This window comes from Doryrhamphus excisus, linkage group LG18 (assembly GCF_037039965.1).
Source record: "Doryrhamphus excisus strain RoL-2023G ecotype Guam linkage group LG18, RoL_Dexc_Guam_v1.1, whole genome shotgun sequence".
In the NCBI taxonomy this organism is placed as follows: domain Eukaryota; kingdom Metazoa; phylum Chordata; class Actinopteri; order Syngnathiformes; family Syngnathidae; genus Doryrhamphus; species Doryrhamphus excisus.
In genome coordinates this window covers 12,195,661-12,305,507 of record NC_136374.1, presented here as the reverse complement: position 1 = coordinate 12,305,507, position 109,847 = coordinate 12,195,661, and the positions used below count along the sequence as shown (strand labels likewise).

The window sequence follows — 109,847 nt, the reverse complement described above, 5'->3', positions numbered from 1 at the left end:
ATTGTCCATAGGTATGAATGTGAGTGTGAATGGTTGTTTGTCTATATGTGCCCTGTGATTGGCTGGCCACCAGTCCAGGGTGTACCCCGCCTCTCGCCTGAAGACAGCTGGGATAGGCTCTCCCCACTTGTGAGGATAAACGGTAGAAAATGAATGAATGAAATTAATATAAAAAATAATCTTTAATGTATCTCTGAATCGCACTCATAGACAACTGGTGGTTAAAATTTGGAACACTCCCCTACCACCCCCATCTTCCAGCTCACAGTCTTTTTTTTATTAATCCAGATACAGACTGTGCAGCCTTGGATATTTTCTTCTTCAAGCTTTTAAAAGCCACACAGCAATTTATTATTTTTACTGAAGAATCTTTATTATGTGCTGTTCTCTTTTTTATGAACCCCCCCCCCCCTTTACCTTGGTGTCACTTGAAAAGAAGAGCTGCTGGCTAACGTTCACTTTACCGCTCCAGCCTGTCTTTGAGGACGCATGAAGGGCGTAACATCAAAAGTTAACATCAAAAGATACTGAATCACCACATGACACAAAAGGGCAAAGTAGGAGGACATCCAGGTTACTGTGTAAGTGTTGACCCATCAAGTTCCGTCCTTGAAGAGACCAATATGTCCTGACATGCAGTCCACACCCGTAAATATTGAAGATGAAAACAAACCGAGTGAGTCGGAATCACCTAAAACAAATAATGGCTTCATGGTTGCAGTTTTTGTGTGAGCCAGGAGCGCCTTCAAAACCGACAAAATGTCACGTACATGAAGGCGACACATTATGACAGCATGCACGCAGTCAAGCGCCTTAACAGCTAGAGAGGCCGCATACAAGAGCATGTTTACATTATAGTGTGAGGACATGAAATGGCAATGGTAATGGTTTTATTTCATTTGAACAAGCATCAGATTACAATTGAATGCATCACATAATCAGTTCACAGTTCCACATGTCCGAAAGGAGTAGGAAGAAGCAAAGCTTATTAAATCCTACCCCCCCCCATCTGGTACTTTTACAATCAGTAACTGTTACATTTGTTCACTTCCTGCTTTCCTAATATGGTTTAATTTTTTTTGATTAATTTATTTTTTATCACGTATCGAAGTATGAGGTGATATGACCATACAATGGTATAGTGATATGTATAGCACATGTATAGCACATCATGACTGGTTCAAGACTCTTCATCCTTGTATTTAGCAAACATCAACTGCTTGTATTGTTTCTTGAATTGGCTCATCGTTGTGCATTGTTTGAGTTCCTTACTCAATCCATTCCATAGTTTGATTCCACATACTGAAATGCTATGGCTTTTTAACGTAGTCCTAGCATATAAGTGTTTCAAATGTAGTTCTTCCCTGAGATCATATTTCTCCTCTCTTGTAGAGAAGTATTGGATGACATTATTAGGTAATTGGTTATTTTTAGCTTTATGCATTATTTTAACTGTTTGAAGATTAACTATATCAGCAAGTTTAAGTATTTGTGATTTTAGAAATAAGGAGTTAGTATGTTCTCTGTAGGCGGCATTATGAATTATCCTTACTGACCTTTTTTGCAGTACATTTAGTGAGTGAAGATTGCTTTTATAGTTATTACCCCGTATTTCCACACAATAAGTAAGATATGGTAGAACCAGAGAGCTTTGTTCAATACTGAAATATTTCTGGCCACCTTATGTTGTATATTTGTAATATGAGATTTCCAGCTTATATTACTTTAGAACAGTATATACGTACTGCATAATCATATTGACACATATATAAGGATGTACATTGCTGTTTTGATATTGTCATTCATATTAGTTTTTAGTGAATTTGGACATTTGACCATGACAAAACTGGATGCATGCCGTAGTAATCAGTGGGCAAACTCAGGTAATAATACATAAATCTAGAACATTTATCAATCCCATAATTCACATGGCCTACTTTCCATGGCCGAACACATACAAACAACATGAGCGACATCAACAACCTGCAAAGAACGACTGCCAAGACAGAGAAAGAAATCGAAGGCATTGATCCATGCCCTGCTATCTCCTCCCTGTTTTTAGCCTCTGTCAAATAGATGCCGAGGGGTGATGGATTTGCTCTGCCGATGGAGTGGATTAATAGCGATGAAGGAGAGTCCAGCTGCAGCCGCAACCAGGACTGAGCTGAGTAGAGTCAAGTGATGCTCCGCTCAAGGGTGGGATGGAGGTGGTGTTGTTATTGACAAGGCTGCAGGGTAGAGGAGGAGGTACCATGCAGCACCTCAGGTGGAGAGAGGAGGAACTCACTTAAGGCACGCTATTTATACCATGCTGGACTTGGGGAGGTATCCCCTTTTCCTCTCCTGGCCCCCACCTCACGTGCTTGCGCTCAAGCGTTCATGATTTGGCTTGTTTGCCTGAACTATTACTTTTACACTTGGAGCAATCACATTTATTAAATGAAGTAAATGAAGTCCGATGTTCCCACTCTTTTTTTGTTGTTTTGTCTTATGTAAGATTATGTGATCATATGTGTGGAAAAATAAACAAGCTAGGTTAATTGGCGACTCCAAATAGTCCATAGAATGTGAGTGTGAATGGTTGTTTGTCTATATGTGCCCTGTGATTGGCTGGCCACCGGTCCAGGGTGTACCCTGCCTCGAAGACAGCTGGGATAGGCTCCAGCACCCCCCACGACCTTTATGAGGAAAAGCAGTAGATATTGAATGAATGAATGAATGAATTAGTAACTGCTCTGGCGTGGAGAAGGGGTAGGATTTAATAAGCTTTGCTTCTTCCTGCTCCTTTTCAGACATGTGTAATGAGGTGTTGTGTATGTATGTATGTGTGTATTATGCGTATATATATATATATATGTATATATATGTGTATGTATGTGTATGAATATGTGTATGTATGCTGCATGTATATATAGATATATATTTATGTGTGTGTGTATGTGTGTGTATATATATATGTAAGTATATAGATACATATTGTAAGTGTACTGTATTGTAAGTGTATATGACAGATACATTAATGTAAAAATATCAGCTATATCAGCAAGTTGAAGTATTTGTGATTTTAGAAATAAGGAGTTAGTATGTTCTCTGTAGGCAGCATTATGAATTATCCTTACTGACCTTTTTTGCAGTACATTTAGTGAGTGAAGATTGCTTTTATAGTTATTACCCCATATTTCCACACAATAAGTAAGATATGGTAGAACCAGAGAGCAATAAAGAGTGTGGAGTGACTTCTGATTGAGAACAAATTTTGCTTTGTTCAATATTGAAATATTTCTAGCCAACTTATGTTGTATATTTGTAGTATGAGATTTCCAGCTCATATTTTCATCTATTGTGATCCCCAGAAATTTATTTTCCTTCACCCTTTCAATTTCACCTTTTCTATTCATACGGTTACGTGTGGATGCATTTTTTTTTTTCAAAAACAAGGTTTTGTGGAAGCCATTTTGTTCATAAACGGAAAAGAGAACATATTCGGTTTTTAGTGACTTGCCTCTAAAAGTGTACCTGCTAACTGATAAGTGACACCATCCTCCCAGAGAATGTCTTGCAGGCACAATCATCGATGGTGTGAGGCCTGAGCCTTTGTTCACACTTCCTGTTCCGTGAATTGACATGGGTACTCATGAATATTCACATATGCACATGATGTTCGCGAGGCTAGACACTAAGCATATAAATTGCCAATTGCACCAAGTTAACGACACAAACATAACCCCTTCCTTCAATTCCCAGTGACTTGCTGGCCACAAATTAATCGCCTGTCATCCCATTAGCGCATGGAGATGTTTTGTGTAAATATGGATCGCATTACTCTAATTGAGCAACCAGACGAATATGTCCAAATGATTCCTGATGACACAATGCTTAAACAAATGCAGTGCGATTGCTCATCTTCTGTTTCCCCACAAAAGCACAATTAGCTGTAACACGCTACATTTACCATCTAAATGGTCGCATATGATTGGTATTCCTGGTAAAAACTTTGAAGGTCGCAGGTTCAGGCACAGCTTGTGTGCAAAAACTCTTCTAAATTCACTTGGCGGCGAGGAGGCCCGCAGGCTTGAGCGGAAGCTCAGTATGCTGCAGACGTCCATCTTTCCATCTTTGGCTTTGGGGCACTTTCGTCTTGTGAAACATCACTGATCATCTCTCGGTGTGGCACAAGTGCAGATGTTTATTATTATTTTTTATTGTTTTTTGCCGCTGAGGAAGACTGAACAGATTAATGAGCAGCCAAATGTAAGCAGGCAGCAATGGAATTAACAAAGTGTCTTTTTTGTTGTCGCAAGACTGACAAGTCGTTATTGAAAATAATGCTAAAATATGTGCTGCTGAAACAATAATGGAGTAACTGTTTTGATGCATTTCCTTATAATACATTGGTAATGCTGTTTACTATGTAAACTATAGTCTTTGTTGGGTTTATCTGAAGCATACAAATTGTATACACTGTCAGATATTACCTCAAACAGATATTTAAACCCAAATAGACCTTGGTTCCAATATGTACTGATAATCTAATTTTACAGTCTGTTGACAAATTGTATCAGAAGTGAGATGATTGACAGCGTGGCGACAATTGTAACATTGTGGTGTGGTCAATGTACACAATTTTTAACCCAATAACCTTGAAGGCTTTAATGCGAGATGTGTCACGCCCTGTGTGGGTTCCTAAGTGACAGTTTGGGTTTGAGTTACCTTCTTGGGCTTTGGTGTCCGTTTTGAACTCTTTTTGTATTGGACTTCCTCTTTTGCCCCGTCTGCCTTAGTTGCCATGGTCACCCACACCTGTCCCTAATTTGTCCTCGATTTAGTTCAGGTGTGCGCTTCTCCCTTTGTGGGATCATTGTTAGTTTGTCCTTCAGCTAGTTGAGTTGCGTTTCCTTTTGCTGCTATTATAGCTAAAATAAATATTATTTTACCTGCATTTGGTTCTGCTCTCTGCATCCTGGGGTCGCACCGCAACATTGACATGCCGTACCGTGACAAGATGGTTACTTTTCCTAGGTGACCCTTCTCAACCAATGGGATGGGGCGTCATTGCAGAGCCAAATAATAGTAGAACATAATGATATGCAATAGTGATGCAAATCTGTACATTCATGATTTTAGTTTATGTCTTTATGCTCCACTGTTAATGTTTTTTTTAAGTGTTGAGATTTTGCACTTGAACCCACCATAGGGCTGTGACTCGTTACATTCATTCATTCATTTTCTACCGCTTATCCTCATGAGGGTCACTGGGGTGCTGGAGCCTATCCCAGCTGTCTTCGGTCGAGAGGCGGGGTACACCCTGGACTGGTCGCCAGCCAATCACAGGGCACATATAGACAAACAACCATTCACACTCACATTCATACCTATGGACAATTTGGAGTCGCCAATTAACCTAGCATGTTTTTGGTATGTGGGAGGAAACCGGAGTACCCGAAAAAAAAACCCGAGGAGGACATGCAAACTCCACACAGAGATGCCCGAGGGTGGGATTGAACTCGGGTCTCCTAGCTGTGAGGTCTGCGCGCTAACCACTTGTCCGCCGTGCAGCCCTGTCTTGTAACAACGAACAACAAAACCTCCAACAAACTGTGAAAAATGGCGATCTACTATTGTTACAACCAATAAAATATGATAAAATAGATGAATTTAAATAAAATATATAATATACTACCCTTGCTCACAGCTAGTCTAGACACTATAACTAAACAATAGAAGCAAAAAGAAAAGCACTCGATCCTCTGTTGTTCTGGCCAATAAATAAATGATAAACAATCCCTTTTGGGGTTATTCTCAGGGCCGTTATTTATGGCACCAAAACAACGTAATATGTTGACTGAGGATGCAGACACAAAGACAGGCAAGTACACTTTAAGGTGTGTTTACTATGGTGGGCCTATTAAAAGTCTTTAAACGTAACATATGCTAGTTACACCTGTTCTTAGTCACAGCCAGATGGGATGCAAATGGAGTTATAAATATTGATCATTAGCGGGCAAAGTAATGTGGAAAATAAAGTCCTTTCACTGTATAATTCCTATTACTCTCTGAAAAAGCACTGGCTGCCTATGTCCTGTCAGGGATTCCCATGATGTGGCACTCTGTCCAAAGGAAGAAGCAGGAATGAAGTCAGGAATGAAGTGTTAGGTGATGGTGGTGGGGGGGGGCGGAACTGGGATTTAAGCACTCTGCAGACAGGGCAGAGGCGGATGGTGTTGACTGATCATGGCGCCTGATGGATCGCCTTGTCCGAGCCGGCGAGAGAACTTGGAGTACTTTTTCTACCATCCCAGATTGTCCCATTTGTCAGTGTCACGGCCAAATACAGATGTGTAAGTGTAAGACAGCAGTTCATTTTGAATGGAAGCTGCCGTCCCCGAGATGATCGCTTCTATCTGCTACTTAGTTTCGGGCCCCAAAAGTCCACAGGTGGAGAAAAGTTCTTGAACTTTGATTAGAAGGTGCGCCACAGAGTGTACACAATGTACACAAGAGTGTATATTTGTCAAAACATTAACCCTGACTGTGTTGACTGTGCTATTAGGTGATGTTTTTAACACCAAGTTTTGACCTTATAAGTTGGATTTAGTTGAAATTGCATTATAACACTGCATTATAACTTTAGCCTGTACAGATGCATCACCACAGAATTTGGCACACACCTTTAGGGCACCAACTTTAGGGCACATGGCCGCCATCCTTTGCAGGAGCACAGACAGAGCTTAGCAACTAATTGCTATCACTAATTGGCAAACTATCACCTTGTACTTCGGTACGAGGTGCATTATTTAAAAAAAATAAAAAAAACAAAAAAAACCCTAAACTGAATTATGGAAAACAGGAAGTGAACAAATGTAACAGTTACTGATTGTAAAAGTACCAGATGGAGGGGTAGGATTTAATAAGCTTTGCTTCTTCCTACTCCTTTCGGACATGTGGAACTGTGAACTGATTATGTGATGCATTCAATTGTAATCTGATGCATGTTGAAATGAAATAAAACCATTACCATTACCAATTTACCATAAGTATTTCACCATTTGTCTCATGATTATAAAACTTTAAGGATAACTGTGTGACATGTATGCTGACAAATATTGTTCACAAATTTGTCTAAATCTATGTTAGTGAGCATTCATCATAAATAATCCCGATTCTTTCAATTTCTTAGGTGTGATTTATGAAGATGCTGATGAGACAGCACATGTAATGGTAATGGTAATGGTTTTATGTCATTTGAACATGCATCAGATTACAATTAAATGCATCACATAATCAGTTCACAGTTCCACATGTCCAAAAGGAGTAGGAAGAAGCAAAGCTTATTAAATCCTACCCCTCCATCTGGTACTTTTACAATTAGTAACTGTTACATTTGTTCACTTCCTGCTTTCCTAACATAATTTTAAGTTTTATTTTTATTTGTATTTAAAAAAATAAAAATAAAAAAAATAAATTTTAAATATTTTTATGTATTTATTTTTTTTAATTTTAATTTATTTTTACACATGTGCCTTTGGTTAATAAGAATAAAAGGCCATTACAGAATGGCCAGTTTAACTACAATGAGGGTGGTCCAAAACCAGTCAGTATCTGCTGTGACTCACCACACTTTTAATTGCAACACTTAAGGCACTATGCGGAACACATGGCATTGCAAATAGAAAACTCACACAAAAGTCAAAATTATTTTTGTTTGAAGTTGATGATAATAAAGTTATTACTACAATGCATGCACACTATTCGTCTGTATCAGTGGTATAAAAGAAAGGACAAAGGTGACCAAATGCTGAAAGAGGTCAAAGTACACACACGACCTTCCTATGAGTCTCCTCTTCGACTATGAACTCATCTATCTGATCCCTGACACACATCATCAAGTGCAAGATGCCCTTGCAAGGCTGCTGTCACACAAAACAAATTACCGTTAGTGTCAATGGGTCAAAACAACAACAAAAAATGTATTTTCTTGTTCGCCCGGCGGTCGCTCACACCTTGAGTAATACGAGTCAAAAGTTGCTATAGCTGCATTGTTTACAAGCCCTCAGAGGAAGAGTGGACTTTTCATATTTTTGTTGATACTGTATACAATTCTATTTGTTATCAACAAAAGACAAAGATCAATATAGCAGATTCAGTAGATCTGTTCTAGCAAAATAAACATGACTAAGCTGCCAAACAGGACCAGTTCAAACAACAACAACAACAAAAGACATCCATCCATTTTCTTCCGCTTACCCGGAGTGTACAGTGACATTGACGTTTTATATGAGAGATCTAATCATTCATGTAATGCAGCACATTGTAGTGAAGTCTGGTTGCCGTGAATTATAGCCACCGTAGTCCGCCAATAATTCTTATAGTGTGATATGTTTAATGTATTCAGCATATGAAGGTCAGGAAGTGAACTAAATAAAGGATATATAGTAAACAACACGGTTATATGTGGACAGCACATCATATTGTAAAACTTTTGGAATCTAACGTTGTCACATTCATAGAGGGAATAAATAGGAAGCGGGTCATCAGGTGAAGAGGAACACCTGTGCGGAATCAGACAGGAGGCGGGAGCTCCAAGGTGAAGGAGTGCAGGAGGTAACTGGCAGATTTTTGTTTTCAGCACACTATTCCTATACTACTACTACTTTTAGTATTACTATTGTATTTACATTGAGTTAAAGTGGAACTTTTCCCACTTTTTTGACCTATAAATGTTATTAGAATGTTGTATTCTCGTGTTAAACGATGCCAAACTTTCAGAAAATGAGGTTTGCGCATTTGGAAGTGAGCCCTGAAAAAAGTTCGGGATGGCTCAAAATGCTTGGTTTCAGAGAGCATTGCAAAACTGTTCCTTTGTGATGTCACAGAGGGGTGTACTTCCTTATATGGGCATGTCTTTCCCAAGCCCTGCTCCTCTATTTACTTGCTATATCAACATTTCCTAACGACACCACCACCATCGAACAAGTGGTTGGAGTCCCTGATTCCCTAAAGTGAGGAAGGGGGTAAAATGGTTCTTTTGAGAGGGCAGATAGGTTGCGGACCCCTAGGCTTAGGGGTAGACTTGGCCTAAGTTTAAGTAACTATGGTAAGTCTAACCGAGGCAGCTGTTTAGACTTAACAGAACTTGCTTCGCAGTACATCCCCGACCACAAAAAACATACTCAGTCAAATACTGATGTCCCTCATTCAAATCAAAATTGTCTTATATATCAAATTTATTTAATGTAATTTTTTTGCAGGATTTTTCTTTACATTCTGTCTCCTATTATTAAAAAAAAGACCATAAAAATGTCTGTTCATATCTTTGAAACGAGGTAACTGGTAAATTAAATACTTCTATGATCGATACTATGATATGAATACTGATCAAATACTCATATTCTCCATTGTGCATTGTAAAAAAAATGAAATTAGTAAAAAAAAAATTATTTAAAAAATAGTAAAACAAAAACAGTTGCAATGTATTATTCAGTATTATATTTCACAATTGTCCAAATTGTCCATAGGTATAAATGTGAGTGTGAATGGTTGTTTGTCTATATGTGCCCTGTGATTGGCTGGCGACCAGTCCAGGGTGTACCCCGCCTCTAGCCCAACCACAGCTGGGATAGGCTCCAGCACCCCCGCGACCCTTGTGATTATAAGCGGTATAAAATGAATGAATGAATGAATATTTCACAGTTTAATTATTCATTCATTCATTTTCTATGACCGTTGTCCTCAAAAAGATGGTATGAGAGGTATGCTGGAGCCTATCCCAGCTGACTATCCCGCAAGAGGCGGGGCACACCCAACCTGCTGATGGATTGTCCCGTACCGGATGAGATATCGCAGTACTTTTCTCTTCCCTGTAGCTCATTTAAATGTTAAGTTTGCAGCAATAACGCAGCTATTCTATTTATTGCTCACTGCCCTGGAGTATTGGAGCCTTGGCCCTTGTGTGGACCAGGAAGGCCTCCACCGCACTCCCCATTAGTTTGGCTGAATCAGGATTGTTAGCAATTTTAATTTCCCATTAGGCCCACAAAAGCTGTCCACTCTCAGGTAACTCATTAATCTGCCCTGATGTACATAAGATGGCGACGTGAGGGCCGCTTGCCATGAGATGCTTAGCATTTAACGCATAAAAAAAAAACAACAAAGCGGAACAGATGGTTAATTAGGGAGTGATGATACTGACACATTGTGGTGCGTTAGCATGTGAATTCATCACATATGCTCCATATGTGTGTGAGTTTTTATTGCTATATTGAGATGTGATGAGATGTTTAAATCACATGCTGCTTGCACAAAGACAGCGTGTTTAATATAGAGGAGGAGAAAATGTGCACTGTGAGACTGAACAAATGAGAGCTAACAGAAGGCTCAGTTCAGACTAAACTGCAGGATGTCACTTTCATTACATTTTGCACAAGAATCACCTTGTGAAAATTGTCCAAAATTTTGCTTTGATATGGACGGCTTTATTTTGTTCTAAAACAAATGTTGTCAGCAATGAGATCAAATTAATTAAAATTCAAATTTGTCAAATAATAAAAAATCAAAAAAGCAAAATAAAAATTTAAAATAATGTAAAGGCATGGAAAAATTCTGAATTTTTTTTTTTCATTTAAATATCATCTCTGTGGAATTTGCATGTTCTCACATTCCAAACACATGGAGTGTGGAGCAGCCCACGCATTGGTAATTTGGTCCTGTATCACCAATATCTCCATATTGTGACACATAGCAAAAATATAGTGTTTTATTGTCAGGTTCAAACTCCTGTGACACTTGTAAAAACACTTAATTACAGAAGAGACAGACAACAAAATTCAATATTTCTCGCAGCGAGGAGAATGAAACAACATACCTAGTGACATGCCGCTCCATTCTGAATACGCCATTCATGCTCCTCTCTTTTTGTTTTCTATAGGAAGGAACTTATCTCGGCACATTTTGCATGATGAACAGGAACATCTTCAAGGTTGCTGCTGGCATTCCCAGGCACCTCCAAGATTAGTGGTGCTGGGCGTTGCTGGTCAGGGTCATGGAATGTTCCTGCCTTTAAAACACTCAAAACTATTGTCTATTGTCTAAGCAAACGGATATAAGGGTGATAACTGACACTATAATAATAACTTATATACCTAATTTGTATGTACTTTGTTTTGTTTTCTTCATGTATAAGTATCTTTATTCTATATTGTGTTAATATTCTTGGGTGTCTGGAACAGATTCATTGGATTTGTATGATTTTTTAAATGGGAAAAAATAATTTAGGGCTGCAAGTGGCTTAACATGTAGGCCATGCAGCGAGGACACCCAGGTTCAATTACCCTCTCGGGTATCTATGTGTGGAGTATGCATGTTCTCCCCGTATGTGCATGGGTTTCCTCCCGCATTCCAAAAACATGCTAGGTTAATTGGTGACTCCAAATTGTCCATAGGTATGAATGTGAGTGTGAATGGTTGTTTGTCTATATGTGCCCTGTACCCCGCTTCTTGTCTTGCGAGGATAAGCAGTAGAAAATGAAAGAATGAAGCCATGAGATTCGAACTTCGAAGTGCCGAGGGAAAACTATATTGTCGTATTTGTGCTTCAATTGCAGGACACGGACTTGAGCCATTGTCAAGGAGCCATTGTTGGTACAACGATGGCTCCTTTACTTATAGCCCTCAACAGACAAAACATTCCATTTGCTCTAGAAAGATATCCTGCATTGTAAACATAAAAGTCACCAACAAAACCTTTGTATCATGTCGTGAATGGCTGATATGAGATCGTTATCACAAGGACAAGTTGTCTCAATAGATTTATCCATCAGATTCTTCGGTGAGGGAGCTTGTCAGTAACATTCCATACATATAAAATACTGTGGCGGGGGTGTTTTCCTTTTCCAGTAGCCTTTTTACACCTCCTTTGACTCCAGCTCTTCTCTCAGCCAACATGTTTTAATCTAAAACACAGGCCTCGGGTCACAAAAGTCGCTGTGCATCACATCATGACAATATTTTCACTGCCTCCTCCAGCCAGCGGGGTTGACCTTCCCGCGTACCTCTGATCGGCTCGGGCCCTCATGGACAAGAGCAGGAATGGCAGCGGAGCGTGTCGTAATCCACTCTGGACGGACCTTGCTTCAGCCCGGGTTTGTCCGAGGTGCTTCTGATGGAGTGCATTAGTTCTACAGGGGATTGCAAGTGAAGCCTGAAGGGTTCTAGACAGTCTAGACAGAAGCGGGATTATCCTTTTATGCGGTACTGCTAAAAACAGCATGCCGTGGGTTCCACGTGTCATCTTGGGTAGGCTCCAGCCCTGGCCTGACCCTGAACAGGAGAAGCTATATAGAAAAAAGTGTGGACAGAGATAAAGCTAATAAGTCATCTCCAGAATGTGTGGACTTGACCACACATGTACAATGAAGGTCCCACCTGAAAGAGCCATACATCAATTGCTTACATTTGTCACAGTGCCACCTCATGGTGACAGGAAATAACAGACTGAGGTCATACATGATGAAGCACAACAGGGCAGGGCAGTTTCTACCCTTGTGGTGGCCCCAGGCAAGATGCTGTTTATCAGTCCCTTACTTAGCTGTTCCACCAAGATGCCACAATTTATTACACCTGATGAAGAAAACAGGATATGGTTCCACTGAAACATCTTAAAGGAAAACTGCACTTTTTTGTAGAATTTTGAACACGTGTTTTTTTTTTAATGTGCGTTTGAGGGTATAAAAACACATAAAAAGCGACATCCCAGTAGTGCACGGAATGGGATACACCTATGCTACAGCTACACGAAAAATAAACATAAACAGAAAAGGTGTGTTACACTCGCAAACGTAATAACTGAACAAAAACGTAATACAAATCTGCAGCTTTGAATGTAATAATCCCGCAAATGTAATAAATTTCCCACAAACCTAATAAAATTTGCCTACTGCAAACTTACTACTGAATTTCAGGAAATTCAAATGTAATTTCAATTGGATTTGGATTCAAAATTTTAATTTAAAATTTTTAATTTTGAAAGGCGATTTGCATTTACATTCCTGCAAATGCAATAACTATTACGTTTGTAATAACTATTACATTTGCATTTGCAGGGAATTCAGTATACTGAATACTACGTAATACTGAATTTCCTGCAAATGTAATAGTTATTACATTGTCATTGTAATAACTATTACATTTGCAGTGGGCACATTTTATGACTTTGTGGGAAATTTATTACATTTGCGGGATTATTACATTCAAAGCTGCAGATTTGTATTACGTTTGTGGGCAGTTATTACGTTTGCAGGTGTAACAGTAAGTAGTGTCCAGTGTTTATGTAAATAAACTGTTTTTTTTCATTTATAAGTCGCTCTGGAGTATAAGTCGCAGGAACAGCCAACCTATGAAAAAAAGTGCGACTTATGTATAGTCCGGAAAATACAGTAATTACGTCCCATTGTAATGGGACAAACAATACTCACAGAAAGGAGAATTACATGTGGCACAAAAGGATTGTGGATGAAAAAAAAGTGTGGTTTTCCTTTAAGTTGAACCCCTCAAGTTAAAGTGATAAACAATAATAATAATACAAGGTGTGTTTGTTTTTTTTTTCCTTCTTTTCATGACTTCCTGTTTAAACCTTTACAGTATTTTGTCATGCTCATTTCCTGTATTCATCAAATCTGGCATTTTTTTTTTTTTTTTTTACTTTTTGGAGGTCAAAATGTTTAAGTGATGGCTAAACACACAAGATAGCAAGACAGGACATTTTTATTCTCCTCAGATGAGGCTGAACATGCAGCTCTGTGGCCCCCTGTTGGCTTGCAGTCGACTGGATTGCCTACAGCAAGAAATGGCCCGAAGACAGGAGGATATATTACACAAACAGACCATGTTGCATTGCATTGCATATAATAACAGTAAAGATGTAATGGACTTTAATGAAACAAAGTCCCATTGGCTTTTTAGCTATATAGCATTGACAGAAAAAAGAATAAGGTTACAAGGTCAACAGAGACAGCCATGGAATCCCCTAACTAGCAACAAGATATGCAAATGTTTCTATAAATAACTACGTACACATATCTTGGCTGTTGTCTCCACTTCACTTCCACAGATGGCGAGGTACGTCCCAAGTACTTCTTTTTAAAAAACGACTGACCACCATCTCACCAGAAGAAGTGCAAGAAGAACCGAAGGGATTGTGGGATGTGTGCACTACAATGGATAATTAGTAAGGAACATCTGCTGCATTAGGAGGTTTCCTTGTACCTGGTGGGCCGCCTCACATCTTTAATCACTTTTTGGCTCACACAATGGAGAGTGAGTGGCTGACTTTGATATGTCATTAGTATTAATCGCTCAGGTCCACTTGGAGGCATCAGTATGGCTCTGATGGTGCATCAGCTGAACTTCAATGGCTCCCAGTCAGTAAGAGTCGATGGTGCTTTATGAGCATTTTATGCAAACTGTAAAGTTTTATATTTTTAGTATAGTTAGATTGCAATTATTGATGTATCAGAGCCATAACAGAAGCTTGGGGGGGGACATATATACAGTACCGCTCAAAAGTTTGGGATCACTTGGACATTTTTTTGGCCAGTCTGAGTTATGACTTTTTTTTTTGGCAATCCTGCCTGGAAGTCCAGCACCCTGAAGTCGCCGCTTCACTGTTGATACTGACACTGGTGTTTAACGGGTACTTTTTAGTACAACCTGTGAAGCATTTTGTCTCAGATATTTGTCTTCTTGCATATTTGTGCATCGTTTTTATGTCCTTGTTAGACCCAGTTTGTGCTGCTCTCTGAAGGGAGTAGTTAACAGCATGGTAAGATATTTTAGTTTTAGTTTAGATTTTTAGATGGGATTCCTAATAATCTATTAGCCTTATAAAATGATGAACTTGGATTAGCAGCCATACCAGGAGATTGATGCAGAGGACTGACAGTTGTTGATAGTAGGCCTCTATGCAAAAATGTAGATCCTTCTTTGAAAATTATCTGATTCATTTTAACTGTTTGTGAAATGGATAAAAATGTTTGTGAAATGCATGAAAATGTGTTTTTCTTTGGAAAACAAAGACATTTGCAAGTGATCCCAAACTTTTGAGCGGTAGTGTATAATATTTCACAATGCATTGTCCAGTCTTCACTCGAACAAAAGTTCCTCCTGCACTAAAAGTGCTACACAGAGACAGGCCAGTTACTGGTAGTTGATGTTTTGACTTCATGGTATCCCTACAAACATTGTCTCAAACAGAGCTAACTAGTTTACGTCTGTTTTCTGGAAGAACCACTCCTGGTTTTTGGGGCCATCGTCAAGCTTATTTTCTGGATACCACCCCCAGACCAAAGTTCCATTGAAGACCTTGAGGCTACTATTCACTGTGTCTGTCATCAACTGTCTACCTTATTGTCCTTTCATGTACCCTGGATTGAATATGCCCATAACTCACTCATCAGCACCATTATGTTCCGCTTGTGGTTTTCAGCCACCCATGTTTCAATCCCAGTAAGCCAAGGTTTCTGCCCACTTCCGACATGCCTGCCATGCTTGGCTCAACACCCATTCTGCTCTGTCACGCATGTCAGAAGGTAACAAGAGATTGGCTGACCATCATTGCCACTTGCAACAAAGGGTTTGGCTTTCTTCCTGTGGTCTACCATTGGCAAGAGAATCCAGGCAACTCACACCCAAATTTGTTGGTCCTTTTCTCATTGATTGTGTACTTAATCCCTGGTCTATCAGGTTTATCCTTCTGGCTGTCTTGAATGTGTACCCTGTATTCCACGCTCCGCTCCTGAAGCCAGTGAAGACCAGTGTCCTGAGCCCTCCAGCAGTGTCTCCTCCTCCTCCTCCAAGGTTAGTCGACGGTCACCCTGCATATGCTGTCAAGACGTTATTCGATGTCAGGAGGAAGGCAGTGGTTTTCAGGATTTGATCGACCGGGAGGAGTACGCTCCAAAGGAACACTCTCGGCTATTCCTTCACTCATCCGTGTTATGTTTAGTTTTTTTTTTTGAGGCAAGAGACTTGAGTCGCCAAGTGTCAACCGCTGAGGAGGTTATAGATGGGACCATGGAGCTGACTCACGGTTCTGGTTTCCATGTAATAGTAAGCTGCTAACAAGAATGTTTTGTGCCAAAAATACAGTAAGAGCTCAGTTTGGCTCATGTAATATATTAGTAACATGTCAAGACTGCACAAAATACGGTATGTTAACCGGAAAATGTACACACAACGAAGCAAAACGTTTGCGCAAATGTTTAACCAAAAAACATAGTAACTGAGGTGCCTCAGTAATACCTTCTTATAGTAGCTGTCAATAGCTCTGAAAAAGCAGTTTTCAAAGTATGAGGCAAGCCTTGGAGGCACCAGAAATGTTTGGGGGAGGTCTCGCAGCCTGAGAAAATTAAAGAGAAAAAGTGATTTGAAGGCAATCAAATTTTGTTCCTATTGTGAGCAGAAATAAAGATAGATTAAAGTTTTTAGGGAAGTAGTAAGACTCAAGTGTGATTTTGTAATTTGAGGTATTTTAAAGAATATTTTTCTTTTTTCCTCTCACATACTTTTATTTTTTAATCTCACTGAAACAATACCATAATATTGATTTTGATTTTTGATTGACTTTTGTACTGGACGATGTACGATAGGATGACTAATAATGAACTGGTTGCTCTTGGCACGTGGTTGGGTGCCTCAAGCTGGGTGAGGGTGGTTGGATGTGGGGTTTTTTATTCTGTGTAGACAAGGAATAATATATGTTTTGTTGGGATGAGGTTGGAATTTTGGTGTTTAGGGGGGTGGGACTAGATAAGTCTTGACTTCTTCCCTCGCCCTTTCAAACATGTGTTTGTTTAAAATATATATAGGTATTTTTATTTCTATTGATTTTGGTTGGTTTGTTGTGCTTTGGATGTTTTTCATGTATGAAATAAAGAAAAAAACATTTTTTTACTTCAAATTCTACAACTTTTATTTTGAAGACTCCACTTATTGAGAGGTTTCCAGTGTCGACTGAACTATTTTCACCTGAACCTCTTCACTTTGACTTTGGACTACTGATCATTTAGCACCTTTTCCTCCCTTGAGAAGAATGGATCACTGCCCCGAGGGCATGGCGGATAATTTAGTAATTAAGGCCGAGAGCCGGTGTTTTCTACCCCTTTTAGTATGATCACCAACCACCCACTTTGCACAAATGTTGCAAAGTACAGTCTGAGCTGTTAAATAGAATAAATGTGGCAGTGGAAGCCTCAACAGGATGCGTGAGTGACTTGGCCGAGGCAGCTGGCGTCCCGGCGTCATCATTCACAGGCGAAATCGCCTCTCGAGTTGGCCGAGCGTGAAAAAAACAGCGATGAGGAGAAGGTACACCAGGAATACTTTTGATATGAGAAATTCCAAGCATCTACGCTTTGTGCTTAGAGCGGGATAATCCCATTATGCCTCAGGTTACAGAGCTCACTTGAAAATAAACTGCTTATGTTTGCCGAGGAGTAACACTCCAAGGTGTGAGAAATAACATCCCAACTTTGACCCAAAATGAATTAGAATATCCAATTTTTGGGGCAAATAACCCAGATATAAAAAAAAGAGAGCTTGTATCACAAGTATAACGGTTTTCTTGCCAGCTCATCTTGGTTGTTTTGGAGATGAAGCGCTTTTTCATTAGTCTGTCAGCTTTCATTATGACACCGGCAAATCGAATTAGTTTGCTGTATCTGACAGTTTTTCAAACTAATTCATCCTGTCAAGATAAAGCCCCAGCAAATGCAGCAGATGGTGTTTGTGTAACTGAGAGCTTCATCTTTCATTGCAGCACTTTGTAAAGTGAGAGAATCTCAGTGTTTCATATTTAAATGCTTATTGCGTTGTTGTTGTTTTGGTTTTTTCAAAGAGCAATATTTATCCCTGAGCACGTTCATGTCTGTAAACTTACTCGATGCAATGTTGAACAAACTTACCTTATTTCTTTTTTTTGGTGGAAGCTTAATTCTTCAACAACTAATACAACAAGAAAAAGAGGTTAACAAAAGTTTAAAAATATACACTACCGCTCAAAAGTTTGAGATCATTTGCAAATGCATTTGTTTAAAAAAAAAATACACATTTTCATGCATTTCACAAACATTTTTATCCATTTCACAATTAAAATGAATCAGATGATTTTCAAAGAATGATCTACATTTTTGCATAGAGGCCTACTATCAACAACTGTCAGTCCTCTGCATCAATCTCCTGGTATGGCTGCTAATCCAAATTCATCATTTTATAATGCAAATAGATTATTAGAAAACCCATCTAAAAAATCTAAACAAAAACTAAAATGTCTTACCATGCTGTTAACTACTCCCTTCAGAGAGCAGCACAAACTGGGTCTAACAAGGACATAAAAACGATGCATAACTGTGCAAGAAGACAAATATCTGAGAGTGTGTAGCTTAAGACAAAGACTCCTCACAGGTCGTCACCTGGCAGCTGTACTAAATAGTAGCCGTCAAACACCAGTGTCAGTCAATCAACAGTGAAGCGACGACTTCAGGATGCTGGACTTCATGACAGGATTGCCAAGAAAAAGCCATATCTCAGACTGACCCAAAAAAATTTCCAAGTGATCCCAAACTTTTGAGCGGTAATGTATATTTTGTAAAAGGTATGACTGCTAAATGCTGCATCTCTAAAATGAAGATAAAGACAGTCCTTTCAATACAATTAAAATGAGAGAAAAAAAACATGTGCTTTGAGATGGTACCTTGTGGAACTCCCTGCAAATGAAATCAGAATCAAAGATGTTAAAATGTGTTAGGATAGTCATGGAATTCAAAATTGAGAGAAAAAATTAAAATCTATTTGCACCGAGATGATCAGTATGACAGAAAAATAACACATATCTTACAAATTAATTATAATATTATTTTAAAAATGAACATAATATATATAATTTAATTAGAACTAAAACTTACACCACATTTTTACCTCTTTATAAAAAAACAGTTTGAATCTTAATCATTAGCCACAACCAGACCTGCAGAAAGACAACCCAACCAACCAACTTTATTCCAATGAAATAATAAATGCAATACAAAGTCATCCACTTCCAAGAAAAAAAACCCTACATGTATTATTTTCATCGTTTTTTTTTTTTTTTTGCAATTGCAGTCGGTCTGCCAGGAAATATATTCCAGCCAGGAGTAGGTGGAGAAGTAGGAGGATTTTAATCAACAGCTTGAGAGGCGTCAGTGTGTAAAAGCTGCAGTGACACCAGCTATAAACTAATGACCTACATACTCTATTACAAGACACCTCAAAGAATTTCATTAGCAACGCAACACCAGCTGACTCCGTGATTTATATGCTAAACAAGGAGATCTTTTGTGAAATAATTTAACGAAATATTAAATACTGAAAAGACAGCTCACCCTGCTTGTCAGGTGGATGTGGTACACCATTGAGGCTGCGTCATCATCCTGATATGAGACATTTACTGACTGTTCTTTGTATTATGTATTAGGATTTTAGTGTTTGAATGTGATAAATCCTAATAACGCTACATTAAATTAAAATGTAGTGAAAGGTGGCCATGGTCTGGGGCTGCATGAGTGCTGCCGGCATTGGGGAGAGGTGGTTCACTATGAGGTGGTGACACTATGAAGCAGACCATGATCACCACCATTGGGAAACTGGGAAGCATGGGCGTTTTCCAACATGATAAGGATTCTAAACACTCATTTGGTACAAAGAATAAAGTGCTGAAGTCAACAGAAATGCATCTTTATGTACGTTCCTAATCCCAGCTAAGGCTTTCAAACACTAATACTTTTCCTTTTAAGGTATTTTGTGACACGGCACCAAAACCCAGAAGGGCTTTGATATGAAAAGGTCTTTAAACATAATAGAATATTAGCTCACAAAAAGGTGAATAATAGGAGGATTGTGTTGGCGCTGCTAAAGGGCCCGTATGGATCACAAAGGTTAACCCCGGCATCCAAGGGTAGATTTGTATCAATGTTTGGAGATGAATGTTGCTTCCAGGGGATTGCAGTCATTTCTTCTCTTCGGTGATCCTCGGGGCTCCCACGTCGGATCGCCCCGGTCTGATTAATCTTAATGAATTATGCAAAATAGCCTTTATCTCAAATGATTTAGCAATGTTTCTCTATTGTTTTATTAATGCACTTTTGAATTACTCTGTATAATCATGAAGCCTTTTTCCTCAGCCTGTTTATAATTCATCGCCAGCTCTTTATTAAATCCATGGCGGCCTCGGGTGGATTGCATGAGGAATTAGTCATTACTGTAATTTAATGATTTCTAACCAAACAAGAGACACACTGCTGGATTGCTTCACACACACACACATACACATATATGCACACACCACTTCTCTGGTAAGGCGATCCGGTAGGTTGGATTTGTGAGAGTGAGCTTTCAAGATTTTGACGAAATTAAATATGTTGGGTAGAAAGATGTGTCTGCAGTGACTGCTCATACTTCAATTACAGATAGAAAGTCATATTTCTCATAAAGTGGAACTTTGCTCAACAACATTATTGTCAAGGGTGGTCTCCAGATATGAACATAATAACACATAATGTATGTGTCACCATGTCAGCTTGATGTCATGGTGTTTATAGTGATGTCCTCAGCTTTGACGACTAAGGTTTTGTGTGGTAAGAAATGAATGAATGAATAGAAATTTTAATTGTGTAGCTGAGATGATTTTTCTTTGTCGTCCATCTTCTTTTTACCATCTATCTTTACTTTCCATCGATTTATGAATCAATAGAATCCGTCTACACATCAATGGAATCCATCCGTCTATCATGAATTCACACATCCATCATTTATCCATTCACTAATCAACAATCTATCATTCAGACATCCTTTTGTCAGTAGAATCCATCAATCATTTTAATCAGTCCATTCATGTAGCCAATAATTTGTCTATCTATCCAGCCATTCATTAATCAAAAACATCTTCATTCCATCCACCTATCGATCAATAGCATCATCAATCCATCTTCTTCCACTTATGCAGACTCAGGTTGCAGGGACAGCAGCCTAAGCAGAGAAGCCCAACTTTCCTCTCCCCAGCTTCATTGTCAGGCCAGTTGAGAGACATAGCCTCTGCAACATGTCCTGGTCTTCCCGAAGACCTCCTACAGGTCGGATATGCCCTAAACATCTCCCCAGGGAAGCATCTTGGCCAGACGCCCGACCCACCTCATCTGGCTCCTCTCAATGCAGAGCAGCAGTGGCTCAACACAGAGTTCCTCCCAGATGACAGAGCTTCTTACCTGATCACTAAGGCAGATCCCAGACACCTGCAGGAAACTCATTTCAGCTGCTGAAGCCGTGATCTTGTCCTTTCGGTCGCTCCCCAAAGACCATAGGTGAGTAAGGGTAGGAACATAAATCGACTGGGAGCTTTGCCTTTCAGCTCAGGACCCTGAGCTGAGCCCACATCACTGCAGACGTCACACCAATCCACCTATCGATCACATGGCGATCACCTGAATGACTCATAGGTACTTGCAGTCCTCCACTTGAGCTCACCGCCATCCCCAACCCTATTCACTTATCAATAGATTGTACCCACTCATAATCAATCCATTCATCAATAAACTCACTAATAAACAGATTCTATTCATGTAGCTATCCACTAATCAACAGAAATAGAGATGCTCCATATTGGTTTTCTTACAAATTTGTCTTAGTTTGCACAAACAGTTTTTATTTCTGAAATATTTCCATTATTATTATTATTATTATTATTATGAAATATTTTCATTATTGGTATTATATGATATTTTAGAATATAATATTATAATATCAATATTATTATTAAATAATTATTATTAAATATTCCAATATTAAAATAAGACAAATACTGCAATATACATTGTAAGGTATGGAAAAAGTAATTAAAAGTCAAGTCAACTAAAATAACATGAAAATAGTAACAATATTATGATAACCTGGAAACACATCTGAAGATTATTATTGCTTCAGGTATGCTAGCAAGTGTGACTGATAATAAACAGATTCTATTCATGTAGCTATCCACTAATCAACATAAATAGAGATGCTCCGTATTGGTTTTCTTACAAATTTGTCTTAGTTTGCACAAACAGTTTTTATTTCTGAAATATTTCCAATATTATTATTATTCATATTATATTACACTATAATATTATATATATTATTATAATTATATTATATATAATATAATACAATATTATAATATCATTATTATTATTAAATAACTATTATTAAATATTCCAATATTAAAACAAGACAAATACGGCATTATACATTGTAAGGTATGGAAAAAGTCATTAAAATTCAAGTAAACTAAAATGACATGAAAATAGTAACAATATTATGATAACCTGGAATCCTTAAACACATCTTCTGAAGATTATTATTGCTTCAGGTATGCTAGCGAGTGTGACTGATTCTTGGGAAGGTGTGATATTAGAATAGAAATATGAAAAGAAAACACCTTAGTCGGTCCTCGCAGAGCTTTACAATCAATGTAAATTGCATGTTTACATTCCAAATGTGAAACTTGGAAATCATTTCAGTCGGCAAACATACTAAACTAGGAAGCTTGTTGCTGTGTGGTTGCTGAAAAAAAACCCGATATCAATATGTTTTATGTTTCATGACATTGATTGGCTGATATTAGCGGACACCCCTAAATAGAAGCCATCTAGTGTCTATCCAGTAATCAGGGGGATCCGTCCATTCATCATTTCCCTGCATCCATCTGTCCCAACCAGACATTCATCCATTCACATTCCACTTTTATTATATAAACATGTATTTTCTTTGGAAAGACAATTTCGAGTTATTTTAAAGAGTATCACTTGAGGTCAAATCAAAACAACAAAGAAAAAGCTCTTCATAGACGATGACTGGGTATTCTATTTCATCTGCTTCCGGAAACAAGTACAAGGTGAATGAGGTCATTTTTTCATGGATGTTGACCTATTTCCTTTCTTACCAAAAATATGAATAGTGAATCCAAAGAGACGGTATCCTCCTTTAGGTTAGATTTATTGAGATAATACTGACATTTGCAATCAATAGTGGTCGTCAGGCTTTGAAAACAACAAATACTATTTCAACCTTTTGGTAGGAGCCCTCCATGATGAACCACCACCACCCACCTTTCTACACATGGAGCCTTTGTAAAGCCAACTTGACATCCTAACAACTGTATAGTTTCAAATAAGAATGAAACATAATATATCTTCTTCATAAGGCTAAAAGGAATGAAAATGCTTGTCTCACTTGAGTGTCAACACAAATATGTATTGAGAGTCTTGGGAGAAAAAAGACTAAGGTTTCACATCACATTTTCTCTTTTTTTTTTGTTATGATCCACAGTCTTTGAGCTAATAAATATCTTCATGGCCGAGTCCTCTGGTCCATAGGAATCAAACTATAATACAAAGAGACATTTGGCAGACAGTCGAAGACGGCTACTGTTGATGCTGGAGCTAAAGTCAGGAATCTTTTGGGACATGATGTCTCCTTACACTGTCCTTTTCTTAGAATGTCCATGACCAAAGTCCTTATTAGTCTCTGGTTTGGAACAATCCTCAAAAAAAAAAATGAAAGAAAAATTATATCCAAGTGTCCTACGGTGAAATAAACGACGGCTTCTCCCAAACGAGGCTATGCTGGAAACTATCGTGTGACCTAGAAAGAAAGTATAAAAAGAGAGAAGAGTTAGTGAAGAGTTCTCGTAAACAACGGTTTGTGATATGTATAATAAAGCACTTCTCCGCACCATCAATCATATGCAAACGTGAATGACACCTTCTTCAAATTGGAGCTGTGAGTATTGGGTTTTCGGTGTCATTTTATTTCTACCAATACTCCTTCATCTGAAGGCAATCAGTTTGCAGGGAATTAAATATACAGCACTTTCACATGTAACAAATTTGTCATTTACTGGTAAGTGGTTGGCTGCACGGCGGTCGAGTGGTTAGCACACAGACCACACAGTGTGGAGTTTGCATGTTTCTCCGGGTACTCCGGTTTCCTCCCACATTCCAAAAACATGCTAGGTTAATTGGCGACTCCAAATTGTCCATAGGTATGAATGTGAGTGTGAATGGTTGTTTGTCTATCTTGTGATTGGCTGTAGCATGCCTCTCGCCCGTAGAGAGCTGGGATAGGCTCCAGCACCCCCCACAACCTTCGTGAGGATAGAAAAATGAATGAATGAATGGTAAGTGGTCCATGAAAAAGGCTTTGTGTATAATAATATACCATATACCATTTCGCAGTTTGTTCAGTGATCATTCAATGCATCATCGTTGTTGTGAAACGCAAACATAAAACTCATAGATAACTTTTCTGATGCCACAGCTTAATAAATCCACCAAATGAAAGACAAACTGGACAAACTCTCTACCTTAAACAAACACCTACCTTTGCCACTCCCAAATCCCAGGAGACATGTAGATGTGACTTACAGAGACACATTCTCTAACTTAGGCGACTATGATTCCATCTGTTCAGCGATCATCTTACATCGTTCATTAGTGGTAGTAAGAGAGAAGGGGAGGGTCTAAATCTAATCTAAAAATTACAGCAGTCACTCAGTCACAGTGATAATGTTAATCCAAAATCGGAGGAGAACATCACACAAGCCAGCGGGAGGATTTTTTTCAGTGGACGTGCAAAAAAATTAACATTTTATGGACATCTCAAAATCTTAAAACCTGTTTTTCACCAGTCAAGTTGGTTTTGGAACATAAAGCAATGCACAGTCATCAGTTTTAAATACACACCTGATCCAAATTATAAGACCAGTCTTATTTATAAGACCGATCATATCAGAGGGGGCCTGCATTGCAGTGCATGCCCATAATAAAATGATAATAATAATAAAATAGAAGAATAGTCAATCCCCTTGTAAATGTGTACTATTTAGCTTTTAAATGAAGTCTATAACATCCGTTAAACTATCATAATATCTACTTTTGATCATCTTGAAAAAAAATCTAAATTCTTCTACATTTACTTTTTCCTTTTTTTCATAACTAGCCACCATCATCAACAGCAAACACTGTAGTTAAATGAAAAAGCTAACATGATGCTCCATACATTTAAGAAAAAAACATACTGTAGATTTTGTTGGCTTTGCACTGCCAACAAAAACATTTGACAAATGTGGTCCCTTTCCGAGGTGCGTTTGCTGCCATCTGGCATTCCCAGACATCGTTGCTGTAAGGATACAGTTGGCAGCGTAACAACAACAACATAACGCCACAGTATGTTTACTCTCCATACATCAGCAAGGCAGATTACTGTTATTCATGTTTTAAAAACCCGTCTTCCATATTGGAATTGAAATACAGTACAAGCACACACAGACGTGCAATGATATGCGGTTGGTGTTTACTGTCAAAAAAAACAAACAGATGCTGCCTCACCAGCTGGACAACAACAGCTTCCAAATGCAATATAAGCATCTTTTTTGTGAGGAGGTGTGATTTCTCCACTCACTGCGTTGGGAGACACCATCTCATTTTCACTTCCATGCGCTCAGGATTGGTGAGAGCGCCCCGTGAAACTGATTCACGTCTGGCTGCTGTTGCAGCAGCTGAGACGGAAGGGAGTGCGGTGAGATGAAGCCTCGCAGCGAGCGCATTGAGGGTGTTGTGGGCGTCGCTGCGAGGGTTATTGGTGAGTAACCGGCGGAGGTGTAAGAGCAAAAAGAAGAAGAAGAAGGCTCCTCGGGGTTTGACGCTTAAAGCTGCTTATGATCACAGAACTTGACTGATTGAGGGTTCAAACAGGCATGTGCCACCATTTAAATATCGTTAAATTATTATTTCAGTACTGATGCTTTCACTGCCAACTGAGCCAGCCTGCAGCAAAGACTTAATAGGCTATTAAAAGAATCAATGGGGAAAATGTATACTTGCTATCCATCATGTAAACATGTATAATATGCGGAGTTGCAAGGTTTTGGTCCTTTAGCTGCATCTTGTGTCACCAGTTCTCCTTAAAAGTGGTCACACTATGCTTTGCTGTCACTTCTACACGGTTGCATGAAAGCAATTTTTTAAATTTTGTGGACTATTTCCAGTGTTATTTTGAGTCATGATAATGATTTCTATTTTGAAAGGTGGCAGCTGTCATCGATTACTTGTGAGAAGAGAGTCGACATGAATCAGACGGCATGAATCTATTACGCTTTTCTGATCTATAAATGTGGAATGGAATGAAATGGCCTTTATTGTCATTATACACGATGTACAACGAGATTGGAGAGCTTCTCCTTTCAGTGCAAGATATATACAGGATATATACAAAATATCCGAGATATACATATAATATTGCACAGGAGCAGATATGTATTGCAGACACCAGACTACATATTAATTTTAGTGCAATGATGAATGGGTCTTGGTGCAAATAATGAATGGTGTATACAGATGAGTAAAAGTCACATATGAATGTATTGTATTGAGTGTAGTTAAAATGTAGTTAGAATGTTGTATTCTCGCGTTAAACGAAGCCAAAGTTTCTGATGATTACGTTTGCATGTTTGGTAGTGAGATTAGAAGGACCAATCACAGTGCAGTGGGTGTGCCAAAGGCATGGCCGTGGGTGTAACAAATTAAAACAGAGCGTTTTGGAAATTCAAGGAAATTCGGCTGGAAAAGGTGCAGATTTTGGAAGATCTAGAAAGCAGGTTATTGTGTGTAGCTGCTCTATAAGAGTCCACGACTCAAAACAAAGGGCTGAAAATGAGCATGTTAGGTCCCCTGTAAAAGATACGTCTTTACTACACATGGGTTTTGACTTTTGTAATGTTTAGAGTTTTGTTGGGGAATTGTTTAGGGGCTGCACGGCGGTCGAGTAGTGGTTAGAGCGCAGACCTCATAGCTAGGAAACTCGAGTTCAATTCCACCCTCGGCCATCTCTGTGTGGAGTTTGCATGTTCTCCCTGTGCATGCGTGGGTTTTCTCCGGGTACTCCGGTTTCCTCCCATATTCCAAAAACATGCTAGGTTAATTGGCGACTCCAAATTGTCCATAGGTATGAATGTGAGTGTGAATGGTTGTTTGTCTATATGTGCCCTGTGATTGGCTGGCGACTATGTTGCACAACATTTATTATATGACTTACTAACATTCATGTCATGGCCTGGCCCACCTCTTCCAATCATGCCAAAAGAGTGGTAGCGTGTTGTCACACTAACCAAACGTGCCAGACTTGAGGTGTGAAGTGGGGCCAAGCTTAGCCCATACGATCGGCCTAGTGTAAGCACACCCTCATATTCAGATCATCTTTGCAATTGTGATGAGTTCCTCCGGCCTGCTTGTCCCTCCGCCTGTGTTTCTGCTTTGCTGTGGCAGTGTGGGAGATCCTGAATTATTAATCCGGCTAAAATAAAAGACTCGGGTCTCCTGTAGACATGAATAATAGAGGAAGTAGCTTAGTGACAGGCGTTTGCCGAGTCAAACACGGCGGGGTGTGACGGATGGCGAACAGCGGCCCAGCCCTTCATCAACATCCTAATTCCACATCCAGTCACCCACAGCCTGATGTGTGATAATTGCCTCTGTATTTAGAATGTGATGCATGCTTCCTCATCTCATTTAGTACTCAAAACTCCAAATGAAAGGGCATATTTTGTTTTACATGATTTTTATACATTTTGTGAATTGATGCAGAAGGTCCACACGGGAATGAGACAAAACCCACCTTGGTGGTCTTAACTTTGTTGCCTGTACTGCAGCTCCATCCTTTGAGGTCTGGCAGCACTTTGCACTCTTCGCCGTCCATACAGGGATGCATCTGGCACCACCACTTCTGTGCAACAATGGACGCTGTGAGAAAAGTCACAAATAGCTTGATTTGGTTGAGAAATGTGACAGGAAAATAAAAACTTTTGAATATATCGTCCTGTGTCCTTCATTCGGGACATGCTCTCACTAGATATTGTAGGATTTTGTACAAAAAGTGATGCATAGTCAGGAGGTATGGTTGATATTGGCATACAAATCAGATACCTGTTAATATCGGTATTGTTTTTTCTGCTAATAATAATTACGGATAATGCATTTTGGTTGGATACAAGTATGGAACGAGTACATTTCGTCATTATCTGTATTCATGTTTCAAGAAAATACTTATAATACTTATAATATAAGTAAACGTATACAATATATTATATATATACATATATTACTTATATAACTTATGTAAAAACTTATAATACTTATAATAATAATAATAATTATGTATTCACTCTTCATGCACTGTAATTGGCCAGTCACACACAGCAACACAGCCTATCTCTAAACGGCTCATTGTGTCATGGCCGCTGTTTTTTTTTTTTAATTTGGCATAGAAAACTTTGCTTGAAAAAATAAAGTGAACATAGAGTCACTATTGCATGTTTGCATGAATCACACAGATCATAAAAAAAATTAAAGTGCACTCTAATAAAAAATGTCAGTCTTATTTGTGAATGCAAACCCAGGAAATTTACCATCCACACAAGACGGAGCCGCTCTCGTTGTCCCCGCCACTTGACCTGGGAAACAGGAACATTTGACGGTCTGCGATCGCTCCTCTATCTTGTTCTTGTTGCAGCATCGGTGCGCGGCGATGACTTCGCAGGTTCCCGCTTTCACATGAACTAGAATTAAAAAACAACATTGGATTTAGTATTCAGGCAAGTTGCTGCCTTTATAAAGAACAAATTAGTATTGCATATACTGAAAGTGGACGATTGAAAATGCACAAATTATCAACATAAAACTACAGTGGAACCTTGGTTAGTGTCATTAATGTGATGCTAACTGGAGGCAGCAGTGTCTGTGTTGATTTTGTTGCTATGTCATATCTTTGGAAACAGTCGCGTCTTCAATAAAGGTAAAAGTAAATGTCATTTATTGTTTCATTTGACATTTATATGCAGTTGTATCTGTTTTATGCATATAAAACCACAATTGTAAAAGTCTAAAAATGTGTTTTGTCTTAGCATTGCTAAAGCTAGTGGTTAGTTAACAAAGAACTACAGTAATGATATCATAAATGGGCGACGGCACTAACTTACGGTTCCTGTCTCCAAGGTAGCAAGCTGCTAACAACGACTATTTGTCATAAAAATACATAAAAAAAACACCTTGATACACACTGTGTATCAATAACATGACGTGACACATGTAAGCTAACTGGCTAACTCCCTTGGCTAACTCAATAGAATTTTTAAAAGTAGGCTTTAACAAACACAGACTATTGGATTGGAAACCATCACTCTTGTGTGTAAACACTTCCACTGTCCAAACAGCAAGGTTTTAATGATACAGACCGACTGTAGCGCTTATCTCCCATGACTCTGCGAAGCTTTCATTGTTGAATACACACAGGCTTGCTCACCAAGCACTTATACATTATGCATGCAGACCCCAGGAGTTCACATACACAGCGCAAACACACGTCGGCAAAATGTTCAATAACATCACTCTATTGAGGAGTGATTTGTCTCAGAGAGAGAGAAAAAAAAAGCAGCCGGTCCAGAAATCTGGCATTGTGGACCAAAAGGATGGTCAGACAAGCTTTCCGCAGCTGTAGATTTCTGTGTTTGGTGTTGAAAGAGTCCTTTGAGGGGCCTTTGGAGTAATTTCTCAGTACAGTAGTCCTGCCTCTAACATCCAAACATCACAGCTAGTTGAAATCCAGGTCATCCCCCGCGTGGTGGAACCCGGTCCAGCCCCTCATGGCATCATATCCTTGAGATGCAACTAATCCACTGACCCCACACTCCAACCAGAGTATGAAAGATATAGAACAACATCTGGTACACCTGCACAACTAATGGGAACTGACACAGGAGCTGTATTAGAAATGCATGCTTGTAGATGCCTGCAATGTGTGGCAGATATTATTTTCATGCGACAGTACTCCCTCATTTATCATGGTAAATTCATTACAGACCTGACCTATTAATTTCCACCAAGTAGGATTCCTAATTTATAAAGCAAATATTTTCATACTTAGAGCAAGTAAAACTAGAAAGCCTGTTTACAGACTTGTAAATACAAATTTTCGACACGAAATAACATCGCTACACTCGTATTCCCCAATAAAGTAGACATCATCTGCGAAAAAAGGACATTTCAGACATAAATAAGACTGGTGCTCATGTGTGTTGTAATAGATGTATTCCGTATGTGTGGAGGACAGGAAGTGATGTCAAGGTTTTTATCTCGGAGTGGATTATGGCTGCAACAATTTTCACCACATTGCGTTTTACGGCTCCAAAGCAAGGAACGTTTTACAGTGCCCGATGACAACATGAAGGTGTGGAGAAGCAGAGAAATACGAGAACGCAGCTTGTCTTAGCCGTAAATGCACATTCTGTGTTTACATTGTTCGCAATGGCTCGCAAGATTCCGTACCATTCATTCATTCATTCATTCATTGTCTTCGGGCGAGAGGCGGGCTCCACCCTGGACTTGGTCGCCAGCCAATCACAGGGCACACATAGACAAACAACCATTCACACTCACATTCATACCTGTGGACAATTTGGAGTTGCCAATTAACCTAGCATGTTTTTGGAATGTGGGAGGAAAACGGAGTACCCGGAGAAAACCCACACATGCAGCCTGATTCTGTACCAACAAAAGACAAATATTTTAATCTGTCAACAGCATTTCATTCTGGACTGTTCTGTGAACAGGGGCCAGTATGCAGCTAGACTAGCCGAAAAACTGTTGCTGAAGCCTGACGCCATTCCGACATTACTTGGTCGTGTTGAAGAGTCAGAAGAGCAAGCGGTAAGTAAAAATGTATCAGTGTCCTAACTTTGTTTAGTTTATGTAAGTCATGGAACAAACACGGTTGCTTGTGTAGCATTATAGAGTGTGCATACACTCGGGGGTTGCTAATAGGCATTTCCCACAGCAACCAGTGGGTCTACCCAAGTTTTTTAAACACTGGTAGCCTGTAAAAAAGTGTATTGATCAAATTACATGTTACCGATGCTGGTAAGGTTCTAGGTTAGCTTTATTTAAAGATATGTAGTGAAGCCTTTATTTTTTTTTACAAAGCTATCCTTTGAGAAGTGGTAGCCACATACACAGGCACATACGTATCTCTGTTATAACCTCATTAAAAAGTCAATTTTACATAAAAGGTGACCTTTAAATTAAGTCCAATCAAAAATCTATACTGCTGTTCTATATTCATTGCATTCTTTCATCTGTATTCCAAGCATGCATTTACACCTAAAAGCTGAACTAAGCGGGTAAAAAAAAAACACTGCAAACAAAACAGAAAACGTTATTTGAACACTTTTGAGGTTCCTTTCAGAGAAAAAACTTGATTACAACCGTAAAGATTTTCAATTTGGATCCTGATTTGGAGCACAGATTGGAGCCAGTTTTCATCTTCCCATTAGCTGGCAATTGGGAGATCTCATTTACAACATTAAAAACATTTCTCCCTCCGATCAATACGGCACCATTCACACTCACACGAAAACAACTGTGACCCCTGTGAGTTTGCTTTGTAACTTTAGTAAACATACTTATGCACAATAAAGAAATAAAGCATGTTTTTGAACGTTTTGCATGTAAAGAATGTTTTGTCCTTGGTGTGATTATCTTTTGAGGCATCGCACGCCCATTGTCAAGTTAATTTGCAAATAGTCGAAATTGCGTGGCTGGAATATTTAGATGTGCACGCGGACAATCGGCAATCATGGAGCAGAGTAAAATAAGTCAGGAGTGTTTGTTGTCAGTTTAGAAAAAATCATCTCACCAAAACACAGAGGAACACTGCAGCACATACAGAACAGGACAATATTATTTCTGCTCCAATGACAGTATTTGAACAAAAAACTTCCTGCTTCCTTTTTGTCTGGGACTCAATCGGCTGTTTGGGGTCGACTATGTGAAGAGAAGGGTTGGCTGCTAATTAAAAATGAGTCTGCTGGACGAGGTCACAGACTCCGTAGCCGGACTTCAACCCGTGAACAGGATGGGAGGTCAGAGAACAGGACACGGGAGGTTTGGAGTGGGGGGGTTGTCGGTCTCAGCTGGTAAGCCTTCAACTGAGAAGTTGTGCCAGGGTAAAAAGTCATTTTGTAAAAAGATAAGAGAATCTTTACAAAGAATTTTGAAAAAGTGTGGATGATACAAAAAAAAGCAGCAGTGCAGAGATTCAATGGAGTAAAATAGTGTCATTTATTTAAATCTCTCCCAATAATATTCAAATGACTAAAGGCGAGCTTTTTGGGGAAGCAGAATGTGAGATGAGATGAATGTTATGTTTCCGAATGAGACACTTTTGCATTTCTCAACTAGAATGAATGTTATTTTGCCCAGGGAATTGAACTAAAGCTACACATTACACATCAACCACAGCATGACATTTTATCTTATTACAGTGTTTTTGCCTGACAGGCTGATCTTCTGACAGTGAGACTTCTATATGAAAAATACATCCCTCGCATCCCCATTGCATTTTTTTCCAAAATAATTAATTAATAAATAACTGCTGTTTCATAGTTGACGATATTAAAATATTGACAGTGAGCCATAGCATGTCTGACATGACATATAGAAACAAAGTCTTCCTCCCACTCTGACGAAGTGCTAACTATTAGGTTTCTTACTTTATCTTTCTTTTCCACTCCATTTGAATCCCTTTATGAAAGGGTGAATGAAAACTAATTTATGGGGATCACAATTGATGAAAACATGAGCTGGAAATCTCATATTACAAATATACAACATAAGGTGGCCAGAAATATTAAAATATTGAACAAAGCAAAATTTGTTCTCAATCAGAAATCACTCCACACTCTTTATTGCTCTCTGGTTCTACCATATCTTACTTATTGTGTGGAAATATGGGGTAATAACTATAAAAGCAATCTTCACTTGCTAAATGAACCGCAAAAAAGGTCAGTCAGGATAATTCATAATGCCGCCAACATAGAACATAATAACATAATAACTTAAACCTGCTGATATAGTTAATCTTCAAACAGCTAAAATAATGCATAAGGCTAAAAAATAACTAATTACCTAAAAATGTCATCCAATACTTCTCTACAGGAGAGGAGAAATATGATCCCAGGGAAGAACTACATTTGAAACACTTATATACTAGGACTACGTTAAAAAGCCATAGCATTTCAGTATGTGGAATCAAACTATGGAATGGATTGAGTAAGGAACTCAAACAATGCACAACGATGAGCCAATTCAAGAAACAATACAAGCAGTTGATGTTTGCTAAATACAAGGATGAAGAGTCTTGAACCAGTCATGATGTGCTATATATATCACTATATTGACACTTACTATGGTACCCATTATGTCATTGGATGGTCATATCACCTTGAACTATATACCTTAAACTATATTTGGAAAGCAGGAAGTGAACAAATGTAACAGTTACTGATTGTAAAAGTACCAGATAGAGGGGTAGGATTTAAAAAGCTTTGCTTCTTCCTACTCCTTTTGAACATGTGGAACTGTGAACTGATTATGTGATGCATTCAATTGTAATCTGATGTTCAAATGAAATAAAAACATTACCATTATCATTTGTTTGGGTTTAAAATAGACAAATTGAAGGTATCTTAATATGGGATCCTGTAGATGTATGAAATGTATGTAGAAGTACATAGGTAGGTTGGAAGGTGGGTTTGTTGGGGGTGGATGAAAGGATGGATATGTATGTAGGTAGGCAGTGTTGTGTTGAAAAGTGTTGCCGGATGTGCACCGCTGCTAATGTTAAACCCTAAGCACTATCTATTATTTACATGACACACTAGATCTCTTTCACACGTGAGCGTACAAATGATTTGCTTTCCTTCCGTCGACCTTGCAGGCAACATACAGTCATACAGGAAGCTCTACTGGGACGATAATAAGTCCATGTGTTGTGTACAAGGACGCACTGACAAAGCACAGAGACATATGTATGTACAGTGTGTGTGTGTGTGTTTGTGTGAGTATGATAACAGTCGTTGATGTCATGTTTGTTATGTGGTCCGGCAAACCACCACGGTGACCCTGTAATCCGGATGAAGAACAAAGCTGCACTTCATTCGCTATCAGGACAGAGGTGGACGTGGGCAAGAGGTCCTGTCTTGTGTTTGTGTGTGTGTGTGTAGGTGGGTGTACATGATCAATACATTTCTATTAAAGCACTTAGGACTGCCAGGAGTTAGAATCACATCAGCAGGAAGGAGATGGGACAGAAAGAAAGGTGAAAGGACAGAGACCACTAATGAGGACTGGCGTACAGCCCAACCCTCCCAGACGATCAATGCAACCCTCTGCAGCACATTCATATCCATTGACTGCTGATTGATAAATGCCAATATATAAGCACAGCCATTTAAAACTGAGGATGTCTGCTCCTCGCATGTCTGCTTTTTTATTACCCAAATTAAAAAATAGATTAAATAGCAAATATGTCACGAGAGACATTCATGTACTTTATTATTAATAAGCAGCGTTTTGAAGAAGTTGATTAGTAAGTTGTGTACTGCTCATTCCTTTTCCAAGGGCAATGCTAATTTATAAATAAACATGTACACAAATGCACTATTTATTTTTATTGGACCAGTCATATTGCTGTCAAGCATATTTTCTTTGTAAGATAAGTGTACACACTCAAGCATGGTAGTGGTAGTGTCAATATGTGGTGCTGCATGAGTGCTGTCAGCACTGGGGAGCAAATGACGAAGATCCGACATGTGACTATATGACAATGTGAAGCAGAGTATGACCCCATATTTTGGAAAACTGGTCTGCATGAAAGGCTTCTGAAATTTTCTGTTTATTATTATGATTAGACTTCTCATTAGCCACGTTTACATGGAGCCAAATATTCCAATTCCATTCGGGTTATTTGCTCAAACGGAAAGAATGTAACCTTTGTAGACATTCCGAAAGAAAAGTGCCAATGCGAATATCCGAATATATAATCGGATTCAATATTCCTTTCCCCAATCCGATTGAGGAATCTTCTACCCACTCAATCGGAAAGTTGTCAGACTGCGTTCTTCTTGTTTTTCTTCTTCTGTTGTTTATTGGCCGGTTGGCAAGCAGCTTTCGTGTGCATTGCCGCCATCTGTGGACCAGAACCCTTCTATACGCCATTCACAAGTCCAGTTTTATTAAAAAAGAAAATACATATCTATATAAAACATGTGCCGAGCTTAATTATAAAATATTAGCAAGATTGAACTTTATCTTTTCCTGTTTCCGAATGCGTTCTTTCAGCGAATGCTGAGATATGACGTAACACGCAGCTCGAGACGTTCTTCGATTTAAAAAAATGGAGGCGAGCAATCGGCACTGGACTGCTGCGGAAAGTTTGTTTTTGATTCAAACTAAATTTCAAGACTGGACGAACGAAAAACTGGCAATACAGAGTTATTCCCACAAGTGAAAGAAAAACTCGAGGAAGTCGGTATCACGTGATGTTGGTGTTTACGCTTGCCCTGGGCATGCCCTATTGACTATTCTGGTTGATTATAGCGGCGCATGTAGACACGCAATTGGACTATTCCTTTTCATGTATAACATTGCTTTCGGAAAGAGAAAAACTCCTCATGTAAACGTGGCTATTGTCTTGTTTAAAGAAACGACCAATGGTCTTGCAGGTCTTTCAGAAATAAATAGAAAGACTGAAAATAATCGTTCAAATTAAAAACATGACACATTCAGTCATTCGACAGTACATTCATGATCGTTATAAAGTAAATGTTTGTTTGCGATGCAACTTCATTCAGTAAAATTTTAAAAGACATGCTCAAGCAGATTAATTTAGTGCTTAATAACAATGTGTTGCCAGATGTTTCAGTGGATAGTGAATTGACACTGCTACACAAGCTGTACACTGACTCCTATGTATCTATACACTATCATATGCTATAATATATGTAAATGTACTTTCCATAGTATTGTCTCTTGACACAATACAGTATGCATTTAAATTAAAATACAATTTGTTGTAACGCCAATAAATCCAGCACAGAAAGCAGCACATCCATTACACTGTGACTGTGTCCATTGTACCTTGTTGCCAAGCTCCAATTGTCTGTATGAGTGGACTAATCATTAGGGTTAGCCACCAGTGGTGTGCAAGCTACAATCAAACAATTGATTTAACATGCAGGTGGGGCGGCATCGTTTTAACAAGCATGTCCCAGCTGTCAGCTGCACGGCTGACTCTATCAGCCTCATCTGGCCACTCGAGCACAAGAAGATACAGTGATGGAATAACAACACGGACAACAACAGTGTCTGTCTGTTGACGCTAAAAGACACTTCGTTGAACATGAAGACGATACGCAGGGGAGCTAAACCATGTAAAACCTGTAAGACCTTCATTAATAAGTCAGAAAACATTTTCACTGCGCTATTTTAGGAACCTTAATCCTCAACACTAATTGCTCATTTCCTGTCAATTTCCGCAAATGGAGAAAAGACACCTCCGTGGAATCTTACACCAGTATTCCTAACTCCATCCCTCCTGGTTTTACAATGATACATTTGGAAGCAGCAAGCTGAAAAACAGCAGCTGTTGAACATCAGAGACAACAAGGGACACATTGTCAACATCAGCAGTGAAACCACCCGTATTGACACTCAAGTGCTAGATGACATCTAGCCGACGCAGTAAATACAACCACAAGGGAAATCAGACAACGTCAATACAGCAGGAAAGTCCTTGTATGGAAGAGGAAGATGATGAAAAGATGAAGAAACGACAGGATAACTCTTTTATGTTAACTCACAATGAACACTGTTGGCTACTTAATTGGTATTCTTTTGACAAGGCAACGGTAAAAACTACAGCTGCTACTGCAACATAAAGACAAGGGACAGCGAGGCTTGAATATCAATCGTCTCTTACATAACATGAGACAGGAAGATGATGAGATTAGGAGGCTGCTTCCATGGAAAACTGCACAACTGTGATGCTGAGTCATGGACATCCAAGCAACAAAGGGGCAAAAAGCCTTTCCGTTTCTGTATTAGACGCACATAGAAAGGAATTCATTATCATAGATGTGCTCTTTGTAGAAGCAAGAGTTTATGAAATATGAGAAGCAGTTTCTAATTTTGAGCGTTTTGGAAATTCAGCTGGAAAAGGTGCAGATTTTGGAAGATCTAGAAAACAGGTTATTGTGTGTAGCTGCTCTATAAAAGTCAAAACAAACACTACAACATTACAAAACATTACAAGACATGTTTTTACTGCACATGCGTGTGCCATGGGTTTTGACTTTTGTATTATTTAGAGTCTTTGTATTTATTTCTGTGATTAATTGTTTGGGGGCTGCACGGTGGTCGAGTGGTTAGCACATAGACCTCACAGCTAGGAGAACAGGGTTCGATTCCACCCTCAGTCATCTCTGTGTGGAGTTTGCATGTTCTCCCCTTGCATGCGTGGGTTTTCTCCGGGTACTCCGGTTTCCTCCCACATTCCAAAAACATGCTAGGTTAATTTGCGATTTCCAAATTGTCCATTGGCATGAATGTGAGTGTGAATGGTTGTTTGTCTATATGTGCCCTGTGATTGACTGGCGACCAGTCCAGGGTGTACCCTGTCTCTCGCCCGAACACAACTTCCTCCTCGTGAGGAAAAGCGGTAGAAAAATGTATGAATGCGTTTCTAATGTTGATATTAAGTTTGTTCAAGAAATTACCAACTTTCTAAAATGGCGTCTTTCTTTGAATTGTAAATACTCCCTTGCAACTTCATGCTGTGAATTTCACTTATAACAATTATTTATTGTTTTAAATACATGCTGTGACCATGCACTAACAGGTATATTCATAATAATATGTAATACTTACAGTATTTTGATAATTTTATTCTTCCCTGAACGCACAGATTTCACAGAGCCTAGGTAGGATCTGGAAAGGAACTGACGCTACTTTCGTCAACAATAGCGGTGTAAAAAGCACGTGTCTGTTTGAAGCTACTAATCACGGCAGACTTTATGAGAGCCAGAGCCTTATCTTTTTGAGCCTGAATATAGCGAGGATGAGCTCCAAGTTTTAGAAGCTGAACCTGCAAGAAGAGAGAGAGTGATGGGGAGCAAGTCATTACACCGGCATGAGTTTGGTGGAGTACATGTGGAGCTGGGTAAAAACGTGTTTAGTAACATGCACGGTACATAGCGCTGTGCAGACACTCAACAACTCAATTGGGGAAGCATGACCACTTTTTTTTCACTTGAAATGTGTTTTTTTCAGTACACAGTGAGTGGTAACGGTAACCTGGAGTGTAGCATTAGGTACACTTGTGCAGTAGCATCAAGCATTCTGAATGTACGGCTCACTGAATTACAAAAATATTTCATTTATAAATTCAGAAATTCACTTATCATGGTTGTGGCAGAAATAAATTAACCATGATGGATGTAGTAGGTGTTTTAAATGGGACCTATTGTGCTATAGAGCAGTGACACACAATAACCAGCACAGAAAACTTTCTAGTTCTTCCAGAATCTGCACCTATTCCAGCTGTATTTATTTGGATGTCATGCTTCACACGTAAATGGTCTGTTTTAATGTATTCCGCCCACGGCCCGCCTCCATTCACACCCACTCTGCTTTGGTTGGTCACACTAGCTGCAAAGCCAACTTTATAGGAGTTTATAATAAACATTTTTAAACTTTATAGGAGTTTATAATAAACTTTTTAAAATGTCTGCTTTTAACATACAGCTTTATGTGTTGACAGTCCGAAGTTTCTAAAGAAAAGTGGTTACTTCTAGACATCTCTGGTAAGCAGCTTTGGCATTTTAGCGTTTTTAGCAGTTTTGGTAATTGGTAACATATAATGTGGTCATTATACTTTTTTTGTGTGAGTTATTTTGCGCCATGGCACAAAATTAATTCTAATTCCTAAATCCCAATTCATAACTTAATAACTTCATAACTTAACACTGATAAATAGTTACTTATTGTTTGCTCTTCACAATTTTGACTCTTCGACACAACCAAGTAACGTTGGGAAGGCGTTTGTCGGCTAGTCCAGCTGCATACTGGCCCATGTTCACAAAACAGTCCAGTGTGAAATGCCGTTGACAGATTAAAATTCAGGAATCAGGAACTCTAACCATTAATGCCTGATGGTGGCGTCTTTAGTAAACAATCCTTAGTCTTTAGTCAACAAATGAGGCTTTCCCTCAATCCAAATAAACACTTTTTACAAGCCATTGCGAGCAACGTAAACACAGAAGCAAAGCTTCAACCACGTCCATATAGAAGCCTGCTCATCTGTGACATCACAAAGGAACAGTTTTGCAACACCCTCTGAAACGGAGCGTTTTAAACCATCCCAAACTTCTTTCAGGGCTCACTTCCAAATGTTCAAACCTCATTATCTCTAACTTTGCCATTGTTTAACATGAGAATACAACATCGTAACTACAATTATAGGTTAGAAAAGTGGAAAAAATCATAATAGGTCCCGTTTAAGAACCAATCATAAACACTGAGACACACTTCAGTAATGTACTTATCACTTACTAGAACTGCTAGGGGACTCTACACTATTATTTTTTGTCTAACTCTGCTAATAAAAACAAAAATGATATAAGCCAAAATGTGCTTGCCTGCACTGCAAATATGACAAATATTTAACTGAATGAACATCAACCCCTTTACTATTTTTTAGCATCCATGTCATCATGAAGCAATCTTGTTCATCCTGTTAGGCATGAAGTAATTGCTCTGACACTGTGAGAGCCCGATACGGCGAGAAGCCCCGATCAAAAATGTGCCTTTTTCCACACTCCACATGCAGAAGTACATCAAAACACAAAATGGAGAGTGCAGCAGACATAAATCCAGGAGGTCCAGGCCTCTATGAAATCCCAATGATTCATACAGTTTGCTCCACATTTCGGTAATCCATTTAAGGTTGAAAGCTGCTATGTTGATCGCAGCTCATAAAAGTATATTCCTCTGCTAGCAGCCTGCCAGTGATACTAAAAAGAACGGCAGCAGCAGGAGTTCAAAAGATGACTGTCAGTGGGTATTAAATAATAAGAGACAGGTAAAACAACTCACATTAAAGAGACAGATGTAACAAAGGCCTGAATGTTCATTGATGGTGCCTGGTGAGAAACAAATGACCAAGTCGGACTTTAATTGAATTAGAGAGTTCCGAAAAGACTAATTTTAGAGGCTGTAAACCTGCAGAGCAGACAATCAGACATGAGATGTAAGGCTGAATGTACTGAAAGGAAAAGAGGCAGGGTGAACCCTCTAATGGTTTGAATTTTTAAGGGAAAAACATCAGTGGAAAGACTACCCTTTATATCTAAAAAAGCCCTCCTTTCATGTATTTGAACATGGAAGTCATACGCGAGGGGTGTAACTGTACGCCATAATCATGGTTCAATACGCACCTCGGCTTTAAAGTCTTGTTTCAGTTCATTTGGTGCAGTAACTGAGTTAATGTATGACTATACAGCAAGGCAGTAATACTAATAAATTCTTGTTCCTCATGTAACATGTTCCTCTGCACCATAATGAATATTCCATACCTAATAATCTGATTACAAACCGTGCACCGTTATACTCACATTGTATAATGTCATTGTCATTATCTTTGACATTATATATCTTTTCTCCACATAGAATTATGTTAAAAATAATAAGAATGAAGCTGCACGGTGTTGGAGTGGTTAGCACACAGGCTTCACAGCTAGGAGAACCGAGTTTAATTCCACCCTCAGCCATCTCTGTGTGGAGTTTGCATGTTCTCCCCGTGCATGCGTGGGTTTTCTCCGGGTACTCCGGTTTCCTCCAACATTCCAAAAACATGCTAGGTTAATTGCCGACTCCAATGGCTCCTGTGATTGGCTGGCGACCAGTCCAGGATGTACCCCGCCTCTTGCCCCGCCTCGTCATGAAAAAATGAAAAACACTTGAACTTGTCAACCCATTAGAAATTGCAGGAGGTCATCAATAGATCAATATAACAGTCACAGTGTCCTCTTACAATGAACACTAATCTCATCATGCAGCAACTTAACACGCAAATGGTTTACCTAAGAAACAATATGAGTTTTAAAAATCCAACTATTTTAAAGTTTTCTCATAATGAATTGTGTCTGCGCAAAGAATTTCATCGGAGGACAACCAGCATAGAAAATTGATGGATGGATGGCTGGAGGGAGGCTGACATCACTGCAGCGCCCCGGGAGGCACCAATGAATGCTTTGTTCAGACCCAATGCTTTACGGGAACACCTTTAAATTGATATATTCTTTTCATTTTAAACAAGTCATGGAGCTTGTTTGTATGTTTCTTAGATACAGCTTTTGAGTATTAAGTTGCTGTGTGATGAGTTTAGTGTTTTACGTAAGATGACACCAAACATCAAACTGTTTGGTGAGTAAAACAACATTTAAAAGATTAGTAGTAGCACCGCTTTCAGTACTGAGATTCTTTTGTTCCGTGTGTTTTGCTGATTTGCTTCATTAAAAAGATCGTTCATCGTCCAACTGATCCTCATCCTTACAACGTCCGGGCAGACGCCACAATATTCATTCCTTTGTAATGCCACGCCATGTTATATTGCATTTTTGTATTTTATAGACGGTTTGCATAATTGCAACGTGTTTCAACTTAATACCCAAACAAGAAGAAATGTACAATATTAAAAAGGGAGATAACACTTTATGATGGTTTGTGTCATCTATTCATGTGGGAGGGAGTCTTTAAAAATTGCTTGGAAAAGGGCAAGCAAAACAGTGCACAGTGCATATGCACATATATTATTTATTGTGGCTTATTATTCATGTGAGAGCAACCGAAGCGAGAACTCTGGCCTGGCGAGACACTAAAATAAAGTTTGAGTGTTGCTTGCTCATCAGACTTATTATCCTCACAGGTCAGATTGCTGGTTGACAGAGCTGAAATGAGTTTTCTTGTTTCTCCCACTAAGGATGATCTCTGGAAAGGTGGACTATAAAAACAGATGAGTAGCCTCTCACACACCCCCCGCCGCCACCCCCGGAGTGTATGTGCTTTAGAAGAACCATTCCACTGCAGCCATCACTTACTGATTAATTGGAGTAAGAGCAGCAAGTACAGTTATCCAGCAACCTAGTATTTCTTTTTCACTCTTAAAAAGTACAGCTCAATGTTCACAGACACACTCAAAGAACCATTCTGGCACATTTTATTCACATGCAATTTTCTCCCCCTAATAGCGCGCGACACCGCCGGCACATTTGTCACAATCTCATTTTCAACATTGCGAGGTTGAGTACACTCGGAGGCATGTTAGTGGTTTTCCTCTTGATTTACTGCAGGTACTTGACTTAACACAGAGTCATTCTGTGTGATTGTCTAACATTACTTTTGTTGATGAAAAAGTCACGTCTGAGACTTTTGAAAAAGTCAGATAGCTAAATAACAATATTAAATACCGAATAATAGTAAGATCATCTGTAATACTGCACAATGAAGTAGCTTGAATTGACCTACAGTATTAACCATTTACTGGCAAATTTAATTGCACTCTAATCAGTAAAAAAGCAGATATATTTCAATGGAAAATAAGTACCGTATTTTCTGGACTATTAGTTGCCCCGAGGCCAAAAATGCATCATTAGGTAGGAAAAAAACATACATAAGTCGCACTGGATTATAAGTCGCATTTTTTTTTTGTAATTTATTTTACAAACTACTTGACCAAAACAGACATTACATCATCTCATCCCACGTACATATAGCCTTGATGCAACCTGCACACAGCAAAAGTTCCTCCTGCACTAAAAGTGCTATGTCGTGTCTGCATTCACCCAAATTCGCTCAAATATTGCTGACATTTTTTGAACGTAGACGGCACGTACTTACAAGTACATAAATTCCACTATTTTTAATTTCTCAATTAATAGTATCAGCGTGACTCTTTGTGTAATTGATGAGCAGTCAATAAAAACTGTAATGCTGAGCTCGGATAAATGTCATGTAGTGGTCCTGCTCAGATAATAACAATAGATAGCCCCGAACAAATGGAAAGAACTGGTCACAAAAAGGCGGTGTACACCTCACTAAATGCCACGAATGTGCTTCAAATAATTTCTGCTCCCGTCTCAAGGATACTATGCATTTTAAATGTAAATTCAATATTTAACTGGACACATTTTTGAAATCCGAATTGTGTTCTGCTCTCCAAATATAGCAATGGAATCTTTATTTTCCTTGTCCCTTAAGATGCAACGTCTCATTTTCCATGGTGTCACATAAAATTTAAAAATTAAGAATAGTTGTATAAAACCCTCAGTTTAAAGGGCAAGTCAACAAATTCAAGCAGGAGGTGGCACTCATTTTCTTTTCAGTATTTATTTTATATTTCATATAGAGTAGTGATTCAATTTAGTAATGTTTACATAGCAAACAAGAAACATATTCAGCATAATTATCTATACATTGCTGCACCCGCCGCAGGACACTACTGATTGTTAAATAGAAATGAATGCAAACTGTGTTAGCGGTTTAATGATTGTTTTTTTCCACATTGACCTTGACCATTGCTTTGATGTGTCTGCATCTGCAGCTATGGCATCCAGCCAGTAAGACACCACTAACGAGTGCACTGTTGAAAGGCTTTTACAGGCACGATCAACGGGCCTCCGTGCCGGCCTTCGCCACGCATGCTGGCCTCAAACACGAAGTCGGTGTCTTCTATGTCCTCCCTCATCTGACATGCTCACACGTGGCGTAGCTGTCATGTCGGTCATAAACGGCTGCCATTGCTGCACATCAAATGCATTGTAGGGCTCTGTTGGTGCATGGATCTAGACCACAGGGAGGTCTACAAAGAAGTACAACATAGAGAAGAATGTGGATGCTTCACATCACGGCTATGAATCACAGGCTCCACTCTTCTGTGTGATAAATGTGCAGAGAAATGGAAGCACAAACAGGAACAACATCATTCTGTGAGGTCAACCACCGTGTATGGTTTCTTCAAGATTCTGTAAAACAGTAAAGAATAACTGCATACAATTTCATGAGTATTAAAGAATCCGGCATCACACTCAAAAAGTTTAAAATAACTGTTTATGCGGCCCAACAAGACGACCACATTTAAAGAGAGAAACCTTTTTTGCCTTTGTCATCAAGAGATCACGATCGTGTGAATACCTAACAGAAAATTACACTGAATACACATTTTTTTTGTAATGGTAATGGTTTTATTTTATTTGAACATGCATCAGATTACAATTGAATGCATCACATAATCAGTTCACAGTTCCACATGTCCAAAAGGAGTAGGAAGAAGCAAAGCTTATTAAATCCTACCCCTCTATCTGGTTCTTTTACAATCAGTAACTGTTACATTTGTTCACTTCCTGCTTTCCTAATATAGTTTAAGGTTTTTTTTATGTTTTTTTTTTGTCACGTACCGAAGTAGGTGGTGATATGACCATCCAATGACCTAATGAGTACCATAGTAAGTGTCAATATAGTGATATATATAGCACATCACGACTGGTTCAAGACTCTTCATCCTTGTATTTAGCAAACATCAACTGCTTGTATTGTTTCTTGAATTGGCTCATCGTTGTGCATTGTTTGTGCGTCTTACTCAATCCATTCCATAGTTTGAGTCTTAAATGTTTGATCAGCTGATTGAACAGCCTATCTCAGTGTCAGGGTTGTTTGCAATAAATTGCCTACTTGCTCCCTTTTCTTCTTTTTGCACTTTGAAGCTCTACTAAGAACCTATTTAATATCAGACAGTGTAAAATACATTTCTGCTACTTTTCAAATGGTCCTTGTGATCCTCATTCAAATTGTGATCAGGAATGTGTAAGAGCATTTAGGGAATAGTCTTTTCTTCACTTCCTGTTACACATTACAAATGGTACATTTATCACCTTTACAACTGTCCTTTCTTCCTTCAGTGTGATCACGTAAATCCTAACCGACATTTATGAGTGCTCATCTGGAGTCAGTCCATGTTGGCTCGGTGGGTAGTTTCCTTACTAATCCCGCTCTATATGGCCTGATAACTGACTGAGAGAAGTGAAATAAAAGCTTTCCTGCATCTTCTGGTTGCGCTCCATGACTTCCTTGGGAATGGTGTTCCAGAGTGTCCACATTGGGCCATAAAGTCAATGACCAAGGAGGAGCATTGAGTTTATGAGAATGGAGCGGAGGATAAAATGTAATAGGTGGAACTACCAGAGTTCTTTTTGGAATTACTTTTTTTGTTTTTCTAAAAGGTTTTGTCCACATTTTTTTCCGGGAGATGGCTACTTTAAAAAAAAAAGAAGGGGCAGTCACAGGTCGTATTGTCATTTAATGGTGTCCCGAGGCGCCGTGCAATTCAACTCATGGGGATGGCTTCAGCCGGACATCTTTGCGACTTGACTGCAGACCTCAGCAGTCAAGGTATCAATGTTTGTCACCTTACGGCACATGGGGCCAAAACTCAAGGTCAAGTTTCGGTTGGGGGTCGAATAGTAGTTCATTATTGTGTAAGGACATTTTTATACAACAGAATGGGGGAAATGTGTATTTCTTTTGATAAAAATACATGTTTGTGTCAATTCATTTCTATTTTCCGACCATGAATGAATTCTCTCAATGTCTAGGCAAAAGCTGCATTATTCTATATGACCGCAATTCAACACAGCTGTGGAAAACGGGGATTATGCATTTCCCAGGATTCTTTTGTTGTACCTAAAATGATCATATTTCTTATGCCTACTTCAGATGTTATTTTGTAGAGACTGTGTACAATATTTTTAAAGTGGTGTCGTTTATAGTCCTGTACAAATGATTGTTCCTTTGGGTCGGAATCTGTATATAGCAAACATGCCGTAGGAATTCCTTATATATAAACTGTCTGTCCTCCCCCAAGCTCTGCTTCCTCTGCTCTCCCCAAAGCTCTGATCTCCATCATGAGCTGCCAGTAGCTCCTAAACACTTTTCAATTAGCTCTCCAAAGATTTTATTCATTTATTTTATCAACTCCTATACCAACCGTTTTAGAAAGTGGGTTTCATTCGTAGTTAGGAAGAACTTTGGGCGTGTGACCAACCACAGAGGAGTGCACGTGCCTGGAGGCGGGCCGTGGGTGGAATAAATGAAAATAGACCATTTTGACGGGAAGCACAAATCCAAGGAAATACAGCTGGAATAGGTACAGATTCTGGAAGAACTATCGTGTGTAGCTGCTATATATGAGACCACAACTCAATACAAAAGGTTGAAAATGAGCATATTATACCCTAATACAGGCTGCGTGGTAGTCGAGTGGTTATTGCGCAGACCTCACAGCTAGGAGACCCGGGTTCAATCCCACCCTTTGCCATCTCTGTGTGGAGTTTGCAGTTTCTCCCCATACGTGGTTTTTCTCCGCTTATCCTCACAAAGGTCAAGGGGGACCCAGCTGTCTTCGGACGAGAGGCGGGGTACACCCTGGACTGGTGGCTAGCCAATCACAGGGCACATATAGACAAACAACCATTCACACTCACATTCATACCTATGGACAATTTGGAGTCGCCAATTAACCTAGCATGTTTTTGGAATGTGGGAGAGAAAACCCACGCATGCACGGGGAGAACATGCAAACTCCACACAGAGATGGCCGAGGATGGACTTGAACCCGGTCTCGTAGCTGTGAGGTCTGCGCGGTAACCACACGACCGCCGTGCCGCCCCCAAATGCATCATGTTATATTTAAATTACTTATTGATAAGTCCCATAGGGGATACCTTATATTCTCTGTAGTTGAGTTATTTCTTCAGGAAAAAAATATGCCACAATATGATATGATATGATTAAAATTGTAACTTGGTACTTTTTATTATTTACCATAGCACACCAACATATTGTTTTATTAATACACTGCTTTGTCACTCAAAAGAAAATTGGAAGAGTTTATAACTAGCTATTAAAAAATATGTCCTTCTCAATGAAATTGTCGAGACTGATAAATAAAGACTTGCAAAAACAAAGATGCAAATAGAAAAAGGACATGTAAGCACAAAACGACAATGAAGCTGTGGCCGTTTTAAAAAAGGGTACGGCCTGTATCTCCTTGCGCTAAGCTCCAACCAAGCATGGCACATTAACAACAATGCAATTGACTAACTTTAAAGGAGGCTGCTCTAATTGGAAGATAAAGGAAGGCTTTTAGTGTGTAAGACCCAATTACCTCCATGCTGTTAGCACCTCACCACTGATTGCATTCATTAGCGCCAGTCGTTATCATCCTTTGGCTTCTATCAAATTCCCCCCCATAAATCCCCTTATTCCTACACATTCCAGAATAGCTGGAAGTCACTCATAAAAGTGCTGATGGACTAATGGGTTTACATTTGAGTTGTGATTAGGGAGACAGGATCGTGGCTGCGGGGGATGGGGGGGTTGCTTGCTAACGCCATTTGGATCCATCCTGACACAGTCAGAACATCTGCATGCACTAAAACAGTTGCATTCCCGAAATAGTTCTCCCTCTCCATTTTTTTCCATACCTCCATGTGAAAAACATATTCTATCGTATTCTATCTGAAGCATTCTACCGTTACAGCCTTTCATCCACAAGGAAAAGGCATTCTGGGTGCCCTGAAACTGTATTTTTTCAAAACGACTTCCGGAGTGGGAAAATCTGTTGCCATGCAGACAACTTTTCTGAAAACAATGCTGTCGCCGTCATGTGACCAGAAGTGACAAGACAAAATATAAATACAAACATAATAGCTGAATATTTATATATACCACTTGGGTCGGTCTCACTGACAGCAAGATAGAGTATATGTGTGTGAATGAGAGGGACCCAAGTGGAAGAGTGAGGTTACAGGGAGAAGAGATACAGAAGGTGGAGAATTTTAAGTACCTGGGGTCAACAATTCAGAACAATGGAGATTGTGAAAAAGAGTTGAAGAAGCGTGTGTAGGAAGGATGGAACGGGTGGAGAAATGTGTCAGGCGTGATGTGTGATAGAAGAGTTTCAGAAAAAAAAATGAAAGGAAAAATAACTGAGACCAGCCATGTTGTTTGGTCTAGAGACAGTGTCACTGAGGAAAAGACAGGAAGCAGAACTGGAGGTAGCAGAGATGAGGATGCTGAGGTTCACATTGGGAGTGACCAGGATAGATAGGATCAGGAACGAGTACATCAGAGGTACATTACATGTTAGAGGCCTTCGAGATAAAGTCAGAGAGGCCAGACTGAGATGGTTTGGACATGTCCAGAGGAGAGGTCGTGAATATATTGGTAGAAGGATGCTGCGTTTAGAGCTGCCAGTTAAGAGGCGTAGAAGAAGACCAAAGAGGAGGTTTATGGATGTAGTGAAGGAGGACATGAGGGTAGTTGGAGTGGGAGAGACCGATGCAGAAGACAGGGTTGGATGGAGAAGATTGATTTGTTGTGGCGACCTTCCAAAGAAGGAGATTTATATTTGTGGTGGTTATGCAACTCAAATATTCATTCATTCATTTTCGCCAGCCAATCACAGGGCACATATAGACAAACAACCATTCACACTCACATTCATACCGATGGACAATTTGGAGTCGCTAATTAACCTAGCATGTTTTTGGAATGTGGGAGGAAACCGGAGTACCCGGAGAAAACCCACGCATGCACAGGGAGAACATGCAAACTCCACACAGAGATGGCCGAGGGCGGAATTGAACCCTGGTCTACTCGCTGTGAGGTCTGCGTGCTAACCACTCATCCGCCGTGCAGCCCCGCAACTCAAATATTGCAAAGCAAATTAATTAGCAAAGCATTTGCTGGGTTGAAAACATCAGTTATATTTAACAACTTAGATTTGACAAAAAGCTTCTAAAATATTCTTTTAGAGAGACAGAGAGAACGAGTTTTAACACTAGTCCGTGTCTTTGGTCCAAGTAGACCAAGCCACATGATTTCCCTTGCAAGCAGATCAAGACCCATCATTCAAACAGCCCGCTTGTTTGGTGCAGATAAATGTGAACGCACCCTTAAAGTTTTTTGGTGCTGGGTCGGGTCCTCCATTACGAGTAACAAGACAATAAGGAGGCTTTAGTCAATCCCTTTTAGTGTGCGAGCCATTCCAGAGTGTGTGAACACAAGCATTAGAATTCTCTCCATGTCCACACTGTCCCCCCACTCGGCTTCACAAGCACAAACAAAAAGGATCCAAGGCCACACACAGCCACTCATAGCTCATCTATACAGCTGCCATTCAGGGGCGTATCGCCACAGACGTTTGACGGTTTTCTAATCTAGGAAGCTGCCACGGCGAGACGGGGCCACCTCACCTCTGTCATCAACACGGCGCATCTCAAACAGCTCCACATCTCCATCTCAATTTCACTCTTCTGTCACTGCCTGCCATTTGCGGCGTCCATCTGCTCTTTGGAGGACCGATGCTCCAAAAATGTGTGGGGGTGACCCACTGGGGATGTTATCATGCTAGCCCTGAGGGAGGCTTCCATGGTGACCCCTTGCTGTATCACTATTGTGCAAAAGTCTGAGGCCACCACTTGTTCTGTAGGCGGCAGTCACATACAGTTAGGAAGATTGCGCAACTTATTCATAACCGATTTTTACTAAAAAAATTGTAGATTTATTTTGCACGGATTCATGAAGAAGCCACTGAATTATGACAGTACAGTTTGTGGACTAAGTCAGCTACTGAAACACACATGTCTGCTTATAATGACTGTAAAATCCATATCTTTGTCAAGTACTGAATGGCAGGGTTGGTCTTTAGGAACCGTATTTCCGGCTTTACTTTAATTCCCGTGTTTATTATTTAGTGTGTTGGGCAGAGCAGTGAATTTCTCGGTCATGGTCAGTGAATTTCATTTTCATAAATGTTACTTTTTATATCGTAATTTTTTAAATCTCCCAATTTAAATTTTTTATCTCATAATTTCACCTTTTTTATCTCATAATTTCACATTTTTATCTCATAATTTCTTTATCTCATAATTCAAACTTTTTATCTCATCATTTCTTTATTTCATAATCTCAACTTTTTTATCTCATAATTTTTATGTCATCATTATGTCTTTTCATTCTCGTGAATTTGACTTTTTAACATCATAATTTTTTTCCCTTTTAACATTTTCTACCCTTTTTTTTTTACCCTTTTTCACAATACACCAAATACAAAAACTACAAATATACCAAAAAATACAAAAAATCTAAATAAACACCTAGGTCACCCAAGTAAAATACAGTAATAGAAAAATTGAAGACAAAAATCAAACAAAACATGAAAACAAAGGAGTACTTTTATGGTATTTCACACTGGAAGGACCGTTGTAAAGGATAGAGAAGGAGACTCAGTAGTGACTTCAAAACTGTCCCTTTCATTGGAGCAGATCCCTTCACGTGTTTATCTTTGATAATGATCAACACATTTGAGCGGGCATGAAACCAAAGCTGATATCTCCATTTCTCTCCTGATATGTCTAATTTCTCTTTAGATTTCACTTTCCTTTTCTTTTACACGGTGTCACCGGAACAGAATGCCTTAAAGACATTGTCCCTCCTCAGTGCCGTGATACATTTAACTAGAAACGTCGTAACACCTATAACAATAAAACCAGGACCACCTGTATGAGACAATCAAATAAAAGCTGGCTGGACAGTAAGCCACTATACTATATTTTATATTTGTAGAATACATATATTAAATATTCCACTACATTCAAATGCAAACTCGAGCACAGTTGCTTAGTATTAATGTATATGCGTGTGTATATGTGTGTAAACCTGAGAAGTCATTTTGTTCACAATTTGCCGGAGCATTCAAGAGCTTAATAACTTACATTTAAAAATGTAACAGAGTTCACGACCTTACTGCATAGATTTTCCTCTCGAGAGAAGAGGAAGAAGACTCTACCTCACGATGCATCTCACAGCCTCCTCACCGGGGAAAATGTTTTTCATTCCCTCTCTTCCAGTCAACATTTCCGAGTTTGCCCTTTCCATCACACAAGCTTGAATGCTGCTTTAAAAAAATATACACGGTGAGATTTGCTCTGGAGAAAACAAACCTCAGCTATACGTAGGTGCAGCTGAAACTTCATTCAAACAAACTTTAAAGAGTTGCACAACAATGTCAAATCTTGCAAAATTCAGTTTAATTAACATCTAAATGGTTGCATTTTAATTAGCTTTTGTTTTTACTATGGGACACAAGGGTACCAATGATGGAAAAAGGAAACATTATGATGAAGATAATACAAATGAGCATGCAAGCTGGAAAAGCTGCACGTGTCTCTGCAATCATTCTAAATGTCCCATTCGTTATAGGTGCAGGTATCTCCATTACATAAATAGCAATAATCTTTTACCAAAAGTAGCTACACAAATTGTATACACAAATCAGATGTTTGTTTCATTTTTTTTAAACATATAATGCTTATTTATATATTTATATGACACTTAAAACGGCTGCACGGTGGTCGAGTGGTTAGCACGTAGGCCTCACAGCTTGGAGACCCGAGTTCAACTCCACCCTCGACCCTGTGCATGCGTGGGTTTTCTCCGGGTACTCCGGTTTCCTCTCACATTCCAAAAAACATGCTAGGTTAATTGGCGACTCCAATTTGTCCATAGGTATGAATGTGAGTGTGAATGGTTGTTTGTCTATATGTGCCCTGTGATTGGCTGGCGACCAGTCCAGGATGTACCCCGCCTCTCGCCCGAAGACAGCTGGGATAGGCTCCAGAAACCCCAAACGACCGCGAAAATGAATGTTTTTTGATATAATGTTTGTTGAATTGGGCAGCACAGCGGTCAAGTGGTTAGCACACAGACCTCACAGCTAGGATATCAGGGTTCAATTCCATCCTCGGCCATCTCTGTGTGGAGTTTGCATGTTCTCCCTGTGCATACGTGGGTTTTCTCCTGGTACTCCAGCTTCCTCCCACATTCCAAAAACATGCTAGGTTAATTGGCGACTCCAAATTGTCCATAGGTATGAATGTGAGTGTGAATGGTTGTTTGTCTATATGTGCCCTGTGATTGGCTGGTGACCAGTCCAGCTGAGATAGGCTCCAAAAAAAGCGGTAGAAAATGAATGAATGAACGTTTGTTGAATTGTCATGTATTGTTTGCACAATCTTACGGCCATAACTCATATTATTGACCTGTATGATGAATAAAGGTTTTATGTTGTTGATAGTTTAATGCTGGACCAGAACTAAACTGATGGTGGTGGACTTTGGAGGTTCCATTGTATATAAATAGCTGGCTCATGAGACCCTTATTTGACTCAGTACGTCGCAACATCAGAGCCAGAAGGTACTTAACACACTTACATTCTCTACAGACCACTTTGCCCCCCCCACTCCCGCTCCCTCGCCACTCTTTCATGACCAGCTAATGAATGTAGATGGTGCTCTGGGGCGGAGGGGGGGAGAACAGCGGTCTTATTAAAGGCGGTGATATGAGAGTCCGTGTGGCCATCGCAAAAGGTTGAACTGCTCTGGCGCAGGTAAACCAGAGGGGCTAAAGAGGTTTGTTTATTGGGCCCACCTTGACTTGACCTCTGCAGGCGTGGTCGTGCTTATCAAAGGGTCAGCGCAGCCTGGGGGGTAGACATCGCGAGGTTGCTCGCTCCTAATAACCAACACTAAAGCAAGCAGGCAGCGACGTAAGCCTGCGGATTAAGCGCCTTAGCCAATATGTTTGCAGTCAAACAAATGGGATTTAGAAGCACACTGTCACTGTCAAAAAAAACATGTGTAGACAGTCTATATAGACTCAAATATATCCATGCACATCATGAAAAGTCAACGGGTGAATCCCAACCTCAGCACCAGCCACCCATTTCATACTACAAGGCATGAAAGTTGTAACTTGGTCGCCTAGAACGTTGAATAAATGCATCATGGTTCCTAAAATATGCCATTTAGCTGAAAAACAATGGATGAGTTCCAAAACCTGCTGGTGTGCATCTGAGCAATCAAGTAAGGCAGAAATGGGTACATTTTTTACTGTTATCTAATTCATACACTTATCAGACAGACATGAACATATGCTACAAAAACCTGAGTAATTTCATCGTGTTTCAGTTTGTATTATTACCCTGAGGTTAAAAATAATATATACAACTCACTCCGAATGACTTTTTTTTAAACCAAAAAATACAATATAAGAACACTACCCTTGCCCAATAGTGGTTGAAAAAAACACAGTGTAAAAAAAAAATTGCTAATATTCCTTCAGCCAGAATAAAATAACAGCCATTCATGGTGGTCACTCGCAGTTCATTGTGGTGTTATAATATACAGCCAATGATAGCTAACATTACCAGCTAAACATTGCCAAATTGCTATCATTAGCTGACAACAAACATAACTGTATTGTGTCAGCATAGCATATATAAAGTACTCAAAGCAGGAAGAGGGGGAATATAATGTCCGCAGTACATCGGAATGTTTCCTTTTAACATCCATCCATCCATTTTCTATGCCGCTTATCCTCACTATGCTGGAGCCTATCCCAGCTGACTTCCAGAGAGAGGCGGGATACACCCTGGACTGGTCGCCAGCCAGTCACAGGGCACATATAGACAAACAACCATTCACACTCACATTCATACCTATGGACAATTTGGAGTCGCCAATTAACCTAGCATGTTTTTGGAATGTGGGAGGAAACCGGAGTACCCGGAGAAAACCGCTTATTCTCACAAGGGTGGCAGGGGATGCTGGAGCCTATCCCAGCTGTCTTCGGGAGAGAGGCGGGGTACACCTTGGACTGGTCACCAGCCAATCACAGGGCACATATAGACAAACAACCATTCACACTCACATTCATACCTATGGACAATTTGGAGTCGCCAATTAACCTAGCATGTTTTTGGAATGTGGGAGGAAGGAAACCGGAGAAAACCCACGCACACACGGAGAGAATTTTTTTATGCTAACCACTCAAACACCATGCAGCCGTCCTTTTAACAATTTCATTCAAAAATGTGGGATTTTTTACAGTAAAATAAAGAAAATAAACAGTGTAATTGCCTAAATGAGAGGTCACACATATGTGGTAGTGACTGATAATGTCAATGTCATCTGTAAATTAGAAAATCGTTAATCTCAGTTCACTGCCATGTTAACACCTGATTGGTTAGAGTGCTTCATTTGATGGGCGTGGAATCGAATCACTTTCCTTCGTACAGCATCAACAAAGTTCATAGAAGACCAGTTTGGAAACTACCATCGAGCGCTAAGAATGAACGTCAATGGAAACGTGCAATATGTCACCCACCAAAAGCAACCTCTAGTCCCATTATTTTTCCGGAACTACACTCAGAACTTCCAACTCAGAGGAGCAGTAATTCTGACAAAACACTTTCTTCTTCTTCACCTGCTTTTATCTTCGTCTTCATCTGCCAACACACCCAGTGTGTGTGCATCCCTTAAGGTGCAGCCTCTCGGTCACGAACATGTTTGTGATCCTTTGTCCAATCAAAGTGTTTGGCTGCTAGAGGTTTAGTTAGTTCAGACGCTGCTGAGCCATTTGATTGTCGTGCAGTGGAATGAGGCTCATTATTTCAATGTGTAGTCACAGTTTGTGCCCTCCCGCCCAAGGACCAGGACATCTATCCATGAAAGGAAATCACTTTGAAAGGTCTGGTCCTTGGACACATACACACACACACACACACACAAAGATGCACGGACACCATTACTGTACTGGTGCATGAGAACTTTTTCACTTCTCAAGTCTTTAACAACTTAGGAATCAGCCCACAAACACAGCATCGCCTTGCTAAATAATGTAGAAGTATCATTGGCTGGGCTAGTTCTTAATGATCACTTCAACCGAGACCAATGCTTTTTTGCAACGGATTCAAAACAGCAGAAACCCTTGTGATATAGAGGATCTTTGGCTTGTGACTATGATTTTTGTAATAAGTCATGAAAACAGCAGAGCGCTTCTGTCCTATTTTGGGATCTTTGACAAGCAGTTTTTGTCAGGTAATAACAAAACAAATAGAGAATCTTTGACTGATTCCTAAAAAAAACTGTAGTGACCACTTCCTGTCATATGGAGGATCTTTGATTACAGATTCCAAAAACATGCTCGGTTAATTGGCGACTCCAAATTGTCAATAGGTATGAATGTGAGTGTGAATGGTTGTTTGTCTATATGTGCCCTGTGATTGGCTGGCGACCAGTCCAGCCTGAAGACAGCTGGGATAGACTCCAGCACCCCCACGACCCTTGTGAGGATAAGCGGTAGAAAATGAATGAATGAAAAACAGCAGTGTTCCTGTTATATACAAGGTTGTTGAAAAATAACTCCCTGTTTTAAAACATATAATTTATTCATATGTTGTAATATTTTCTCATTTTTGTGTGTCTGCTCCATGATGTATGGAATTACATCTATGTTATGAATTCAATCTATGGCGAATATGAAAAGTCATGTCTTCCATCCCAAAAGAGTTCCTTGTGAAATCAGTTAATGCGGTTCCCAAGCAGCTTGAGAATTTGGTGGCGTCCATATCGAATTTTAAATAAAACACCATGCAATACACTTTCTTCATGTACATTTCTTGTAAAAAAAAATTATAGTTCAGATATGAATTATAAGTACTTGAAAATAGGGAGTTACATTTCAGTCATCCCTTGCAGGATCTTTTACTAGTGCTTTTTTTGCAATGGGTACCTAAACTATAGAGGATCTTTGATTAGCGTTTTTTGCACTAGATTAGCGTTTTGCACGACTTTCTTGTCGTGTAGAGGATCTTTAACTAGTGCCTTTTGTGGTGTTTTTCTTTAAAAGCAGCAGACCACTCATTTTGTGTAGAGGATGTTTGACCAGCCTTTTCATCAAGAAATTCGTATAGAAAAACAGCAGTGCTCCTCTTGGACTGTTCCTGCCATGTAGAGAATCTTTGACATTTGAATCTTTGCATTTCTGACTTGTATTTTTGCATTAGGCAAATAAAACAGCGGATCCCTCCTGTAATATACAGTAAATTCTGAGATTTTTAAAAAAAAGTTTGCTTTAAATAATTGCATGCATGCCTGAGACATACCTATGTGGCTCCGGTGAGATGATGCGCTGCTGAATTGCCCCCAAAGAGACACCATGCAGACGGTCAGCAGCAGCGCCTTTCTACACATTCTCTGCAGATCCCGCTCCTTCATTCTGCATAGAAAAATACAAAGACAATATTTGAATATAAAGACATATTTGCATTATATCAGTGACTCTCAAATACTGTCGGGATGGGTGCGAGAGATTTTCATTTCAGTACAAGCCTGCCAACATGTACATATTTATAGTACTCAACACACAATATGACTTTTGAATACGCTTTGTATACTCTCCGTTTTGTTACATTTTCCTGGTTTCAGTTTCAAGTTCAGGGCTGCACGGCGGTCGAGTGGTTAGGGCGCAGATCTCACAGCTAGGAAACCCGAGTTCAATCCCACTTTCGGCTACCTCTGTGTGGAGTTTGCATGTTCTCCCCGTGCATGCATGTGTTTTCTCCGGGTTTCCTCCCACATTCCAAAAACATGCTAGGTTAATTGGCGACTCCAAATTGTCCATAGGTATGAATGTGAGTGTGAATGGTTGTTTGTCTATATGTGCCCTATGATTGGCTGGCGACCAGTTCAGGGTGTACCCCACCTCTCAATTAAAGACAGCTGGGATAGGCTCCAGCACCCCCTGCAACACTCATGAATGAATGAATGAGTTTCAAGTTCAGTCTGTACAGTCCGGATAAATTAATAAATATTAGCAGTTTCTCTAGTATTTCATATCGAGGGGGTGTGAAAACATTTCTGTCCCTTGTGGGGGGCATGACAGAAAATAATTGAGTGTACAGTGCAAGCAGAATCAAGTGGATTTTAGTCCAGCATACCCCTTCTGGTCTTTGAGGCCATCAATTAGAGTAGCACCTTGGATTTAGTGTACGTCTCTGCTACAGTGGGGATTTACTCCATGTGGCCTACGACTACCACACAAATGTAGCCTCACATCAATTAAAAACCTTACTTTCAAGCTAAAGTTATTTTTAATTTAATGGGCAACCAAAGGACTCATTATAAGCCAAGTGGTTTGTGGTCTTTATACATTTTAACTGTCTTCCCATTATATTGTCCACCCATCTGTAGACAATATTCACTATTAAATACACTAAGCACTTAGATGTGCATCGTTGTGCGCAAAGTTGAAATAACCTGGTGGTCTATAAGCACTCTGAGTCCTATTTGGTCCACTACTGCTCTGCATCGGAGAATGAGAGGCCCATAGAGAACGGAACACAAGCCGTCCAATCAGTGGCTCATGTCCCTGCCAAAAGGACTGCCCTGGTGGACTCCGTCTTAGAGCTGTGTTCCAGTGTAGCTCCGTCAGAGGAATAAGTGCTTGGTTTCTCTACTGGCAGATTCATGTCCTGGTTCTCTTGCAAGGACAAATGAGCGCATGATATGTTGACTGTGACTGGCTTTGTACTGAGAGCCAGAGACTCTTCGTTTTGGATCAACATCAGACAGACCATGTATTATGATCACACCAACAAACAGTCTGTAACATGATCACTGGATTCCTCAAGGTGTCCTTTGGATATTTACATGTAGGTTTAAGATCATCGGGTGTCTCAGCCAAATACGGCCATACAGCTCAAAGGGTTTTTTTTTTTTCCCCACGCTTGAACTGCACACAAACGGTGACATTTTGTTTATATCTACATACACCATTGTGTTGCTTGTGCTATTATTTTAAGTCTGACCCCAAAGTTGCATTGACTTGACATTTCTCACACAACTCAATGCTCTCAAACACCTACTGTAACTTTTGGGTGTTTAGATTCACAACAACATTTGGGACAAATCTTTAGGAGACCCAGAAGGACATGTGTATAAAATTTGAGCAACATTGGTTGAAAAATATAGATGCCATTAAGCAAAATGCCATTGCGGGGGCACGGACAGGAAGGTTTTTAATTGATGTGAGGCTACAAATCGGTATCGATGTCGGCCGATACTTGCTTGAAAACGGCGGAGCCCCCGCTGCAGCATCCAGAATAAGCACGTCTGTGTGTGGGACTTCCTGTCTTTGTGTGATAAAATCTATGCACCCTGCAAAACGTGCATAATGCAATCAAAGATTTTGATTTGGATCGGGGCCGGACACTTGGCAGGGTGTGGTGAGTTTATTTTAGCGCCAAAATTATAATAAAGTTAAGCAATAGCACACAAGTTTGAAAATCTATTTACACCCGTTTCTTTAATAGTAGCATAATTGAATCATACTTTAATTGCGTTACTACAAGCGATGAGTTCCGTTTAAAGACACTACGTCATTTAAGTGCAGCAATTTAGACTTCCAAAGTGAGTGATAATAATATCCATATATTATATACTTTATTTGCATTTCTGTTTATTTAGACCACACATACACACATAATGAAGGCATTGTTGTGATGTTCGGAGTGTCCGTAAATGCATCTTGTGTCCTCGTTGTCTAGTGACAGTGAAGTGTCGTTGCAATGACGAATGGACTACTGAGCATCAGACTTTGCTCTGCGGGTGCCATCGTCTGTTCTGTCACAACAGTGAGCTGTGGCTTTAATGGAATTAATTAATTAGTTATCACCATTAACACATCATTTTTGATAGCCATAATATACCATATAGTCATATATATTATATATATATATTCCAAAGAATATTTTTCCAAAGAGAAACACATTTTTATCCATTTCACGAACAATCACGGCTGCACGGCGGTCCAGTGTTTAGGGCGCACACCAGGGTTCAATTCCACCCTCGGGCATCTCTGTGTGGAGTTCTCCCCCGTGCATGCATGCATGCAAGTTAATTGGCGACTCCAAATTGTCCATAGGTATGAATGTGAGTGTGAATGGTTGTTTGTCTATATGTGCCCTGTGATTGGCTGGCGACCAGTCCAGGGTGTACCCCGCCTCTCGCCCAAAGACAGCTGGGATAGGCTCCAGCACCCCCCGCGACCCTCGTGAGGAAAAGCGGTAGAAAATGAATGAATGAACAAACAGTTAAAATTAATCAGATGATTTTCAAAGAACAATCTACATATTTGCATAGAGGCCTACTATCAACAACTGTCAGTCCTCTGCATCAATCTCCTGGTATGGCTGCTAATCCAAGTTCATCATTTTATAAGGCTAATAGACCCATCAAAAAATCGAAACTAAAACTAAAATCTCTTACCATGCTGTTAACTACTCCCTTCAGAGAGCAGCACAAACTGGGTCTAACAAGGACATAAAAACGATGCACAACTGTGCATGAAGACAAATATCTGAGAGTGTGTAGTTTAAGACAAAAACGCCTCACAGGTCGTCACCTGGCAGCTGAACTAAATAGTAGCCGTCAAACACCAGTGTCAGTATCAACAGTGAAACGGCGACTTCAGGATGCTGGACTTCATGACAGGATTGCCAAGAAAAAGCCATATCTCAGACTGGCCAAAAAAATTTCCAAGTGATCCCAAACTTTTGAGCGGTAGTGTATATATATATAATTTAATGCTTTCATGCTATATGTATACGTCAAAGTAACTATAATGTGAGGAAATACCAGATTTTATACAGTGGTTCTGTGTGGTTTCTGTTGTCGGCACAAAGGAAGAGTGTCGCCCACGGCGTCACCGCATGTTATCTTCCCGTCTTCTCTCAACCAAACGTTTGCGACAGTGTTTAGATAAGACGTAAACAAAACCACTCTCCTTATTTTTGCCCTCTCACCACCTTAAGCTCGAACTACACATCAGCTGTAAACACTCCGTCGTCGTCTTGTTGTGGCAGCGACAGCAGCACAGGCGAGTCACATCGGCCCGCCGGGTGCGACTACATTGCAAGCATGTGCAGCTTGTCTGTCATTCCGTTTTGGACAAGTCTTGTCCTTGTAATGAGTACCTGTGAGAATCGGTACAAATAAAAGAGTTTGGGATCAAACGCCGCGTCCAACAGCAACAACAACAACAACAACAACTATATTCCAGGATCTCATTTAGCGCCAGCTCGTTATCCCAAAATAACAAATTGGATTACATAAAAAAAAAAACTTGCTCATTACATGGCAAGTGCTTTACAAGATGCACACTGTGTTAAGTGGCACAGACATAAAATACACATTTAGGGGAAAAAATATTGAAAATAAAAAGATTTTGAAATGGGAAAGCACAATTACAGTGCAGTGATAATAAAACTTTTGCAAGGATCATAAAATGAGACCTAATTGTGGTTTTATTTTATTCATATTACATCAGCCTTAAATCACTGACGTACAGCTTGTTAAAAAACTACAATACTATAAAGAGCTAGTGGAGAATGGTTGCAGTTCCCTATGTCCTGATGACATCATTTACAGTACATATATATATTATATATATATGACGACACATTTTTCTCGGGAAAAATGTTCTTATATTTGTGTATGACGCTTAACGCCAGATTATGAACAAAATATCATCACTTTCATCAGAAATTAGTGAGAATGTGTCACATGTAAACCTGCAGACGTACAGTAAAGGAACCCATCTTTGAACATATACTGTTAAGATAACATGTAATGCATAAACCAATCGCTAAATCGTCAGCTTTCCGGCTGCCACCTTAAAAAGTATCATTTAATGGCATTACTGGCTTTCATGATGAGCCACCTGGTGTCGTCCACCTGCTGGAATCATTTCTCTAATGAGCGTCACCGCCAGGCCACCTGAACACGACCACACTCAAGATGGAAATATGTTAGCTACATTACACTGAAATCTGCTGTGGAGGCCATCTGTGACTCGATGCTCACTATAGACGTTTCATTGTAAGTAAGCGGAGCTGTTGCCCGTGTTGGGCATGCTGTCATATAAAGGATCTTTGACTAGTGTTTTTGCATTATGTTCTTAAAAGCAGCAGATTGTTCCTGTCATGTATAGGATCATTGACTACTGGATGTTTTGGCTAGGGGCTGCACGGCGGTTGAGTGGTTAGTGCGCAGACCTCACAGCTTGGAGACATGAGTTCAATTCCACCCTCTTTGTGGAGTTTGCATGTTCCCCCCGTGCATGTGTGGGTTTTCTCCGGGTTTCCTCCCACATTCCAAAAACATGCTAGGTTAATTGGTGACTCCAAATTGTCCATAGGTATGAATGTGAGTGTGAATGGTTGTTTGTCTATATGTGCCCTGTGATTGGCCACCAGTCCAGGGTGTACCCTGTCTCTCGCCCGAAGACAGCTGGGATAGGCTCCAGCAATCCCAGCGACCCTCGTGAGAATAAGCGGTAGAAAATTAATGAATGTTTTGGCTGGAGCATTTGGAGGATCTTTGACTAGTTCCTTTGCAATATATCCTTAAAAACATCACATTGCTCCTGTCATATAGATGATCTTCCTGATTAATATTTTTTTTACCGGGTCAGGAAAAACAGCATCTCGCTCCTGGCATGTAGAGGATCTTTGATTGGTGTTTTGCAGTACAGTCGTCCCTCGCAACATTGTAGTTTGAATTATGCACATTCACTCTATAACATACATCCATTTTCTGCACCGCTTAGCCTCACGAGGGTTGCGGGGGGTGCTGGAGCCTATCCCAGCTGTCTTTGGGCGAGAGCGGGGTACACCCTGGACTGGTCGCCAGCCAATCGCAGGGCAAAATACAGCTTATTAGTAAAAAAAAAAAAAACTTGAATTAATGACTGGAATAACAGACTTTGGTTTGAATTATCTCAAAACGTAACTAGTGTTTATGCAATATATCCTTACAAGCAGTAGATCGCTCCTGTCCAATCGAGGATATTTGACCTTAGTCAGTAGCAGTAACTGCTACTAACTGCTTTCGGTCTTCAATGATACCGTGTAACCTCAAAAGTTGAACGATTCACTGGTCAAACAGGAAAAAAAGTACCTAGGAAGTACATGGGCAGTTTTTCCCATGTAATAGTGTCTGTAGATGTGTGCGCATTGAGAACCACGCGTGTGCGTATGTGTGATATTCAGGTATTCAAGCCGTTCATTGACCTTGAGGTTAACTCGTGACAGCTTATGAAATCAATTTGCTGTCTTGAGTCCAACGCCTTTTTAACATCAGAAAGAGTGTTTGCAATGAGAGCGCCCCTGCCTGAGGGATGAACTGCAGTAATGTGCGTATGCATGTGTAGTCATCATAGCTTAAAAACCTTCAAATGATTCATATTACATGTCTCACTACTTCAGTGTGTCAAAGCCCATTGACCCATCTGGTAATGTATCTGTATGGCAGGTACCACAGTTCTTTAAGATGGTGGTACGTGATTATTACAAATAGTGTAAAACTAAGACGGGAACAACATCAAATTGAAAGCACAAACTGAAAATAGCGAGTATGATTTAACTTAAGGTTTCATATCGAACAAATATGCACTTTAGCACAAAACGTGAAATTCTAGGTATGTACAGTATTGATTTTAGTTAATGTATTTGTTTATCATAAATTGTCCCGTGGCCCAGTTTGGTCTCTCCCACACGATGGACCGGTGTTTGGGGACCACTGCTTTAAGAGACATAAAAAAATAAGGAATCATCACAAAATTATGGATTTACAAATGATTAATTGTTCATGTCATGAATAACTAGTGTTCATATGTGGTTTGTTTTATGATGACAATTGGGAATGGATGTTTGTGATGAAATCATTTTGCAATATTATTATAATTATTTTCAGGCAATTTTGTGGAAAAGTCTACTCAATTGTGTATTTAAATATGGAAAACATGAATATGAAAAAAATTTCTAAAAAAAACATAAAAATTAAATATACAGATTTTTTTTGAATTTCAAATTTTTATTTTGTTAAAAAATTAATTTAAAAAAAAGTAAATTAAATTAAATTAAATAAAAAAAGTAAAATATTTCTGAACAAGCAAATCATGTTCTAACGTGATCTGACACTAAATAAATATTCACTTATTACACTGGAAAAGTTAAACTAAATAAATTGACATAAATCAAATTAATACAAATACATGCAAATACACAAATGGTTAAATGGTTTCTTATTTGCAGCTTCCTTTATGTAGTACCAATGTATTTTTTTGCATGAAAAAGTATTGAAAATTAGGTTCACCGTGCAAGTAACACGGTGGAGGTCCACCATGGTCGCCCCCTTCCTGTGCCCCCTCCTGTGATGATGCATTGGGACAGCTTTGTGATCCATGCTGCTGTACCGCGTGTCCGGTGGCATGGACCATGCTGAGAGGTCACTGCGTGACTCAGAATGAAGCAGACCTCGCTGTGGACCGCCGTGGAGGAAGGGAGGGCGGAGGACGAAATCAGATAGAGATAAACCTAGCCAAGTGTGTCAGAGGACGACCTCTCCCTCTGCACCCCTCGGGGTTTTGTCCTCCCAACAGGTCTGAACCTAATGTTGGCTTGTGGAGTTAAATGCTCGGGCTTTTTCTGGTCAGCCACCTCCAAAATACTAGCAATGCCAGCCAGGAGAGGAGAAGCTGGAACAGGCTAACCCTCCAGAGCTCTCCACTCCTGCCTGCTTGCATTTCATGCAGCTGTAAACACAACAGGAGGCGGCAAGTCACATGGTTGTTTATTTTGGTCAGATATTGTTATAAAGTGTAGAACTAAAGGTTCTTTGTAGTCTCAGATTTGGAATTGCAAAATAAGAGCAAAGTTGGAAGCGATCAACCAAGCCTGCACTTGACCTTATTGTCAAGAACTCATCTGTGAGCGGACTGAGGCTGAATCCCAATTGTACTCCCGAGCCCTTAGCCCTTATCTTACCCCTTAGCCTTAGTTTTTGCATGTTCACGAGAACCAAGTGGGCGTCCCAATTCTCCTTAAATCAAGGGGTAAGCGCCAAGGGGTGTGCAGCCTTACAAACCAAGTGTAGTCAAGGAAAAAACATGAAATGAAGAGGGAGGCGGGGTCTCCATTAATTGTCTCATCTTCCTATGTCGTGGAAACCTTGGTCCAAGGTTTTAAGGGGCAGAGAAAGGGATAGGACGAAGGGAGTAAAAATCAGGGGTAACATTGGGATTCCGCCTTATTGAGAATTCATGCTTATGCCCGTTATCTCATCACTTTAATTCTGCTGTACTTCTGCAATTTCCCTGACATTTGGATCATTTCCAGCTTTATTCCGACTCTTCACAAGTCTGATTATTCATATTTTGGCTGTCATTAATTACCAGCGTGCTTAGAGTGTTTCCATTGCTTAAATGTCATGTCTTTAATACACAAGTAAATGGAGTGGGTAAGCGGGAATGTTTGCAAAGTTTTAACTTTTGTATTATTTATAGTCTTTATATTGATTCATGTTATAAATTGTGTAGGTAATTGTTAAGAATTTGTGAAGAGCAACCACATTACAGTCATTCTATGACTGCTACGTTTCACATGCACATGTGTGTCATAAAATCATGCCAAAGGAGAGGAATTATGCCGAACATGGAAGCAGATCAGAGCACGAACATCACATTTATATAATATGACAAAAAGTTTGTGCATAATAATGACCCAGGACAGAGCCAACTCATTAGGCAACGCAAAGGGTGCAATTATATTATATTATATTAAAATTAGTTATTACTATGACTATAAGAGGAAAAGTTCACAGTAAGTCAAATGTACAGTTGTTCATAATGTCATTGTAGGGATGAGCTGGATATGTTACGGATAATGCATTTTTCATTAAATGAGTACACTACATCACTTCCTTATTACTCTTCATGTCTTCATATCACTCTTTTTTCTAGACTGACTCTACAGGCTGCAGGCGGTGCAACCGGCAAGTTGAAAACGGCTTGCGTGAGGAAAACACTTTCCTCACCGCACCGCCGTTTCATTTTTTATCTAAAGTTACTTGGGAAACTAGTTTTTTTTATGTACGCGGTGCATTTGACAAGACAGCACTGTACAGCGGTGTCTTGCACAGGCAGGCTTATTCCAGGCTTGTCTTATTCCATGAAGTCATCATAAAACAGTCATGCTACCTACAATATAAGAAGGAGTAAGAAGAAGTTTCAGTACACCGACAGTGGTAACAGTAAGGAATTGACTGTACCATTGACTGGCCACAACATTAGGTACACCTACACAGTAGTAAGTACAAGAGTTGCTTCAAACGTTCTGCCTGTATGTCTATTACATTACATTACGTACGTAAACTTGGTAAAAAAATATTGCATCCCTCTTAGTAATAGCAACATACCCTCCCAATTTCTGGTTAAACCACGTCCACTTCCTGTTTATGTTCTGCCCACTCAGAGTACAGCTACAAACAGATAGTGGTGTACTCGCTCATTCCTGGTATTTTATCTATTTTTTGAATATACTGTATTTTCTGGACTATAAGTCGCACAAGGCCAAAAATGCATAATTAGGTAGAACAAAACATACATAAGTCGCACTGGAGTATAAATTGCATTTTTTGCAGGTAGTTTATTTTATAAACTACTTGACCAAAACAGACATTATGTCCTCTAACAGTTTTTTCATTTATAAGTCGCAGGAACAGCCAACCTATGAAAAAAAGTGTGACTTATAGCCTGGAAAATACGATAATTACTGCATTGTTTAAATGTAGCTGATTGTTATTTTGCATGGTGGTTTAAATTTTTTGACGTTGATATTGTTCACATTGATATTGTTTTCAGATTTTTTTTATTTTATTTGATTATTATTATTTTAATTATTGACAGAATTTCCATTTTTGGGGAAAAATATATTTGTCTGGACCTATCTGTAATTTAACAGATAAAAACATAGTAACAGTAAAAACAATGGGATTCAATGTCTTTTGTAAGCGTATGTAAAAAACAGACAGATTATTATTGACAGTAATTATGTCAATGCAATTTAATAAAATGTACATTTGAAAAAAAAGATTCAGGGGTATTCCTAATATTAAGTTTTTCCAAATATTTGCCCCTTTCATGTAACTTCAGTAAATTTGTTTTCACTTTCGGCTTTTCCCTGGCAGGGGTCACCACAGAGAGTCAATCAAAAGAGTCAATAATTTTGGCTTCATTTTCACACCAGATGCCCTTCCTGCTGTAACCCTGGCCGGGTGTCCAACCCATGCCCTCTGCCATGAAAGGGAGAAGCCATTACACCACCAGGGATTCATGTAGCCAAATGGCAGCAATCTAATAAATGAATCAATGATATTTTCATACAAATCTGCGAGTTAAATACTTTTATCGACATGTTGTTGTGTTGCACTCATGTTTTCTACCTTCTCTTTGTCCTTGTGAGTTTGACAGTTTTGTAATTGCATACAAACAGTGTCATCTGAGCCATATGCTGCAGTGTTAATTAGGCGTAGAATTACATGCAACATTCCCTCACAAGCTCGGATTTTCAACGAATTAGACACCAGCTCCTGCTGAGCTGAGTGATCCTCATCTCTTCCTCATCGTGCCATTTTCCCACGACGTAATACAGAAACCATTTTTTTTTTTCTTCTCTCTCTTGTCTGCTGCTGTCTTGCAGGATTGCACAGGATTTGGAGGTACAAAAACATGCTGGCGGTAGCAGGGTTTGGGGAAAATTCCATCACTTTATGGAAATGGTCGGTCCTTCAAAGCATTCATCCAGGGATTTAGGAGACACGCTTTGCTGATCACGCTGTCATTCCAATCCTGCTGCAAATCGCTCCTTGCTGCAGGCTGGCTGGCTGCCTCGGAGGCACTGTTGCTTTTATCGTTGTTTCAATCATCATCATCGACATGTAGTCAGAAATCACCTTAAAGGTCCCTGATTTTGCAGAAGTGACTTTTTAATAACTGAACATGAGAAAAATCTAGCATCTCCTTCACTTTTTTTGCTCCACTCCTGAGAGAAGTTGACGCTTTTCATGATGTCAGGATGGAAAAACTTCATTCTTCATGGACTTGATACCGCCTCTGACCCGCCCTTAGTAAGTGAGCCTGGGTAGGGGTCACCACTTCACAGATTTCAGGGTTGGAAAAGCAGGCTTTGCTACACACCTGAAAATAACTTAAGTCAACTCAACTCAAAACAATTCTGACAGTTACTCAGTCGAAACATCTGACTTGGGCTTTGGATAAAAAGAATTGGACTGTTGACCATGTGGTCCAAGGTCCTGTTCTCTGATGAAAGCCAATGTTGTCTCTCATTTGGAAAGAAAGGTCTTGGAGTCTGGAGGAAGACTGGACAGGCTAAGGACAGAAGCTGCCTTAAGTCCAGTGTGAAGTTTCCTCAGTCTGTGATGATTTGGGCTGCCATGTCATCTGCTGGTGTTGGTCCATTCTGTTTTATCAAGTGCAGAGTCAATGCAGCTATCTATCAGGAGATCTTGCTGAGATCATACGGAAACAAATGGAGTTTTACGAATTTTCATGGCTCCATATAGGTAGAGTGTACTGGGGATATACTATGTTGAATCTCCCGCTTGTTGAGTCTTCATCTGTCGGTTTGGACAGACTTTCGCCCTCATCTGCGGACAAGGATTTTGAGTCCAAATGGGTCGTATTCCATGCCTCTGTTGCTGAGGAAGCCGGTTCCAGATGTGATCGTGAAGAGGTCGGTGCCAACCATGGCTGAAAAACCCAAACCCGATGGTGGACAACCGGAGGTTACGTCGAGGCAACAACTCAGGTGTGAGTAGAGTTCAATGTTTGGTTGGCTTCAAAGAGGTTCTGACAAGCTATCGGACGCCTTAGAAGGAGTGCCTGGTCCACACTGTTTACAATGGGGACGAAGACCTGCTGATCTGCTGAAGGAGTAGGGGCAGGGAACACTTCAAGGCCCTTCCCAATCTCACTGATATACCTATGACAATCTGAGAAAACCGTCTGGGGCATGAATGATTTTCACCCCTGAAATTTCTCAAGGCTCTGGATGCTGTGGGACCGACGTACAGACAGTGATTTGAAGCTATAACCTTAAGAAAATATACTACAGATAGGGGAAACACTGTTCTACATCATGTTGCTGCGGAAAACGACAATGCCTTGAAGTCAGATAAATAAATAAAGAGGTAAATAAATTCGAGCATCCTTTATAAAAAGTTACAATTGAGATTTCAGTAAATGCACAAAAGTGCACCACAAAATTTGAATGCATAGTCAAAGGCGTGCAAAGTATCTGACACAAACCGGAGGCCTGAGCCCCGCCATAAGCTGTAATAAGATCAAAGTAATGCTAAGTGGATCTTCAAGCTTTATTCCCACATTTCATCCCAACAATGCGTCTGCTGGAGCGGAAAATTATTCTGCTGCCACTTTACAGCAATATAAGTCACTCGAGAATAAACAGTGTTCACTCGGGGTCCGCGTGCTCACGCAATTAAGCCTATGCTGAGTGACGGAGCAGATAAGAAGTGTTGCGCAGTGACTGATGGCAAAGGAGCGACTGACTTTGACGCAGCTTACTTAATTAGAAAACTGGAGTCCACCATCGCCTAAAACTACTGCCAGGCAACAAGTTGCTGAACAACTGCTGGAGGCTTTTTTTTGTTGTAATTTGACAGTTGTAATTTTACTAGCGGTGCAACAATCTGTATCGCACCACAGTGGTCTCCATTTGATACCATTATGAATCCACCGATCCTGCAATGACATGACATCACATGACACGAGTCAGCTGCTCAAAGTCAAACACTAACAAACAATAACCAGCACACAAAGCTTTATAGGTTTTTCAGAATCTGTACCTATTCAGCTGTATTTGTTTGGATTTTGTGGTTAATTTTACTAGGGGTGCAACAATCTGTACCACAGTGGTCTCCATTTGATACCATTATGAATCCACCGATCCTGCAATGACATGACATCACATGACACCAGTCAGCTGATAAAAGTCAAACAATAACAGACAATAACCAACACACGAAGTTTTATAGTCCTTCCAGGATCTGTACCTATTCAGCTGTATTTGTTTGGATTTTGTGGTTCATTTTACTAGGGGTGCAACAATCTGTACCACAGTGGTCTCCATTTGATACCATTATGAATCCACCGATCCTGCAATGACATGACATCACATGACACCAGTCAGCTGATAAAAGTCAAACAATAACAGACAATAACCAACACACGAAGTTTTATAGTCCTTCCAGGATCTGTACCTATTCAGCTGTATTTGTTTGGATTTTGTGGTTCATTTTACTAGGGGTACAACAATTTGTACCACAGTGGTCTCCATTTGATACCATTATGAATCCACCAATCCTGCAATGACATGACATCACATGACACCAGTCAGCTGATAAAAGTCAAACAATAACAGACAATAACCAACACACGAAGTTTTATAGTCCTTCCAGGATCTGTACCTATTCAGCTGAATTTGTTTGGATTTTGTGGTTCATTTTACTAGGGGTGCAACAATTTGTACCACAGTGGTCTCCATTTGATACCATTATGAATCCACCAATCCTGCAATGACATGACATCACATGACACGAGTCAGCTGCTCAAAGTCAAACACTAACAAACAATAACCAGCACACAAAGCTTTATAGGTCTTTCAGAATCTGTACCTATTCAGCTGTATTTGTTTGGATTTTGTGGTTAATTTTACTAGGGGTGCAACAATCTGTACCACAGTGGTCTCCATTTGATACCATTATGAATCCACCGATCCTGCAATGACATGACATCACATGACACCAGTCAGCTGATAAAAGTCAAACAATAACAGACAATAACCAACACACGAAGTTTTATAGTCCTTCCAGGATCTGTACCTATTCAGCTGTATTTGTTTGGATTTTGTGGTTCATTTTACTAGGGGTGCAACAATTTGTACCACAGTGGTCTCCATTTGATACCATTATGAATCCACCAATCCTGCAATGACACGACATCACATGACACCAGTCAGCTGATCAACATTTATAGGTAAGAAAAGTAGAAAAGGCATAATAGGTCCGCTTTGCTGTGCCCTGCTTTTACCCATGTTTTAATGTATAAACGAATGAATGTTGTATTTTAATGTATCTTTTACTCTGTTTACTTGCTTTTATTCAACTCTAAACCTAAAGCTGAAGCGCTATACAAATGAAATATATTATTATTATTATTATTATTATTTAAAGGATTGTTTGGCCATGGTGAAGGTCTAGTTGACATTGTACCAGAAATATACCTAAACAAAAAAAAAGTTCACACAAAGAATTGGTAGACTGAAGCCAACATGCTTCACCGCTACATCAATACGTCTAACAGTCTGTATAGCTCATTAAACATTATATTATTTTGATATCATCAATTATAACCACTTTAGTCATTAACAGCGCAGACTAACCAAGCAGCTAACAGACTCCACTACAGTTCAGTACAGCTCCTTAATGCAATATTGCAGGGGTAAATAATTCAAGGGTTACTAATTACACAGCTATATACCCGCTGACGGGGTGCTAGGGGGTGGTGATTTATATAACAGCTCCGGCAAATAATTACAGCTAACAACTGGGTTTGAGGCATTAAAATATGCATTGAAAAGAAACGGCATGCGGCACCTGAAGGCAAATGTGATTAATAGCAATGTCACCTGTGCACTTGATAGGAATCTAAAACAAGATCCTGTTTTGTGAGGTCGCCGTGGTTACACAAGTTAGTCAGAAGACTCGAGAAGTTGACGACCAGTGTTGAGAATAACTTTATTAAAGTCGAGATCATTTTTCCAGTAATTAGTCCAACACTGTTGACCGCACACACACACAATTACAGGGTGGTGAGTTCTGCCAACGCACATCTAACTGCAATTTAACAGCAATACAGCAACATAAGCTAAATTATATATATATATATAGGCTTATATATAAGATGAATCATAGTGAGAGGAGTCTTATCATTACTGGCACACTGCAAGTTTGCCTACCTTTGACTTTTACCTTCGACATAGTGAGGGGTTTGAGCTTTAGTGCAACTCTAGAGTCAAATGTTGGTTTTATTCCAAATTGTAGTATCTCAGGGGTTTGCTGTCGGCAAACAAAGCGACTGCCTCGGGCCCCCAAGCCAAGGGACCCCAGAGGGACATGTTTAGCTTACTTAAAAAAAAGTGACTGTTCCCAAAGACACGTTACATTAGTTACATCAACACAGGCATAATTTTCATGTTTTGTCATGACTTATTTCTTGAATTCAATCGTGTTTCTCAACTTTTTTAAAGAAAATGCTGGCAGTTTGGCTCTATTTTGGTTTGGGAAATATACAAAAAAAACAGGAAGGTGGTGTTGAAAGAGGAAAGTGTGTCGCTTCCACCGTCTTTGGGTGCTGTCACATCAAAAATCATGTTTTCAATGAAAGTAAAAGTAACCTTAAAGGGGAACTGCACTTTTGGGGGAATATTGCCCATCATCCAACACATATGTCTTTCCCTTTTCTGGACATTCTAGCACAAGAAAACGAGTTAATATCACAGAGAGCACAACATGAGATGGGAAATACCCATTTTGACGCTAAAGCCCTCACTGGCGAACTAAAATGACGCATCGCTAACCCCTAGTCTCAGCGTCATTCACAGATGAAAGACAAATGCCTCGCTCTCAATTTCCCTATAAAGACTCAACAAGATGCTCGTTTACTGTCAGCATTTTTTAACCTGAGGACTGGAGCACATGTCTTGTGTTGGAAGACACGGCCATACCAAAGTAATGGTAATGGTAATGGTATTTATTTCATTTGAACATGCATCAGATTACAATTGAATGCATCACATAATCAGTTCACAGTTCCACATGTCCAAAAGAAGTAGGAAGAAGCAAAGCTTATTAAATCCTACCCCTCCATCTGGTACTTTTACAATCAGTAACTGTTACATTTGTTCACTTCCTGCTTTCCTAATATAGTTTTTTTTTTTGTCACGTACCGAAGTACGAGGTGATATGACCATAAAATGACATAATGGGTACCATAGTAACTGTCGTATAGCACATCATGACTGCTATGCTGCTAGAGCATGCCCATATATGGAAGTCCGGGTCACACTGATGTCAATGGAATTCGGTGCTAAAAAAAAACTTTCTCTTTCAAATGCGCAAAACTAATTATCTGACGCTTTTACAAAATTTTAACCAAATTAATGAATTGATTGTAACCTGCTCATGAAGTGGCATCTCAGTTTTACAAACTAGGGGTCGCCAAAAAGCTAGAAATGGTCCTGCAGGGGACCTCCAGCTTGTCTACTTCCAATTGTATCTTTCTTTTATTTGGTTAAAGACTGCTTTTATTAATAAAATCAAATGTAATTCTTTGCCTTGCCTGTTGACTCCAGCTTCCACCGCTGCCATTTTTAGCAGCTATGATGACAGTTTACAGCATAACGGTGTTTAAAAAAAATACATACAACAATATCCTCAATCTCTCAGCGCACTGAGCAGCTCCACTACACACACTCCGCTTCAGATGTGATGGAACAAAGCCTTATGCCCGACCCAAATTCAGCAACAGAACGCAATAATAACACCATTTGCATAAAGTGTCTCGCTTTATTCGGCAGGCTACATGCGTCAATCCACCGTCTTCTCAAGTATTAAATAGGTCAGTTTTAAACTCCAGCGAAAATAAAGTAGACGGAAACAAGGCGCTGCTCTGGGAACTTGAAAAGATTCTTTTTTGGGTTCTCTAAGGTTGGAATTGTCTGTTTTGTGAGGTTTAAACATGCCTCTGCTTACCAATCACACAGGCGCTAACTGCCTCAGCTCTGCTCTGCATCATAATGAGTTAAACATAAAAAAAAAAACACTTCCGACCGCACTGCTGCACCCCATTGGGCTCCCTTTAGTGCATACAGACACAGCGATGGGGCAGGTTTTGGAGGATGTAGGGGGGCCATTCATCACAGTGGCTCCCGCATCGGAAAGTCCAGCAATATACCTTTTAAGAAAGTGCACGTTTTCAGCCAATGCATTATTTACAGCAAAGCAAGGTAGGGTTCACGCTCTGAAGCGGCTTCACATGCATCCATAAATAATAAACGGGCAAGAACCGAGCATAAAAATGCACAGAATGAGAGAGAACAAGCTGGAAAAGAGAAACACTGTCTGTGCATGTCTATTCCCCCAGAACGTCACATGACAAAATGAAGACAAACAACTACAAGAAGGACGACGATTATTTCACTAGTGACGCATGCTTCATTGTATGTTGTCATGCAGCTGCCGTACGTCCAATTCTTTGAAGCCGGTGGCGTATGTTTCACAGTGGAGAGCCTCTGCTATCTAAGATGTCAGACAAATCAGTAAACATGTTTATGGAATGTGGGAGGAAACCGGAGTACCCGGAGAAAACCCATGCACACACTCATGCAAACTCTACACAGAGATTCCCAAACTGAGATTCAAACCCGGGTCTCCTGACTACGTGGCCAACATGCTAACCACTCAATCACCAAGGGACAAGATATACTGTCATAAAAATGCTGATTTTTGTGAGATACTGTAAATTGTCAGTTAAATGCTGTAAGCTCTTGTATTGAACATCAGTGACAGCAGCCCGCTTTTTGATTCATGTTTATCAAAATAAAATTGAATAAAATTACAGTATGGCACAGTATAGTCATTTTTTGTTGCTTTACCTCCCTTTTAATCAATATAAAAGAGCCCACAGTTCTTTAGAAAGCATCCCTTCTTTAACTTTTTTTTTGTTAAAAAGTGGTATCCAAAAAGTGTCAACAATTTCTTCTTTATGAACATGTAAAGTGACATGTATGTTAACCAAGCTGCGGCAACAATATTATGGAAAGGGAAGTTCCAATAATGACCAAAATACACAAAATTACATGTTATCATGAATAAGATAAGATATTTTGTGGGGAAATTTGCAATGCACCTATTATCACATGGTCACAGCTTGTATATTAAACCAGGTTTTTGGAGATGTTTTAATAGTGGCCTTTATCTGCATCATATGTGGATCTCATTATGAGGATTGAGCTGTTTTTATAGCTTTAGAACACACAGAAAACAAAAAGGACATACAGTATGTGTTTTTGTCAAGAATTGTGGATGATGGCCAAGTTTGCTTGATTGGTGCACAGCAGGGTTCAGATGATGGTGTTCATACTTGACCAAGCAAACCACAAAAGCATAGCAAACATACACACATTTTACAGTGTTATAGTGGTTGTGGTACTAAAACCACCCCTAACAGTTTTAGTTCACTTTGCATCGCCCTTCGCCATCGTCATCGACCTCACACTTCCCGTCAATCTCTAAGTATCTCAATACCGCAACTACCTCCCGCTCTTCCTTATCTCACACTCACAATGGATGGGGTGGGGGGGTGGGATTGATTAATTCGTCACTGCGAGCTGTTTTAATTACACTGTCAGACGATCTGTTAATGGACAAATCTATGACATCATTTTCTATATACATAAATGAGGCAATGATCCGGCTGTCTCCGGTGGCAGAGGTTAGACAGGATTACAGATATATGAAACTGAGGGCAGACGCAACACTTCATTATGGGCTGCCTGCTTTGCTCACTTATCACCTAACAACTTCTATTCCTGCAGCTTAGACGCGCTTCGACACCGTTTTACCGACGGATACATAATTAATCAAATTCACAGTCATTGAGCCATAGATTTCTGTGTCATAATGAAGTGACTTTTGAGGAGAAATCATCAGTATCTTCAGGCGGGCCGACCGCTTTGAAATAATTGGTGGCGAGCTCAAGGCTCCGAAGCAGAAAACTGCTTTCATTGCGTTTGGCCTGAACCCGAAAGCACAGCAAATTATTGTAGCGACGTTCTACCTGACGTCAAGTGGAACGAGGATATGTGCTGTGTGAACACTTTTAACCAAGACCCCCATTCCCACTCCGAAGGCCTTTTTACCTCCACACTTAACTCTATAGTCCATAAATGAAAATGAACCTCTCAACCTCAATTTATCTCCCTCTAGAACATGCATTGTTTTATATTTTTTATAGAAAATATAAATATTGTTGTTTGTTGCTTTGGTAGGTATTTATTGCTGACATTTTCAATAAGAAAGATTTATGGGCCATCCAAGCCAGAAATGTGGGAAAAGTTTGTGTAAGCAAAACTCTTACTATATGAAAAGGGGAGTGGCCTTGTATATAAAATAAAAATAAAATATATTTTGAGTTAAGTGACTGAACTCAACATCACACACACAAAAGTGAGTGGTCCCAAAAAATCTGACCGTTCATCAAAGATGAGCTTTTTCTAAACTAAAACCCCCTAGAAGTGTCATTTTGTTTTTGTGCAAATGATGCTGTTGTCATGGCAACCTATTAAAATGGACCTGGACACAGGATTTAACCAAATAGAAATAGGAAACGATACAAGAAGCGTTGTGACAACAAGATTTGACCTCTAATGACCTTCTCTTGAACTAAGAGATGAAATGGACGACAGGAAGCAGAAGGGAGGGTTTGGTGATGTCCTGCTCATTAGAATATTACCTTACATCACACCACCGCCGTCCATCGGGAACTGTCCGAGCGTGCTGAAGCCCATTTCCACTTATTTCGCCAAAACCCTCCTCTATCCCTTTTAACCACACTTAACACTCTTTTCCACTTAGCCTTATTCAGTCAGACCCGTGAGAGCCAGGCATGTGCATATATTGGGGGTGGGGGGGGGGAATTAAACCCAAAATCAGGCGTCCACTCTGGTTCAGAGATGTGCACACAACTCTAACACTAATTCCTCGGACCTCCACTCTGCAAAGGCTTTGGCTAAAAGTTCCATCCAGCCACCACTTTATGTGTTGTATGGAGTGTAAGCTGCAGGATTATGAACACGCTACCAAGGCCGAGATTGGGATGTGCATTTGGCCCCAAAAGGGGGGGGAGGTATTAGCAAAGAACTAAGGTTTAATCAATCCAGTTTGCACAGGTTTTACAGAGAGGTGGGGGTTAATGGGCAAAGCAGAAGCGGCATGTTGGAACATCCGGGGGTGGGGGCTGGGTGGAATGGTCATGTTTGGTCTCCGTATAATTGTACCACAGCCTTATACAAAAAACACATAGCACTTTTATTTGATTGATATCATTGTGGAAATTCCAGAAGGATGCACGGCGGTCAAGTGGTTAGCGTGTAGACCTCACAGCTAGGAGACCAGCATTCAATTCCACCCTCGGCCATCTCTGTGTGGAGTTTGCATGTTCTCCCCCGTGCATGCGTGGGTTTTGTCCAGGTACTCCGGTTTCCTCCCACATTCCAAAAACATGCTAGGTTAATTGGCGACTATGAATGTGAGTGTGAATGGTTGTTTGTCTATATGTGCCTTGATAAATTTAAACAGGAAAAGATCAAATTCAATCTTGCTAATATTTTATAATTAAATTTTATATAGATATATATTTGTTTTATAATAAAACTGGACTTGTGAATAAAGTATAGAAGGTTTTAGATTCTGTTCCACAGATGGCGCTAATGCACACAAAAGCTGCTTGTCAACCGCCAATAAACAACAGAAGAAGAAAAACACCACGAATGAATTGGGGAAAGGAATATTCCACCCCTGTAAATCCGATTATATATTCATTCGGATTGGCGCTTTTCTTTTGGAATGAGGTGTATACAAAGGTTACATTCTTTCCATTTGAGCAAATTAACCGAATGCAATTGGAATATTTGGGTCCATGTATACGTGGCTAATAATACACATAATTGTCTGGTATTTTTGAGTTTGAATATCCTTTGATTACCATGATAATTTACACTACAGCTATAGCTACACTACAATACCTACAGGACTGAAGTGGAACACTATCCAAATACATCAGACAAACACATTTCGTATTTTTTCTTCCTTGGTTGAAGCCCGTGCTCCACTTAGTTCACGCTGTTTCAGGGTCAACATACTGCAGTAGATGGCCTTGTTTGACTTAGAAGTACAACCCATAAAGCATCTATAAAAAGCTCACATACTACAGTATTTGTACAATCTTGTACACGTCTCTGGTGGCCTGAAGCCCACAGCATGCAGTGCAGCTGTGAGCATCGTCATATAGCAGAAAGAAAAAGCCAAGTCAGGGCACATTTTGGATGAACTGATGGTGTATCTGCTCATTTTTTTGTATTTGTATTGAGCTGTGGACTCCTAAAGAGCAGCTACACACAATAACCAGCACAGAAAGCTTTCTAGATCTTCCAGAATCTGCACCCATCACATGTATTTTTATGGATTTCAGGCTTTTTGTAATAACGGTTTATTTTAATATATTCCACCAGGCACGGCCACGGCGTTGTGGTTGGTCACGTACAAAATATGGGAGTTTCCCGGGAAAAAAAAAAGTGAGAGTTGACAGGGATGCCACTAATTAGCACAGCTGTTGTTTGTGACAAGACAGAACATGGCGAGTGATGATGACGGCTGATGACAAGTGAACGAGTCCTGTTTGTGTTTTATTGCCCTGATGATTGATGTGGTTCTCTATGTATGATTCAAAGCCGGAAGACGGCAACAGTGCGAGCCTGTGTCTTCTAATGAGGTGCTTGGATGGATAAAAATAGATGTTTCTATTTATAACTCCTGTCCACAGGAACAAAAAAGTTTTTGGCAGGATGAAATATTTTGTAATAACTCTGTTACACTAATTCCAATTATCTGAAATGTAGCATCCGAACACATCGTCTATTGTTTGCTAACATGCTAAAAACCTTGTGTTCTGTGTTGTGGCGGCATCGCCAGGAAGAAAACCTCTGGGCTCTGAAAACCACTTTTTTTGTATCGACCATGCTTAACAACATATGCTGAGGAACATTACATGTTTACATTTCCGCAACTCTACAGATCCGAAAAAGAGTAGTAAGAAGCAGATTTTATTTTTTCAAACGGAAAGAATGTAACCTTTATATACACCTCATTCCGAAAGAAAAGTGCCAATCCAAATGAATATACTATAATCGGATTCACAGGGGTGGAATATTAATTCCCCAATCCGATTAAGGTATCTTATAGCTGCTCAATCGGAAAGTTGTCAGGGTGCGTTCTTCTTCGTGGTGTTTTTCTTCTTCTGTTGTTTATTGGCGGTTGGCAAGCAGCTTTCGTGTGCATTAGCGCCATCTGTGGAACAGAATCTAAACCCTTCTATACGCCATTCACAAGTCCAGTTTTATTAAAAAAGAAAATAATTATAAAATATTAGCAAGATTGAACTTTATCTTTTCCTGTTCCCGGGTGCGTTCTTTCAGCGAATGCTGAGATATGACGTAACACACAGCTCGAGACGTTCTTCGATTTAAAAAAATGGAGGCGAACAATCGGCACTGGACTGCTGCAGAAAGTTTGTTTTTGATTCAAACTAGACTAGGTCTTGATTTCAAGACTGGATGAACGAAAAACTGGCAACACGGAGTTATTCCAACAAGTGAAAGAAAAACTCGAGGAAGTCGGTATCACGTGATGTTGGTGTTTACGCTTTACTGGGCATGCCCCATTGACTATTCTGGTTGATTGTAGCGGCGCATGTAGACACGCGATTGGAATATTCTTTTCCATGTATACCATTGCGGGCTGCACGAGTGGTTAGCACGCAAACCTCACAGCTAGGAGACCAGGGTTCAATTCCACCCTCGGCCATCTCTGTGTGGAGTTTGCATGTTGTCTGTGTGGAGGTTTTTATCCGGGTACTCCGGTTTCCTCCCACATTCCAAAAACATGCTAGGTTAATTGGCGACTCCAAATTGTCCATAGGTATGAATGTGAGTGTGAATGGTTGTTTGTCTATATGTGCCCTGTGATTGGCTGGCGACCAGTCCAGGGTGTACCTCGCCTCTTGCCCAAAGACAGCTGGGATAGGCTCCAGCACCCCCTTGTGAGGAAAAAGCGGTAGAAAATGAATGAATGAATGTATACCATTACTTTCGGAAAGGTCATTCGGAAAGATTCCATTCGGAAAGAGAAAAACCCCTCATGTAAACGTGGCTATTGTTTGCATGTACAAGGCCATCGACCCCAAATATAAGACAACCTGTCGTTTTCAGGCATTTTTCTTTGAAGAAAATGCCATCTTATATTCTTTATAGAGAACCGGAGTCTGCTTTTGACGACTTTGCCGAGCTTGATCAAAGCAGAATCTAAAATAGTCAACACTTACTGGTTCCTCTGCATGATTTCTGCAACCTGTGACTGTGCAACTTCATTCTCGATTAGTAACCCCAGTGCTAAACGTGTTGTTGTTTCGGATCGTCTCATGCACTTTGACCTGTTGTTGCTTCCTCATTGGCAGCTGTGTGCTTGCTATCATCGTGCACGTATAGCACACTATAGAACACCTCACCACCGCAGCAGCTTTTCTTCCTGCTGATAAGAAAGAAACAGGTCCTCTGAGAAAATTACTTTTTTTCCCTTTTACCATCTCCTTTACAGCATTGGCATGGATCAAGTGCATAATCTGCCACCGTGAATGTAAAGCCTGATTTTCTTTGCAGTGATATAAAATATTCCAGGAAGACTTATGTTAAATGTGCCTGAGCATGTTCTTTCATCCAATTGCACATGGGTGTCCCTCGTGAATTTTATCAAAGCCTCCCTCACCTCCCTGATTTCTTCTTTTGTTGTCCGCTGCGTTCAATTCTCATGTAAAACCGCACACACACACAAACACTATCATCACCTGTGAAGAATAACATCTTTGTAATCGAATCAGTGACAGCGCAGCACTTTTCTATGCACGCTCACAGGCCACGACATTGGGTATGCAGACACAATCCAATATGTAATAACCTCATGTAGCCATATGTTTGTTATTATAAGTTGAAACATATTGAAATACAAGTGCTGGAAGATACAGCCATCCCAATGGGAGCGGACATTGTAAGTGTTGATGTTTCTATGCTGCTGTTGTTGACGGAAGTAGCATTTGGTGTAAATCAATGAGCATAAGAAAGACATTTCTGTAATGTTTTAAAGGGGATCTATTATGCTAATTTTTTTAGTCCGTCGTATTGGGTTGTGGCAGAGAAATCTTTCTAGATCTTCCAGAATCTGCACCTATTCCAGCACAAACCTTATTATTTGAAACTTTGGCATCGTTTAACACAAGAGTACAACGTTCTCGTAACATTTATAGGTCTGAAAAGTGGACAAAGCACAATAGGTCCCCTTTAAATCATTAAAATACGGCAATATACTGTAAGTATTAATGCATGATAATAGCATGTATATCAATACAACCTTTTTAGAGGCCTCATAGTCGAAATAGGTACCTTCCAAAGATGTGCATTGTTTGCTAGCTCATACTAACTTGTTTTCAGTCATTAGAATGCACAGAAAAGAGAAAAAAAATATGACTTCATGTTTTGCATAAGGATTCTGGATGATTCCACAAAAAATTCATTTTTCCTGAAGTTTAGACGTTTGCTAGCTAGTGGCCGCCATGAGTCCCTTGCAGCATAAGGTTTGCAATGTGGTGTAAACAATGAAAATAGGAGTGTAAAGGTGACTATTGTGGTGTTATTTCATGTCTACAGCGGTCTAATATTGTTCAAAACCACATGTGGAATGTCATTAGCAGATTTTGTATGCTCTAAATACAAAATATTATTTATTAGAAATACATTTATTCATTAAAGTTGACTCCTATATTACGGAAATTCATTTAATGTGGTTGGCTCTGGAACTAATTAACTGTTATAAATAAAAGACGACGTAAATAATTACATTAAATTGTCCATGAACATATATACATATATTTTTAATTATAGCAGTAGCATTTGGTCTTTTTATTTATTTATGTCATGACCGATTTATTTGCTGGCAGCCATCTTTAACATTCAAAATTGTAAAAAAATGCTCGTTCCATTGGAGCAAAGTGTGTCTTTCTTTTCCATTAGTGTCACACATTCTGGTGTAAGGTGAGTTTATGAGAAGCCTCCGTAAAAAAGAACTTGGTATTTACCAATTAGACAGCCTGGTCGGAATATGCTTCACTGGCCAATGGGCAGGAATGACGACAGTCCACAGATTCTGCATTTAAGTGAAAACTGAGAATTATCCTTCCATCTATTTTCCATGTGGCTTATCCTCACAGGGAATGCTGGAGCCTATCCCAGCTGTCTTCGAGCGAGAGGCGGGGTGCAGCCAATCACAGGGCACATATAGACAAACAACCATTCACACTCACATTCATACCGATGGACAATTTGGAGTCGCCAATTAACCTAGCATGTTTTTGGAATATGGGAATCAAAGCGGAGGTCTTCTTGACTGTGTGCCCAACATGCTAACCACTCGGACCTGAGCATTATTATGTGTGTAAAACATTTTTTTTGTATTGCAAAAATAAATGTTATTTTCACTGTAATTTGTTTGTATTTCTTTTTCTCTGAGATTATGCTAAGTAGACACAAATAAGTGGAATCATTCATTAGTACTTTTTGTTGACAATAGGACAAATGCAGAATTGAAGTGTTATGATTACATAACAACAACAGTCGTGCACAGTGAAATTGTGTGCTAATTGAATTTCATACAATCAAAGACGACTGGAGGCCTTGCATTAAAATCCATGAAAAATATTCTCTTTTCAAATGAAGACCTCATCACTTTCTTTTTTTTCCAACTTTCTTTTTGGGAAGAAAAAAAAAACATCAGTATCCTTTTAAATACTACAGAGTTGAACATTATGTCCATATTCACATACACACACACACACAAAGCAAGTGTGTCACGGGCATCTGTGAGGAGGATGAGGAGGAGGTGGGTGACATTTTTCTCACACGTCTACATCTGCCTTGTTGGGTCTTTAGCACAGCGACACATGCACGCAGGCCACACGTAATCTGGAGAGAATTATCACATTGGACTGAGTGAAAAACAGCTGCACTGCGACCATGAGTTCCGGCGGCCATCTTAAACATTCAAAATTGTAAAAATTGCTTGTTCCCTTGGGGAACCTATGGACAATCAGAGTCGCCAATTAACCTAGCATGTTTTTGGAATGTGGGAGGAAACCGGAGTACTCGGAGAAAACCCACGCATGCACGGGTAGAACATGCAAGTCCAGTCTACCAAATTGACTTCGCACAGTGGTGCACTGGACCAAATTACCACACACTCCACCACCTTGCACTGCACCATGAAATTAGAGCCTAGGGGTTCAAACTTCTATGAAAGTTAAAAGGCTCCAATTATGCTAATTTCCATCCCTTTGTATTGAGTTGTGAAGTCGTATAGAGCAGCTACACACAATAACCCGCACAGAAAGCTTTCTAGATCTTCCAGATTCTGCATCTCTTTCTGCAACGTTTCTATTGATTTCCTGCTTCCCACCCAAACCTCCAGGCTGTGGTTGGTTATACTCCCAAGAGCTCCTGAGGACTTCCAGATACATCGGTTTACTGAGTGCAGGTCTGCAACCTATATAAGGAAGTCCAGATTGCAGTAGAATTCGGTGTTAGAAAAAACAGAGCATGCAGAGCCAATAAAACATTGTAACTACTTTAATTGGTCAGAAAAGTGGAAAAAACGTCTAAAAGTTTTATGAACAAGCCTGTTTAGCCTTGGAACTAGTTCCATTATTTCATATGGGGAAAAATAGTTTCACACTCTTTTCTGTGGATAAAGTAAATCTTCTCCCTACAGGAGGAATTCAGTGACCCGGAACAGTTTAATAAAGCCGCAAAATGCATGAAACATTCATGAAGTACAATTTTCTTGATCTGTGTAGTTGGTCTGTGTTTCACCACATCAGCACCACCTTTATGGTTGCTGTGGCAATCAGACACTCTGCAGCTTGTCTTGCTTCAAGCCAGAGTTTAAGCAAACACTCAATCAGCTGCCAGCAGCGCACACTTTACCTCCTGCCAGCCATCACAGGTCGACGAGGCCAAATATCGCCGTTAATGTTGATTGCATTGTGCTGAAAACATGCTGTAGTTTCGCCTCGTTTGTTTCCTAAACATGTTCTTCAGATGCTGGAATGGTAAAACAAATGTCGTACATGCAAATAGCTCCTCATTATGGTGATTAAAGAAGCAACTGGATGCAAATCAGTCATGCACAAATGCAATTTGTGAGAAACAATTTGTCATGTTTTATGCAAACATCAAAGTCGTGTGGAGCAATCTTTAATTCACAGTCGAGATTGAGTATTGAGCACTTTTGGATGCTCAGTCCTGGCGTTTGTCTAAGAAGAGTAAACCCTCGGGCAGAGGCCAGAGGGTCTCGCCTGGTTCCCCTGGATGAAGCTGGCGGATGAGGAGAGAACCTGACGGACCAAAACAAAAGTGAAGACGCTGGAAGGTGAAGCAGAAAATGGGGAATTAAACAGAGCCTAGAAGAAAGGAAGGATGGGAAGGAAGTGGTTCAGGGATGCGAGGGACCAAAGGGCCGCGGGGGGGGGGGGGGGTGAAGTGTAAATAAACATGATGCTTTGCAGTATGTTCAAACAATAAATGACAGGAGGATGGAAAAAACTGGAGAGGTTCACTGTGCACCAAAAAATCTTCCGAGATGAATCTTGTTTATTACAATTGTTAAAACGCACACTAAAACACCTCAAACCTCAAACACCTAACCTAAGGCATCTGTGTCCACGTGTGGCATATAACAAAAAACAGCAAAGTAGAGTAAAATGTAATGAGAATAAGCTAATATGCTGACAACTATTAATAACACAAAACTCTGTCTTTTAAGAAAATAATAAATAAAAGTGTCTTTTTGTTGATTTTTTGTTATGCATTATGCATTTTTCATTATGCAGAAACGTTGGAACAAGTGGACCCCCTGTAATAACAAACAAAGACATTACCTCTCAGAGATTATATATAAACTTTTATGACAGTTAATAATGTTAAAATATATAATTTTAAATTATCTTTACAGTTGCTAAATATTTTATGATGGCCAAGGTTTGACACTGGAACAGATTACTGTATTTTCTAGACTATAAGTCACACTTTTTTTCATAGGTTGGCTGTTCCTGCGACTTATACTCCAGAGCGAAATGAAATTTTTCAGAAATGAAAAAAGTGTTTATAAACATTTGGCACTTTTTATGTTCATGTTTATTTTTTGTGTAGCTGATGTTAGCATATCTTACACCTATTCAGCCTGTTTTCTATTCTTTTATTGTTAGAACTTCCCTTCCAAGATGACGTAATGTTTGTTTTGGTCAAGTAGTTTGTAAAATAAATTACCCGCAAAAAATGCAACTTTTATTCCAGTGTGAATTATGTATGTTTTTTTCTACCTAATTATGCATTTTTTTAGCCTTGTGCGACTTATACTCCAGATCGACTAAAAGTCCAGAAAATACGGTATATGTATATCTTTACTTCGACTGTCAACAGAGATGTCCACAGTGTAGCCTGGGGGCCATTTGCGTCCCGCATGTTATTTTTTATGGGCCAAGGCACATTCTAGAAATACAAGTAAATAAGAAAACTAATAAAAAACGGCAACAATGTGTGGAAAAATGGCTGGGATTTAATGAGTCTACGCCGCTAATCCTCACTAGAGTCGCGGGTGTATGCTGGAGCCTATCCCAGCTGACTTCAGCCAATCACACGGAACATGAGACAAACAACCATTCACACTCACATTCATACCTATGCCTGTCGCCAATTAACCTAGCATGCTGTAGGGGGAGCTCTGGAGCAGGGGATAGGCTCCAGCACGCCTGCGACCCTAGTGAGGATAAGCGATAGAAAATGAATGAACAATGTAATTGTTCACATGTGACGATCAACCAATCTAAGTTACAGCCCTATAATATGACTATAATAAGGCATTTTTATTGTAAATATATAGATGATATACTCATCACTATTGAATAATAATGAAGCATAATGATGTGCAGTGTAATGATAAGCATGGCCTGAGCTTTAAACTTTTAAAACTAGATATTACTTCCTACTTTGCTTTCCTTCTTTCCTTCCTTCCTTCCTATCTATGGCTTCCCGACATAATAGTGGTTCAAGTCGATGACCCAAAGTTGTTTTGTGATGTGTGGGTGAATGTTTGCTAACCTATTCCCATGAGGGAATAAAAGTACATGTCCTTAAAGGACACGGAAGTTTGACACTTCATTTTCCTTTGTGACTCATGCATGCTACAGTATGCTATTATAATAAGTTATGTACTATGTTGACATTTTGTGCTTTGTTATCACTTATTTGTAAATTATTACTGACTTCGGCCTATTTTGGAGACACAAGCACAATTGGTCAAAAATCATCAAATTGGGTAAGGCACCAGAAATCTGCAGGGATCTACTTGTAAATAGTTGTACATATTGTTGTGTTGATATTTGTTGGTTTTAACATTATCACTGCTGTGTCTTATAACACCGGGTCACACACTGCGAAAAGGAAGTCCGAAAATGAAAAAAAAAAAATTGCTGCACACACACATACAATACAACAAGAACTGCAGGAGCTCAATTATCCACATTTCCTGTTGTGTCTCCCTCCACCTGCGATTTGGCAACTCATATCGCCGAATGACTAACGAGTGTTTATTTGGAAGCAAACTTTTATTCCACATCATTATCACGCACAGGTTGCCAAGCTGTGTGTGAACAGCAAACATTTGATTACAATTAATAGGAGTGGTGTCAGCACATAAACACACACACACACACACACACACACACATGCAAGTACGCCAAAGGAATGTGATTATTCTTCAAAGTATTGTCAGCAAACTCTGCTCACATTCCCTTGGAGAGATGATGTCACCGCACGGCTAATAATAACAACATTTTAATACTTTCTCAGTGCTTCCGTAGAAGCAAACCAATGAAAATAGCATGGAAATCACCCATCTTCCAGATCAATAAAGGCTTTTTATTTTGTGGTGGATATTTTAAGATGGCTAAGGAGGTTACCCAGAGATTGTGTGTGCTTAGAGAGTTATTCCTAAGGGGCAAGCAAGGAGCACACAGCAAACCCAGTCATTATTTTTAGTCCTGTTTGCTGTGGGCTCGCTCTGAAATGCCCTCTTCTCCTCTCCGGGAATAAAGAGCATCAGCGGGAGAGAAAGAAATGGAACCACACAAACAACATCAGAAACAACTATAATGAACAATCACTGAGTTTGAGCCTCTCAAGGTAATGGGCTGCTGCAAGGTGCATGGTACAGGAAGTGGAGCAGTCTTGCTAAAAGACTTTCCACATTAAACTACATTATAGTACACTGTGAGGATGCCATTAGTCTGATGCATATAGATAGCGATCATATGGAATAATTATATATTTTTCTATTTATTTATGATGAGTTCCACGGGTGTTAAAACGGTAAAAGGATCGGAAAAGTCAGGACAATTCAAATCCCCACTGACTTCCATTGAACCCAAAAATAGGCAAGTTGTACGTGGTTTAAATGCCTAAAATAATAATTTCCATGCATAGAAATGACAAATGAAGTATAATACAACTATAAGCCATTAAGAAAACACATTCAAATTGTCATAAAGACAAACACCGGACTCGATCGCCAAAACAACAGGCTTTAATTGCAGGTTTAAATTATTTCACAACAGGCATAATAGTAATACGTAGATACCAATCATATGGTATAATTATATATTTTTGTATTTATTTATGATGAGTTCCATGGGTGTTGTATAAAAGGGTAAAAGGGGGGAAAGTCAAGACAATTCAAATGCCCACTGACTTCCATTGGACCCAAAAAATAGGCAAGTTGTACGTGGTTAAAATGCCTAAAATGAGCATTTCCATGCATAGAAATGACAAATTAAGTAAAATACAACTATAAGCCATTACGAAAACACATTGAAATTGTCATAAAGACAACCACCGGACTTGATCGCCTAAACAACAGGCTTTAATTGCAGGTTTAAATTATTTCACAACAGGCACAATAATAATACGTAGATACCAATCATATGGAATAATTATATATTTTTCTATTTATTTATGATGAGTTCCAGGGGTCTTGTATAAAAGGGTGAAAGGGGGAAAAGTCAGGACAATTCAAATGCCCACTGACTTTCATTGGACCCAAAAAATGGGCAAATTGTACGTGGTTTAAATGCCTAAAATAAGCATTTTCATGCATAGAAATGACAAATGACGTAAAATACTTTAAGTAAAAGTCTTAAGCCATTAAGAAAACACATTCAAATTTTCATAAAGACAACCACCGGACTTGATCGCCTAAACAACAGGCTTTAATTGCAGGTTTAAATGATTTCACAACAGGCACAACCACATAGGTCAGAAAGGTGGAAGAAGCAACAGAAGCTAGTGGAATCATTGAGCTAGTTGTTTTGGCTGGGTTTGTATATGTGTGTGGAAGTGATGCTAACACAGAAGCGATGACATGTCTGATCTATCATGCTGGGCCACCTGCTTCCCCAAAACAAGAACATTTAAATGCCACAGCTGCTCTGCTGCAGTCCACACAGCCAAGCGTGAAAATAAAACGCAATACTGCAGCAGAAAAACCAAGTGATGGAACATAATCTACATTTAGCCTTTGTAGCTACGTACATGTACGTATGTACAACTACCATCCACTTCCCATACCACTAGTCCTTACTAGGTTCACAGTGTGTTTATTTATTTTTTAAAACCCACGCAGGCATGCGTTAAACATACAAATGCAACACAAAGATCAATGGAAATCCTGCCGATGAGTCCAACACGCATATGTCACACATACATTTTACACTCATTAGAGCCAATACAAAACTGGATCAAACAAAGATAACGCACAGTGCTCTGGTGTATTTATAATTTCTTAAAAAGACAGCACAGACAAAAACAGATGAAAGTAAAGCACAGGCAAGAAAATTTTTTAAAACACTAGTAGACATGGGCTGCACCGCAGACGAGTGGTTAGCACGCACGCCTCACAGCTAGCAAACCCGAGTTCAAGTCCACCCTTGGTCATCTCTGTGTGGAGTTTGCATGTTCTCCCCTTGCAGACAAATTTATAGTTTGCTTTTCAACATGAACGCCTGATCCCTTTTACATTTTTTGCACAACAAAGGTGATGATGCAATTGGACAATAGAAGAGATCATGTCTGGTGCTGTTTTAGGCCGTAAAAACAAAGTGCATTTTCGAAGCGCTGCACATGCATCTTTTTCATATAAATACAGCTGTACAGCAACCAGGAAGTGAAAAGGCATGCAGGCTACAAGGCTACGCACTGAAGGGAAATTCGAACACACTTGAGCACCTGAGAATACTTTATGGCGTTAAATGTGTTATTTTCATGTAAAACAACCGTTTTTTGTGTTGTTGTGACATTGTTGTTTCGATATTTTGGCTAAATATTCATTCATTCATTCTTTCATTTTCTACCGCTTATCCTCACGATGGTCGCAGGGGGTGCTGGAGTCGATCCCAGCTGTCTTCGGGCGAGAGGCAGGGTACACCCTGGACTGGTCACCAGCCAATCACAGGGCACATATAGACAAACAACCATTCACACTCACATTCATACCTATGGACAATTTGGAGTCGCTAATTAACCTAGCATGTTTTTGGAATGTGGGAGGAAACCGGACTACCCGGAGAAAACCCACGCTTGCATGGGGAGATTGAACCCCAGTCTCCTAGCTGTGAGGCCTGCGCGCTAAACACTCATCCACCGTGCAGCCCTCGGCTAATTATAATATGGCTAAATTTGTGTCAAAGTGAAAATTATGGGATAAAAGAAATGAGAAAAAAATATATCTTTTTTAGCTGTTTTTCTCCTTTCCTTTTTTTCCTGAAACTTACCTACCATTCTACCGTTGATCACCATCCATTTTCTATGCTAATTATCATCTTTGGCTACTAAAAAACTGAAAAAGGTACAAAAAGATGAGAGTCTAATCTACCTTTTGGTAAAGACCATGTATATCCTTAGAACACAATATTCTGTGTTCCTTGAAAAATCAATCAAAATCATAAAAAATGTCCTGAGTTAATGATGGATGGAATGGTAAAGCTCTGATTGTGTTTTGGTATACAGAAGCACTGTGTGTACATAGTGAAAGGCTGATTTGGAACTCCTTCTTCACAGTGATGGATGGGCACGTCCTCCCTACCGTGCCCCACCCCCTGCATGGGCAGCAGAAAGAGTGACGGCTGATGTTGCTGATGTTTATGTGATGAGTCTGTGTTGAAGAGCAGTAGTGTTCTGTCGCAGGAGCGTCATGATGTGATGACAAATGTGTCACGGAAAGTGTCACTTCTATTGCCAAGAGGACGCCAGTGGAAATTAAAATCACTCCCCCACACGCTTAATCAGTTTTTTTGTTTTTTGTTTTTTTACATTTTTGCACAGGGTCTTTAAAAACAGGAGAGAATTTGAATTGCATAAAGTTTGAATGACTTCTAGTTTGAATGACACAGACATTTTATCTTTGTGTTGTAGTTGACAAGCAAATAGTTCCGTGTAATATCTAATAATATGCTATGATTAATTCATTCACTGTAGTCTGCCAATAAAAGAATAAGATGTGAAAATGCCTTTAGACTCTGTTGCTGAAAAACAGTCCAAATTAGGAACGCATTCCAAAACCGATAGCAATCTACCTTTAAAAGAGTGACAAATATAATTAAAAGGTGTCAAGGAAAAAGTGTCTATCGGTGGGTGCGGTTAAGACTACTTCTTGGAGGAGATAGCTTCTATCACACATCACATTTCATTAGCAGTCAGCCAGAACCTTTTCATGTCATGCCTTCCCCTCCTGGCGGGCTGATGTTCTGTCACATCTTACGCTGTAGAACATGCTCTTTGGAGAGGACGGCACTCGGACCTCGCTCTGATGCAAATGTGTCCCGAGCCTTCGCTCCTGCTATTTCCTAGGGGCTTCCGGATGAAATTGCGGGAGCATAGTCCATGTGTGAATCCAAATCTGCTGCCTGTCAAGTCGGAAATCATTAATTCCATAAAAAAGCCACAAAGTTCTTTCCTCTTATCTACTGTTCCATCTTCAATGGACTTTATATGCTGCGAAGGGGCCACACTGCAGGAGAGAACCTTTACTTTTAATCATGCTTGTCTGTTTCTTGCGAGCATAAAGAGCTTAGCTGTGAGGAGTTTGTTGACGAATGCAATACAATGTAATAGAATGGAAGTAATGAAGTTCAAAGAATGAGTGGATGATCAAATTACACGTTTTAGTACTTCTGTGGAGGCACGTTCAGTACATACATACACACATACCATAGATATACACAGTACAAATTATATCAACATACTTCAATGATATTGCATTTCAATTAATTAGTGCTGTGTGCTTTTTCTTTGGCTTTTTTACAACACTTATTCCAAAAACAGATTAGCTTCAGCTTCATTAGTCAAGAGATCGGGAAGCCCTGGGTTTGATTCTCCACTTTGACTCCCACATTCCAAAACCATGCTAGGTTAATTAGTGATTCCAAATTGTCCATAGGTATGAATGTGAGTGTGAATGGTTGTTTGTCTATATGTGCCCTGTGATTGGCTGGCCACCAGTCCAGGGTGTACCCCATCTCTCGCCTGACGACGGCTGGGATAGGCTCCAGCACACCCGTGACCCTTGTGAGGATAAGTGGTATAGAAATGGATGGTATTATGACGCAAAAGGAAACATACTTTTGTTTCCATCCACATCTGAGTGGGTGTGTTTGTTGTGTTTTACAAGTGTACCTGAATGCAACACCAACTTGTGTCACAGAGGTTATGTGATGCATTCATTCATTCGTTTTCTACCGCTTATTCTCACAAGGGTTGCGGGGGTGCTGGAGCCTATCCCAGCTGTCTTTGGGCGGGAGGCGGGGTACTGGTCACCAGCCAATCACAGGGCACATATAGACAAACAACCATTCACACTCACATTCATACCTATGGACAATTTGGAGTCGCCAATTAACCTAGCATGTTTTTGGAATGTGGGAGGAAACCGGAGTACCCGGAGAAAACCCACACATGCAGAGACGGCCGAGGATAGAATTGAACCCTGGTCTCCTAGCTGTGAGGTCTGAGCACTAACCACTCAACCACCGTGCAGGTTATGTGATGCGGTTTGAGCTAAAATACAAAAATACAACCGTCAATAAAGCCTCATTTTCGAATATCCACTGCACCTATCCAGAGTGACAAATTTTCCCCGTTGCGCCGTGCCGGGATGAATTGGAACGCCAATATAAATGAAATCTTCAAGATGAAACACTCTTAATGCACCGAGGAATCATTGAAACGTACTTATTTGTTGATACGATGCACGCAGAGCAAGGAAAAACTTGCTCTGTCTCCTTCCTGCTGCGTTCTCATCTGCACTGTGAGACTTTCAGGCTCACTCCTAATTTTGAGTGTTAGGCGCTAATTGTTTTTCATTTTTATTCACATATCCTGTATGGCAATAGACGTACCCCTCAGGGTACGCATACCCCACTTTGGGAACCACTGATATAGACAATACTATCATGTTTTTAATATTTTGCCTGTTTTGACTGTGCAGATGCCAAAACAACAAACTGCCATGACCTTTTCTCAGTGCACGCTCCTCACCAGGTACACAAAACCATCAGCGAGGGGCGTGTAATAAAACAAGTGATTGATGACAGCTTCCTAACAGGATCTCATATGACCCACAAGATCCATACTCAGGCGCTCCGGACTTGATTCTCTGCATTTTCTTTCTTCTTGGCTGGCTGAGCTGCCACTTTGTCAGCGAGTGCTGGACACAAAATAATTGCTTCTATATTTCCTCCATTGATTTCTGGCACCGTTGCTCCACCCCCCCTCCATCCCCGAACAACACCTTATCCTATCCCAGCACACACACACACACACACACACTACTGCAGCAGGACTAAACACATTTACAACTTAGTTTGTTTATTCCACAGCTTGTTATTCAGATAAAGTTATATCTCTTAGAAAGCCTGAAGCGGAAAACAAGGCCAAAAAGTGATTAACAAGACATAAAAGGCTAAAATATGTGCCCTTGTGTTGCTTTTTCTTTTAATTCCTTACACTTCTACAATATTGGAAGCAACTGTGAAGATGAAGTTGCTTTAAAAGTCTTCATCAAATTAATTGTTTCTAAAGGGGTCATATGTCAAAAACTTTGGCAGCCTGCCAAAAAAAGTTTTTTGCAAGTCAGTTTTTTTTAACAGAAATATCAAAAGATAAGCCAAAGACAAAATCACACCCTCCCACTGTCATTTCTTCCTTCTAATAGAACTCCTTCTGCTCTTAATTACTCTGTTCTTCATCCTACTTTACCCTTCACGTCGTGCACCCCGTGGCAATTCTTTGCTATAATGAAGCACCCCCCCCCCCCCCCCCCTTTCGTTCCCTACCTCATCCTTGCAACACACTGCTCTTTAATTTGGGTGCCGACAGGTGAATAGGTTGCCGCCAACGTGGTGAGAATGTCTGGATTCACAGCAGCAGCCCTCGAGTTCGGATATTCTTTGCAGACCAAAATATTCATTCATTCATAAATTTTCTACCGCTTATCCTCACGATGGTTGCAGGGGTGCTGGAGCCTATCCCAGCTGTCTTAAGGTGAGAGGCGGGGTACACCCTGGACTGGTCGCCAGCCAATCACAGGGCACATATAGACAAACAACCATTCACACTCTCATTCATACCTATGGACAATTTGGAGTCGCCAAATAAAACCGGAGTACCCGGAATACCGGAGTGTCTATATGTGCCCTGTGATTGGCTGGCGACCAGTCCAGGGTGTACCCCGCCTCTCACCCGAAGACAGCTGGGATAGGCTCCAGCACCCCCCGTGACCCTCGTGAGGAAAAGCGGTAGAAAATGAATGAATGAATATTGTGATCATGATCACATGGGCGGAGTCTGTCTGCGACACATTCACATATGTCCGTTTATAACAGCGGGACATGTTTAATCTTTTCTGCTATATTTCTACAAGGCAATATGTGCTGTGATAAAAAGTGATGTAAATTTACATAAAACATGGTGCTTTTTTTTTTTGAAGTTCCCCGCCATAGAATAACAAGCAATTTAACAAATGCCCTGTTTATTCCTGCAACTTTACCCATTAAATGTCATGTTTCCAAAATTACAGAATTTTGCAACTCTAAAATCCATGCCTCCATGTGAGGCAGCACATCGGCATCAATTAATGAGCACAAGCCATGCAGACACGCCCGTCAGCCACTGGAAGCATTAATTATTAAGCCTTTGTAAATGAATTCCAGCCCAGGATGGAGGCACCCATAAGCAGAAAAATATCTAAACACAAACATTAAAAAGCACTGAGCCACATGGGAAAAAAATGTTATGAGGCCACATAAAAGCCGCAAACTCACACAATGAGAGTAAAAACGCACACACTCATGACAAATCCACTGTTGCTATGGCAACACACACAACACAACACACTTTTCAACACAACATTAGTTCACACATCATAAACTTGATGCACCCATTTCATGTAGCTACTTAAGATAACCAAATTATTACAAACAGCTCTTTTTTAATTACTTTATACAAAGTATGATGCTGTCAATCAAAAGTTAGCATTATTTTTGGATGGTATAAGATTGTGTAGGTTCACATAATGTTGTGTGCGGTGATCCAATCCTGTATTTCTTACTCATAATATAAGTCCTTTATTTCAGTCCAGGGTGTACTCCGCCTGGGATAGGCTCCAGCATACTCTTGCGACCCTAATAAGGATAAGCAATATAGAAAATGGATGAATGTGCCTTTATGGTCCATGAAACCATAGAGCAGGGGTCTCAAACTCAATTTACTTGGGGGCCACTGGAGCTCGGGTCTGGGTGAGACTGGGCCGCATCAGGTTTTCCAAAAAAAAAACCAAAAAATGCATTTATTAAAAACAAAAAAATTCCAATTTTCTACAAGAAAAGCTCTGATAAAACATTCCACTGTTCTCAAATATCTTACTTTTTATTTTTCTACACAAAATAGGATGAAAAATAAATAAACAAATCAAGAATAAAGAAAATCAATCAATCAGTAATAAATAAATAAATAAAACGGCAAATAATAAAAACTTAAGAAACCACATATAATTGGTGGGTAGACAATTTTTTTTTTTCAGATTAAAATGAACAAAGCATTATTAGAGCCCTGCAGACATGACAAAACACGACTATAGTCACATTTATACTCTTTTTATTTACAACATATTGCGCAACTGCAGGGTCTTGAGACACATGCTAACTCGCAAACTAGAGAGCTAGCGACCTAAAACGGTAGCCTTCAAGTTATTTCCTTTAAACTTAAATAGCCAAAAACGTACCACTTCCACACGGATAGGGAGGATAACTATTAACAGTTATTTAACCTTTAACATGAACATTAATCAAACGTAATAATTTTTTCTGGGTACATGATACCATACAGCATGCATATCAAACATTAAACTTTCATATCAAGGCGGAGGCCTCAAACTAGTGTCCTGCGGGCCACATTTGGCCCGCGGGCCTCGTGTTTGAGACCGCTGCCATAGAGGGATGTGTTTGGCATAACCTGACCTTTAACCCCGTCAAACACCTTTTTGACACCCAGATACTTTTGTCTACCTCGTGCTTCTATGAAGCCGCTGACATAAATTTATAACTGATTACAGTCATAAAGGTTTTAATAAAAACGTAACGGTCTTGGCTACAAATTCAAAATGACAATCAGCTGCCTGAACTTTAATAAATAAAACAAATTGGCAGCATGGAGCTAATATTTGCCAATAAATTACTGCTGATTGGATACAAAAAGGAGCAATCTAACAAGTCAATTTCACCACTCCAGTTTGTGAGCCTGGGGAGTAAACAATAATCAAATTGAGCATATAGGAGCGTGCATGCATGGCGACCTCAAAGGGATTCGGGAGACGAGGCTCTCAGGCGAGGAGGTGAATGTGAGCTGCTTCCCCTGTGCTGCCTGGCATTTATTTTCTTGCACCCGCATCCAAAGCCCAGGAGAAATTAATCCCAAAGCACACTGCTACTGCTACAGCTACTGCTACTGCTGATGGTGATGTGCATGATTGTGTGTTTGAAGGAAAGACAGAGTGCAACCGAGACGAGAAAGCACAGCAAGGTTGGGAGAACTAAATTGTTTTCCAAGCTGTGGGATGTAAAATAAAGACTAGTGGGTGCTGTCTACCTCTTTCTTTCCATTTGCTTTATATTTAGATTATATTGTTATATACACCAATTCAATGAATAAGGTTCTTGCTGTGGTTAAATGCAAAAATTGCAGTGAAAAGTGGTCGAAAGGGCCTTGTTTGTCCTCAGTAGTGTCACTAGAGAGGGAGGGTATACTCTGGACTAGTCCTTAGTCAATCACAGAACAAATAGAGCCAAAAACAACTAAAATTGCATTGGTTAATTTATCTTGAACAGTTACAGTTTGTTCATGTTTTGTAATGGACACATTTTGACCCTGGAACAGATTAGATTTCCATTCATTATTCCATTATTATTATATTATATAATTATTAGGGCAGCACGGCAGCTGAGTTGTCTCGAGTCGAGTTGGCATGTTCTCCCCGTGTTTTTTTCCGGGTACTCCAGTTTCCTCCCACATTCCAAAAACATGCTAGGTTAATTGGCGACTCCAAATTGTCCATAGGTATGAATGTGAGTGTGAATGGTTGTTTGTCTATATGTGCCCTGTGATTGGCTGGCGAACAGTCCAGGGTGTACCCCGCCTCTCGTCCGAAGACAGCTGGGATAGGCTCCAGCACCCCCCGCGACCCTCGTGAAGATAAGCGGTAGAAAATGAATGAATATTATTATTATTTTAATTATAAATAAAAATGAACAAATAAATTACAATAATAAATTAATTTAATTGTATTAAATTAAAATAAAATAATGAATTAATACAAATATATACCATTATTTTTTTATTATTATTAATAATAATAATATACATTATTATTAGTTCTTTTTAGGGCACACTAGTTGCCAAGTAGAGAATACTTTTCTATTAAAAACCATACAAGGATGTTCCCATAAACCAGGGGCTGGCAACCTTTACCATCAAAAGAGCCATTTTGCCTCCTCTTCCAGTAAAGAAATATATTCTGCTGCTGCAAAACGATACACAGTTTATAAAAGTTTTGATTCAAAAAAATGTTCAATGTTCAATTCAACTCCAAGAAGTGCACAGTGCATTCAGGCCTACTGAAATTAAACACTGAACTAGTATGTAGGCCTTTTTGAGTCATTTACCTTCTGTAGTAGTTTAGAAATCGTTCTCTTACCTCCATCTGCAGTTGGGTGTTTTTCAGAAAAAGCTGTGTGTGCTGTTTTGAAAATGTTTATGAATATTACATTATTTTCTTACCACATATCAAGCACACGGGTGAGCCAGAGCATTTGGCAGTGAAACAAGGGAATATGTCCATTCAGAATTAAACTCTATTGTTCATGGTTATCTGACCTTGGCACTGACCTCTGCAAAAGGGAGCCGTAAGTGGCTCCGGAGCCGTAATTTGCCAACCCCTGTCACGACCATGTACATTCACACAGCATAACACACACAGACCGCCATCCACACCCTCAACCAGCAGACATGCACACTGCAAATTAGGATGCATTAATAAGAGATGCTTGGGGTGGGTGGGGGTGTCAAAACAACTTGCCACATCAGGCCGCATGAGTGACTGAGTGGGACACTGCTGGCTTCCAGGAAACCAATTTGTTTGTTTATTGTCTTCCTGTTTGTCGGCAGTTACACTTCATCGCAGCCAGCCCCATCTTGGACATGTTCCTTTAAGTAGCAGCTATAAAACATATGATGGTGACGGAAGGGAGGATGCTACATTTGTTCTCTACGGTGCATGGGGCTTCCAATTTCCCCTTAAAATGGCCGATGGATTCACTCTGGCAGCTCCAGCCGGCACTTTGAGAGGTGGAACAAAGTGCTTTCTAAACACATTAGCCTATGAACACTTCAGCACAGACAGTCTCAGGGTGCCCAAAAAATCGGGCGTAATCATGTAGATAGATGGCTGACTTTCACTGACTGCAGGGGTGCTAATAAATCAAAGAAATGATGATCAGGTTAGGTTTTAGTCTAGTGCATGGTGCAATATTTGGACACTATGGCACTATTCTTTTTGAATTTGTTCTTAATTTATATGTATATTTATTATATATATATTTATTTTTATATTAGGAAAGCAGGAAGTGGACAAATGTAACAATTACTGATTGTAAGGATTTAATAAGCTTTGCTTCTTCCTCGGCGGCACGGTGGTCGAGTGGTTTGCGCGCAGACCTCACAGCTTGGAGACCAGGGTTCAATTCCACCCTCGGCCATCTCTGTGTGGAGTTTGCATGTTCTCCCTGTGCATGCGTGGGTTTTCTCCGGGTACTCCGGTTTCCTCCCACATTCCAAAAACAAAACTCCAGGTATGAATGTGAGTGTGAATGGTTGTTTGTCTATATGTGCCCTGTGATTGGCTGGCGACCAGTCCAGGGTGCCTCACGCCCCAAGACAGCTGGCATACGCTCCAGCACCCCCCGCAACCCTTGTGAGGAAAAGCGGTAGAAAATGAATGAATGATTGAATGAATGCTTCTTCCTAGGCGGCACGGCGGTCGAGTGGTTAGTGCGCAGACCTCACAGCTTGGAGACCAGGGTTCAATTCCATCCTCGGCCATCTCTGTGTGGAGTTTGCATGTTCTCCCCGGGTTTTCTACAGGTACTCCGGTTTCCTCCCACATTCCAAAAACATGCTAGGTTAATTGGCGACTCCAAATTGTCCATAGGTATGAATGTGAGTGTGAATGGTTGTTTGTCTATATGTGCCCTGTGATTGGCTGGTGACCAGTCCAGGGTGTACCTCGCCCGAAGACAGCTGGGATAAGCTCCAGCACCCCCTGCGACCCTCATGAGGAAAAGCGGTAGAAAATGAATGAATGAATGCTTCTTCCTACTCCTTTTGTACATGTGGAACTGTGAACTGATTATGATGCATTCAATTGTAATCTGTTCAAATGAAATAAAACCATTACCATTACCATTAATTTCACTATTATATTATTTATTGCTGGCTAGTTCTGGCCCCTCTAACTAATATCGCTCGTATTCTAACATTTTGATAGCTTTATTTTAAGATGTGTAGTGAAACCTGCCTCCATGAAGTGGTGGGCGTATACCCGACGGTTGAGGTCGTGTCCCCTCCATCCCTACATGATCCAATCGCCCCTTTCAGCCAATAAAATTTCAGTTCTTTCCTACCTATTTGCGGAACAAACCATCTGTCTTGTCAGGTTGGATGCAAGCCATTCATTCCGTGCTTTAAACCGTTTAACTAGCCAATTTTCCCGAGATCCTTTCAATGGAATACAGTTCACCCGTCACTCAGCTCCCATCTCCACTAATCCCAGGGTGGCCTTTGCTCTGCCTGTCAGCTACACCGACCAATAACAGCGGCACAATAAAACGCTCCAGAACAACGCTGGGCCTCCCGGCGGTTTGGAGGAGGGCTACTGATGGCGATCTATAAAACAATATAATGGCTCTCTTGTCAGCGAAGGGAGGAAGGCAAAGATCTACACCATCCTTCGGACTCTCAGAGGAGACTTCAATTAATCACCGCAGAATTGCATCAGGGCAAAATAGGCGTGTAAGGTTATTACCATGCGCTCGGCAGGATGAAATGCGATGATAGCGCTAATTGAGGGGAGAGGTAAAGGTGCAGGGGAAAAACAGCTGACCGCACAACAGTTGTCAGAATGAAGGACCGTTAGATGAACGAGGGGAGAGACAGACTCACATCGAAGGAGGTCGCCGGTGCTATCATGCAGATCTACTTCCTATGTTTGCACTGCACCTGACAGCAAATACTACACACTTTGTCTCTGGGAGACACCATAACATAACAGGACTCCTTTTCCTACTTAGAGTTCTGTCCAGCACTTCGCTGAGGGTGAATCCATGGCAACTGGACTTTCTCCACGGTTATCAACAAGGCAGGGACTGAAGTAAGAGTTCCATTAACCCCAAAAGTAACTATTAAGAATGCTACAAAACATGTCTGGCTTTGTCGTTGACGGAACATTCACTTGCCTTTGGGAGAAAATAGACTTCACTCTCTGTTTAGACCAGTAAGTTTACACAACAAAGACTAGAGCTCCTGAATTTGTGCCTTTCTTGTTTATTTACATCTGCTTTAAGTGGTGAAATTTATGGTAATTGCTGTTTTAGATTAGATTTTCTATGGGGGTTTCTGTATTCACCAGGGGTGTGTATACAGTACGTTATCGACCACCACTTGTGGCAGATTTTGATAAACATTTAAAATTTTATTGCAATTTGAGGATTTCTTTCCTACACTTTCACTATGTAGTATAAACGCAGGAGGTACTCATCGCAAAAGCATGTAGCCTCCTGGGAAGGTTGGGCGACAACATTAGACTTCGAAAACCCCTGTTTTAGACTGATTTCAAAAAGCTCCACTGGACATGTATATCACCTGTTGCAAGGGTGTTCATTCATTCATTTTCTACTGCTTATCCTCACGAGGGTCATATATAGACAAACAACCATTCACACTCACATTCATACCTATGGACAATTTGGAGTCGCCAATTAACCTAGCATGTTTTTGGAATGTGGGAGGAAACCGGAGTACCCGGAGAAAACCCACACATGCACGGGGAGAACATGCAAACTCCACACAGAGATGGCCGAGGGTGGAATTGAACCCTAGTCTCCTAGCTGTGACGTCTGCATGCTAACCACTCGACCGCGGTGCAGCCTGCAAGGGTATTTTTTCCTTTAAATTTTGTTTGTTTCTTTCGGCTTTTTCCTGATTACGGAGTCGCCACAGTGGATCTTATTTTGATCCGCATAGTGATATTCCGGATGCCCTTCCTGACGAATACCGATGAGATTCAAACCCGGGTTGTCCGCTCCAAAGTCCAGAACACTAACCACTACACCAAGGCAGGCTTGTGTTTTTACTTTAAATGTGTCTTTGGTATTTTTGAAAATAAAAATAGTTTTTCGGTCATTTTGGACCGTCCCGACAGATGTGGTCATTTTTCGACACAAAATAGTCTTGAGTAATGTAGAAGTTTTTTTAAGCAGTATTTTAATATCAGGCTGCATGGCGATCGAGTGGTTAGCACGCAGGCCACACAGCTTGGAGACCGGAGTTCGATTCCATCCTCAGCCATCTTTGTGAGTTTACATGTGCTCCCCGTGGATGCATGGGTTTTTTTTCCAGGTACTCCGGTTTCCTCCCACATTCCAAAAACATGCTAGGTTAATTGGCGACTCCAAATTGTCCATAGGTATGAATGTGAGTGTGAATGGTTGTTTGTCTATATGTGCCCTGTGATTGGTTGGCGACCAGTCCAGGGTGTACCCCGCCTCTCGCTTGAAGACAGCTGGGATGGGCTCCAGCATCCCTGCAACCCTTGTGAGCATCAGCGGTAGAAAATGAATGAATATTTTTGTATAACTCTGAGGGTTGCCAGCTGTACCTGAACCTAAACAGTGCAGCAAAACACATGGAGTCTGGGTGTTTTTTTGTAATAACTGGCAACATGACAACAGAACAGATGCAATATGTCCTCAATCGTTACCGCCCTCCAGGCAAGCTGTACTGAACTCTACCACAAGGTGGACATGAAGCATTTTGTGAGCAACAATTTTGCTGAGGAGCATTAAGGCATGATGTTGAGGGAAATTGGTTCTCAATCATTAGCATCATGTCATCAGAGACAAATGTATGTGCCTTGTTGATAGATGTTGAGAGACATACAGTAAAAAATCTTGAGAAATCATGGAGACCTTTCAAGAATACTGCTTCTGCTTGATCTGAACATCACGTAGCAACTTTATCCTGAACTGCATCTGCTTCTGCATGCACATCATCTGCATGCCTTGGACGTGCAAGGTGGACGTGGTGCATGGAGGCTGCAAGTTGTCTATACACAGAGGAGCCTTTGTGCATTCCAAAAAGTGGATTTTTTTTTTTAATCTAGTCTGAGCATCTTTCATTTCGACCTGGCTGAACATCTGGCAACACCTGCACCATATACTGTCGTGATTGGCTGCTTAATGAGTGCAAATGAACACCATTTTGTATCACATTAAATGTTTCCATAACATGCACTATTGCACAGGTTAATTAAAAGTGAGATTCATCCTACCTTATCGTTGTGCTTTCAATTAATCCCAGATTTCATTTATTCTCCATTTTCAACCACAGAGCCCTTCTTCTTCTTCTTCAAGCAAAAGCAATCTCCCCTCAGCTTCAATTCGAGCTACACAAAACATAACCTATAATAAAAAAAAACATAGTTTTTGTTCCCGTGGTGCACAATAGTGTGACTTGAGTCAAGAGGCAGGACACTCGGAAGTCAGATAAAAGTTGCTGCTGCTCAAGTTCTCATCCTCCGGAGCTCCACAGCATCTGAACCACACGCCGAAACCCTCATGCATACTTTCTACATTCAATCATCATAGCAGTTTTTTTTATCCTCCATCCACGTTCTGGTCGCAGTTGGCTCTTTAGCTGCCTCTTCCTGCAGTTGGGAGGATCATTTGGGGCGTCGGAGGGCGGCGAGAGAGCAGCCGGATTCGTCGCGCTGTGTTGCGGAGCAGCAGGCAGCTTCTGTACTGGTGCATTAGCGCCTCTCAGTGGTGATAAGTGGTATGGCTGGCAGGACTAAGAACAGCAGGAAGTTGACCTCATCCGGCTTCACTCACATGATGATGATGATGTGTGGTCACCCTTACATTGTTTGGGTCATTGATGCAGCAGTTGATGACACTGTCTCGGAGATATTTATCGTCATAATTTTATTTATTGTGTAACACAATATATAATATAATAATATGGGATAAAACAACAGTACAGTGACTGAAAGTGTAGTTTAATGCATTGGACTGCTCACTGAGGCATGATCATTCAGCTTCCGCTTTCCTCCAGCATTAATGCCAGGAACTCTTCTTCCTCTAGTAATTGCATTATCATCGCAATTTTCTTTTCCATTTCTCATGCAGTCCCACATCACTGTACCGTCTCCTTAGGGAACAACGCAGCTCATCTTTATCTTATCTGATCTAACCCTTATGATGTTGTTCGGTAAGGTATCGCATCTTGTCTTTCCTTGATTTTACTTTGAATGTATCTTGTTGTATCACATTGCATCAAATCACATCCTACCATATCCTGCTTTATTTTATCGTATTTTACTTTTACTGTACTTTACCTTAATCATAATGTGACGTATTGTGTCATATCTTAGCTTAAGTTTTTTTATATTGAATTTTGTTTTTAGATTGTATCTCATCACATGTAACTTTTTTCTTATCTATGCTATCTTTGAATCTTATCTTGTCTTATCTTGTACCTTCTCGTATTAACTCTTGTCGAATCACATTGCATCTTATCGTATGTCATATTGTGCCTTACCTATTCATACCCGAACTTGTATTGTTACATGACATAAAGTAATATTACTTAGTGTAATGTAATGAAGCATAATTGCACGGAATGTAACAGAGCTCCTAGCATGTTGTATAGCTTAAATGGGACCGATTATGCTTACTTTTCCGCCCTTTGTATTGAGTTGTGGACTCCTATAGAGCAGTTATACACAATAACCAGCACAGAAAGCATTCTAGTTCTTCCAGAATCTGCACCTATTCAGATGTATTTCTTTGGATTTTGTGTGATGTCTGTGATGTCACTAAGTTTTACCACGCCTTTTGAAACAGATCGGTTTTTGAGCCATCCTAAACGTCTTTCAGGGCTCACTTCCAAATGCGCAATTGTCCCATGGATGCGGAAGAAATTGTAATAGAATGGAATTAAAGGGAGATCTTTTTATGATGGTTTTTTTTGTAAAAATATTAAAACAAACAACAAATAAAGTTGGAAAAAAAGTTTTGTTAATGAGAATAAAGTCTAAATATTATGTAATAAATCTATAATTACAAGTACAAAATGTACTTGAAAGAGGAAAAGTCATATTGTAATGAATATCAATAATCAATTTTACAAGAATAAACTTCTACTATTATGAGGAAAAATAATGTAATTGTATTAGTATAGAGCTTAAATATTAAAGATTTATTTTTATTTTTTTTCATAATATGAGGAAACACACAAAACTAAATGAAGTTGTCAATTAGTCTAGGTTATAATATTATGAGAATAGTCTAAAATCTAAATATTATTAAGTCAAAAATATTATGGGAATAAAGTTATAATATTATGAGAAAAAAATCTTATTATATCATCAGATTATTTAAGAATAAACTTGAAATATTTTGAAAATGTAAAAAAAAAAAGAAAAGAGCAAAAATTGAGAATAAAATAGCAAAGTCCATACTATAATATGCTTTTTCATCTGCACCCACAAAGATCAGATGCTTTTTTTTCTTGAAATACATAGAACTTTTTGGCATACAAAATATTAAAGTGGCCCTTGCCCTCGGTGGAAAAAGTTTGCTGTTGGAGTAGAATGGATTATATTAATCGATACCTGCCTTTGAAGCAGCCCGTGGAGGTGAGAGGCATGCATATGGAAGTGGATTTGATTGCTCGTGGACACCCTGTGGCATTGTTATCATCCTGAATGGAAAGCCAAATGGACAAGTGAATAGACGCTAGCATGTGAATAACAAAGATTGTCAGGTCATTAGCACTGACCTGGCTGAGCAATAACTTTCCAAGCTGATATATACATCCACCAGAGCCGAGCAGGTTCCTATAAGCACACAAGTCCATAATTGCCTATGAAAAGGGAAGCTGTTATTGTGATTCTATTTATGTCAGTCATTATGCGATCCCCAAAGACATCATATTTCCTCCGTCCTCTCTGTCACACGCCCACAGAGAGGCCAGATGACCTCATTAATCTTTGGCGCATTGTGCGGACCTATCTCGTCATCCCCTCCTGACACTGTAGTTTGTGACACGGCGCCGCTCATTAAATCATATGACAGGATGAGGTCAGCCTTGAGGTGAGGCGTCTCAAGCTGTGCGAGCGCAGATAAAGCCCCCGGCCCTCGCTTTTCCTCATTGAGCGCTCCGGCGACCGATGTGGCAGCAGAGGTGAGTCATGAGGTAGTCGCGGTCAGTCGAAGTTTTGGGGTTGGGATCGAAAGGGAATGAGGACAGTTTGGTCTCTGTGAGGGGGAGAATTACAGATTTGCTTTATATTTTTAGGTGGTGTAACGTTTAGGGACCGTTACACAAGACAAGACGAAATTTTTCTATACCATTTTCTATACCGCGGGTGTCCTCGAGCCTATCCCAGCTTTTTATTATTTTTATTTTTTTTTTAAATTAATTTATCAATTTTATTTTAATTTAATTTAATTTTTTCATTAATTTATTAATTCATTTTTTTATTTTTATAATTAAAATAATAATAATATAATATTAATTCAGTCATTCATTTCCTACTGCTTATTCTCACTAGGGTCGCGGGGGTGCTGGAGCCTATCCCAGCTGTCTTCAGGCAAGAGGCGGGGTATACCCTGGACTGGTGGCCAGCCAATCACAGGGCTCATATAGACAAACAACCATTCACACTCACATTCATACCTATGGACAATTTGGAGTCGCCAATTAACCTAGCATGTTTTTGGAATGTGGGAGGAAACCGGAGTACCCGGAGAAAACGCATGGCCGAGGGTGGAATCAAACTCAAACTCCTGGCTGTGTGGCCTGCGCGCTAACCACTCGGTCACTGTGCAGCAAGAAAATTACAATGAGAAAACACAAAAAAATCATATGACAATATATGTTCTCCTACTCAGTGTGTATGCAAGTGGCCCCGTCTCCACCCACTGACAAAAAGAGACTATAAAAGGGCTCTTGCTGTGTATATTTTATTGGTGTCAATATGGTGATATAATTGAATTAATATAAAGTTCTCAATTTTACAAAATCAATTGAGTGGAAGCTGCCACATTTTTTCTACCTCATACTTAAACAAAATAGGAATTACTACTGTATCATTGTGGCATAAATAGTTAAGTATACAGCTGTAAATCACAGTAAAAGTATCACAGTATATTTCTAATACAGGCATGCCAAATTACCCTGACTCCTTTTAAAAAGTGTCAAGTCAGTGATTTAATAAAATAAATCGGCAAAGGCTTTAAACACACAGGCCCCGCCCCCCCATCCATTTTCTTCAAATTATCAGGAACTCCAGACAGACATCCTGGTCTCCGGCCACCTCTTTCCAGTTCCCCCGGGGGCGGGGGGACTTTCCAACCCTCCAGCATGTCCTAAGTCTACCCTTGGGCCTTGTCCCAGATGAGCATGCCCAGAACAGCTCATGGAGGCATCCAGGAGGCATCTGGACGAGAGACCAGAGCCACCTCAACTGGCACATCTCGATGTGAAGGAGCTGCAGTTCTATTCTGAGCTCCTCCCAGATGACCCAGCTCCTTACCACGTTTTGTAAATGACTTATATTTAATGCTGTTTTAGATATTTTCAAGACATAATCCTATTTTTTTGCCGTTGAGTGACTAAGGAAAAGGTATAAACAGTTACTATCGACAATAAACCGAATGTTTAGACCAGTGCTGTCCAAAGTCTGACCTCTGAGCCATTTGTGGGCCACAGCTCATTTTTTATTTGCCCATGGCAACTTTTTTTTAAATAGCAGCAAACATGGCCTGCATCAGAACATTACCAAGGTTGACTAGAGCCACACTGAAAATAGGACAAAAAGGGGGTTTTATATATGAAATAAAAGTATTGGCCTGCATATTCATGCATATTCTGCATGTGTGGATTTTCCAAAAAGATGCTAGGTTAATTGGCGACTCCAAATTGTCCATAGGTATGAATGTGAGTGTGAATGGTTGTTTGTCTATATGTGCCCTGAGATTGGCTGGCGACCAGTCCATGGTGTACCCCGCCTCTCGCCCGAAGACAGCTGGGATAGGCTCCAGCATACCAGCAACCCTAATGAGGATAAGCAGCATCGAAAATGTATGGATGAATTTAAATACTTTTTAGTTTAGTTTAGTTTAATACTTAAACTAAAAATATTTTATGAATACATCCCAAAAAGTCAATTGAAAAGTCCATTGTCGGTTTTTTCCATAAGAAATCAAATTCATCCCTTGCGGACACCCTGACACCAGAACCATGAGTCAGCCAGTGTCCGTTTGTTATTGCCTTAGTTCCTGTGGTTAGACTCTTATTTTGTAATCATTTCCTGTCTGACCTGCAGTTCAGGTGTGTTGTCATTTGTGTGCGGAAGTATTGTCATTTCTATGCAGTCTTATTTATAAAAAGAGACTTTTTAGACAATATGACTATGCTCAGATGTGACACATCCAAAAATATTGACATGAAACATGTTTTATCAAGAATAATTGTAGTTTTATATACAAAAAATGATGTGGAATGCCTAAAAATGACAAATGAAATGGGTAAATGAACATTTGTTAAATGATTATCTGTACGATAAGAACAGTGTATGAAAACTGAGACGTATTTTTGGCAATAATTTTAAACCAGGCTGTACAAAAACAAAGGTATCACTGTAAATACAGTAGTGAAAAATGTTGTATGTGGCCCTCGATGAAAAATGTTTGGACACCTCCGTTGTAGATGGTATATGAAGTACTACAACCGTGTATTTCTGATGGTGTATGCATAAAGAATAACTGCACTTTTCATTGATTATGACTACACAGAGGTGGATCCGAGCTGGATGTTTTCTCTAAAATAATAGCCCCCTGCAGGGAACAGTTCAAACCCTCTCCCTGAACTCCGGCTTGCCTCCATTGTTGCCAAGGTGTGTGTGAAGACATGCGGTAGAGGGGAAAATAGGAAAGCATAATGGTCTCAGGAATGGAGCAAGCCATCAATAATGCAGAGGAAGAGGCGCTTAATGCCCCTCTTCTCCCTCCTGTTAGTCCAACAGGTCTGCAGCCAGCCGGGACGGTTATTCTTCCTCCAGAAGCAGAGGCTTGACGAGAGGCTGCTACATCAAGACTTTATGGCTGCGCGTTCACTGGCTTCCATCCCGCCGGAGCCGTTAATGGGTTTTCATCAAGGGCCCGCCCTGAAGCAGCAGATATCTTGGACTGCTATCTCATACGGGCATTGTAATCAAAGTCCAAACAAAGGGAGACAGCTAGCTTTGGTCAGCAGATATGAGGTCCAATCAGAAGAAAAATACAGGAATAAAATAAAAATGCATTGTAAGAAACTCTACTGAAATGTTGAACTGAAATGAATTATGAAATGAATAATATTAAGTCGAACTGTCATCATGCAAAATGCCAGCAAATCTTGTTTTGTGTTCTTTGTGATGCAACCACACAGATTGATAGCAGTGATGGTGGCAGATGATAACAATTTTTTTCATTTTGTCATTTTGTGTCACCAACCATGGGTTATGTTTATAATGCTTAGAAGACATACAGAATTCCCATTTGTGCCCCTGCAAAGCCATGTTTTTCAACAAATCTTGCTCACATGTTAGACAAATGTGCTTTCCAGTCCCCCACTTGTCCTCATTAGAGTCACAGAAGTGTGCTGGAGCCTATCCCAGCTGACTTTACAAGGGCAAGAGGCAGGTTAGGCCTGTTTTCTATCCAATCGCGGGTCACATCCAAAGAAAGACATAAAACAGGGACAATAAAATAGAACCTAGATCAACTAAATTCATTCATTTTCTACAGCTTTTTCCTCACAAGGGTCGCGGGGGTGCTGGAGCCTATCCCAGCTGTCTTCCGGTGCCAGCCAATCACAGGGCTCATATAGACAAACAACCATTCACACTCACATTCATACCTATGGACAATTTGGAGTCGGCAATTAACCTAGCATGTTTTTGGAATGTGGGAGGAAACCGGAGTACCCGGAGAAAACCCACGCATGCACGGGGAGAACATGCAAACTCCACACAGAAGATGGCCGAGGGTGGAATTGAACCCTGGTCTCCTAGCTGTGAGGTCTGCGCGCTAACCACTCGACCACCGCGCCACCTCAACTAAATTAAAATTAAATATTTTGTCCATACAACATTCTGACTCTCAGATGGTTCCACATACCGAAAGGAAGAGAAAAATGACAATATCATGATGATTATACAATATAATTGGATATTGCCACAAGTGCTAATTAGCAACTTCAAACCCAATTCAAGGGACAGGAAGCGGCTCAGTCCCTATCGGGTTCGGGCCACAAAGACTCCCCTTGGGTTGAGACTTTCATGATCGCTAATTAATCAAATAGGCCGCATAAAAATATTACATATCATTGAGCACGCCCCCTCACAAATGTTCACAGCACGAGTTCTCTGCAGTTAACATTTACATACGTGATGGTGTTATGGCACTTAGTGGAATAATTAACTATTCTAATTAGTAACACATTTAATTCAGTATGAGCTGAATGAGTATGACTATTTCATGCATTATTTGAGTGATTCCTCTGCAAAGTATTTTTTTTCTTTCCACCAATTCCCTTTTTCATCTCTCTCTCTCTCTTACAGACACATCTCTGTGAAAGAAAGTTTTAAAATAATAATCATAACTTTGCCCTTGTTTTATGAGAAAGAAGCTCAGTAGTATCTGGATGTTGGATGTTGGTGGTCTTTCATCGCTGGGGAGAGATCCAATCTTTATATAAAAGCTGATAAAAGGTACTATTTCCATTACAGTGGGAGTAATGTAGTACCAATACCAAGCACTGTGCACAAACATAATGAATAATAAAACAGAGCTGTCTTTGCTATAATGTTACAGTTAAATAAGGAGCTGTTAAAAAGCTCTACCATTGCCTTCTGACTTCACAGCACTCATCTACTACAGTAGTACTTGCTCTCTATCTAGTGGACAAAATACGCAAGTGCAAGCATTACCATACAAGGGCATTCTTAGTGACATCTGAAATAATTGCACTAGGTTGAATTGTAACAACAAATACACAAAATATCACTTTTAAATCAATCAACTCATTGGCCACTTTATTAGATTTCCGTACATTTGCATACTAAAATTCAACCACTATAATAAGATATGCTCTTTGCATAGATAATACTGAGAGTACAAAACCACTAAATAACATCCACGAGGATCGCAACCATGATGGAGCCTATCCCAGCTGTCTTCGGGCGAGAGGCAATAACATAATAATAAATAAATAAAGTTTAAAAAATTGCACATTTGGAAGTGAGCCCTGAAAGAAGGTTGGGTTGGCTCGCAACACTCCGTTTCACAGGGTGTGTCTAAACTGTTCTTGTGTGATGTCACAAAGGACACTAATAACTATATAGCCTATTATAATGTATAATGTACTAAAATAAATATATTTAGATATTATTTTGACGGGCTGCACGGCGGTCAAGTGGTTAGCGCGCAGACCCCAGAGTTCAATTCCACCCTCGGCCACCTCTATGTAGAGTTTGCATGTTTTCCCTGTGCATGTTGTGGGTTTTTTCCGGGTACTCCGGTTTCCTCCCACATTCCAAAAACATGCTAGGTTAATTGGCGACTCCAAATTGTCCATAGGTATGAATGTGAGTGTGAATGGTTGTTTGTCTATATGTGCCCTGTGATTGGCTGGCAACCAGTCCAGGGTGTACCCCGCCTCTCGCCTAAAGACAGCTGGGATAGGCTCCAGCACCCCTGCGACCCTCGTGAGGAAAAAGCGGTACAAAATGAATGAATGAATGAATTATTTTGACACGCCTGCCGAGTGGTTAGCGCGCAGGCCTCACAGCTGGGAGACCCAAGTTCAATTGCACCCTCGACCATCTCTGTGTGGAGTTTGCATGTTCTCCCGGGGTTTTCTCCGGGTACTCCGGTTTTCTCCCACATTCCAAAAACATGCTAGGTTAATTGGTGACTCCAAATTGTCCATAGGTATGAATGTGAGTGTGAATGGTTGTTTGTCTATCTGTGCCCTGTGATTGGCTGCCGACCAGTCCAGGGCGTCTAGCCTGAAGACAGCTGGGATAGGCTCCA

General features: G+C 40.0%; 1 protein-coding gene across 1 annotated transcript; it reads right to left on the bottom strand.

The window, feature by feature from the left end:
- Window positions 1–22,895: 22,895 nt before the first annotated feature.
- tafa3a (TAFA chemokine like family member 3a) lies at window positions 22,896–101,434 on the bottom strand. The gene is made up of 5 exons (XM_058055230.2): window positions 101,036–101,434; window positions 56,065–56,177; window positions 28,520–28,669; window positions 27,730–27,854; window positions 22,896–23,700 (listed from the first exon to the last, which is right to left on the bottom strand). Exons 2-5 carry the CDS (start codon window positions 56,174–56,176, stop codon window positions 23,689–23,691), a joined length of 399 nt encoding a protein of 132 aa, XP_057911213.1. The 5' UTR covers window position 56,177; window positions 101,036–101,434; the 3' UTR covers window positions 22,896–23,688.
- Window positions 101,435–109,847: the final 8,413 nt, after the last annotated feature.

What these genes read in the sequence shown, in the direction of transcription:
- tafa3a (XM_058055230.2), bottom strand. Translation starts at nt 56,176, where the DNA reads ATGAAGGAGCGGGATCTGCAGAGAATGTGTAGAAAGGCGCTGCTGCTG. An exon ending in ATCTCACCGGAGCCACATAG is followed by an intron (nt 28,670 to 56,064) that starts GTATGTCTCAGG and finishes TTTTAATTCTAG; the next exon opens with TTCATGTGAAAGCGGGAACC. An exon ending in GGCTCCGTCTTGTGTGGATG is followed by an intron (nt 27,855 to 28,519) that starts GTAAATTTCCTG and finishes CTTTTCTCACAG; the next exon opens with CGTCCATTGTTGCACAGAAG.